The sequence below is a fragment of the Acipenser ruthenus genome, chromosome 28 (genome assembly GCF_902713425.1).
Source record: "Acipenser ruthenus chromosome 28, fAciRut3.2 maternal haplotype, whole genome shotgun sequence".
NCBI lineage: Eukaryota > Metazoa > Chordata > Actinopteri > Acipenseriformes > Acipenseridae > Acipenser > Acipenser ruthenus.
The window spans coordinates 18,730,615-18,852,510 of record NC_081216.1 but is presented as its reverse complement, the minus strand read 5'-3'; the positions used below and the strand labels follow the sequence as shown (position 1 = coordinate 18,852,510).

Below are 121,896 nucleotides of genomic sequence, written 5' to 3'. Positions count from 1 at the left end.
TTTGAAGCAGACTGACAAAAGAACTGTATTGCTTTTACCTGCCAGTAAACTGTTACGGTGATTGGTGGCTGGTTGCCCGACAATGAGTCCCACAGGTTCAAAGGAAAGCCCCAGAGCTAATTTGCATAGGCAGCAGCTACCTGTCCTTATAATTTATGCTAATGAGCCGCAGTCGTCATTCTTCAAGCAGGGATCAAGGATGCTGGAGATGTAAAACAGCAGAGAGTGAGAGACCTTCTGAAAACAAGTTTACTTCCATCCGTGTAGTTACAGCAGAATGTGTCTTTCGTGCAGCTAAATAGTTCTCCTGGCTTGGAAGAAATCTATTCCACAAACAACTGGATTATATGAATCACGGATGGATTCTAAATTAAATTCCAACATTAAACGAAATGTGTATTTTTTATTATTTTGTTGTATTTTAATATATCAAGGTGAGTTTAAAAGCAATTTCCACCTTTACTATAAATCAATGCATTACAAGTGATTAGCAGGTATTAATGTTATTTTATTTTTATTAAAATTTTGTATACAACATTATTTAAAGTTTAAATTGTTGATGAATAGAAGGATTTAATGCATTGCCGATATATATTTTACTTTCACAGCACTTACTTCATGGAGTGTAGAGAGTGTGCTTTTACCTAATGGGGATGTGCAACATAAGTAAGTAACACTAATCTATTTTAAACGTGCATTTGTCATATAAAATTATTATTTCTGTATTACACCATCAATTAAGAAAATCTACATGTGAGCAAAACGTGATTTAACAGCTGACTTTTAATATAACTTAAACCTTAGAAATGTACCTCTTATTATTATTATTATTATTATTATTATTATTATTATTATTATTATTATTATTATTATTATTATTATGGCTTAAAGAAAACTTGTATAAGGTACCAACTAATGTTACATGTATTTGGTGCATCAGTTAATATATATATATATATATATATATATATATATATATATATATATATATATATATATATATATATATATTAGTATTTTAATTGAAGAAATTAAAATACTAATTAAGAAGAAAAAAATATTTGTGTTGCATTAGTTCTGGTGATATCTCAGGTGCATTTCTTTGTTTCTGGTGTAGTATGTGCTATGCATGACCAATGAAAGTACAGATCACCTGTACAGAACAAACCCAGCCTTGTTCTCTCTCTCTCTCTCTCTCTCTCTCTCTCTCTCTCTCTCTCTCTCTCTCTCTCTCTCTCACTAGCAGAAGCAGCAGTATAATAATACAGAAATGGGATACTAGTTCCCAAGGAGAGCAGGTAGGAACTCAGAATTACTGATTTGTAACATACTCTTTTTGAGTAAACGTTAAATGAATTAAGTACATGACAAGTTAACTTGTGTTTAATGGGTTGCAATAACACAAGCTCTTTGCTGCATCACCATGGAATACTACAATTAAAAAGTTATGAAAAAAACACACACAATAGATTCAAGATTGGATTTGTCTTTTTTTTTATCTGTACAAAAGGTAAAAGGAGTCATGCATGTTTTCTAGGAGCGATACATATATTTACAATCTAACTAATGTCTTACATATTTACTGGAAATAATTCTTCATATAGTCTGCACCATTTATAACGCAGTACTTACAAGAGTTTTTTTTTTAAAGAACAATTTAGTACAATTGTTTCTCCTAGGTATATATTTGTATAACTCAAGACAAAGTGCAATACATTTTTATGGAATTTCATCCCTATCCTACCCTGTTGGTACATATTATTAAAAAAAATCTGCCTCATTTAGATTTCAAAATAATCTTTTAAAATATATAAAAAAATGAAATGTAAATGTTGCAGAATGGAACAATTTCCTAATGTTGATGTACTTTAAGATACCTGCTATTGGTACATTTGTGTTCTCAATTTGCAAGACACATGGAATTATTTAAGATTTGCATAAAAAAGAAGTATTCTTGTTTACAAGATGGTAACAAAAAACAATAAAGTCTTTTTGTTTTTGTCTTGTGTATTCATATACAAAAAATAACTATTGTGGTTTTTTTTGGATGTGTTCATTTGCTTGTCTATTTATAAAGTGATGTGGAACCCTGGGAAAGGATTCTGACCTGCAATTTGACACCTTTTGTACATATTTGTTTCATTATTAATATAAAGGAATATGAGTATAGTATGACCGAGCTGTTCTCCAGTATGATGAAAATGTGACATTCATTCTATTCATGACAAGCAAATTGTTTCATTTGGGAGTTGTGAGGTTGATGTGGCTCCCTGGGGCAAGATGAGATAAAAAGCATCTGAAATGACCTGAGAGTTTAGTGCTTACACAGTCACCATGGCCCACTACCCTTTAAAACTGACCCCCAGGCCAAGAGGGGGATGTGATTTTTATTTTGGGGCTGGCAAAGATGAATCACCCCAGAGAATGCCAAACTCATTTCTGTGAACAAACGATGAGCATGCAGTTCTAATGATAAATGTTGGTTTATCGATCTATCTAGTTTCATTTTTCTAAAGATATTATAAACTTCTTCTATACAGCTTGTGGTGTGATAATTCACGACTAATTATGCCACTTATACAGAAAAGACCCTTCACTAATTCCCAACTTGTATACAGCTCTGGAAAAAATTAAGAGACCACTGCAAAATTATCAGTTTCTCTGGTTTTACTATTTATAGGTATGTGTTTGGGTAAAATGAACATTTTTGTTTTATTCTATAAACTACTGACAACATTTCTCCCAAATTCCAAATAAAAATATTGTCATTTAGAGCATTTATTTGCAGAAAATGACAACTGGTCAAAATAACAAAAAAGATGCAGTGTTGTCAGACCTCGAATAATGCAAAGAAAATAAGTTCATATTCATTTTTAAACAACACAATACTAATGTTTTAACTTAGGAAGAGTTCAGAAATCAATATTTGGTGGAATAACCCTGATTTTCAAGCACAGCTTGCATGCGTCTTGGCATGCTCTCCACCAGTCTTTCACATTGATGTTGGGTGACTTTATGCCACTCCTGGTGCAAAAATTCAAGCAGATCGGCTTTGTTTGATGGCTTGTGACCATCCATCTTCCTCTTGATCACATTCCAGAGGTTTTCAATGGGGTTCAGGTCTGGAGATTGGGCTGGCCATGACAGGGTCTTGATCTGGTGGTCCTCCATCCACACCTTGATTGACCTGGCTGTGTGGCATGGAGCATTGTCCTGCTGGAAAAACCAATCCTCACAGTTGGGGAACATTGTCAGAGCAGAAGGAAGCAAGTTTTCTTCCAGGACAACCTTGTACTTGGCTTGATTCATGCCAAAGCTGCCCGATTCCAGCCTTGCTGAAGCACCCCCAGATCATCACCGATCCTCCACCACATTTCACAGTGGTTGCGAGACACTGTGGCTTGTAGGCCTCTCCAGGTCTCCGTCTAACCATTAGACGACCAGGTGTTGGGCAAAGCTGAAAATTTGACTCATCTGGGGGTGCTTCAGCAAGGCTGGAATCGGGCAGATTTGTCTTTGTGAAGGACGCATGAATCAAACCAAGTACAAGGTTTTCCTGGAAGAAAACTTGCTTCCTTCTGGTCTGACAATGTTCCCCAACTCTGAGGGTTGGTTTTTCCAGCAGGACAATGCTCCATGCCACACAGCCAGGTCAATCAAGGTGTGGATGGAGGACCACCAGGGGGTGCTTCAGCAAGGCTGGAATCGGGCAGATTTGTCTTTGTGAAGGACGCATGAATCAAGCCAAGTACAAGGTTGTCCTGGAAGAAAACTTGCTTCCTTCTGCTCTGACAATGTTTCCCAACTGTGAGGATTGGTTTTTCCAGCAGGACAATGCTCCATGCCACACAGCCAGGTCAATCAAGGTGTGGATGGAGGACCACCAGATCAAGACCCTGTCATGGCCAGCCCAATCTCCAGACCTGAACCCCATTGAAAACCTCTGGAATGTGATCAAGAGGAAGATGGATGGTCACAAGCCATCAAACAAAGCCGATCTGCTTGAATTTTTGCGCCAGGAGTGGCATAAAGTCACCCAACATCAATGTGAAAGACTGGTGGAGAACATGCCAAGACGCATGCAAGCTGTGCTTGAAAATCAGGGTTATTCCACCAAATATTGATTTCTGAACTCTTCCTAAGTTAAAACATTAGTATTGTGTTGTTTAAAAATGAATATGAACTTATTTCTTTGCATTATTCGAGGTCTGACAACACTGCATCTTTTTTGTTATTTTGACCAGTTGTCATTTCCTGCAAATAAATGCTCTAAATGACAATATTTTTATTTGGAATTTGGGAGAAATGTTGTCAGTAGTTTATAGAATAAAACAAAAATGTTCATTTTACCCAAACACATACCTATAAATAGTAAAACCAGAGAAACTGATAATTTTGCAGTGGTCTCTTAATTTTTTCCAGAGCTGTATATGTTAATTTATGATATAGAGCTTTAGAAAATAAATTATTCAAAGAAATCAGTGTGGATTTTAGAAACTTTTTTTTTTCATTCTTTCATTCAGCTCCGAATTACATTTTCCAAGAACTGTTTTAAGTAGTGATCACATGTACCCCAGGATCACACTTAACCCCGTAACCCTATGACCCTATGCCCTATGATCTTACCTGGGTGGAGGAGTTATAATCCACATATACACAGTGCCTGGGACCCCTTAACTGCTTCAGACCTGCTAAGAACTGTGAATTAAGCTTTAGCAAGTCGTTTCAATATATATATATATATATATATATATATATATATATATATATATATATATATTTGGTTAAATAGGCTTCTTTATTAATCTGTTACTTGAGAAGTCAGGTTTATTTTCTAACCAGCAGAGGAATTCAATGGTTTGATTAAAGTCAAGAAGCTTTAACATAATTAATTAAATGTTGCAGATTCAGTTTCAACAGCTTAGAGGTTGTGCTGGATCACTTTCTTAAACTTTTTCCTAGTATTTATAGGACTTTTCATAACTACCTGCATACTATTTTAAACCCGGGAGCGCTAGACGTGTTTAATCTCTTGTTCTCTACACCCCTAATGCTATTTAATACCCACGCTATACCAAGCAAGGTGTCCATTTTAATGACTTTATTATTTTCATATATGAAGCAGAGTGTTTCATTTGTGAGTTGTGAGGTTAATGTAGCAAGCGAAGGCTGATATGGCAAGAGAATCTACATTGTGTCATAACTCAATCTAATTTATGTATACAATGTTTACTACAGAAATCAAGTTTAACTGCTGCCACAGTATCCGCTACAACATCACATTCAGTGGAAGCTCTTCATCCATTATTGCATTCAGTTTATGGTAAGTATAGGGATATTTGTTATGTTTAAATTACATTTATAGTGATCTTTTTACATCTTCTGTAGTGTGTGTGTAATATATATATATATATATATATATATATATATATATATATTACACACACATAGACCTGTAAGTGACGTACTGGCACATGTGTCTGCAGTTCTTCCAACTTCTTTAAATTACTTTTATTTTGTTGTATTGTCAGCTTACTAAAACAATACAAATGCAATTAGAGGTATACGGGTACAGTATCTGGATCTGCCAGTATATTTGGATGGCAATATCGGCAGACAGTTTACATTCATTACTCAGTGAAAGAAACACTTTGCAATTCACTTGCTGACCTTGCTGTTTTCTATAGCTCTAAACACAATGTATAGTATTGTGATCAGTGATTAGCTTATTATCAGGCAGAAAACAGTAAGTCACTGATATGGTATTCTAGAAAGAAAAATCCTTCCCCACTTATATTTCTCACAATTAATTGGTAAAACATGTACTTGTACTTACAAGTAGTTGTTGTGTAATTGTTGTAGTGATTATGCCCTCAACATTTTTTTCATAAGCAACTGAATAGGTCTAACAGTATTTAATTCACTTTAATTCATCCCTATTTAGAGTTTTTTGTTTTTCGATCAGATGAAGGTTTTGGTCAACATCACAGTCAAAGAGTGTGCTTTTTCACCCATGCAGAAATATAGGGTGGAGAACTTTCAGATCTCACAGACAGATAAACAGCAGGCAGAGGGGCTTCGTATTGTTATGGGGGCATTCATGGTTACATTCAAGGCGAGTGAAATGCAATGCAGTGATGTGAATCTTCACTGCCTGCCATATGTTTCCAAGCTCAGATAAGCGACTAATGGCAACTGCAGCCACTGAAGCTTAACTTTACCCATGGGTATCGCTGACGTGTAAGGAAATGCTAAAGAAGGAATGAAAGACTATAAATGGAAGAATACATACAAATTCTGACTTTTAACCATTTTGGAGAATAAGCATACACATCATGTTACAGCAACTAGGCATATCTAATCCTCCAGGCTTTTGTTGGAACCAGAAACTACTTTTTTAATGCTACTTTACAGTATGTCACGTGCACATATAAAACCGCACTCCTGGCTTTCATGTGCCTCGGCTACAGGCTACAGTACAATTATTAAAGGCACTGGCTAAACAAAAATCTGGACTGCTGGGGGAACTTGAGGACTAGGTTTTACAGTTTTTGAACATAGACATGAAGAGTAGTAAAAGTAGATGTTGCTTTCCTTATATTTTTCTTGCCTTTACTGTACAATATATACATGTTATGTATATTAACCTGTGGATTCTTAGACTGCATCCTAAACATTGTGATCATAATTTTTATTTATTGTGTGTATTGCAGAAGCCTGTTCCTTTCCTTGTCTGAATGGTGGTGAATGTGTACACCCAGACTCATGCAACTGCAGCCAATATCAAGCCACAGGAGATCGGTGCCAAACAGGTTTTAGCAATATTAATACAGTATCTGTGACTAATGACAACAGGGCCTAGTTTTCTGCATGAGAAAAGCTGACTTTATGTGCATGTTTGTGGTTTGCTCGACTGATTTTTATAATGACAAGGGTAGAAATAATTATTTGAAAGTGATGATTGCTGCACTTTTGTTTTAGTTCCCAACCTAGGTTACGAAAGAGACATGATCTGTCGGACGTGGGGACAATATAATTACGAAACATTTGATGGACTTTATTATTACTTCCCTGGAAAGTGCACGTACACTCTTGTTAGAGAGTGTGGTGAGGAGACAGAGCCTAGCTTTGTGATACAGGTAACTAATGTTTTTTTTTATTTGTATTCTATTGTATTGCCCTCAGTTCCAATAATGTTTGTACCTTTACTTATGTACCAAAAGAACAACTAGATGACAATTTAATTTATGAGAAGCGTATCATTGAGTATGATTCTACATTATATGTAAGCAGCCTTTTGTTTGTTTTTTGATGTTGCTGCTTTTTTTCCATCTTTTGTCATCGAAAGAATAAAAAACCTAAAATGCATCAGAAATAAAAAAAATACATTGCACACTTGAAAAGTTCATTGATGTATAAATTGAATAATAACTTTTGCATATACAAAATAGTGTATAACGCAGTATTTCATGATATAAATGGTTGAAAAATAGTCTTTAATTACCCTAATTAACTATATATTATTACTGATGTAATTACTGTGCATATACATTGGATTAAGGCCTGTTGTATTATTTTTTTTTTATTTACAAGGCAGAAATACAAACTCCCCTTCTACAGCTGTGGCCAAAAGTTTTGCATCACCTAGAATTTTAGGATTGAGACATCATTTAAAAAAAAAAACTATATGAACATAAATTAGGTATTTTATTTAACATCATGTAATCAAAGAAACTACAACATGATCTCACAAAACTCTACTGGAAGCCGTAATAGTAGTACAGTATTTCAGTATTTCAAAATGTCACATTTTTCAATTTGTCAGTTTTTTGTTAAGTATATGGAAAACTACAAAGCAGTATGTAATTCAATATGTTAACGTAACATTATTCAGCAGGTCTCATTCCACTTTATGAAGCAAAATTCATTTATTCTATAAGGTGATGCCAAACTTTTGTCCATAGCTGTAGTCTGACCAATGGTTTGCAGGTGCTAGCACTCTGGGGTGGGGGGGGCTATGACCATCCAGGCTCTTGAAGTCATTGGTCTGGATCTCCAGTGATGGGTATACGCAAGCCACAGAAAAATCTATGAACTTTTTTGTACACCCACCTTTTAAATGTAAACCCAGGACATCATAAACAAAGACAATACGAGTCGGCTAAAAACAAATGTCAAATATAGCCTTAATAATAATAATAATAATAATAATAATAATAATAATAATAATAATAATAATAATAATAATAATGAGATTTAAAAAAAAAAAAAAACATTACTTGCCTGGACTGTTGCAAGTCTGAGGATCACTGTTGGTTAGTGCTTGCCGATCAATGATTTCCTTTGTTCTTTATGACTTTTCTTAGTAGTTCAGTTTGCATTGGTAATGTGGCACAGCACTACAACACCAAACTGATTTTAAGGCCATTCTACAGCCTTTTGCCATTTTTATTTTTGGTCAAACAATTTTGCAAGTTAATGTCATCCAGAATTTTCTCAGATCAGCTGAGCCGCCTGGTGAATTCATATTGTGTGGGAAATCTGTTTTTATAGGCTTCCCCCTGATGGTATTTGATAGAGAGGTAGCTTATTCCTCCAGATCTTTTTTTTTCGTTCTCATTTAAATGTTTTATACATAGGGGCTCCTTTTACTGGGCTTTTTCTTTGCCAACTTATCTAATGGGAATTATTTTGCTTGAGCCCCCAGGAAAATATTTATTCTGCAGATTATTGAATCTACTACAGTCATTTATGTCAATTACAGTTTAATTCCATAATTACCTGCCCAGCAGGCTATCACATCTAAACCAAAATGGACTATTGTTCAGAGCAAATCTAAAAGCCCCTATTTCTATGCAACCAAAGAGCAAGAAATGTTTTAAAAGCCTTTTCAAGAATAACAAATCAGTGTTTTTACGAACCGTGACGGTTTAAAATGTGAAACAAATGTAAAGAAGATGCGTAACGCTTTTTCGAATCGGACGTTATGTAGAATCCGTAATGCGTTCATAAAGGCTATAGGGCACTGTATGCGCACAATCCTTCATAATCACTTTGAAAACCAACAGCAGTATTAATAACATTTCAAATGTGTTGTAACATTTTCTACTGTAAATCTATACAAAATATTTAATAGATCTCAGTAACTGCAGTTAAATTGTTAATTACTACGAGTCACAGATAGGCACTTGAATTTTCAATTACAGTACATTTGGTTCAAGAGTTATTGCCCTGTCGTGTGTTATTGCTTACATAAACTACTGATGGCATAAATAAGTATCTTCTTTGATTTGATTGTATCTTGTAGGTTCATAACGATCCAGAATGTCATTCCTCAGCATATTCCTGCAGTCGCTCTGTGAGCTTGTTTTTTCCGGTGGAAGCAGAACTCAAGTTAAATCGGTATAATGTTACCTATAATGGACAAAGGTAACTGTTTGAAAATGTTGCTTTTTTCTTGTAACAGATAAGAAAACAGTCTTAAACGTTCTAATTCAAATTAATTTCTCTTCACTGATATTATCTCTAAATGTAACATAAATAAATCACAAATCAAAACTCTGGATATTGTTTTGTTTTAAATAAGTATCATATAAGTAAAACACACTAAATACACTTTGATGCCTATTTTGAAACAAGAACAAGGCAGATAGGAACAAAGTCATTTAAAAGGTATAAAACTTGTAAGAATCTACTCAGAGCAATACAATTCTTTGATCCCTGTCTGAAAATTTGCCTTTTCACTTGCTTGAAAATAGGTACCCACTGTAGGCAGCTTGGAGGATTCTATAATTGAAAATTTCATATCATATCATATCACTGATACAAATGTTATCCTTATTTGTACACCTTAGTATTGAGCTCCCACACGTTGTCCATGATGTGGAAGTGGAAAGAATTTCCCAATATACTTTGGTTACCCTACAACATGGATTCACTCTGGCCTGGGATGGAAGCACTTCCTCAGTCTATATCAAAATGAGCCCAGAGTACGTGGGGAGAACCTGTGGACTGTGTGGCAGCTTTAACGCTGATGTACACGATGACCTAAAAACCAGCTATGGTAGGCAGTTTTAAACCTTGCATTGAAATAATATGAAGCGCCATTAGGGATGTCAGAATGTGGTTTTATTCCAGGTTAAATTGGTTAAGCTATGTGAGAGATCCCTTTTATTTACTATCGTTTGGTGCACTTGTCAGTTTCTGTTTAAGGATTTAAAAAACACAGGCAAAGGAAGCCTCTTCCTACTATCTTGCATTATTTAAACGGAAATAGTGGTATTATTGGGGAAGACAATGATACCACAGCTCCTGCAATTGTTTTTTGATATTTTGATGCTATCCACTGACGATTGAAAATATTCTCGAAAATGTTACATCTGTGTTTACTGTTGAACTTTGTTTTTCCTCAGATTTATTCACTCACGATACAGCGATCTTTGGAAACAGCTGGATGGAAATGGTTCCACATGAGCATTCTTGTCCCAGTATGCCAGCAAACTACCCATCCCCGTGTTTGACTCAAAACTATGAAACCCGCCAGGTGTGTGTATAACTCACTGTTTGTACTAGAAAGCAAATGTGTAAAAAAATGCTTATTATAAACAGTTCAATATAATAGTAATCCTGTAAAACCTAAATATATTATTGAAGAATTGCTTAAATAAAAGAGAAAACTATCTGTGTTCTAAGACTTAGCAGAAAGATAACTTGGTCAAAATATTTAAACCACTGATAGACAAAGGCATTTAACAGTTCTAACCTTTTCTTGACAGCATTTTTGGTCTTTTACTAAATATGATGTCTGTTTAATTTCAGAAAGTGCAGGAGATGTGTCTCCTGCTGCTTGAAACTCCATTTAAAGAGTGCCACGACCTAGTGAGCCCCTTTCCTTTTATGGCCAGTTGTTCAAATGATCTCTGCATGTAAGCATCTTCAAGAACTACCGTAACATTTACCAACAAAACGAATACAGCTAACATACTATACTGTAAAATAGTGTTTGTGAAACAAAGGGCCTCATCATACTACTAGATTATTGGAATGCAATAATCTTATGACTGCTTCCTTTCACAGACTCTGATTTAGCACTAATCTTACCTGAGATTAATGCTAATCAGGATGTGTGAAATAAATCTTTATTGTCTAGCAACAAACACCTTAGATTTAGGCAGAGGAAGTTAAATTAATGTTCTGAGTGGTTTCTTCCTGGGGTAGTGTAAAATGCTATGCTGTACTATTTTGAAGCCTCTTGCTTTAAAGCGTACCCATCAGTGGTAATATCTCAACACTGCATTCCTTACAACTTGGTGTCTTATTTCTTAAATTATGTACAGTATAGTATTGTATACTACCCTCCAAAAAGTAATGGAATACTCTGTGTCCCTGGAAAATGCTTATTTTGACTTCACTTGAGCAGAATATATGGTAACAAATGCACTAGTGATAGTTTTTATATTTGCATGCCATGTAAGTACATTCATAATTGTAACACTTCAACGCTAACATGATTGAATAAAATCTGAATATGATCTTGCAATTATAACATTTTGTTTTTCATGTAAGAGCTGGGCTTGATAATCAGGTGCTGTGCCAAGCGTTAACAGAGTATGCAAGAGCATGTGCCCATGCTGAACATCCTCTGTATGACTGGAGGGCAGCGATTCCGATGTGTGGTATGTACCCAGTCAACTTCTCCAATTTGATATCGCTTCGCTCAATTATAATGATGGCCAACACTGACCGTCTCGCAATGCTTTTGTCTTTGCTGCAGCAGTGGAATGTGATGACAAGTTTATATACAGGGAGTGCATCACCTGCTGTCCTGTCTCTTGTAACACTGATAAAATGTGCATCGATAGTAAACTTCAGTGCCTGGATGGATGCTACTGTCCGGAAGGTATGTGTACCTTTTAAATTAAATTTGAAATGTTAGGCTGGCTACAGTGGGCTATAGTTATAACCCTTAGTTACGTAAAGCCTCAATATTAGTGCATCCGATATATAGCATCATGTTTCAAATGGCGTAACCCTTTAAATGCATATTTGAAAAAATCCAGTGACCTTCAAAAGCAATACAAGTACATTTATTAAGAATTTGAATATGGTTTATAATTAACAGGCATTTGAGTGTCTTACGAATGTCAGTGTTTTTTTCAATCTGATTGTCTCCAATCCAGCTACGATCTTGTATAACATTTGTCATTAAAATATTGTACTATATCAGTCTCATTCAATGGAAGAATACAGTGTATGGTCAATTACTTAATACAGGTAGGAGTGAGATCTGTTTTTTTTCACTGTTTGATGAACCAGCTACTGGGAACCAGACGAGCATAGATGGGCTAAATGGCCTGCTGTCGTCTGTACATTCTCTTATGTTCCTATGTGATTTCATTGTTGTAGATCTGATCTATGACAATGGAAGCTGTGTAAAGGCCTCAGAGTGCCCTTGTGAATACCATGGAATGCTCTACTCTCCTGGACAGGAGGTTCAGGACAAATGCAACAGCTGGTCAGTCCTTTTCAGACTCAATTGTACATGCTTAAGAATTATAAAAAGTGACATTTCATTCATCTTGTACATTTGAGTGCTTATTCATTATAGAGTTTTTTTTAAAGTAATAACTTAATATCTTTACATGTTTGTAAATGCTAGATGAGTAACGCTATTTTTTCTTAAATCCAAGCTGATTTGATATGTTATATACAGTACTGTATATTCAAAGATAATACATTGTTCTATGTACTGTACCACAATTTGTGAACTCCTCAATTCAAGCAGGGTCATAATTGAATAAATAGGATATGTTTAATATTCTGTTTCAGTACTTGTATGGGTGGATCCTGGAACTGCACAGAATATAGCTGTCCAGGTAACATGCACTAATTTATATATATAAATATATATCTTTTTTGTTACAAAAGAAGCAGCTTTAGAAATGACCACTACAGGTGTGAACCTGTTATTTCTGCCCACTTTTTAAATGTGGAAACTGTGAGTTCGTAAATGGAAAATCATTCAACAAAGTCACATTCTGTGAAGTAGAAATGGACCCCTAGAAGTCATATTTAAAACCACCTCACTTCAGAAATTCTACTTTTGAAAGTGGCTGAAACATATTTACTACAATGATTAGTAAGTATGGTAAATCATGATCTCGGTAGAAACAATGCTAAAAGGATATTGAAAAGGAAAGAAATGTAGATTTATATCAAAGTATCCATTTAAGCTGAATAAACCTTATATCTCACCTAGGAGAATGCTCTGTTACGGGAGACATTCACTTTGAGACATTCGATGGACGTGTGTACACATTCCAAGCTACCTGCCAGTACATCCTGGCAAAAAGCCGCAGCACTGGGAAGTTTACCATCTCTCTACAAAATGCACCATGTGGAGCGGTGAGCACGTTTTCCTTTTCAGGGATTGTAACAGGGGGATTTGTTACGTGTGTGGGTTGTCACTGAATAATACTGAGGCAGACACAGAGCAGTGGGTGTTGACACACCGCACAGACACTCAGAGGTGCTGACACTAGGGTACCAGCAATGGTAGCCCTAGTGTCGCATTTAATAAAGAAAACAAAACAAACAAATCTAAAAATAAAAGCTTGCCACACAAATGGCAAGCACTAGTCCCACTAAAAGGAACGTCCCGCTCCAAGAACCTACTCTACATAAACTCTCTCTACACTGTTTGGGATCAACATCTCCTAAACTGACCGACTTCTGGGCTCCCGGAGTCCCGGCATTCGCACGGCGACTCAAGACTCTTCAAACTGCCTTTTTAAACGGCCTCGGCTAGGCAATACCTTCAAGAGCACAGTCTTGGAGTGGAAGGGTTTCGTGTAGAAGCGGACACTCTCTTCCTTGATGTCAACAAAGCAAGCTTTCACTCAGTGCCTGTCTGTATGGCTATGGCCATGCAGTAGCCTTGATCTTATTTGAGCTCTGCGCAGCCTCCCCGGGCACGCCCCCCAGCCAATCCTGACCTCCCGATCAGCTCAGCGCCGGGCGAGCCTACCTGCTCAATTAGTTGCTTAGCAACACGTTTCCTGTTGCGTGTCCCAGCTGCTTCCATAAAGGCACACATGCACCCAAGAACCAGCGACAGGGTCTCCCTGTCACAGGGATTTACAAATATTTTTTTTTTGTTGTTACTATTTTTTGTTTTTGTCATTTAAAGGCATGAACAGAAAAAAAAAAATTGCTACTCAAGTTTTATGTTAAGCCATAATGCATTCCCCAACAATAAGATACAGGAAAGTCTGTGAACAGAATACATGTCTTTAGCCAAAGTTATAAGGAAACATGTTTCGGAATTTGACAATAATGTAATTACACCCAATAGGTAGCATTCAGCGATTCAGACCTTTAACATGAGTGTCAGTTGAAGATAAAAGGCCCTCTGAACTATATTTATGTAGTGATCAAACTCCCTAATACTCTGACAGATACAACGTGAAAAGCTACGAAGGCTGTGATCCTGTCTGCCACAAAGCTTGCAATCTTCTAGTGCCACTGAGCTGATGATAGTAAAACTCATCATGCAGCAAATTAATTCAGTATAAAATGCCAGACACATTCTGGACAAGGAATCAGACAAGCAATTGACTCGGATTACCTTATCTGTGTCATGAGTGACAGTCTTAGCGTCTTTGTAGTTGTAGATGAAGAGAGTAGTCGTGGATAAAAAAAAGAATTATGTAAAGTGCCTGGTGAAAGAACCAGCAGCTCATGTGAGAACACCTGCTGATTGTCGGCTATGGCAATATTATGAAAGAAACAATTCATCAGTACAGGGATTTACTGTCAGGTTAAATTTCTCTCGCTTAAGGCTAGTCTTGGGGAAAGACAAGTTTTGTATGCTTGTTGACTCCTACAACACGCAGTATAATTGATTGTTGTAGCTCTGCGGGGAAGTTCAGGAGGTTGTAAAACAGGCTAAAGAGACATTATTTAGACAGGAGATTGTTTCACTGATAAGCAGGCAACCTTAAAGTTAGACAGGTTACAGACATAAGTGTTTTTAGTGAATATACTTGTTGTAATTAAATGTCTTTTAAAATGCCAATGTTCTCGTTGCATGTCTTGTAGTGTTCCTTGTATGGAGAATCCATTGCATGTTCCATTTATCTTTGCACAGCCCTTTTTCTTATACTGTATCTTGTGGATGACTGGCTGATTCCAAACAGTAGCAGAATACAATACTGTATGCAGTGGTGAAGTTTAGTAGTGTACAGGCAAAGTACACATTTACTGTAAATATGCCAATGGTTTGTTTGTGAACAGCCCATAGTAAAATAGCAATACATTTCAGTTTGATGGGAATTGAAGATGGAAATTTACAATGCATGTTTGAAATTGGACCATCTGCATAACCACGTGACTGAAATAACACACATCCATGTTATTATTTCTTCTGGTGTCCCCATCTCACAAGCTCTTGCTTATCAGGGGCTCAGTATTTCAAGTATTAAAGTAGTCTGGTACAATACATTTCAAACCTTAACAGTAATTCTCAAGTAACACATTTCGTGAGTGTTGCGTCAGTGGTGTATAAATTCAGAACTCTGTTGGTAATTTATCATTTATGTCTGCAGAACCTGGATGGAGCCTGTATCCAGTCAGTAAACATCATTGTCGATGAAGATCCAATGAAACAGATCACAGTGAATAATATAGGAGAGGTGTATGTGTCCAACCTGTATCGAATCACCCCACCTTATTCAGACGGTACGTGTAACTCCCATACAAAACGCATTAAAGAAAAGTATTAGAAGCATGCATAACATTTTCAGTATACAGAACATTTAATATAATAAATATAATCTAAATGGGATCCCTCTCGCTTTCTTCTTTCTTAAGCTGTATTTCAGATCCATGAGCTCTCGTCTATGTTTTTGCAAGTTAAAACTGAAGATGGATTGCGTTTGCAGTACAACTGGAAAGAGTTAAGGCTCTACCTGGAGGTAGATGAAAGTTGGAAGGAAGACACTGTAGGACTCTGCGGAACCTTCAATGGAAACATTCAAGATGATTTTCTGTAAGCATTGCTCTTGAACATGGTCCTGAACTTGTATGGTACTGTACAGTGTATGCACTTTTCATTACAACGTGCTGGGGTTTGGGACTATTTTTGCCTGTTTACTAAGTATCTTGGTATCCCCAAATAGATCATTTGCTTTTCAAATGTATTCAACATACTTCATTGAGCAAGCTGTGTAACAAGTGCAGTGGTTCCCCAAAAGATTCTATGGTTAACAAATGACTCGAGGTGGGACATGCATTGCACATTTATCCCTATTCAAATCTACCTTGGTATCCTTGAAAATATAATTTTCCCCTTTTAAAAAACAGGCAAGTTCAATGTTAAACCAAAAGGTATCCATTTTACTACCAATGGAAAATGAGTGGGTGGGATTTTATTCTTCACTTCAGGGTTTCTGCTATGGAGATTGCCATTTAATGCACGAGTCTAGTAAATGTTTAGTACACTAAATATGACAAATTCATCCTCAAGCAATTACTAATACATGTTTTACAGGAGAGTAAGTGACTACAGCCTCTTCTTTCCTGCAGGTCCCCAGCAGGAATGATTGAAAGCACGCCTCAGCTGTTTGGTAATTCTTGGAAGCTGTCCTCCGCTTGTGTTCCAGGCCACAGCATTCCACAGCTTGACCCATGTGACATACACCAGCAGGCAGGTGAGTGTTGGAAAGCAAATCCTGTAGAACCAGTCCACTGATAGAGAGTTACCAAGTAAATAGAACACAACAATTAGCATCCCTCAGGTAGAGAAAACAGTTTAGAGGGAACAAGAAACCATCTGCTGTTCGGCGATTCAGATGAAATCTACCAGACATTTAAAACTTAGGGTTATACTTAAGTAATTAGGTGCTTTTAATTAACATATAAATAAATAATCCTGTAAGCATTCTCCATGTGGTATGTGTTTCAAAACTGTAGTTATCAATACATACCAAATTATTTGGCAGCCATGGAGAGCTAATTTATAAATCTTTACTAATGTTAGAGAAGCACATAACCGGACAGACAGTGTGAGTTGTCATATTTGTTACAAGTTGAACCTTCCTCTGCATTTGCATTATTTCAACAGCATCCTACGCCTCTGAAATGTGTGAGATCCTAAATACAGAGCTGTTTGCCCCGTGCCACGAGTACCTGAGTCCCGCACCCTTCTACCAGCAGTGTAAATCAGACACCTGTAAATGTGGGGAGACCTGCCTGTGTGCAGCTCTGGCTCATTACGCTCGACAGTGCAGAAAGCATGGAGTCATTATAGACTTCAGAGCTCATGTATCAGAATGTGGTAAGTGATTATATTAAATGTAAAAAAGTTTACTGTTTCCTTCATTGTGGGATGGGACGCAGTTGGCTTCAGCCTTAATAATCATCGCTTTGCTTCAGCCATTCCAGAACAAGTGGGAATAAAATGTTATTTGGTCCTGTACTGTACTTAACATTTTTTAAAATTCTTTGCTTATGAAAAATTCCATATTTAAAAATGCATTAGCAGTTCTGTCAAAGTATTCTAATAACCAATGTTACATATGAAAATACACCAGTAACGTAATGTTTTGCAGCTGCTCAGTGCCAGGAAACAATGGAATATGGCACCTGCATCTCCTCCTGCAATAATAACTGCCGCTCCCTGTCCTTGTCCGAAGCCTGCGGTGAGGAGTGTGTTGAAGGGTGTGTGTGCCCTGGTGGGACTTACTACAACAGCAAATCCCAGAAGTGTGTGCAAAAGTATGTAACATACTGTACTTATACATTGCAGACTCAACAATTTAAAGGGTAAACAATTTTGAACCTGAACCTCACTTAAACTGTTTACTTTTGGGGATTTCAAACAGCACTAGTTTTTACAGCAAGTGAAACTGCACTGTTGTTACTGATTCTGTCCCTTGTCGTTGAGAGGAGATGAGGTTAAAAGCTCTATACCCTTACACATGTGTTAAATTGTGTGTTTTTAATAGTATTGCAGTTGGCACTCTTGGTATGGATCTAAGCACATTAAGAATATGGTTTGCAGTGTATATGGTTAATGTGATAGGAATAAAATAGGGTTAACAGTTTTTGCTTTTTAACTTCATTTGAAATTGGGTACAGTAGTTACAGTACAGTACGATGCCAAAAGCTGGGCAATATATTTTATTTAGAGATTGTGCATGTTACTGTAGCTTTGTATCTCTGTTCTAAAGTTACATTAAGGAATTTGTAGTGAAACCACCCATTCATTCCCCAGGAACCTGTGAATGACACAGATATCTGATAACCAGCACTAAAGGATTTGTAATACAGAGCCTGATGTGTTGCAACAACTTATACATACAAAGCCATTTTCCTTTCAGGGAAATGGGTTTAGAATCAACATGTGATTTCTAGTTACAGTATATACAATTTAAAAAACTGCAAAAAGGAATCTCTTCACTACAGAGCCACTAACTTCGACTGTGAATTGTTTATAAAATCCAAGAATCCTTTGCTTTCGCTCGAGCTGTTTTAATGGAAGGCATAAAAATAAATAAAAATAAAAACTGTACACCCTTTCTAATGTTGTATTAATTGTAAATATCTTTACAGAAATGAGTGCTCTTGCAATTTCCTGGGAGCAGAATATGCAGCAGGGGATATAATCATGATGTCTTCTGGAGCACAGTAAGACCTACTATATTTTTTATAAACAACGCACCTTGTGAAAAAAAAAATGTAGTCAGGTACATATTCTAATTCCACTCAGCCATTGACATGACACATGGTCATTCTTTGATTCCAGAATGGAGGGTCTGATGTTTGCACATTCCTACACAACTGTCCTATGATTTGTCAATGTTCCTGGGTTTTTCAGTGTATAGGAATCCTAGGGTGATGGGGCCACTCCACAGGACCTCTGACACCTATCCAGTGGTCTGGGAATGTGTTGTCTCAGACATGTCCTGTAATATTTTTTTAGTTTATGAATCACACTTTATATATTGTATATGAACTGTCCCTTTTAAAAATTAATCAGAAATTGGCATTATGCCTTACAATAATTTATTAAGCTTTTATCATGGCATATTGTAGTTTCTGTAGTTATATATTTACTGTACAATACATCCTAGGTAAGCAACATTTTATGAAATAACAATCTCTTAATCATTCTAGAATTTGTAAAGATGGTCAAATGATGTACCAAGGTCCCAGTCTTGGTAAGTGTTTTTTTTTTGCAGTATGTATGAACAATATCTCTGGCAATGTTTAAAATGCCAGCAGTTAGTAACACAAACATATCAGAATAGACAATAAAAATGTTTTCTAATGTTGCTACAGCTACAAAATGATGAAGTAAAACTTATGAATTATATGTATGAAGAATCAAATTGAGAACAACCATAATAATAATAATAATAATAATAATAATAATAATAATAATAATAATAATAATAATAATAATAATAATAAACCAAATTGTGTCTAAACATTGCAATGTACCTAAATATAATACATATTTCTCTTGTTTAAACACATGAAATATTATGTGTATGTCTGTTTTGCAGACACAAAATGCCCCCCTGGCCAGTTCTATTTCAAGTGCAGTGGTTCTTTAGACAGTTCTTCAGTGAGTAAAGGAGTGGCATGTGAAAGGACATGCGAGAGCCATCTTCTGAACCTCACCTGCTCCGGACATGGTCACTGTGTTTCTGGATGCATTTGTCCACCTGGGTAAGTCAGAAAGAAAAGTTTTAAAATATTTACTGATTTGCTTTGCTATTGTTGGTTTCAAATATGTTTGGGTACACTTATTAAAAGGCTAGTTCTGATAACACATTCTTCAATGCTTTGGAAATGACTTGCAACAACATATTCAACTTTTCTTTCATGCCTTCTGTGTAGTTAAAATCATTTGTGGATGTGTTTATGTTCAAAAAGAGTTCAGCAGGTTCACTTGTTGGTACAGTAATGACCACCTGCCAGTCATAATGCAAAGAAGATGACTGATATATCAGTATTCTGGTTGAATGTTTACTTGATTTATTACAACCAATGGGTTCTAAGGACATCTGGATATTAGCTTAGAGTGGCTGTGTGTTATTCAAGAACTACTTGAGGTATGGTGTTGAGACATTCCTCTCTTTATTTGTTGTGTTTGTTTGTCAATCTACAACTATTCATCAAAGTAGAACTTCGTTGATTCTGAAAATAGTTTATGAAAGTACCTGCTTTTGCAATCATTGACATTTTAGTTTATCACAAAAAGTGCCTTTTCCTGAATTTTGTAAGAAAGTTGAGCATCTTTCTAAAAATCACTTTATTTCATTGCATTGTTTTACTAAGTTTATATCTAGTACAGTACTTCTATATGTGCCCCAGTTTCTTGGCAGGTAGGTTCACACCCTCCACAATCGCTAGGTCATTTTTTGGTTAATCATGTAGGAAACCAGCTATTACTTCAGTTAGATGTGGGGGAAGATCAAAACCGGTGCATTTGTGGTGGAGACGCAGAGCATAGTGAGACCATTGATGTGCATGCACTGAAAGGAAGACTTATCAGTTCAAGTACCAACAATCCATGAACATTACCTGTCTGGGAAGGTCAGTAGTTACGTTGGCTAGTTTTGTGTATAAATGTCTTTGTAATGTCAAAGGGAGTTAGCTAATTCTTTCCACTCTTCAATTTCAAAACCTTTAAGGGTTACTCGTTTTAGAATCTATTCTAAAGATCATATTACTTCCTTTTTGGTCACATGGTAAAGCAACTGACTTTGTGGTTCCCATCATATAACCTTCAGTATACAGCACAGAGATTTAGGGACATTAGGAATGATTTTCAGTGGGGGGGATTTCCAGGTGCTGAAAAAGGTTCCAAAAATAAAAGTCATCTGGCAAGGTAAAGGTTAATCAAATCAGCACCTTAGTTTAGCTGTGTGCACTTTAGGCATACCTTCAGCATAGAATGCATTACACTGCATTATGTTAATCTTGCAATGGAACATGTACCACAATAGAAGTGTGAATAAACAATCAGTGTATAAACTCGAGACTTCAGTATCTAAAATGGTAGACCTATAGCATTCAGACTGGGATAACTCCATCTAGCTCAGGGGTGACCAAAAATTGCCATAGACACAAAGTTTTATTAATTTATAAAATTTCACAAAAATCATGAATTCAGGGGTATCTGGCTGTAGTACCCAAGTTACGGCCACACAATCAGAAATTGATTGTAATAGACATGAGCTGTAGTAAGGTTTTTTTAACCTTTTCACCTCCCGGTGGCTATATCAGCAAGTACATAATGATCCTCAACTCTGTTCCTCTTGACAGATCAAACGGAGTGGAGTGTTCCATAGTCTTTATGGTGTGATACATTGACAGCTTTCCTTTAATCATTCCATATTAAATGTCTTCATCAAATGTATACTTTAACTGTAACCAAATTGGCAATACCATTTAACCCTATTCCTTTACTAATACAAGCAATACATTCATGTGTATTTTAATTATTTGTTTTTAAATAGGATTCTAGTCAAATTAGACTTATTAAAGATTGTATTGTGTATGTCCGTGAGGTGTTTTAGTTAGCATGGTGATTTTTTTAATAGAGAGTATGGTTACTTATGAACAAATGTAGCTGAATATTGATAAGATAAGAAAACATTAATTGTTTGAAAACTATTATTGCAGATAACAGCTTTTGACATTAAATGTATTGAGTTTACTGTAATAATACTATAGTACCATGGCCTGTAGTACAGTGGCCTGAGTACTTTTCTTTACAGGAACTTCATTTGAAATTCCTTTTGTCAACTAGATGTCTGCCCAAAGCAATAGATTTCAGGGGCCACCATCACCCTTTCCTTCTTTCTGCAACTATTTTGCACTCACTTTACTTTTCCCAGACAGAATGGCTTTTGTTTGAGAATGCAGCTCGGGAACCTGACCTATTTTGCTTCATTATTATTGCATTCCCAAAAGCCACCATTTTAGTAAACAGGGAGAGCTAACTGGGCTCCTGTTACTGCAACCACCCACTTATATATGTAAAATACATACACATGACTTGGTCAAATACATCTTCACATTTTTTTTTTTTTTTTAAATTTAAAAAAAAAATGAATACTATCAAATGCTGAGTACAGTTTTGTGTCAATCTTCATGATAGTTTAACACTACAGTAAAATATTCCATTATTTAAATTATCTTCTTAAAAATAGTTGAAAAATGGTACCAGAATAGAGTATCTTACCTTTCAATTAAAGGTAATAGAAAGGTAAGATACTCTATTTGCTGAGGCTGAAAATACAGCACTGAGGACAGACCTCTGTCATGGGATGTTTTTTGCTTACTGTATATATATATATATATATATATATATATATATATATATATATATATATATATATATATATATATATATATTAAACTCATTGCTTGCTAGTGCTGCCTCCTGGTCTGTTTATTGCTGTTATATTGAAGTGTGCAGGAGGGCCAGGACAGGTATAAAGTCAGCTGATGTGGAAAATATTTGCTCTTGATATTGTGCAATTCAGTTCAGGAATTTTTTTAATGCCCTGTGCTATATAATGGCCCTTGCTGGAGAATTTAGTATGCTAGTGGTGACATATACATATCCAGGTGCATAAAGCACGCCACAAACTGGGCAACTTGCGCGCCTAGGGGCATAACTCCTCCGGGTGGTTTTTGATAATTGCAGTCCAATTAGTTTGGGATCAGGGTAGGAGCTTTCATTTCTGCAGAATGTTTTATTACACAGTATAACTAATGCAACTAGTGAAATCGCAGGAGGGAAACAAAATAAATGCAAACCCAGTTTGAAAGTGACATGGGTAATACAGAAGAACCTCTTCTATCCAAACACAATGTTTCTGGGAGGTTATTCAAAATGGGCATGCTAATAAAGCAACACCAGCAGTTTGACTGATGGAACGTTTGTGGGGTCGCTCCTCCAAAGCAGAAAAAGAGGTTTGGATTAAGGGGGTTCTACTTTGCATTAAAGAAAAGTTCAAGTTCATGAATCCTGTTAACCCACTGACTGTTATTTCTTTGACTTCTAAATGGAAAGCGAGGGTCAGTGCACAGCTCAATATGCTGGTCATGCCGGGAGTGAAATAATGGAGTTTAGAGTTACACCTCAGATTAGCAGTCTCTGCCATGGTCTGTAAAAGCAGCTCTTTATATCCAGACTGTTCATGTCTGCATACCAGTTCACGAGGACACAGGTTAGTTGCTAAGACGTTTGATAGCCACCTTCCCTTTCTTCATTCATTTCTATCACCACAAGTATTTATGAAGCAGTATTCAATTTGCTGTAAGAAGATTGAGAAAGTGTATAATGCTCTATGCTTTTTAATTATAAACCTAACAACTCAGCCGATCAGGTTATCCCACTAGTGGATACTCTCAGAAGCTAATGAGATTTCAGAGTCTTGAAACATGACTTAATCTCGGGCAATAAACTATCACCATTATACAGCAGGCAATGACTGCTGCGTCTGACATTAATGCTTAATTAGTACACTTTTATCAAAATCTGTTTATTTAGTCGTCTGGTTTTTGGAAAACAGGTATTTCTTTGGCATCAAAAATATGAGTTAAAACACTTTGAAAATAGCATAGTTTTAAAATACAAATGATATAAAAAATATTAAAATACTGAAATATATTTAGCAGATTATTATAAAATAGCATCCCCCAGTAATTACATTGTGATTCTCAATACATTGTACAGTAATAAACGCTGAGGCTGCAATATAAAGTCTAGAATGAACCTCCCGCATTCTTGTGAAATTGCATTGCAGGTGCCTGTGGTAAAGTTTTTAATCAAATACAAATATTAAAAAAAACTTCTTAAACTGGAACTTTTTCATTATGCACTTTTTTTGTTATATAAGATTTCTTTAAAATCAGTCAAAGGAGAGGTTTATGGTACATGCAGAGCAGTGCATCCTTGTGCTGTTGTCCTATAGTTTTGTTAGATAGATGAACTTCCTGTTTAAGACTGGTTTACATGTGTCTTATCCTATACAGCTGTTTCTTCCTGGTATATAATCACTTCCTGCGCAGTAGATCACATGGCCTGATTCCATAGGATGTGATTTGATACCAGAAAGCAGCATCAGCTTTTACATCTATAGTGTTGTCTTTGAGATATGAATATTCCTATATTATAAAATATAGTACACACTGCATTGAGAAATGCACAGATTTAAGTTCTGTAATTAAAGTAGTGCTTCTGTCGTATAATTATTAGCATTCTCTTTTATTCATATGTGACTAGATACATTTTTTTTAAATGTGTGCATGGCAAATGTATGCCAGTATTGTCTGTATTTTTGTTTAAAAATGTGTTTTAAAAAATGTGCTCTGGAGTACCGTGAGAAAAGTCAAGGAATGAAAAATATTTTTGGTTTCCCTCTGCTTTTCACACTAATTAGGGAGGTCTTACGTATTTTAACTCTCTCCTCTCATTCTAAAATGTTATCAAAATCCTTAAACACTTGAGAAGACACACCAGTTTCCATTAGAGCAATGCACTGTGTGATTCTTAGCCTCCCCATTATATAGCCCACTACACACATACTTGAGGAACAATTGCTGAAACCTTCTGAATTTTTTTCCTCCAAAAATGCAAGCAAACACCAGCCTAGTTCAATGACTGTGTTAAGTACGAAACATTTAGAAATAAAGCAGTCAAACTTCTGAAGAAGCCATTATTACAGCTAATTGTTGGAAGATACCTGAAGCAATTTATAAAAGTGAGGCATTTATTCCATGTATCAAAAACTCCACTACAAGCCATGGACCTCAATTAAAGGGACATATTCACATGGATTTTTACCCATGGAACTGTTCTAGACTGTTGGTTTCTTAACAACAGTTCCTAAATGTTCCATGCATACAAAACTTAATTTAACACCTTTCACAGAGGTTTTAAAATACATGGGTTTTTTGTCCACATTATATAACCAAATATACTGGCTGTAATTTATGTGGTCACATGAGGTGTCATGTGATCCACTAGACCTATATAAGCTATATGACGGTTGTGTGCAACTATTCAGCTACAATCATGTGAAAGCAGAATGATCTCTGTGACAGTGGGCTACCCACCAAGACCATACCCTACAGTGTGGACTGTACTAGAAAAAAAGCAATTCCTTAAAAATACTGTTATTTACCCTGATAAGTCATTGATACCAGGCTGATAATGTCAAACCCAAGAGTTTTGTGATGAAGGATCTATCCTAATACACAGAAGTTTGGATATTGATGGCTTATCCAGTGTAACACAACTGTAAATAGCAGAAACAATTTAAGCATCAGTTTAAGTACAGTTCCTGTCAAGATTTGTTGCAAGTTAGTGCTGTGTAACTGAAGGGAGCTGTACCGCGTGGTACCTTATTTGAACAAGAACTTAATTCTAAAACCTCTGAACTTTTGTAAACTGTAACATTGGACAATGGGAAACACAACACAGTATATTCCCACATGGCCTTCAGGGAAATTTCTTGCTGGGAGTTTCTTATAACCCCCCTTTGCAGTTCAGCCAGTGCAAGGAGCGGCAGTTCAAAGGCTTTAGACCGATTTCCTTTGAGAAATTCTAGCATGCAACGTTCTTTCTTTTTATTATCACATTTGAAAACTGGAGCATTCCAGCAGTAATGAAGTTGTGTAACTCATCCAGGGTCATTATTTTTGCTTTTTTCTCTCGATTCTAAACCTCTGCTTTTCTTATTTCTGCAATAAACAGGTGGCCTGTCGGATCAGTGACCGGTAAGCTCCTTAATAGAATTCCTGAAAACCTTTTTTTCTTTCTTTTAGAGGATCAGCACCTTTTAATTTGAACAAGAAAGAAAGGGTGTGCAATTCATTAGAGAAATTGTAAATTCACAAACTATTTAAATAAATAATGCATGGATGCTGTTTGCTGTTATGATAGATGAGATTGGAGTGTGGTAGCCAGGTCATTTATCGAGGATTAGAGCAGGTAATTGGAAACTCCAGCTTGGATCAAGTGGCTGAATAGTTCCTCTGCTGATAAGACTGTACACTGTGCAAAATGCTGTGTGCCATTTTTGGTAGAGAGCTAATGGTCTCTTAAGATTTTAATTTCAATAAACTAATACATTTCTTATCTCAACTGTAGAAAACCGACCTAAAACCGTGTAATGTTAGCCAAGCATGTTTGTGGAATGTGGGTAGATTTACAAGAAGATAGCTTGATAGATTTGGTAGTAACTTATTGGAATAGTGATCAGGCATGTATTAAAATGAACACATATACTTTTTTAAATGTTGTATAGTCCATTTGCTTTATTAAACCATTATACCCCGACTTGATATACATTTAAAACATATTTGGCATGATTAACCTTAATCATGGGCACCTCAATGTTACCTTAGTTAAGGTAGAGTTGGTTTTATATATATTTTTAAAAGCCTATTGTTATTTCTGTATCCTGGTAAACTAGCCGACACAATTACATTACTAGAGCTAGGGTACAATTTAGTCATGTTTTTTGGAGATTTTTTAATAAAATGATCAATGTGTTGCTACCCTGTTTTGCATGAAGACAAACATTAATTGTTTTGTTTTCTTAAAATGTGTATAGGTATCGGGGCGTTATTCATATACAATTGTTACATTAGTTACAGAATTCCACAGGGTAAATGGAGTTAGCTTTGGTAAATAAATATGGCAGTTCTGCAATTTGCTTACTTCATCCTGTCCAGAGGCTTACCAAGCCTACTGTATAAGCTGTTGCCTCATAAAATAAACATAAATGTTACATTGTTTAACATTGAACCCCTAATAGTATTCCCAAACTGCTAACCCATTTAATTAGTTGGCAAACGTGGTGCAGAATGAGTCAACTACAACAAGAACACTGTTCTTCACTTCCATTATTGTAAAATTCTTTACAGATTTAATAACTGGCAAAACCAATGTACCAATGTTGGGGGTGGGGGATGTTATTCCTCATTAAAAAGCCCTCAAGCATAAAATTAAATGACCCGTTTAGTAGAGATTAATTTAGAATTATGGCAGCATTCCCCAATGTAATTGGAACTGGTTTGCATGTATTTTATTAAGCCCTTTACAAGAAACCATTATTGTAAAAATGCTGTGTTTTTAGTATACAAGACAAAGCCACTGAAGCCAAATGTATTTTTATACTTCAGCATCTTTCCAGTTCTTTTGAAGTGATATGTAGTGAATGTACATCTTTGTATTTTGTGGGGATAGGGGTGTGGGTGAGAACTAAAGATCAGGTTTTGTCATCTATGAAAAGGGGAAACCACCTTACAAAAGTAGGAGCAAACAACGTTAGAGTCATTGGGGCGCGTTCAATTGATATAAACATCAGCAGATCTAAATATCACCACAGTCTGTGTATCACGTCCATGACTGAAAGCCAAACACCTTACTAGCACTGTGAGTCTCCTACATGTACTTTTGACAAATATGTCAAACGATGAATTACAGAACATCATTATTGTTTTTAAACAACAACAGTATTTAGAACCACTACAATTTTAGATCAATTCAATAACTGGTTTGTTTATTTCCATTAAAGTTCAATTAAGATTGGGGCAAAAGTCTCTTTAGCGAAAGGTACTCCAAAATACAGCAGATACTTGCTGTTATTTTGTCATCTGGAAGACATGCAATTTGATTGGAATCTTGCTTTGTTTCGACTATTATTTTACAGGTCATTTGCTACTTAGAGATAGAGATCTGCAGTTAGATTGAGTCAATGATGAATCTATTGCACGCTGTTGCTTTGCAATACATGGTACATATTTTCCCTGTTCTTGAATTTCATGATTGGTTTCAAATACTACTCACATTTATATTATAAACCTTACACATCTTAGCCAGTCAGGTTCTGAGTAGAGAGACCATTATTCTAAAGGAAAGTGCTCTCTAATAGCTAAAAGGACTTTAAAGTCTGGACAATCTCTTTAAAAAGTGACATCAGTTTCAAATGTCCTGTTATATAGCCTTAAAACATATTTAAAAAATGTCTGCATGCAAGAGAATCATTCTTTATGTTTTTTTTATATCATTAATACCCTCTGCAGCAGTCATTTCCTGTAGATAATTGATCTTTCATTAAGTACACTCGCATTTGGTTCGGAAGATTTAACTGTCGCCAAGGTCAATTACTGTATAGAACAGATGATGACTGCTGCGGCAGACATGCATTCATGCTTAATAATAGGCTCTTAATTTCTTATATCGATCCAAATTTAAAAAGTACAGCATACTGGGCTGTATTCATAACATATATACGCATCTAAGAACATTGGAGAATCTAAATAAAACATTTATGTGAACAGAAATACATTGACTATAGCTCACACCTTCTTACATTGTACATCTACTTTTTAATTATTTTGTAAAATATTACTTACTTAAAAGATAATAATCAGATGATTTAATAGCTAAAGGATGAATTGTTACAGATTCTTTGATCTGTTTTCTTGGCCTGATAATAAAGAACCCTGTTAACACTGCTTTATCTCGGGTGTAACATTACGCAGATGAACCTTTGATTTGTTCTGACTCTTGTGAATGTGTTGCTTTATTGTCTGTGAACATGGCAGTGGGAATATTTCACTTCTGAATATTACAAGGTTAGTATCGGGTATGTCTTTAACATTTTGGAAACAAAATAAATTGGGAAATGAAACAAAGAACATTTGATTTAGAGTTTGTTCCTCTCACAAAAAACTAGATCTCCGTTTTTCTTAAATAACTTCCTATTTTTATATTCATATTATTTTTATTTATTTTTTGGATGCTTTCATAATACTTGAATCAAATTCTTCTTGAATTGCTTTTCTTTGTTTGTTTTTACTTTGCCAGAATCATGCTGCTGTTTTAAAAATTGAGTAATAGATTAATTTCTCCACACTCCAGGTTTTTTTTCTGAAAGGAAAAAGTACCAATTACACTAAAACGAGTAAAAAAAAAGTAAATAAATAAAAAAAAAAATAGAAAAATGTAAGGCTACTTACACAAGCCACTCAATCAAATATCTCAATTTTCTTGAGTTCATTATTCCTTTCTGAAAGAAAAAGAAAAGTACAATTTGTACTAAAGAGTATTGAGAAACCCAAGAAGATTCATTTTCATAATCCATGTAGTTTTACTAATACAGTACTCTTTGGCCAATGCATGAACTACACTACTTGATGTAATTCATATTATTTATTCTGTTTTAATTTGCTAGGTTTCTGAAACATGGTGATGAATGCTTTGAACCTATTGCGTGTCCATGTTTGTGGAAAGGAAAAGAATATTATCCTGGGGACAAAGTAACTTCTCCATGCCACAACTGGTAAGTATACACTCAATTATTAGAATTAATGGTACGCTTGTATGTTTTGACTGCATGATATTTTCTACCTGAAAAGAATTCTGAGAAATCTCAATTTGAAACATAAATCCTGCATCTAAAACAGTGGTCCTTGTAATATGCAGCCCCTGGTGGTACCAAGGTGTGGACCTCCTGTTACCTCCAGGTAAACTGTACTCCTAATTTTAATTTTAGTTTGCACATCCACTAATTTTGCTAGAGAAGTGATCACTTTAACCAGCCAGCCAGCAAATCTGAAGCATTTTTTTTACTTACATGACTGCTGAAAGAGTGGTATTTTTCACTGTACTGTATTGATAACACATGGTTTACTTAATTTAGTAATGTTACAGTGTTACAATTACACCTATTTTATATTTTCCTGAACTTTTGTAATTACATTCATTTCATATTACATGCTTTTTAGACTGGGCTATTTGAATAACAGGAAAATTTTCAACAGAATTTATGAAAGGGGAAAGAAAAATCCTTCCTTACTTGACTTGGGGAAAGTGTGAGAGAAAAAAAAAAGTAATTTTAAATCTCTGGGGATTCAAAGTGATTATACAGCCGGACACGACTCTCCCATTTTTACTACGGAGGTCAGTCATTCTGTTGTTACTCAGTAACGGGAAAGATGACACTAATTAATGACTCCTGTTCTACAACCACTGCTTACTGATGATTAAACGCTTCACAGGGATGCTTGAGCCCTAAAAAATGGTCAAATAATATAGCATTTAAGAGTAATATTTTTGAAAAGCATTTCCTGCTTGGGCTTAATTTGAACCCAGATTGCACAGACTAACTGTGGGGAAGGTCACTTGATCACCCAGTCCCTTTGTCTGCTGTAAAAGCTTCAAGCCTGCTGAGTTTTTAGAAACAGCCCTGGTATTATTGTCTGTTTTTCTTGTGACTCAACTTTTCCTTCTGGGGATACAGTAAATGATTTCACAGTGAACACAGTCATAGAGAAAGTCAATCTTTCCCATTCATCTTGGAGATTCTTGCAGCACTGTAGGAAGAAAAGATAAGGATGACAGCTTAATGAAGTATGAAATGGTGATTCAAGATTTAGCCTCTACACTTTTTGTGGATAATTGTATCCTCACTGTAAAGGAAGTTCTTTACAGATCCATTAAAAATGACAGGAGTTTTAGCATTACTTGGTTATAACTGGGCTTTCTGTCAGATTTGCAAACGTTTGAAGAATAATAATACGCTTTTTAGTGTTTGCCAGCATGGATCATTTCAATGCATCTTCCACCCATGCCCATCAATGTGCACAGCTTACGGAGACCGCCACTACAGGACTTTTGATGGACTTCTATTTGATTACATTGGAGCCTGCAAGGTCTATTTAGTAAAGGTAAGAACTAGGAGGAACTTGCTCCTATTTCAAAGTACAGTTACACAGAACAGTACACAGTATGGAATGTAATCACATTAGATTCTATGTATTTTTTTTTTACTATATAAAAGATGGTGGTGTAATAGACAAATGTAATTACCGTTATAAAAGTTTACAATGGCATGTTTGCACGGTATTCTTCCACTTTTACCATGCTTTTCCTATGGTTATACTATGCATTTACCATAGTTGGTGTGCCATTTTTTAAATATGCTTTACCATACCTCACTGTGCTTTACAATGCTTGCATATGCTTTACCATGCTTTCCCTGCGCTTTATCACACTTTGCTGTGTTTTTACTCTGGGAAACCTTTGTAAGGGAAATTAGTAAACATGGGGACCAAATATCATAAATTGTTTAAAACATTTGAAACAAAAATCTGTTTTGAGGTATGCATAAAGTTTAAATGAAATAAAGAAATCCCCAGCTGGATTAATACAGAGTTAAAGAGCAGCAATATTTGGATCTAACACTGTTTAGATCATTAAAATTGATACACACACAACCTTCTCTTGCTTCTTGCTATAATGTATATCTGTTTTTTTTTTTTGCTACAGAGTAATATCGACTTAACTATGAGCGTCACTGCAGAAAATGTGGATTGCTATGAAAGTGGAGTCATCTGTAGGAAATCGTTATCAATCAACATCGGGAGGTCATTCATTGTGTTTGACAATGACAGTGGAAAACCAGTAAGTTTGTAGTACTTCAACTATAACACATAGCCATAAATAAAACTTCAAGGAACTAGTCAATTTTCAATGTCTTACTTCTGAGCTATTTTTGTTAAATATCTTCCAAATTAAAATGCAGGTATTGACTATAAAGAAATAACAGGCTCATTGGGATTTGTGTTTACCATTCTACCAGTCTTAATTATGTGTATTACTTCCTGAACAGAACCCCTCAAGTCTGATAGATAAGAGGCAGCCTGTGTTTATATGGCAAGCAGGTTATTACACCATTGTCCATATCCCTACCGAAGATGTTACTGTGCTTTGGGACAGAAAAACAACCATACACATCCAGGTTGGACCTCGCTGGCAGGTGAGCATTCATTCATTCATTCATTCATTCATTCATTCATTCATTTCATTCATTCATTCATAGATCAAAGTACAGTACAGAGCTGATTATCCAAGTCTACTGTCCGGATTGTCAATTAACTGGATCACTATGTGGTCCCAAGAAAACATGCAAAAGTTATTTTGATTTTAAAGGCTACAAAGGTTAATAATTAGCAGTATTGCACTTTTAAAGCAGGGAAGCATCCTGACCAAATTGAGGAAAACATAATTTTACATGGTGAAGGGATTTCTCTGGTTTTAGAGCAAGCTTGTATGTATGCAATCGAAGCTGATGGTAATACAGGCCACAGAACAGAAGAGACAATGGGCCAGAGATAGAGTTTAATTAATACATGATCCTTTTGTTGTTTTGAAGGAAAACATTGCAAAGGTTAATATTGCTGACATTACTTTTTTTAAGGGTAAACTGACTGGACTCTGTGGGAATTTTGACCTGAAGACAGTAAATGAAATGAGAAGTCCTGAAAACATTGAATCTGCAACACCACAGGAGTTTGGGAATAGCTGGACAGCTGCAGAGGTAACAATGCATCTGAGCAGAGTTGTGCTTATATTATATCACTTCAGATTAGCTAATTCTATCATATTACTTCAGATTAGCTAAGGATCACACAACTCAACTCAGTGTTAGGATGCACAAGCCTGTAGCATTACTGTACTAGGAGCTGGTGTCACGTGGAATTTGGTCCTCCCTGGAAAATGGCACCCCCTGGACTAAATTTCATAGATCAGCCAATGAAATTCCTTTTCTGCATAAATGATCATTTTTTGAATTTCAGTCAATTCACAATTCAATAAATAATTGATCTCTTTCTGAGTAGTATGCTATACATCACTAGTAAAACACATCTATTTACTTTCTTTAAGATTCAAATGTTTTAAAGTGTATGACATATTAATTATACTATACTTTTGCAGGGCTTAAAAACCCATGATTTCTTTTTTTTTTAAGTGCCCCTTTTTTGTTGACTTGCCAGTGTTGTTGTTTTCCAATTAGTGTGTGAACAGCCCCGATATCCGCAACCCTTGCAGCATGAACCCTCTGAGGGAGCCATTTGCCAAGAGGGAGTGTGGGATCTTGCTGAGTGAAGTTTTTGAAGCCTGCCACCCAGTGGTGAGTATAAGTAATAATGCTTAAATTGCATGTTTTGTATTGAATTGTGTTGGACTTAAATGGTCTGTTTGTTATATTTAAAGGGGTAGTTTAGAGCATCTAAAATGGTAGAATATTTCATGTCTTCCCTGTTTAAAATCATATTATGTGCGTTCTGTATATTCTCTGTTGCTGTTTCTGCTCAGATCATTATTTACCAGGCTTACTATCTGTTCCACATACCAACTTGTTTCAATCACTTCAAGGGGGGAAGCAAGGGGTTTAGAAATTAGCACAAGGGCTCGGAACTGTTACAATAATTGTCCATTTAAGTTAGGAGCAAGTTTCGCCATAGTTCTTACCATTACTAAAAAGACCTTGAAGACTCCAATGTAATCAAATAGGAGTCAGTTGAAAGTCCTGTAGAGAGAGAGAGAGAGAGAGAGAGAGAGAGAGAGAGAGAGAGAGAGAGAGAGAGAGAGAATCTTATTTTTTTTTTAAGACAAGAACATTCACTCATATGTGGGTATCTTTGCCAGAAACCTAAGAACCTAAACAGCTGTCTCAACCATATCCAATTGTATCAACTCAAGCAGAACTTGGACTTTGTCACTCATAAATCCTCAGTCTTTGAGAGGGCTCTAGAGGAGGAGGAGGAGGGGTCTTAAAACTGCAGTTCCTTTTTTTCCTTTTTGTACACACATACACACACATACACACACACACTATAGCTGTCAATTGTTTTAACCAGTCCCATCACAACGTTAAATATAACACTTTTGTGGTGTATTTGATTGTCACCTGGACAAATAGGTTTGAATAAGTATTATATAGCAGAAAAGGGAAATCCTTTTTTTTTAAGAAAAAGCTTTTTCTTTTCTATTTCTAGTTGGTACTGTGCTCATTTAGAACACCCTAACCTGGATGAAACAACATTTCTGAGAGCCTTTCTGTTTGTATTTTAAAATATGTTTCTGCAGGGTTCCACTGAGATTAACCGTGCTGTTTACAGGGGCTTGTTGGTAGGAAGCAAAGCCATTTAATAATAATAATAATAATAATAATAATAATAATAATAATAATAATAATAATAATCATCATTTTAAAGACAAGTCATCACAAAGTGCTGTGCATAAGAACCCCAAATAAAAATAAACAATAAGAAAAATATCAAAACATTAAATCTAAAAAAAGCCAGTTTAAACAAATATGTTTTAAGACGAGATTTAAAAACACCCAAGGATTCCCTCATTTCTTTGGGAAGGGCATTCCACAACCTAGGGGCATAGGAACAGAAGGCCCGATCACCCACAGTTCGTAATCTGGTCGTGGGGACACATAAGAGTCCAACATCAGTGGCCCGCAAATAGCGTCTAGGGGTATAAATAGACAAAAGGTCAGTTATGTAAGGGGGAGACACACCTTTCAAAGCCTTAAAAGTCAATAGCAAGATTTTAAAATCAATGCGAAACTTAACAGGAAGCCAGTGTAAGGATTCCAGAACAGGGGTAATATGATCACCAGATCAAGGCCTACTAAAAAAACTGGCTGCTGAGTTTTGAACATACTGCAATTTGTTGAGGGTGTTCTTGGTAACCCCAGCAAGCAGGGCATTACAGTAGTCAAGTCTGGACGAGACAAAGGCATGGACCAGTTTCTCCACAGCAGGCATTCCAGCCAAAAATGTGTCAAACCTAGCTTGCAAATCGTTTTTATCAAACATTCGTAACCTCGTTACTCTCTGACCATTCACCCTCTTTAATGTAAAGTTTGATACATTGGATGCCGCTGCTAATATGAATGTCCTGCTTGTTTGCATCTGGGTAAAGCAACCTGTCTTAAAATGTTTAATAGGTTGTTCATCCATTTGACAAACGCTAGTAACTTGAGGACAGCTGCAGTGTAGACTTCCCTAGTCTGTGACTCTGCTTGCCAACACACCTCAGCCCTGACCTGGGGGGAGGGACCACCCACTTCTGGACGAAGGGGGGTATCATTCTTTGCTGGTTCAGCTGTTTTCAAGTGTTGGTTTGGTGGTGCAGGTCCAGGTTTGAGCTGAGGCCGTCAGACTTGTTTAATCTGGTTAGTCCAGAACCCAGGACTAGGAGAAGTATTAATATGCATAAGACCATCTCCTCTTGTTGATCCATTCAAAGAATGCCAACTTTATACGAGAGACAACCTTAACCTGAAACAGATTTCAGGTGCCTACTTTTGTTAGCACAGTACCTACAAGGATGTATTCACACCAATGCACACTTGCAAACCATTTTAGATCTATTATTAATATTTGAATAATATTATTTTTATGAAATGTATACAGACCAGTACTTCAGCATCTACGAAGTCGCACAATAGCAAACATACACAGAAACAATGTGTCTGATCTTTTTAACCAACAGGTTGATGTCACCTGGTTTTATATGAACTGCCTCACTGACACCTGTGGCTGTAATCGTGGGGGGGACTGCGAATGTTTTTGCACCAGCGTCTCAGCCTACGCACATCGCTGCTGTCAACAAGGAATAACTGTCGACTGGCGATCACCCACTGTCTGCCGTAAGCATTACTGAAGCTAGTTTACTGACTGCTTAGAATACCAACTGGAAAAACTACCCAGGATAGCTGGTCTGTCACGCCTTGAAACTGCATGATTATTTGTGTATCTGCTGTTACTTCTGTTGTCATTCCTGTTATTTTTCATATTTTTGTGAATTATTATTATTTTAAAATGTTTAGCTGAAAAACCCAGTATGTTAGCAACATTTCACACACACAAAATATTCTCTTTTTGTCTTTTGCAGCGTACGACTGTGAATTTTACAACAAAGGTAACTTTTTAAATATTATTATTATTCAGTCATCAATCTATTAGACATATTTAGTATTAAATATAAACTGTGCTATTTTTCAACATCTAACTATTTATTATGGAAGACAATTGCTTTACAAAAGGTGGAACCTGCAGTGGAGACAATAGCTAGAGAATTGCTGTTAGACCTCTAGAGGGCAGTAGATCTTTATTTCTAAAATGATGCTGCTCTCAATTTACGTTGTAAAAGAAAATCCCAAGTCAATGCTGTTAATACATTTCTATTTGAGAAGGGATTTCTGATATCCAAAATAACAACCAAGTTACTGAAAAGTTACTGAAAAGAATGATGCTGTGGGATACAATAACACAATACTTTTCTCCACAGTTCTGGGAAAAGGCCCTTTCAGACTAGTCACTTACTTGGAGGGTGAAACAGTCTTGGCAGCCAATTTCTCTGGTGGTGCTGCTTTCCCAGTACAGGGAGCCATCTCCATTCCAGGAGTGGCCATGCTGTTTATGCTGACCCCAGGATTGTGCAGGTCCAAACCACACGGTGAGCATGCATGTCATTGCATTGTGCACACTGAGAACATATGTGCAATTTTCAAGTAGTAAATAAGAATATAACTCCCGCCTGTATTTTATGGGCTGGGTGATTCTGTTTTTCAGGGAGCCTGTTTACATGGTAGTAGGAGCAGGTGTTCCCCACTATGAAAGTAACACATGTATCAGGTTATGTGGCGTTTTGCGAAGTCTGAGATATAATGTGTACAAACAGCTGATCTCAAATTAACATTTGCTTCTAAAAAGCTGCAATTAGCACAGATATAATGCAAGTCAGACTGTAGACTATCAATACTGTTGGGCGCATGGCCCATGTGTTTGTTGTTAATGTCTGTCTGTAGCAATGCTCTGCTGACACATTTAAAATACAAAGTGAATGAAAGGACAGGAAATCAACAGCATTTACATAGATCAAATAGTTTATGTGTACCGATTTCATCTTAAGAAGGCAACTGTTCAGGTTTTAACACAGGGAAAACTCAAAAAGAGAGAAAAAAAAGTTGCTGCCAATATGTCCCAATAATGTGTAATCTGGCCATTGTCTAACAACGTGCAGGGCCTATCTATCAGAAATATATACATGATGATTGATATTCTACCTCTGAATACGTATTCCTCTGTAAATCATGTATAACAGGTGCCCCTACCTATATACAGTATTACAGGACAGTAGTAATCTATTTTCTACTTTCAAGGTAGCTGTTTCTGATCTGTAGTATACAATTAGGGTGCTGCATTACATAAACGTTGTATTACTTTCTAACTGAATCTCACTTTCAACTATAACACCATTTAAAAAAAAACAAAAAAAAACACTTGCCAATAGAGACGTTTTTGCTTTTTAAATATATATATTTTTTTCTCAGATACAACCCTAGTTTCATTAGAGTCTGCGGAAAGGCCAAATTATTTCCTGCATTTGGGACCCAGTGGATACCTCTGTTTGACCAAGTGGGAAGAGAGTGACCAATTTCAAGAGGCGTCTACGTTTATTATTCATAAGGACACTTGGCTTGCAGGCTATGATTCCTTTGAGTCTTACATGAAACCTGGCTTCTTTGTTCACTACATGTTGTCTTCCATTCATCTAATGAAATATAACCACTCTGGAGGCTTCAGGCAGGCAACCCTTTTTAAACTTGAAGGTCAGTAAAATAATTTGCAGTTTTTATTTTTCTTGTCATGGGTGAGATGGGTTAGGGTTAGGGTTAGGGTTAGATGTCATTGTGAAAACTGACGTTGTAAAAGAAAAAGAAAAAAAAAAACAGCCAGACTTTCAAAACAATCATCATGCCCACTACAACAACATTATGAATATCCAAAAGTTTGCAGATGGTGTTATGTTTGAAATGATAAGGAACATGCAACAACCTTATAAAGAAAGTAAAGAGGAAAAGGAGTCTATGGTCCATTTGTTAATATTTTGAAAGGGAAGACAGCTTCAAGGACAATGAGGATCTAAATATTGTATTTGAAAAGTAACAGCATCTTACAGTGGGTCCTTTGACATTTAAGACATAGAACAAGGACTGCATTGAGACAGTCACCCACTGGTATATGTTTCATAGTCTTCTGTTAACAAAACAATCAATACATGTGTTAATGGCTGCATTGTGAGTCTGCTTAAGTTTTGAATTGCATTGTAAAGGCAGACCAATGCAGCTGTTGCCTGGCACACTCCAACTCCACAGAAATGACAGGTTTTGTCAATGCCAAATGCCTGTTGTCCACCAGCAAATGTCTTTAATCAGGGGGATGTTGAGATCTTGAGAGGCAGCATACATGGACTGCAGCTAAGTCTTGGATGTTAAAAAAAAAATAAAGTCAAGCCCCTCTTCTAAAAAGGCACTAGGAAAAATTTGGTCTGTTCTTCAATCTTGAGGGAAGGAGTAAGGGGTAGCGGCCTAAAACCGAGTTGCAATCCTCAGTGGTGATGCATTAACACAAACTGGTATGCCGTTTAAAATGTAAAGACCTCGCTCTCCAACTCCTTATGCCAAAAATCTGATCTATGCCAATGGAAAACTAAAACAATTTACCTCAGCAAGAAGGATCAGATCAAATGATCGTGAGGCATTTCATTAATCACCACATCCGAGGGCTCAGATTTCTGAGATGTATAAGCAAAGCAACATGGGACTCAAACCTTTCCCCAACACACTTCTGCAGGCCTGGCCTGCTGAGGCAGGGTAATTACACAGTCTAAAAATACAGCAGCATTTGTTTTAGTTAATGGAAAAGTTACACCAGCTCCAGAGTGCAGAGGTAAAAGCAGATTGGGTTTCCTGCTGACTGCTGTAAATGCCTGGCATATTAGATCAGAGAAGGTCCATTGGGGGATCAGCAATCCCAGAGGACAGAGAGGATGAGTATTCAGGGCAGAATAATAGGGAATCTTCTGACAGCCCCAACTCTTACAGCTATTAGTCTGATTGTCCTGTTTTGATTAATTTAACAGCGCTTGATGTTTGTGAAACTGTTTTTCTTGTAAGGGTTTGTTGTCCTGTGTTTAAATACACAATCAAAGCTTAGAGAATGTTTACAAAACAATTTTCATTAACTTGATTATAAAATGATACAAATGTTTCAACTAGAAATCTTTCTTCAAAGTCTTTTGAATTAAATTTGTGTTATATATTACATTTTTAGTACCAATTTTATTTCTAATTAAGTGATATACTACACACAAAATGTTCTTTAATTTGCTGTAAATGTGGTAAAAGCAGTCATTATGGTTGGCTGATGTTTAAAAATATATAAAACATCACAATGTATAGATATAATGGGACAATTTATTTTGAAAGAAAAATAAAACTTACAAAACTAGTAACAACTTGGAAAGTTAATGGACAGAAAGCTGTGACAGTTGTTTGGTACTAGTTATGTAACATTAACAGTTCAATTGTTCTTTCAGAATTATCCTTTTTGTGGAAATTCAGTGACAATCCTGTTTTAAATTGTAGAGACCAAGCAGACGGTTGGTCTCTACAGTTGAAACAAGTATTAAAATACTCTTTGGAACAGTAGAGGGCAGTGTATGCAATTTACATTACAGCTTTGTATATTTATTCTATACTTTATTTGTTTTGCAACTCTTTTATGCACCTGACATTATCTAGAAGTGTCTGCACTGAAATAAAGTTGCTTTGTGGGCTTGCAGAAGTAGAATTATTTCTAGAACCTTTCGTACGCTCTTCCTATGCATCTGCTTCTGGCACAGCCGCTGCCAACAGGGATTCTACAGCAATTCTCCTGTATATTATCAGTAAAATGCAGTTAACATGTATGCTTTTTCTAGAAGCTGAATTCCCATCCCATTCGACCTGTCAGTGGAGATATGATGCCTGTGTGAGTGCATGCTTCAAAACTTGTAGCGACCCTGCAGGAGAGGCCTGTAACACAATACCAAAGTATGTGGGAACGTATGTACACATGTGGGGAAATCATTTTTATGAATTCTCAATTTCAATGAACGTGAAAAGATATATTTTTCATCCTCATCAAAAATCCTACATTTATTCTTTAGAATATTTTAGTAAAGTACTGGTAACTATAGAAAAAAAGAAAAACAAGTCTGTAAATTCAGTTTTGTTATAAGTGTTGATAGCCAGTTTGTTTTGACCTGTTACTAATAGCTCTGCTACCGTACATGTACAGTATGTACATGTGGCAAAGTGGCTTGCAGTGTGCAGGTGCAGCAGTGATACGGTGATCAATGAAAAGGCAGACAAGAAGAATTCAAAGTGCAAGGAGGTTTAATTATAACCCAGGTCTTGCGACCGTAAATAATAAATCCCAGGCAATACACAGCAATGTGTATTGCACTGTTCTAAATAAAGGGTTTGCAGTCCCAAATAATAAACACAGTCAGTATTACACACACACAGTACAAACACGGTCACCAGTCCTGGGTGCGTGCTGTACTGCTCGTGGTGCATGTACAATAAGTCATGATATAGGGGCAGTGCTGTTCCGGATTCGTGCTGGCCCTCTGGAACGTTTTAGCCATCTACTAATAACAAGAAACAATTAGAGACAAAACAAACAAACACTCACGATATGATTTCACAACGAGTTCACAAACACAGGTCCTTCCGGTTTGTTTCTTAACCAAAACGAAGGAACAGATTACGTTGCGTTGTTCCCTTTTTGTACCGTCACACACGACCCCTTGGTAAACGATTGCAGACGCTCCTCCACTCCGCGGCTGCTACATCGTTTCCCTTCCGAGTCGATGAGTTAGTGCACCGAAGCTCCACCCCCTTTCTAGATGACTGACTTCCTTTTAACCCTGGGAATGAATTGTCAGGCCAACCAGTCCAGGGTACTCTGTTCCCGTTACTTAGCGCCCTCACAGGTCAGAAGGGAGATTTACCACCAAGAATCATTCTGTTTCTGTCACAGTGCACAATAGCTTGCAGCATACATATGGTTTCTATATGTTTTCTTTTATTGAGATTTATGTACAGCAGCTGTTTCTATGAAAGCTTGTAACTTAGATTAACTTGTACACACCTTCATAATAGCAAACACCTTTTTAGTTTACTTCTCTACATTTATTAGTATAATAACCATTAGTATTAAGCACCAGTTAGTTATTCAAAGTCGTATGTGCTTTTTAACCTGTGATTTCAGAGGGCAATAGTTTTGTTGATTGTTAACCTCTGCGTGACATCAAAGGGCAATAGTTCTTCAACTATTGATCTGCTAGAGTGACTTTTTTTGGTCAAGTGACTAGGTATGAGTTGAAATCTAAGGGTTTAATAAGAATCAATAAATAGTGTTTCCTCTTTCAGAGTGGAAGGATGTATGCCACAATGCCCACACAACATGGTGCTGGATGAAGTAACACAAAGATGCGTCTATCTCGAGGACTGTAAGTGATCAGATTCATATTTTATGTTAGAATATCTTTAAAAATTCAAATTTTTTTTATTTGAATTAGCTGAAGAAAATGTATCATAAGTAACATATTATAGTAAAGAAATCTCAAATGAAAAATAAACCTGGTACCCTATCAAATTACCTTAAAAACAAAGGAGATAAACTTTTTGGGCTGACATTATTTATAAAATTGAATAAAAAAAATTTGCAGGGTGAAAGATTATCATGATATTAATACAGTAAAAACTACACTTTGCACGTGCTCTTCGGCGTATTCGTTGAGCCCAGTGTATATTACATCATCACTGTAAAATATCAAGTTTCTTAGAAGTTGAAATATTCATTCCAACATCTGTTTAATTAGGCTTTAAGCAATAATCTTAAATGCCAAAGCACGGGTGCTAGGATTTTACTTCTGCCACAAGTAATGCATTTAGCTTTTTTTTTTTTTTTTTTTAAATAACTGTACTTATCTAACAGTTGTTTTATTATTTATCCCAGGCATTAAGCCAGCAGTTGCTGTTGAGCCAATTACTCCCCAAAGCACAGTATCAACACCTGGAGCTGTCACTTCACCCTCTGTTAACGCTACTGTTTCACTGGGTTCAACCCTATCCACCACTGCAGCACAAACCACAACAGAAACACAACGCACATCCCCAACACCCACTTCATCAACAGAAGCCTCTACCGTGATGACCATCTCACCCAAACCATTAGGTCCTACCATTCAGACCACGCTGGGCAATGATACAACAGAATCACTTTTTACGACTATCACAACACGGGCGCCTAATGTCACCAAACCCGAAGGAGCGGTTACTTCACCAGCAGTATCCAACTTGACGTCGGTTACTGAGTCATTAGCGACAACTGCAAAAACACCTGCGACTTCAACTAGCATCCCGATTAGCACAAGTGAGCTTCAGACTACACCAAGTTCTCCATACACCACAAGAACAACCACAGAAAGCACAACTGTGTCTTCTGCAGCTGGTGCATTTTTGCAGACCACGACTACTAAACCACCAGACACCTTCAAAGTGACAACTATTTCTGTAGTGCCAGAAACTGAGTTGCTTCCTACAGTGGACTGGACATCAAGTGCCATAGAATTGCCATCCAAAGACACCACAGTACTGACAAGCACATCCCCCCGACCTCTCGAGGAGACAGAAAAGACAACAGTGTCTACAGCTGAAGTGACTCGTTTACCTGCTTATACAACTACCAGTAAAAGGCCAACAAAACAACCAGGGACTTCAAGAGTTACAGAAACATCTTCTGCAACAGTGGCCCCTACAACAGTGTATATAGATACCAGTACAAAGGTGGCGGATAAAACTGTTTCTCCACTGACTACTAAACCCCTGACTTCTGAAAGTACAGTATACTCTTCTCCAGTTAAAACTGTAAAAACATCTGCGTATACCACAACAGAAACCAAATCTCCTCTTACTACTGAAGCAATAACTTCAAAAAGCCCTGGTTATTCTCCTCCAGTTGAGACTGGAAAAACAACACTTACAACTGTAGAAACTACACCTCAACTTCCTACTGAACTGACAACTTCAATAATACCTGTTTATTCCCCTCCAGTTGAGACTGGAAAAACAACACTTACAAGTGCAGAAACTACACCTCAACTTCCTACTGAAATGACAACTTCAAAAAGCCCTGGTTATTCTCCTCCAGTTGAGACTGGAAGAACAACACTTACAACTGTAGAAACTACACCTCAACTTCCTACTGAACTGACAACTTCAAAAAGCCCTGGTTATTCCCCTCCAGTTGAGACTGGAAAAACAACACTTACAACTGTTGCTAAACCTCAACTTCCTACTGAACTGACAACTTCAAAAAGCCCTGGTTATTCTCCTCCAGTTGAGACTAGAAAAACTACATATGCTACCATGAAAACCAAACCCCCACTTTTTACAGAATCAACAACTTCAAAAAGTACTGCATATGTCTCTCCCCTTGAAACTGTAAAAACAACAGCACAAGAAATTAAGACACCACTAACTACTAAACCAGTAACTTCAGAAAGTACGATATATGTATCTCCATTTGAAACGGAAGAAACGACAGCATCTACGACACATCTAACTGTGTCTGAATCTTTGGCTGCTTCTACAGTGTCTGCAGGACCAACAGTGTCATTAGGAACAACTGCATACCCTTCAGCATACACGCAGACTACTGTAGGACATATGACTGAGAAAACCATTTCATCATTCCCTACTAAACTTACAACCACAACAAAAACGACTGCATATCCGAAAACAGAAAGGGTCAAAACAACCTCTGCTTCAGCTGTACCTTTAGCTTTCACAGAGACAGGCAGAACCACACCAGAGGTACCTCCAATGACAGTTGCTTCAACTGAGACATCATCATCTACTCATCAAGTAGGTGTGGAAACCACCAAAACCACCACTTCTGAGTCAACTAAAGAGACTACAGCAGAAACAGTTGCATCAACGTCTGCTGAATTGACAAAAACAACCCTAACGACATTGCACACAGTGGATAAAGTGGACACAAATATCACAACATTAGGGACCACCACACTGTATCCATTCCTAACTGAACTCTCTAAAATTACCTTAGAACCTACTAAATCTGAGACAACAGTACCCGTAATGCCATATTCAATGGCTTCTGAGAAGGTCTGGACAACAATAACCCCCATTACATCTAGTGATGTATCAAAATCAGTAACAAGCTCCACCACCCCAACATATCCAAGCTCAACAGAACATACTACTGAGACTACAACAATGGGTTATATATTCTCCACAAAGCCTGTTACGCACCAGAGTACCACACCTCTACTAACCTCTGAAGAGTTTGTTTCCACCGTGGCTACTGTATCATCATTACCACAGTTAACTACCTCCAAGACAACATCTCTCTACCAAACTCTCCCAGATGGAACTTCAATAATAACAGGATATCCAACAGAAAAGACAAGTACAGCTGAGCACTCAGCCAAGCCAGCCACCCCATATCCAGATACAGCTGCAGAAACAGTGCAAAGCAGCTCTATAACTAGCCACACTTCCTCAACAACTTTAGTAGAATCATCTACCACCAGTTTGCAGACTGTTACTTCACAAACTACGTTTGCCTCCGAACCAACAACTACAGCAACCACCAGATCTGTATTTTCTACCATAAAAAGTGCATCTTCTGAATCGCAGGCAGCAACACCAGCTGTAACTTTGAGAACAGCGGGTACTTCACAGGTGACTCCTGAAACAGTAGGCACTGTTACAACCACATCCCCAACACCAAAACCCACTTTGGGTACAACACTTCATACGACCACACTGTCCACTTCATCTACAGAAACACCAAAAGAAAAATGGACAACTACAGGCAAAACCCCCACTGAAGAGGTAACTGTATCAACAACGACAGTACCTCTTTCTACTGCTACCACTTTACTAATCTACTCTCCAGTCACACCAAGTGCTGTCACAACTGCAGCTACCACTGCATCCATACGGACAGAAAAGCAGACAACCCAAGCAGTCACTCCATCCAAACCAGTCACGACAGCAAGCGTGACTGCCGTGCTTAATGCCACAGTACTAACTACAACTGGTAAAGAAACAACAACATCCATTATAACTGCAGCCCAGACCTCCACTACGTCTACATATAAAACAACTCCTCTACCAGAAACCAGTACTGGTCAAACAACAAAACAGCCGGCTTCTACACTAGAATCAACTGCTGCAACTACTCATGTTACTCCAAACGCTACCACAGCTGCAGAGAGTCTGAGGACCACTTCTTCTGAATACTGGATAACAACATCTAAAGAAGCTGTTAGCAATATAACTGTATCTGTTCTTAGTACTGTTTCACCAACTTCATCTCCACCAGCAACAACAGCTGAAACAGAGAGTTCTTCTGTATCAGGGCCATCTGTATCCACCTCCTATACAAATGCAATGGAGTACTGGTCCACTCAGACAACAACACCCCTACTCAGCAGCAATGAAACATTGACACCATTATCACCTCAGTCAACAAGTGCTCATACAACAACTACTTTAGTTACATCACCCAAGATGTGCACTGTAAGTAATTTATGTTGACACAAGATAATATACAGTACTCCAATGTAAAAATGCATAGTTAAATACAGGCTACAATGGTGTGTTTGTGAATTCAGTACAAACGTAGAACTGCTGTACATACTGTAGGAAGTGAGAGTTATAAAGTTGGTCCATTTATACTGTGTTTTGCGGTAGTTTTTGGGTAGAATGTAAGTGAAATACAGTCGGTTAGGAAGCAGGAGTGTCAAAGGGGCAGTTATAGCTTTGTTATTTTTTTTTTTTTTTTTACAGCCTCAATATTCTGAGATTATTGATGAATGCACAAAATATGTCTGCATGAACGGACAACTGATGCTGTTCAATAAATCCCAGAATTGTCCCTACAATGCAACGCCTCCTAATTGTGGTCTCCTGGGATTCGCTATACTGGTGAACGGTGACAAGTGCTGTCCACAGTGGGATTGCCCTTGTAAGTTCTGAAACCTGCCTGTGGAGTGTTCAGTGTTACATGTAACTGATACTTTAGATCTTTTTTTTTTAAGTTAGCAAAAATAGTTGGATTTTACAGGTGCAGATATAAATGTCTTTTGTTTTATACTGAGATTTGATAGCATTACAAAACATAGAAAAAATACAGTAATGAAAATATAGTACTAAAATATGCCAGTCAAAAGAAAAAAAGAAAAGGTTAAAGCTGTGAATTAAGTACAAGGGTTAGTATGAACAAACTTTGATTTGACTACATTTCTACAACACAATCTGTAAATTATGAACCATACCAATGTTACACGAACAGCCTAATTTTATTTACAGGTTTTCTAAGTGCTTTGCTTCCTAATAGAAATAAGTAAAGCACATTTAATCGGGCAGTGGTACTGTAGTACAGTTTTAGATCAGACTAAGCAAGATTTTGAGTTTTATTTAAATACAATGCAACATTTTCCCATTCTAAAATGTGATTTTGTGGATTTTATTTTGTTCTTTTATCAATGTATTTCCCCAGGTCGCTGCTCTGTTTTTCCAGATTTAAACATTATTACCTTTGATGGTAATAGTGTGGCCATTTATAAAGTGGCTTCCTATATTGTAACTCAGCTGCCAAACGAAACCGTAAGCATTCAAGTTCAAGAGTGCCAAAGCTCAGACACGGTACGTTTTTCTGTTTTTAAACTTTTTTAATTCTTAACTTCACATGAAGCATTGCTTCACGTTTGTAAAAGTCCATCATAGGTGGATGGATGTGCTAGAATTTATTTTAAAACCATTGGATTTACAGTTATACTTTTCCAATAGAATGTTTTTAATATGTAGTTGGTTTTGTTAACTTACATTTTTTTTTTAAATCAACTTATTTATATGAATAAAGATATTTAATATTTGTTGGTACATAATTGATCATATGATGGGTTAAATCCTTCAGAAAACAGCATTGAATCGTTTTTTAAATGAAACGTCTTTATTTGTTTAAAGATGTCCAAGTTTCACAAAAAGAACACTCCTTTAATTCTGATATTTTCTTTTTTTTTATGTTGCATCACAGCTTCTATGGAATTTCACTAACCTGTGCCTGGTAGCTCTCAATATTACACACAAAGCACATCAAGTGCTGATTGATCGTCTACAGAGAAGAGTAAGTCTGTTTGATTACTGTACTCTACTTCATTTCATACAATATACACAAAATATAGTAGACCCTGATATTGATGTGACACAGCGACCTGAAATAAATACAAGCCACCATTGCACACAGGTTTGTAACAGGTGGCTTGTATTAAGATCGCTGTACTGTTGTAATTATTCTTACTTAAAAATACATACTATTGGCTGTAAAATTCAAGCAGATTTTCACTCTGCTCGAGGTCAGAACAACAGGAAATCACAATATCAGGGGTGATATCAGTTTCTATCACCCCTTATAAGAGTTTACCACACTATTTTCCCATACTTTTCCCACCGTGTATCCTGGTTTACCATATGCTTTACCATACTGCACTAGTCTTTACAATGCTTACCTATGCTTTACCATGCTTTCATGATGTATTACACGTTGCTAGGCTTTTATTATAGTAAATAGAGCACCCTATACCAAGAGGATACAACAAAATATGAATTTATTTGGCAGTTTCAGAAAGTTGATATTATTCAGGATTCTGTATATTATTATATTGTGAAAGCCTTTTATTGAGATTTGAAGGAATAAACAAACAATAACATGCAATTATAATATAATATTTTATTCTCCCCACCCACCAAAAAAAAAAGTTGTATGTGAACTCAAGGTATGCGCGGCCACGCTTTAAGAAAAATGGATTTGAAATCTTGGACACTGGTAACATGTATTTAATTAAGACCCCAGCTGGACTCAAGATCCAGTGGTTTCACAGCACAGGAATGATGGTTATTGAGACAGACAGTCCCAGCCACAAGCTCACCACAATGGGATTGTGCGGTATGTAGTACTGGATAAACTGTTATTAACTGCAGCCAACAAATATCATCTATTATATATAATGTTTTTTAAACGAGCTGACAAGTCGTGGATGCATGCTTGTACAGTATATTATATTTGCTTTTGGTATTCCAACTTTCTGCAGGTTGCTGTGATGGAGACCCAACTAATGACCTCACATTGTTCAATGGGACAACTGTGAGTGAAAGTGAGGACCCAACAGTATTTATTGACAGCTGGCAAGTGCCAAACACAACAAGCTTCATGGGACAGAACCGCCGCCGGGAAGTGAACTGCTCCACCAGCGACTGCTCGGAATGCTTAAGCATGCTCAGCAACCAAACCTTCAGCAGCTGCCATGCTTTTGTATGTTCACCCTTTGAAACACTGCTTTGACCTTGTAGTTATCCACATCTACCTTGCCTTTTATGTACTAGGGGATTCAAGCCGAAACAGCTTCCATCTGTGGCACACGTTCTGTAAAGATTTAATTTAGCCTGTTTACTGTACCTATTTAATGTGCATAAATTGTGTGTATGTTTGGCAGTAGCAAGGATGCATGTATAGGAAGGAGATTATGCCTTATACACTAAAAATGAGTTTCCTGCCTTCTCAAATCACTGGTGTTATTCATAAATGTACCAATGTGGGCCAATGTTCTCTCTGTGGAATATCAGACCAAATCTATGATTTGAAAAGAGTTACTTGTTACTGACGGGGTCTCATTTTGGTTTATTAGGTCCCACCCAAAATGTTTTGTGAAGTGTGGGTTCGGGATGCAGAGTATGTGAAGAGCCCCTGCACAGCACTGGCTGCGTATGTGGCTGCCTGTCACAAGTTCAGTGTCTGCATAGAATGGAGGAGTCCTGACTATTGTTGTAAGTAATTATTTAAAACAAAATCTATTGCAGTGACTAGTAAGTTATTGAACGATCAAATGTTCCAAATTTCAGTTTACCTTTTTTTCTTCTTTCTCTTAGCGTTCATGTGCCCTCCAGAGTTAAGATACCAGGCCTGTTTGCCAGCATGCAATGCCAAGACTTGCCCAAACCATGAGTCTGATTCGGATCTAGAGGAATGCTCAGGACTAACTGAGGGCTGTGTTTGTCCAGAGGGAACACTCCTCCATCGCCCATACTCTGCTCTCTGTATTCCCAGTGAGAAGTGTGGTATGTGTTTACAGTAAAGGCCATAAACTGTTTTCTTGTTTAATAAGCATAAATCACCATACTCATAGAGAACTCGTATCATTTTACAAACGGTCAAATTTCCAGACTAGAAAAAGCAAGGGAAATTCGCGAAATTCACGCTACAGAATTCAGCTGATTCTCCATGTAAACTGGTAACAAGAAACTCCAAAAATCCGACCAAGATTCTTCATCCAAACAGTCTATACAGCAAATCGTGCATCGAAAGAAAACATGGGTGATCAAACATATAAACACATTTCAAAAGTGTGGTAGACCGTAGAAAATCTGTCGCATGTAACCTTAGATCTCCATGATTACAGCTTGTACCGACAGCTTTGGGACTCCTCACGCGTCAGGAGAGGTCTGGAAGGCCTCAAAGGATGGCTGCTGCATGTACAAATGTGACAATGACTCCATCATCCCAGTGGAGCATAACTGCACCAAGGTCCCGGAGCCTGTGTGTAGCAAGGCTGGAGAAGTGACTGTTAGTCTGGCTGATGACAAAAGCTGCTGTCCTCAGAAAGCTTGTGGTATGTACTATAGAGCCATCATCTATCTGATCTGAGAGAGTATGAACTCCCTGGCATTTATATCATGTGTTTATGCCACTAGCTACAGTAGCACTGTTCTAATGCATTACTTTAATAAAAGTCAATTGTATTTAGCAACATGGGTTAATAAGTAGTAAATTGCTTTTTTTATTTAATCATTTATTTTTGTCTAGTTTGCAATCAGACGCTATGCGACCAGTATGCTCCAGAGTGTAAATATGGTGAAAAACTGGTTTCCTACTACAGAGACTACTCCTGTTGTCCAGATTATATATGTGGTAAGCATAGTTTTATCTGATAAAATATATAAATACAGTACTGTTAATACTTAATAATTCCTCTCTAAAGATGTATGAATCCTAAAACTTTGATGATCCTCAGATTCAGTCTGGGACATATAGTTCTTCCCTCAGGGTCCATAGTTTCCCACTATCAGCCTCCTCTCCAGTCCATATTTACTATATACAGTATACATTTTAAGATGACAGGCAACTTCAACACTACATGAAAAAAGTATTTGGCTATTTTCATAGATTTTTTCTGGAATGAGAACTTTACATTTTTACTGACCTTGAACGTTTCTGTGTTCATACGTGTTTATTTAGAGTGTGACCCAGACAGGTGTGAGTCTGACATTCCAACATGCAGAGATGACCAGACCTTGATTGCCACCCGGACTGAGGGGAGCTGCTGCATGGCTTACATCTGCAGTAAGTTCTAATGTCACCGGACACAGGCCTTAAACAGCACCAGTAACTACGAGAAAACAGTATTCCAGCCTATTTCTGACCATCCAATTGAAAGTCGAGTTTGTATAAATCATATATATTATTATATATTTGTACATATGTAATACAGTGGTTATCTGTATTTTATAGACATGTACATGGGTATAGTGTGAATGTTTCCTATACAGTAAAACAGTGGTTATAGTGTATGTATTTTATAGACACGTACAGTACCACATATGTCGGTATGGTGTGAATATGTTTCTGATTTAAAGTATTTGTTCTGTTGAATTTGTACACAGTGTGTGGGTCCTGCTCGGACACTATTCCTACCTGCCAGGAGGGAGAGGTCTTCACAGTCGATGCAAACAGCACAGACAGGTGCTGCCCTCCTTACCACTGTGGTGAGTTTGAATCCAGTGCAACAAGCACAGCTGACTGCATGTGAAACAAGACAGAGTCTTGTACCATAAAATCAACACCTGTGTATGTTTCACATTCTATATAAGCTGCATTGACTTAAGCTGCGCCCGTCACGTCTATCATTTTAAAAAGTATACTTCAGCAAAGTGAATTGAAAATTGAAATCCCATGCTTGTACTGTCTGTATGTTTTTCAGTTTGTGAAACATATCGCTGTACAGAGTACACATGTCCTTTGGGGATGTCTGTGGTGACAGTATGGAGTCCTGATCTATGCTGCCCGTTGAACACATGCGGTAAAATCATTATAAGAACTTTGTTTCTGTTTATTATTATTGCTTTTTGTACAAACTTACAATTTATTTTTCATTTTCCAGAATGTGCCTGTGACACAATCCCTAAACCACAATGTAAACTGGTATGCAGACTTTACAAAATGCATGTTTAAAACATTTTTCTTTCTGTGTTTTTTGTTGTTGGTAATTTAATGTACTCTTTGTTTCAAAAGGGAGAAATGCTTCAAATTGACAATGAGTTCCTCACAGACCCTGAAAACCAATGTGACTGTTCCAAATACAAGTGTGGTAAGTTGGATACTGAGGCATTATATTCAAGTAAGAAATCAAGGACTTGCATTGTAAGTACAGTAAATAAATGGAAATGCAGCTGTTTAGTAAACAAAGAGCCTGGTTTCCAAAATATGTTTTTGAATCAGGTGAAAATATTAGTAATACTAAAAAAATACTTTTTCAATGTCTTCAATGGTAAAATGAGTTTTAGGCCATCAGGTGAGTATTTTATAGCTATGTATGGATTATGTTGGTAATGAAAAAAAATAGGTCTTGAGATATTGTTTTTGTGTTTTTTATTAAAATTAATTTAATGCATTTGTATCTTTAAGATTGTGTTTTTGTTATATAGCTTCATCAGGTGAAAACTCTAGGTTAGCAGCAGTTACCTGGCTAATTCTGCAACTCTTGTTCAGTGAAAGAGCCGGTGTGTGTGGATGGGGAGTGGGGAGTCATGCGACCAGGGCAGACACTTGTTGAGCACACTGCTGAGGGTATCTGCTATACTACACAATGCACCTCCCATACTGATCCAGTAACCAGCTTCTACAAGGTCCAAGTCAGCAAGACTAACTGCACAGCTCAGTGCGAACCAGTAAGTCCACTTTATATACAACTGAGTTCAGTAATAAAACAAACGTTAGACAATAACTTTCTTTTGACCTGCACAGGTAATCCTGTTATACAGTATATTTAAAGACAATTACAAGGTCCACAGTATTTCAACAATATTTTAACCTGACCTGGAAAGGAACTCTTGATGTTTCCTTAGTAAATATTAATTGAATCACTGTGTTTTCTCCAGTGTTGGATTCCAGCTTTTCAGAGAAAATAACACAAACTCTTTTTTTTTTTTTTTTAATAGAACCAAGTTTACAAACCTCCTGACGACCTAACGGCATGCTGTGGAGTTTGCAGAAATACATCTTGCATTTACCAAATGGATAACGGAAGCATTGCTCTGTATAAGGTTTGAAAGAATAACATTACTCAAAGTTTGCATGAAGTAATCTGAACTCTCTCCAGAGGGTCGTGCCACACTTTAATCAGGTGTAGAAGGACATTTCAGAAACTCTCCATTGAACCACAGCACAGTGTAGATTTCTTTTCAGATATACAGATTCATTCATAAATGTATCAACACTAGAAACATTTTATATCTTGTAGGAAATTTACTTAGCTAAAAATGTCATTCTACACCTAACTAAATGGAGTAGAATGATCCAGGGCAGGAATGTTGCAATAGTGCTGCACATATTCAACTGCAGAAAATTGGAAGATTCAGTTTAATTTTTAAACATAAATTGTGTTTGTTAATTTAACTAAATTGTTTTTTAATCTTAAAATGTGGTGATAATAGTAACAAAAAAAAAGAAACTTTGACTACATTGAGAAGAAGAGATGTTCACTAGTATTACAAGTATTTGTGAGTTTTTCTTGCATTATTAAAAATACTTCTACTATTTTTTAAATTTCCAGTGCAGGACATTTCCATTTTAGCATTACACTGTACTATAAACATGTTCATTTAAATACCAGTTAATACACAGTTTTCTATCCCCTTTTCTCAGCCCGGTATGACATGGATGTCCAACTGTAAGACATACGAGTGCACAGATACAACATCAGGACCCACCCTCATCAGCTATTCTATTAGCTGCCCACCATTTAACGAAACAGAATGCATGAAGGTCAGTATGAATCCTCTACCATCAATGAATCCCTTTCTGTACTCCACAAGTAATGAAGATCGTAAAAAAGGGGTCCTCAATATGCAAACACAATGAAATGCCTGTTGGAAGAGTGTATTGCCAAAAATGATCAGGTTATTAAAATGCATTCCCCTTAATAATGTTATGTTAATACATTTAGAGGTGGTATTCCCATTTAATATACAGTGTTACACAGATGTAATTCACTGTTTAGTCTGGTGCTATACTTGAAGCAGTAATCCTTACCATCTCATCCTAGATTGGAGGAACAGTTATAAGCTACATGGACGGCTGCTGTAAAACCTGTGAGTACATTACGAAAAAAAAGACGCTGTTTCATTCCCATCAGCTATTTAGTTGACATGTAGTGATGCACACATGTAGCACTGTAATTGCTTGCTGCACATTTCAGTGTGTTACAAAATGTTTTGTATTTCTAAATGCACCTTTGTGCAACATCACTGGCTTAGAGCAAGAACAATGTAACTTAACAGAATCATAACCAATCAGATCTATGTTTTATGCAATTTCGTACTTATGTTCTTGACTCAGAAAATTACATTGTCCTGCACTGTAATTCCCGACACACCAATTGGAAAAAGCAGAGAACCCGTTTCTAAGAAACAGTCTTGTTTAGTCACTCTCTATTAAAATTAAAATGACCAGGATAATTCTGGTGATACTGTCTCGTTTAGAAACAAAAATTGATCCAAATGTGTTCTTTGTTTAGTTTTAATACATTTTGCAAGAAAGGAAATTAGGCTATTCAATATTGTCCCATGCAGTTATTATAATTGTGCTCTTCTTTTTCTAATATTTTTAATGTTAAATGCTGCATTTTGTGTGAAACTGCAATCTGATCAACATGTAACAATCTCACCAGGTACTGGAATATCCCTGTTTCCATTCCCTGTTAGCCCATTGCCTCCTACAGTTAGCTCTACCTGTGACAAAGGTACCAGTTACTGGAAATCAGTGACTAAAAGGCTAGCCATCACCATTGTTGATTTCCAACAATGTACTTCCCTAAAAGAAGATTCAAAACTCCAAAACATTAAACCATTTTTTTTTTTCTCTCCCAAACTGAGGACATATAAGATACCGCTGACTGTCTTTCCATTGTGCACTGTCTGGGCAGTGCATTGTTGTTTGCCAACAATGTACTGTTGGTAGTGGCCAGTTAGAAAGCCTCTAGTTTTACTGCATGTTTTAGTTAATATATCTGTGCATCTGAAAGTGTGCTAGAAAACATTAGTAGGCTATCTGCTGTAACACTTCGGGTGATGTGGCATGTTTTATTATATACTGTAAAACAGATTAGTCTATTGCAAAAGCAATTACTATGGAATAATTACTATTTTATACTAAGTTTGAATACACTGAAAACAAACCTTATTTTCTTCACCGTTTTCAAAAACAACACATACACTTATCAAATTCTATCACAAAAACATGAATACAAATAATGGAATATATGCCAGATTACCCAAACGTTTACAGTAGTATCTAACATTTACCATTTTGTTAGTAAACACTTGAATTGCTTTTATCTGATGCTTTTAGAAACGTATTATTTTATTTAAAATATTTTGATTTTTTGTTATTGTTAAAATGGGTATTTTGGTTTGGGTTTCATAATTATTTTCCAGACATCATTGTCCAAATCCTTTGGAACAATTTTCCATTGACTTTCCGTCTCACTGTTAGATTAGTATTCTGAACAAACTGATATACACTAATCACAGTTAAAAGGACATTTATAAATGTGTGTTCTGGCTCATTTACTATATGAAGAATAATCAGAGTATACGCTGTAGCTAAAGCTATTGTTATTTTGTTAGAGAATTGAGTTTATGTGGTTAGAAGTTCTTCAAACCAGTAAGGAAAAAAATGTAGAGATATTAATAATGAAGCAGTCAAACTCTGTGGAGATGATAATATGCACAGTTAGAATTATACAAAGATTTTGGACACCATGTAAAGTTTAATACTGGCATTCCATTTATTACTGATTTAATAACTACTGCTATATGCCTGCTCTGCATATTTTGGGCAACATTAAATTCAAACTATAAGGGGTGGCATTCAAGGGAATTCACCAAAATATGACTTTGAAGATTAATTAAATCAGTTAATTGAGACCCTTTTCATTTATGGGTATATATCTAAATTCACTGGGATTCATTGGTTGTAAAAACAGAACTTCTTGTTGTTAGTGGTACAGAAACTAAGCATTGATGTTTGCTTATTAGTTCAATTGTGTGCAATGTGGTGAGGCTGGGCAGATGTGTATCATACAAAACAGGAACGTATCTACACTAACATGGTATAGTCAGAGGGAGCGGGGGAATTGTATATTACACTGGTCTGCCTAACCAAATTAACATTAGTGTTGTAATAAAAAAAAGCAGAGTAGGCAGGCTGCAAATGCAACAGAGAATGATGGCGCATGCACGTAAAGAGATATTAAACATAGGAAATTAAGTATTATAAAAGTAACATACCCTTTTTCCCTTTGTTGCATACTGCACAATGATATTAACATAGTGTTTAGCACTTAACAACAACAGTTCATATTCAATTAATGGTATGCAACACTATTTTTAAACAAGGAATTGATATCTTCCAATACTTCTGTTACTTCAGGTAAAGAAGATGGGAAGTCTTGCCAGAAGGTGACAGTCCGAATGACTATCCGGAAAAACGACTGTAGAAGTAACAGACCTGTAAGTTCATATTCCAGTCTGGGGTGATTTTTTCTTTATGGAGTTTTGAATACAGTATACATATTGATACTGCAACTCCGGTATAATTGTTTCATTATCTACCAAGTGTTGAACAAATGTATGTGTATGAAAAATAATCTTTTCGTGGTATAGGTAGCACAATGATGATGCAAATGTGCATTACTATTTATAAAAGCAAATCTGAAAGGTTAAAAGCAGTATGTTGAGGGTGTATGCAGGGAACAGTCAAAAGGATTGATTTGGTCTGTTCACATCAGACTAAAAATACTAAGAAAACAAGTAACATAGTACCCAATGCAATATTGCTACATTAATGCTGAAGATTCCCCCAAAAAATATTGACAGTAAAAGTCATACCAGAGTGTTTTGTTTCTTGCTCTCTTGCTAATTCTGAAAATCTCTGTGCTTTGTTACAGGTTAATATAGTCTCTTGTGATGGAAAATGCCCCTCCGCCAGCATATATAACTACAACATTAACACCTATGCCAGATTTTGCAAGTGTTGCAGAGAAATTGGGCTGCAAAGACGCTCTGTCCAACTTTACTGTAATGGAAATTCTACCTGGGTCTACTACTCTATTCAGGAGCCGACAGACTGTTCATGTCAGTGGTCCTAGTAACAGGCTAACCAGTTATCCAGCAACAGGCAATGCAATACTCCACAAACCTCAAGTGGCTTCCAGTCATGGTAGATCGGGAGAGAGGGAGAGAATCCACACACTACAAAGAGCAATAACTGTGCATTTAAAATAGGTTTTGCACAACATACAGGAAAAAACACCATCTAGGGCTGGATCGGTATTTTGATTATTGACTAACCAGAGAAGTATATTTTTAAAACAAAAACAAAATGTGAAAAGCTATTTTGAAATATTATTTATATATTAAAATATCCCTCCTAATTAGAAATGTAGCCCTGGGCACCATCCAGACAACAGCCATTCTAAAAAAAATATTATTCAACTTTCTTTACAGATGAGGAAACCAACAGTTGTGTTTACAAGTACAAATTACAACAGTGGTTTTAGCAGTGTAATTTTCTGTAAGCTACTAAATCTTAGACAGTAGAAATGAGTTCTTGGAGACTGTAATGTTAGTCAGTAATCTGTGCCCATGCACAGTCCGTAGCACTTATCCTTAAACCAGGCTGCGTTGTTGCAAAACCCCAAGCTGATACAAATTGCTTTTGTAACAGATGGAGGAAGCAGCTTTTAGCAGTTTGGAGTTTTGCAAGAAGAAGTCCAGAAAACTAGCAACACATTACAGGCAGTCACGTACACTGACCACAAGAGAGCGTGTGCAGAGTGGTATCACACCCTGCTTTTTTTATACCGCTATTAAAGCAGATCTGCAAAGTAAGCTCATAAGTGTTGGGACTTTAGTCTTCCCAGAACGGACATCCGAGAACTGGAATCAACAAGATAGAACATGATGCAATTACATAGGATACGCATTGTAAATGCTAACATGAAGGCACTTGTTTGTTTTAATTGTATAGTTTTATACATATGGAACTTGATCAAATGAAAATACTGACTTCAGCCAACCCTAGATTTGCCAAATTGCCCTTAAAGCTCTTAGATGCCACAGTACAGTCCTATTAGGCTAGACAAAGGTATGTACGCTTGTAAGTATGCAGTAAGATGCAGTCCTATGATATTTATTTTCACATTCATCAAACAGCTTCTGGGCATACGTTATTGACTTAATTAAACCAAGCCAATATGTTGTGTGTTATATTTTGTATTTAAATGAGTTCCCTTCTATTGCCTATGATTCTGTCAAACAGTATTTTTTTTTAATTATTCAACTTTTCAATGTTTTCCTGTAGCAATAAAACATTTACCCATGTTAGTCAACTGACACCCTCTGTGCAAAATCAATACCAGTTCAATACTGTATATTAAATGCTTTACACAACTAGATTTAAGATATATTTTGAGCACTTTATTAATGTATTCCTTTGCATTCAGAATATATCAGGCTTCTTGTAGTCATATATTAGGTTACAAAAGTCTATACATTTTAGTTCATATATCTTTCATTTTTTAAATAAACCAGAAAAGCTTGAAAGCATTTAACTTGATTTTGAAAAAAATAATCAGGGCAGTCCTTCTACAAATCTGCCAGTGTGTTCACAATAACAGACAAATATGCAGAACATCAAAGAATGTACCTGTTGCATGGGATACCAGTTGGAAAATATGTGTAAGAAATCCTAATTATTTATTATTTATTTAGCAGATGCCTTTATCCAAGGCGACTTACAGAGACTAGGGTGTGTGAACTATGCATCAGCTGCAGAGTCACTTACAACTACGTCTCACCCGAAAGACGGAGCACAAGGAGGTAAAGTGACTTGCTCAAGGTCACACTGTGCTTCTCTTTTTTTACTAGTAAATATACAACCTGTTATCTTTAGGACACTAAACCTTAATAGACTTGTTCACTGGTTTATCTCGTATGCATGAAAGGGAACATAAACATCCAATCATTTTACAATCTGGTTATGAAGAATCTAATGTGTATCACTCAAGTATATATACTTTTTCAATAAATATCGACTTAGAAAATGAGTGTTTTCTTATGCAAGGGCAGTGAAACACATTACTAATTTGCACTGAGGTGACAGTTCTGTTGTACAGGTGTCCCTCTGGCATGGGGAAGTGTGATGAACCTTGCTGTTTTTCAATGTATAAATATAAGGGGAGCTGAGTGTAGGGACTCTGCCAGCCTGGAATTGGAATTGAAAAATGTTCCTACAGATGCAGAAACAATGAAAATGAACTACAGTATTTTATTTAGTGTCTGCAAACCCAGTTCCAGGTAATTTGTAACATGCAGTGTGGGTTTTTATTATAGACTTCTTTAGTTGAACACCATGCTGACTGAAGATAGAGTAAGTAGAATATGTGGTAAGAAATATGTATACAAAGTTTAATCACAATTAAATGAGCAATAGATGGATGCCCAAACTTGGTCTTTAAAGTCTCTTAAATAACTTATCTTAGCAATTATATACACTACAAAAACAATGCAATGACGGAAAGATCAAAATATTTGCTTCCAGTACAAATTTGCACTCATTTCAAAAACAAATGTAACGCCAGCAGTGTACAATTAAGTTAAAATATTTTTTTCCTCCTTGGAAGACAACAAAGGCGCACACAGAACACAAATTGGGACTGTCTCCAGCTATAATAGATTTAATCTGTAAAGGAAAAGTCTAAACTTTTTGTATCTTTGATTTTCCTCTGAAGAAAAAACAGACACAATCACTTATTAGAACCACTGTTTAGGGAATTCCTGATTGCTGTTTTATTAAGTGAATCTGGCCATTTTCTAGGGGATGGTGACTGCTCTGGGACAAGAATACTGATAGATAGAACCCAGCCTGACCACGATTTGACAAGCATGCTTAATGCACTAAATCACAAACAATTCCTTTTTGAAAGCTACTGATATCCTGCCCCTTACTGTCAGTTCAAAGCATCTCATATCCAGGAGCTGCCTGCACCACACCTGTGCTTGGGTAACAAATAATTAATTTCTAGAGGTACCAGCCTTTGTCCTTGGTGACTAGTTTTCAGATGGTAAGAGGTTCTCATTAGTAGAGGCTTTCATCTAACTTCTAGAGGCATGAGGCATGGAGCAGTGGATAGTATCTCACCATTCACAGCAAAAGAAGAATAAAACCATCTGGGATCTGTACAGTACAGTAGCTGTGTCTCTCCTTTCTCATTCACCATTTAAATTAAACTTGCTTACATGTATAAAACAGATTAAATAGCAAGTCTTTGTTAATGTCCATAGGGCCATACATTGGATATTGGTGAAAATTGTGGTGAGGCTGACGAGGAGTACAAATGTTCATGTAATAGATACAGAAATGCCTTTGAGATCAAATTGTGGAAGACACTACAGTAAAAATGGGGGGTTTGAGAAATATAAAATTGGGTAAATGAGCATTTTATCATTTTATTTGGCTTGAATTAGGAGGGGAAAAAACTAATAACGTGGCCTAATATTAACCCCATTACATTACAGAGTTTATTTTTAATTTGTATTATATGTGCGTGTGTTTTATATTTAATATGCACATATTCAAATACTCAATATCAAGTATTACTAGCATGTTGGTGTACATAACTTTATCCATTCATAACTATTGATCATTTAAAAAATGGTTACATTGATTCAAATAATGTTTTCCCCATGACAGATAGGCTACCTTACTTCTGTATTTACCATCTAAACAAATAAATAAAACAAAAACAAACTTAGTAATACATCTGGATGAGAGTCTTTATCTGTGTTTTTCTATATGTGCTTGGTTTGTTTGCTTTATCAATGTCAAAATGTGGATCTAAATCAGCAGGTTTCACAGACCCAGATTAGGGATAATCTGGGAAGGTAACATTAGGTAGTTTAAGATTAGTGCTAAATCAGGGTCTATGAAACCAGATTATTTAGATAAACACCACTAATAAACCTGGTATTAATTTTAAATACCTGAAGTAATATTTGAATAGATGGTGTGTACGGATGCATTTTTTATTATTTGTGTTTGCCAGAGTTATCGGTCTGTTTTGTCTGAGTGGGATTTGAGAAGAAAATAGTGCCAATGAATTCCAGCTGTACCCAGTTTTGAAAGCATTGCTCTGTGAAAACAGACAAGCTAATGCATTGATCCTTTGAAAGCCTGGTTTAACTGGGAGATTAGGTTATAGGAAGGGTATTGCACTTAAATCACATTTACACACACTGCCCTCTGCTGGATTGGTTTGGTATCAACATAGCATACATTTTAGCAGTAAAGGGGGGTGAGCCGGGGGAAACGCAGCGTACTGGACAAAACCGACTAAATCATTTACTGCACATTAATGTCCCACCATAAAATAATTTGGACCTTGTAGTATACAATTTAATGTATGAAATATTTCCGGTAGTGCCTTCATTTCTCGTTCTCACAGCTGTCTCTATTGAATTGAATGTTATGAAGTGTTTAGGTTTCCTTGATAAACGGAAGCAGCATGTACCTTTGAAATGGGTCTATCACGGCCCCTAATAGGACACATGTCCGTGCTAGATGGGACAGGGGTGAGGTCTACCGAGAACAGCACTCTGTAAATCAGATCTTACAGCTGTAATGCAAGACGGCTCGAGCACATGCCGTGCGCAGCAGAATGTGTGGTATGCCTTGATGGAATCAAGTCTACTGAAGATTTAGATTTAAAGAGCCAGACACCTACATTGCATCCCTTCATCGCTTGCAAGATTATATGTTACAGAATGGGAGTGCGTTTCTATCACTAGACAATCTGAGGATACTGTATAAGATACCCAGAACATATTTCACTGTTTCATTTTTAATTCTGCAACTACTGATTGAATCAAACCTCTATTTATAAGTAACTGTATTAGGGTAATATCATAAGGACCAGGACCATTTCAAGTCTCCGGTTTTTACCTGCAGTGCTGAAAAGGCTGTAGGAAAAAACAACACTGTTGAAAGCACTAGCTGAAACGTTTTTCTGCTTTTACCTTGAATACAAATGATTAACTCTATTATTATTCAGTTCTGATATAACTTTCCACTACAACCTGGGGAATGTGGCTACCAGTGAGACATTTTTAAATGCCAATACAATACAATTCAGGAGTTGTTTAGTGCCACAAAATTGAGACAGCTTCGGTTTATTTTGTCCACTTCTTGTGACATTTATACATACAGTACCTACATACATTGCATGTTGTCAAATTCTGCAAATTGTGAAAAATCCTTTATATAACAAAGTAAAATAAAAACCAGGTTCATGGAACCATCTAACCATCTAGTACGATCGAAATCACTAGAAACATTCAAAAAATGACTAGATTCTGTCATTTTAAATTAGATCCCCCTAGTAGAGGCAAATGATGCTCTACCAAGAGACGAGCCTTGATGGGACGAAAATGTTCTTTACTGGGGGAACCCTGGGGGAATGTCTCTATTGGGTGTTATGTCACTAGAACCTAGACTGTATCAATCCTAAAACCACAAGAAGTTTAGATCATCCATAAAAACACAATTTTACCAGATCAAGTGTTTAAACAAATCACCACTTGACATTCACAGTGTCATACAGCATTTCTTCAAAATACCTCATATGAATAATTTATAAATTATATATCGATTTCTTTGCTATATCATAACTAGAGAATAGTTGCCACCACTTCATAATGGATACCAATGAACTATCTTCCCCTAACGTCTAAGGGTTGAAAAATAACAAAATGTATATTTTTGTGGAAGTTTCATCTTACCCTGTTATGCTGTGCTTGTAAAAATGATTTCACGGTATCTTGGTGTTAGTGAGGAGAGAGACCACAGAACACATGGTGTGGATCTGTTGATTTAATAGGACTTACACACTACCCTTCACACATTTACTATGGCTTGTGAGGAGAAGTTCTCTCTCAAAAGATACATCTACCACTGTGTGTAAATAAATCTGGGAGCCCCCCTCGCCCCCCTCCCCCAAATTATATTTTGAATCCTCGCACAGCTAAACCAACATCATGGGTGGTCGTTGCATTAAATATTTTTCAATGGTTTTGCCTCTTTCCAAAACCCATACAGTAAAAGTGTGTTTTTTTTTCACAGGTTCTTACTATTCATAATAAGGATATAATTATATTTTAGTAACTTAATGTAGTATAATGTATATTCTTATCTTTTGGACAAAGTTTATGTTAGACTTACATTAACATTAATCAAAATGTAGTTCAACAAATTAATTAAATTACTATCGGGCCAACAACCCTCCCAGCTGGTTATTAATCCCCAGGAAATACTCTGGACCTTGAAAATTCTTGCTTAAGTAGTTTCTTATTTACTTGAAATGGCTAATAGCAGGTTTACATTCCACATTGCCATATTTTTTTTTTTTTATTATTTTCCTAACAGCCCTCTTCTTCATGTTGGTCCGTACCTATTAGAGACCCTAATGTGTTCTTGTCTGGACAAAGAAAGTCTCTTTCTAGTTTAAATGACAAATATCTTTTTTTGTGTTTTCAACTTGCACCATGGGGTCATTCTAGAATCTAGAATTTGTGGGAAACACAGGGATCGGAACACAATGGGAGTTACATTTCTGGTGTTCTTTTTTAATTATTATCATCAATAGTTATATAGTCAGGTCCTAGTGAGCTCTCTCAATGACCACTGTGGGTGTGAGGGAGGGAATACAACAGGTCCGTCAATGAGTACAGTAGTTCTTCGGCTAAGACAAGCGGTTCACTTGTGGCAAAGAGACTGGCAGTACTGAGCAAATTCACTTTCGAAGAAATCTAATTAAGATTGTATTAATATCAGATACAAATTCAAAGTGTTGAAATGTGAAAGGTGCTAGGGAATAATAAAGACCACTGAACTCAAACCAACGTATTGGACCAGTACACAAAGTCACTGTCTATAGTTACACTTTCTTTTTTCAGAACATCTGCTTTTCTCCTTTATAATTCTTCCAATCCATTGAAAATAGATCCATTTTCAGACTGTATAGGGTGCTGACCTCTGTCCCCTTTATGAACGGGCTGCAATGGGGGTTTGCTAGTTGTCAGTGATTTAGGGTGGCTTTAATTTAGATTCAACCCAAGTTTGACTGGCTGGATTACAAGAGTTTATAACCTCTGGATTCATGATTCATGTCAGACATCATCTTAGCTTTCTGACCCTTCATGTCTGCAGGCTTAGCTCTGGTACCCATAGCATTTTGTTTGTACAGTTGGGCTATCGAAACCCATTCATTAAACACACTCCAGCCACTGTGTTAACCTATAGGCTCTCTGTGGTGCAGAGGATTGACCTGAAGAAACTGAGTACCTCTTCAACTGGGGCCCTGCTGATACCAAGGTGGTCATGCTGATCCGGAAGTGTCAAATTATAATTGCAGAACAGACATAAAATTACATACGAACATACATTAATTACACACACACACACACACACACACACACACACACACACATTCATGCATACATACATACGTATATACATACAATGGATAACCTTTTCACATTTCTCATTACAAACTACAAACCACAAGTATAGTATATGGATAATTCTGGTTCCATTGTACAGTCAACTAGCAGCCAAATGTTCTTTAAACTAGAATAAAGAAATAAACATGCTTTGCCCAAATCAGATACAAGCTTTTCAGTACTGTAGAAATCCCTTTTCCACAGCAAGTTCTAGTTTCTAAGACAATTTTCTGGTCTTAACCTTCTTCCTGTTGAAATCAATAAATACATTGTAATATAATGATTCACGTTCAAGGTTTCACCATAGCAAATCCTGGGCTTCATGCTGAGCCTAGTGCCATTGTTGAAAGGCGATCCTTCAAAGGATGGAACAAGCAAGGCTTTCCTTAACCATTTCAGTGCTACACTATTAGATATACTTTACAAACTCTATTTGGGGTAACAACTTTATTTTTTAATGTAGATTTGATTTGATTTGTTCAATCAAAGCATCTCATGATATTAAGCTACTGAACTCAAAAGCCAAGGTCCACATCTGGAGAGTCTTTGTTTGAAGATGAGAAGCATCTGACCAGTTGGGGTCACTGAAGTGCAATGAGGCAAACTAAACCCTGATCATTTCCCCCCTTTTCCAGAGGGAACACAAATTACAATGGAGCACTCCATGAGTCTCCAGACAAGATCAGTGACTTCAAGAACAATGCTCTCAAGATTAACCCTGCACTCAAAGCAGCAGTGCTTTCACTAGGGACACTGGGACCTCTTGCAACACAATTTTATGTTTTCAGCCTATATCAGGAGATGTAAATACTTATACATATATGGGAATATTGCTACTTGTATATTTATAGTGCATCATGTGTACAGTAGTAAAGATGGTAACATTTTACATTAAGTCTCCAATTACAGTGTATTGACATAGTAGTTACTCAGTAAATACATAATTACAATGTTATTATGCATAGTTACAATGTGCTTAATGTATACATATGTTTGCAAGGTATAACCCTAACCCTCTCTCTAACCCTAACCCTAACACTTTTCTGGTACAATTGTATACATACATTTATTGTGTAAAAATATTTACATTTTAAGAAGATTGTAACTATGCATAATACCATTGTAGTGATGTGTAAGTACACATGTATTTATTAAGTAAGTATTATGTACATATATAGTAATATGAAACACTTAATGTAAACTGTAAAGATACAGTACAGTTCTTATACTAGACAGGGTATATGGATTAACCCACCCCCAATAACCAGCCTCACCCCAGGCCACCTGTAGCTATGAGGTTGCTCCCAATGGTTATATAGTTGGCTTCATAATATTCAGTGTAATCTATAGTAGTAAACATACATGAACAAATCTAATAATACTTGGTGTGGATGAAATAATATAGAATATACTGTGCAAATATTGTCTAGATGGATTGATGACTTTGTTTTTCCAACCCAGAATTCATTTCTCCATAACTCCATCCATTTGTAAAATAGAATTCCAATGCAAAATGTTTTTTTTTGCTAAGATATTTATTTTAAAAAGCATTTTTTTCTCACGCTCCCATCTTTCCGTCTGATTCCAAAGACAGACCACTGCACCACTACTTCCATTTTAAATGTGTGTCTACAGTGTCTTTGTTCTTTACATCCTATCTTGCCTATTATGTGAAGTATGCACCGCATCATTCTCCATTCTCTAGTAGTTACTGTTGTCATGTTAGCCCAGTGAGTACAAGCACATATTTGAAATGAAAACTGCTATTTAATCCAAGCTAATTAATAGCTGTTTCTTGGCACATTGATGATGTATAGTACTTTTATAGTTATTAGCTGTTACAGGTGGTTAGAATTGGGCACAGTACTTAGTTTACTAGTATACCAAAGCATAGTGAATTGGAACAGCAAGAGCTTGACTTTTACCAGGCAATTTAACTTCTTCACCTTTCCCTATTATAACAGACATGCGTACAAAAATATTTTCAATAAAGTACTCCTTATGTCTTTGTATTTTTAAGGGATTAAAAGAATAATCATCAATCATTTTTTTTTAAGTATGTGGCAATACAGTCACAAAATTATTTTGTATTAAACAAAACAAACAAAAAAAGCAGTACTCAAGCTATTTCCTTTGAACTATGTGATTTATAAATCAGCTCCTATGTAAAATGTAATGATAAAACAGGGCTCAATTCTGTTGAGATCACTCCTGCAAGACTCATATTCAAGAAATCCAACATATTTTAATCAAAATTAATCCCTGTGCATTTTCACCTTAACTACACAAAGTAGGGTTTTGTACAATCATGTTAAATGAATGTGCAACTATATACATAAAGTGTGTATAATATGGAACTATGGATGCTAGGAATCTGTTTGAGGCAGAGCAACGGAGAAAAAAAAACCTTTCTATCTTGTCAGAGAACTTTTACACTGGAAAATAACTCAAAAAGTGAGATAGTATATATATATATATATATATATATATATATATATATATATATATATATATATAAAGATTGCTATATACATATACTACTTTTAATATACATACATTGGCTACTGTTAGCAGTACTGAGGTACAGCCCTGTGCAAGCCTCTTGAATAGAGGGTTAACAGTACAGTACTGTTAACAGTGAGCCATGACCCCCTGCCCACACTTACACACACTCTATACTGTATGATACTAATCCCCTGAGCAATGGCTTCAGCGTAATTTGTGGTGCAGCTGTCCTCTTCTGGAACACAGGGAAATTGTCCTGCACATGGTCAGCTGCAAGAACAAATGTCTTGAGCAAATGAAAAAACAAGATGTCGAACCGCAGGCCTGTGCTTATGCAGTGAGAAGCACGTGAGCAGGGTTGCATGCTTAGTCTAAGTCAAACTGCATTGCAAGATGGATTAAAGATGAGGCTTGCAGCCAAGTGGAAGCATCATGTCAGTGGTAAGAGAAGAATGCTGGTCACCAATAGATGTACAGCAGTCCTATGACAATAGGGTTTCTATTATTTGGTCTTAAGTAGGCAGGATTAGGAAGTCTTTTACTCTTTAATCTGAGGCAGACAACTCCTGTGGATACTCAAAGTGTCTCAAATTCGAACTGGCACTAAACTAAGGCCCATGTGTTATACTGACACAAATCTGAATGGGTTCAAAGCTTGTGCTGTTCAAACATTCGAGGCAGAGAAAGGTTAAAGGTGAGTGTGCTTGTGTTTGTGTGTAACTAACAGGGACTAGCCCTGGCAATAATGATAATTTACAGAATACCATTTGTAGAAAAAGGTACTAATACAATTGGAGTGGGAAGTACCAGTGATACTGAAATAAAATGCTGACACAAATTGTGGTTAGCTGATGTCTCTAAATGTTCTTGGTGTTGACCCTGATCCATACACGCAGGCACAGTGTGTTAATATAGATAAGGATGGCCTTGCACATATAAGAAAAAGCTTGCAATAAGATGAAGTGTGCGAAGAAACAACTCCCTATATGGAACGAGTTGTATAGTTCTGTTGCAGGAAATGTGGGGGGTGTATTCTGAATGAACAACATAACAAGAGGATGTGTGTGAGTGTGCACTGTAGTTATATCATGAAACAAACTCTGCGAAATAAACTATTATCTTGGAAGAAATTGTCTGAGTGTTTTTGTTCAAGAAAGATGACATATATATTCTTACCTTCACATTTGTAATAAAACGTTTCTATTTCACTTACAGTAGCACTAGGAAAGTCAACAGAATGGATTGCCTTAAACAACATACACATAAGCTGCATGTGGGGGGGAGGAGGGGTTAGATACAGGACAAAGTATAGCAATCCTTTACTTGAGGTCATTTTCATCTCCGCCCTATTATACCTCGTTTCCATGCACCACTCAACCCAGGTTGAAAACCCTGCTGCTCCTGATACTGCGTTTCCATGTTCATTTAGCCAACCCTACTTGAATCTTTTTTAGAAATATAATTGTCTACAAGGGAAACTACTAAGAATTCAGAGTCCCATTATGATCACTGGTAAGGCATCACAGAAGAAGAAAGCTCTTTAGCTGAACTCGCTTCAATCTACAGCTGTGTAGCAGTTTCTGGAAGGGTTAATAAACTGCCTCCAGAGGCCACAGTGTCCTAAATCAAGAAACTAACTCCAAGATCCAAAACCCGAACACTTGAAAAGGTGCAGATTAGCAATGTTTGTGGCTTCTGAGAACGTTTCAGATCACTAGAGTTTACCACCACTTCATGTCCTTCAGAAAGGCTTACTATTCAAATGGGAGCTCATACATATACAGTATATTGTAAAGCAAAAGTATAAAATTAACATAAGAAATCAACAATAATCAGTTTATAAGAATAATTTAATTCTATAATGTGTACAGAAATTGGATGTATTGATTTATGAATTTTACAGTCACTTTTCTTGGTAAGAAGTATGGTTCATATAAATAATGGTTATGGATTAATTGTTACTTAAATTTAATTCTACAAGAAATCATATTGTATTTCAACAAAAAAAGTAATTATATTTGAATTCCATTGCATTTATATATATTGTTAATGCATAAAAGAATTGGCACCATATAATACATAATGTATAAAAAATATGAATTTAGATTTATTTATCCATTGTATGAAAATAATGTGTAGTGAAAGAAGGCTATGGATTCAACTATGTGAATAGGTAACAGCTAGCATTGTCTCGGTTGTAGATCTTCTTATACTACCATAGGATGTACAGTATTTGTAAAAATGAACTTGACTAGTGCTGCATTATTTTTATTTGCCTGTGTGTCTCAAATCCCTTGTACTGTGGGTCAATTCATTTTAAGATAATTTTGTATCCATTTTTAATGTGAGCACCATTTTTAAATAACTCCAAGCTTCAATATGTAGTTGAACAAATATGACATTTTTAATGGTGGCACTATGACCTTAAAAATACATTCATACGTACAGTACATACATACATACATACATACTTACATAATTAAAATGTTCACCACAGCTACAGCCCATTGACTATTGAAAAAAAAAGCCTGTCAACGATCTGCTCTACCTAGCCAATGGAGAAGACTGAATGCTACAGCACCTGGTTGGAAGACATCGAGCAGGATAGTAGACCTGAACCCCCCGCTGTTAATTGGCCACCATCTCAAACCATATCGCTTTCTGACATCTGTTGTCACGAGCCACTCGCAGAATGAGGGCCAGAGATTAGATGCAGAGAGGCAGCAATGACAAAGTCATTCTGTATTCCTCTGGCTTTACAGTGTGAGTGGTCACCCTGTTAGTTCCATGTACAGTGTACAATTATGAACAGCTGCACAGATTTAAGCAGAAACATAAACTGTGAAGACAGTTTCAAAGCTGCTGGAGAATTTTAATAAAAAAAAGTTTTAATGGTAGAAATCTGATTACTCTTTCAGTACCACTTTCAAGGAAAACTTTTATCGATGACAACCTGTGACCTAAAAATGCTGCCACAATGCTGTTGAAGACATGGTTCTGACTGTTTCGCTCACTAAAGGGGACATTATTATTAGCCAACAGCTGTCCAAAAATACAAAAAATGTAAAACTAAAAACAGTCAGTCAAACAAACTGAGAAGAGACCATGTTTCTGGGTTTGTGATGGACTGAAGGCTGATGGGGGGGGGGGGATTATCCAATTGCCCAACAGTAAAATATTGAACCCCACAGTAACCCCTATGAAAATACGTGTTGGATTAGGTCGTTACAGTCCCATCTTGGCTAAACATGATTAAAAATAAACTGAATAGCATCTCAGTCTTCGACACTTTAACTTGCTAAACCACAGGCTCGCTATATCTATTTAAAGTGCAGACTAATGCACAGACATTAGACATTAAATAGAGCAAAAGCGTCTGAACAGTGGTACGTGAAACAATTATCTACAGCAGCTGTTTCACAAACGATCATCACATCGCACATTTCCTGCTTTTATCAATTCCGCAAAAGCAACTGCTGAATGCTTCCAACCTTTAGGGTGCAAAAATCACAGTGCCCCGAACTGCTCGATATCTGTTGAGCCAATAATGAGTACAATCAATTTACTGAAACAAACTTACTGTGTTTCATGTGTAATGTAAATTTGTGTCTGTTGCAGGACAGTGCTTGCAGTGTGTCTTCAGAGCGTGAAGTTGGAGGCTCTGCCACATTCCCTGAACAGTCTAAAGGTTGTCTCTAGTGTGGCCAGTGCTCCTAAGTTCAGTAATTTGCATTTTGTAAAAGATATTGGAGTTGTTTGAGGTAATGAACCTATTCCTTAAATCTTACCTGATAACATGTGTTTTCATTTTAAAATATATCTGGAACCATACTATGTTAAAGAAAGCTTCCAGTTTGCATGACTTACTTTCAGTCTGTTACTGTTTTACGTCCTAGGCCTTGTCACTGGCTGCAAAGAATGTCAGTCATTAGGGAAAGCAGTTGGTTGGTTAATGACAGGAAAGAAGATGTCACGGGGTGGGGACAAGTTCATTCTTCACAGGAAATGACAGAGGAAGTGCAAGATTACCTGAAAGTTTCTTCAACCCACTACTAGATTATTTTTATATTTTTTTAATTAATATATTTTTGCTGTTGCATCTAGACAGCTGCAGAGAGAATGGAAGTGCACAACAAGTGACATTTATGAAGTAATTTTGCTATCTAATGGTCAGTTACTAGTTGTAAAATAGATTATTAGAAAGACATTTAACATATGAGCTCTTTTAGCTATGGTAAAAGTCAATGCCAAACATTCACAGTGTCAAACCCTGTTGCCTTAAATAATGCACTGGTCAGAACGCTCAGATAATCCTAGGGTTTAGTCACTTGGCACTGAGACAGGAAAAACACCACACGATTCCCCACGCTGAAGATCTGTGTTCTGAAATTGTATAGCAGGCACCGGCATGCAAACAACACCAGCTATAGACTGCATGACTTGCCAAGTTGAAGAGAATAACAGAAAGCTTACTCACAATTCATTTCTTGTCTGACTTGTACCATCTTTTGACTATGAGTAGACACAGATGGAAAACCAGTGGACCAAGATACTGCTTCCATTTTGTTTTTAAGGTCAAAACAATAAAAGTACATGTTTAATCTCTGTTCCTGAAATAAAATATACTTGTGATATTATAATTGGAAATCAGAAATAGATACGTGATGGTTTAAACATTGAGTATCATTGATCAAAGGGAACGGACTCTCCAAATTCAGCTGCTTAATTTAGGTTTAAACACACCTTCTTTTCCATATATTGTACTTGTGTTCAAACACCTCAATGTCTATGAGGCATACTTCATGATGGCCTGTGGACCTTCATGAAGTGTTAAACGCTATCATTTCCTGTTTAAACAGTTGTCACTGTTGATAACAGGCTAATTTCAGTGTCACAGAATGGTGCCGCTCTACAGAGCAGAGGTGACCTGTTTAAGACATGGTATTCTACTAGAAATTCTTGAAATGATGCAGGCTTCAGACAGTATTATCAGGTTTCCAAGCGCGAATTCTGGTAAGACCGCGAATCTCGGAAACCATGACTGAATGGGGAGTGTTTTAAATACTACTTCATCAAAGTTTGTATCAAAGTTGGTATCAAAGTTTGCTACCTTGTCAAAATCTGCTACCTGATCAAAATCTGATACCTAAACCAAAAATTAATCTGTAGCTATAAACGTTTTTTTTTTTTTTTTTTTTTTTTTGGTCTAATTAAAACAATGCAACAATTCATCTTGGTGTATATAGAGTAGTTTGAAAAGATAAAAACAAACATATAGCAGAACTAAAATAATGTAATATAATTAACAACCTTTGCAAAACAAATTTATAAATGTGTACTTAAGGGTCACTTATAGTATCAAAAAACCTGCTGCACTTCAATGTATAGTTGTATATTATTATTATTATTATTATTATTATTATTATTATTATTATTATTATTATTATTATTAATGCTGCCACTAACAGTATAATGCCACAAGCAGAGGAAAACCACAGGAATTATGCTAGTTGGTTAATTTTGCTAGCTACTTTTATCTGTAATCTGTAACTATTAATAAATAAATCTATCAATTAATCAAGTCAATCACATCACATCAATAAATCTCCAATATACATTAAGTAACTAAAGGTAGATTTTGAAATACTTCCACAGGCAATGTCATTTCCATCACCAATTGTCTGTCCATTTGTTTATTTACCCAGGACAGTGTCCTTGAGATTTGAATTGCGTTTCCAGTGTTGTGCTATTAGAATGGTGAGGCACAAAATGAAAGGCAGATTGCATTCTGCCTGGATACCTCATAAAACTTTTATTAGTCCAGCCAGCCAGCCAGCAGCATGTAACTTCTCCCTCTGGTGGTACAAACATGGTAAAGGCTTCTGTATAGTGTAATATACTTTTCATGCACAAATTGTATTTTTAGGAGGCTGTGTGGTCCAGTGGTTAAAGAAAAGGGCTTGTAACCAGGAGGTCCCCGGTTCAAATCCCACCTCAGCCACTGACTCATTGTGTGACCCTGAGCAAGTCACTTTACCTCCTTGTGCTCCATCTTTCGGGTGAGACGTAATTGTAAGTGACTCTGCAGCTGATGCATAGTTCACACACCCTAGTCTGTGTAAGTCGCCTTGGATAAAGGCGTCTGCTAAATAAACGAATAACAGTTATGCAATACCCAAACCAGGTAGTTTTCACTTCTGGCTGGTATCAATTTAAAATGACGCCCTGAAACTCTCCAGACTTTCAACAGACACACAACAGGTGTGACCTAAATTTCCATCCATCCATCCATTATGGAGGGTCGCGGTAAGCCAGAGCCTAACCCGGCAGACACAGGGTGCAAGGCAGGACTACACCCTGGACGGGATGCCAGTCCATTGCAGGGCAACTAAGGGGCAATTTAGAGAGGCCAATCCACCTAGCCAGCGTGTCTTTGGACTGTGGGAGGAAACCAGAGTACCCGGAGGAAACCTACGTGAACACGGGGAGAACATGCAAACTCCACACAGACAGACCCCTGAGGCCGGAATCTAACCCAGGACCCTGGCGCTGTAAGGCAGCAGTGCTAACCACCGCGTGACCATGCCACCTGTCACCTAAATTTGTCTATAGAAAAGTATGACAAGACCTATTCTCGAGGTCCTTCAATTTGATCCTAACTAGTTTGAAGTCAATGGTAAAATGTGTTGTAAAAGAACATGTTTATTGCAGTAGTTTTAGTAGTGTTTCGTTTTGATGCTTGTAGTCCAAGTGTCTCATAATATAGTAATTGAGGACGGTGTAAGAGAGGCAGAGAATTTGTTACAATTCTTCTGTAATATTTAAGAGACTACGCATTCCGCCAACACAGTCCTAAACTGTCCAGAATGACTGTGGTTCCTGATATAAGTAATGCATGTGGTTCTTCAAACAGTACTTGGGAGTGTGATGGATAGGGGAACAGATGTGAGCACATTCTGAAAGCAGAAAACACAGTCTCATTGCTGACGGAAATTCAACAGGGTTTTCACTCTGTATTACACCCATTGAAGGAAAGTCAACTGAAATGTCATATCTATTTGTACTGTAGCGTGCACGGGGGAAGACAGCAGTAGGGCTGGTAGGGGATGTAATCACACACAAAGCCATAAGCCTGATATACGCTCCTTGCATGGGAGCCGGCTCTTTTGTACAGCGGTATTGGTGCTATGCTTTAGTGTGAGAGGACCCGGGTTCGCGGCCACCCTCCACCTGTGTGTGGATTGCGTCGCCCTGTGTGATGTGCCTGCCTGCGAGAACCAAGATCGCTACAGTATGTTATCATGACCGTTGGGGACCTTTTTTTCTCTATTGCCTGGGCATGTATGCCGATACTCCATTACAACAGTGGTAGCATTGATTTGTATGAAAAATGTGAAATAATTGTATACTGTGTTTTACTAAGGTAAATCTGCACAGCAATTTTGCAGTGTTTCCCATGTTTTTCCCATGGTTATACTATGAATTTACTATGGTCTACCATGATTTGTCATGTCTATTTTATTTACCATACCTCTCTGGGCTTCACAATGCTTATTTATGGTTTACCATGCTTTTGCTGTGGCTTATCACACTTTTCTATGCTTTTATTATGCTTTTATTATGGGAAACTTGTGCCAAAAGTGTGAATTCACAACTCTAAAATAAAAAAAGCAAGACTTACCCTGTTGTTTGTTAGATATTCACTGCATAAGTGCAGCATGTTGAGGTTACTGACCATGAGGAGACATCTGTAAGAAACAAATACACAAAGGATTAATTCAGGGTGAGACTCAGGACTGATATATTGTATAAAACCTCTACCTCTGTAAACATCACACCAGGATTATTCCCTTTTATCTTTTTAAATGCATGTTCTAAATATCCACCCTCACAAGTCTGCAAGAATGCCTATGCTCTCAGTAACAATGCAGTTATTAGTGAGCAGTCATTTCTAGCTTTTTTTTTTTACACTATAACTATCCAAACACCATTTCAAAATCAAAGATTTCCAAATGTTTGCATAAAAAAGGTAAAATGATTTTAAAATACGTCATGGTTTAGCAAACCATAAAAATAGCTTATTGACATTGAGGTCTAAGCAGGTAAAAGTTGTACTTTGTTTAAAGGAGTTCACTCCTGCAGTTCAAAATTGGTCTATTTCTTCCTAGCAATCAATGTTTACTTGATAGTTTTGGTGCCGTATATACAATTGCTAACGACAAAGATTTAGCTTACTTTAAAATACTGAAAGATCATGTATTTCAGATTTATCTGTTTGCTAAATGTTGGATGCCAAGTGTGAAATAAAGATCTACGTTCCATGTATTTTTTCCACAGATTTATTTGTTAGATTCACAGATTTAATGTGTCAGTTAAATGTTGACTCACCAAGTGTATGTGTTTTCAATATTTATAAATTATATCTGAAAGTACACATTTCAAAACTTTGAAGTATGTTTTTGTTAACATTTACGTATTAAGCTAAATCTGGAAAAAATGTCATTTTTTTGGTCGAATCTAGGAAAAATTATATAATAATTACAAATTCGGAAAAAAAAAAACACCTGTTAAATATTTGTGCTTTTTTTTTTTTTTTTACACTTGGTCCCCCATATGAGACAAGCATAAAATGCAAGTTGAAAGTATAAAATGATGCTCTTATCAATTAGTATTCCAACTTTTTGTTCACATTCTATTAAAAAAAAACAAAAAACAGTGATGAAAGCATTAGCCAAAACATTTGGCAACTTGACTTTCTTCTAAGTCTGACCTCAGAGTGTTTAAAGTTGTGGATGACACAATTTTATTATATGATCTCCTTTAGTGCCATTCTATCTGTGTAAGACGCAGTAAGAGAAAGGTCAAATATTTAGCTGTGCACAGATCTCTGTGACATTAGTGATAAAAATAGTATGAAAGATAGCCACATAGCCAAAGATTAGCTATGTGTGACATCACAGGGGAGGAATCGTATATTGTGCAAGATTAACTATCAACCAGTTAATGAGCTCTTTCAAAGTAATTAGTGTTGTTTTGTATAGTATAGTACAGTATTATGATTCATTTCAGGGAAATTATCATTATGTTTGGTAATCTAATTTAGGAAAATGTTTCAAAGTATTGGGATTTTCTCTAGTTTTCCACTTCTTATGACAATGACATTGGTAATGCAGCAGTAAGAGTAACACCCCCTTGGGAACCAGTATCTTTTGAGTTATGAAGTCACAGAAATCAGAGAAAGCATGCAGCTACTTGTAAGCAAGGATTTGAACACAAAGAAAAACACTTTTAAGATTGTATTTCTATAGAAATAGAAATGACACCCTGGTCACAGAAAATCCTAGGTTTACAAATACATTTAAAGAAGTATAGATAGGTCATGTTTATCAATAAGTAAATGGAATCTGCATATTGTATAGACTATAAAGGCATTAAGATATGTTCAATTAACATTACTGGCTAGTAAAAATGTTGGTTTATGCATGGTCTAGCTATTTAAAGAACCAATTAATACGTTTAAAATGGTGCATTTTGTAATCCGAGAAAGCTTTATCAGAATAAAACTTGTGTTGATGCTTTTCCTTTTAGCTTAAAGTAAATGTGTCATGGCAATTCTGTACATTTCCTGTAGGTGTGAAAAAGCAGGTCGAATGAAATTGATATCGGAGCTGAAGAAAGGGGCCAAATTAAACCAAAACAATCCAACCGCCATTCATATTCAATTCCTATGGAATAACAAACCAATTAGAACTGATAATCAACTATAAATATCAAACAATCGCTGATCGCAGATGTAGGGGCTTATCTGCATTAAAGTTATTATAAGTCACATCCTTTCCCTAATCTTTCAATTCCTTCCCATCACTCTCTCGTAATCCCATGCAGGGATCATTTTCAATGTTAAACTCACTGTTTGCCAATGGGTTTATTAATGTCTTTCCTTCACGGGGCCAAAATAAATGCTCCTACTTAAAGATAAAAAGAAGGAGCAGGACTGAAATCATATCTTTCCCCTTCTCGCAAAACCCAATTATTGGGAAAAAAGAAAGCATGGATATTGTGGAGTGCCCAGCCTCTTTGAAGTACAGGGCACACAGTTCTCAGCTCTGTATTAGGTATCCGAAGAGGTTTGTGTTGCCATGGCTGTAACTGGACACTTTGAAGAATTAGAGTTCTGTACAAGAGTTTTGATATCAATTATGGAGGCCACCTAATAAGAAGACCCACATGGAACATCTGCTGAAGATAATGACCAGGCACACAAAACCATCAGCCTGAGACCACAGGGTTGCTGGCTGTCTCACCTTGGTTTGCGTTGTGTTGTTTGCTGCTAAAAGAGGGCTTCCAGTCATCCATGTCTTCATAAAAACTCAAGCAAAGGCTCTAATGTGAAAATAAGAAACTAAGTCAGGTAGACAAAGGCTTTGACAAGATGTTATCAAGACCCAAATGAGTAGAGCCACTCAGTAGTCCCCTAGGTCATCATTTCACTAATGTAGGCATTTTTGAAACATTTGGCTACTTGAACTGGTTTCTTCTTGTTTTTCTTCAGAGTTTAGGATTGAGTGTTTAAAGTTACAGATGAGGCCCTTTAGGCCTGTGCTAGAAACTTTAACTCACCACAATGGTGCTGAAGGGGCTGCAGTCATACTCCAGTCTTTGATCGTATAGTGATCCAACCTTGATTGTGGAAGCGCAAGGGTGTGCTTTGATTGTGAAAAGCATGATAACATGGTCATGCAAGGATTAGGAAACAACTAAAAGCTTTTTCTAGAACACAAAATAATTAAAATGATCGGTATTTTATTTGTACTGCTAGAAAATGCCTAGGAGGGAAGCAAGGCAAACTTTTTTGTTGGTTTGTGTTCTCATCCTTTACCTGTGTGGACTACATACCACATCAGTTGGCAAAATTGCCAGTCTGCTTGACGTCCAGAACAGAATAACTATGGTGGTCTTTTAGTTCATGATTGAAATGCATTGGCTTGATTTTTGGGAAGCTTTCATTGAGAGTGCCATGTGTGTCTCATAAAAAAAAAAAAAAAAAAGAAATCCATATAATAATTTATAAATGGTGCAAAATCCAACATCTATAATGGGTTACACTGGTCTCTGGATACGCCTGACCTAAATCAAAACAAAAACATAGACAAATGTACCTTCCTCTGTTGCAATTAAAGTCCATTCTGCAAGTGAAAGATCTAAGAGCTCCCCACTAGTCTGATTTATTTGCCGTTGCATTTGAATTTCTAAATCTTTTTGACATTAGCTGGAAAGAGGAAGAACAGGGTGAATAACAAAGAAGGTGGCCACACTAGCCAATTCACTGGTTGGAGAGTGGAGAGTAAGTGTGAATTGCTCACTGATATGCCTAATGAGGTTAATAATGAGCTAATGTGAAATAATTAAAAGTCACTTTAAAGGTTGTCAACACATTGAGAGGAACCTGGGATTTTCTGACAAAACACAATCACCTTTCCTGAACCTTGAAGCCATTGCCAGGGAAATAGTCCTATCCTTCCGATTACCGGCCACAGTGTCACCATCAGATGTATCAAGCTTTAGATGCCTTCACTCTGCTTTTGAATCTGCCTATTTAAAAAAAAATGTATATCCTCTAAAGCTGAAGTCAGTTCATCACTTTTTAACAGCTTCCTACCAATGTGTTATGCAATTTCTCATTCATTTTTCAAAAGCACTGTATACCACTTTGTTACTCTGTTATGAGTGTAAGAAATGAAACGTTGCCACAGCTGAAAACAAAATATAGATAGATAGCAAGCATATATTAGATCGTGTACAGCTGGTGTTGGGGAAGTTACTTTTAAAAAGTAATCTGTTACAGTTACAATTTACTTGAACACAATTATAACTAGTTACAGTAACTTACAGTAACTAGTTACAGTTAGAAATACTTGCTTCTTAGAGACAGTTAACATTTTAAAGATATTTTTTTTTTCCCCGATTTGGTTAGGCTGCAACTCTAACTATTCTTTGAAGATTCAGCTGTCAAACCAACTTGTTTCCTCCTCTAATGGCATTTTCTAGCAGGATGATGTAAAAAGCACGTTCATGTGACACGTAAGGTTTGACTCGCACTGTTGAAGCACTTTCTGATTTCCATGTTAGGTATTCTTTTTAAATGTAACTGAAAGTAGCTCCATTACTTTTTCAGATAAATATATAATCTATTACCACATTACCTGTCTGAATAAAGAAACCATTACAGTTACAAGTTACTGAAAAATGTAATACATTATATGTAGCCTGATACTCCCCAACACTGTGTACAGTATATTTCTGCTGAAAAGGAGGAGGCAGCACAACCAGACTGGGAACTGCACCAAATGTCACCTCTGACTCAAAACATTCCTTATGACCTTACACGAGAGCTGCAAAATGAGGAATGGGTATATCATCATGTCCCTCACCTATCAGCTGCCCTCACTCTGTGTCATTAGTATACCCTCTGTCACTCCAAGGCCATAATTGCCCTGTATGACAGGAAGGCATCATTAGGAGCACACACAGTAGCTGGGAGTATGAGACTTCTGACCCATTTGTCACACATTGAGAATGCCCTCTCCCCTGAAATGGTCTTGTCAGTTCAGTCAATTACTATTGCTGTGCAAATTTAGACAAATCTGAATGTAAAAAAAAAGTAATGAAATGTTGTAGTAGAGCAGACAAACACTTAAAACACAGTGAATCTGTATTTTATCAGAGTTAAGATATGGATGCATTTTTTTAATGTTTGTAGTTTGATTGCATACTATAAACCTTTTATTTATGGGTCATCCTTTTTCCAACAGTTTACTAACAAGGTCGCTAACTTAAGTTGTAGCTAATTGTACTGTAATGTATATAAACTGCTTGAAGCAAGTGGCCATGGATAGCAAATTATCTTAATGACCTGCAAACTGCCAGATACCACTATTTGCTAACCACTTGGATTACATTATATTGAAGTCCCACCTCTATGGGAATGACATATAAACAGCTTATTTGCTATTATTAAAACTGCTTGATTGCAAACACTGTGGGCTTGGTTCACTAACGGAGGCAGTGCCAAGATTAGCATGAAAAAAACTAAGCTTTTTAGGCACATTAAAAACTGGTGCAAAGGTAGTGTCTCCTGAAATTATTCTAATATTAATGTGCATTTGAACCTGGTGTAAAGTACTGCAATCAAATCAGATTTTGATATTGCAGATACAATTTCTTTTAGTAATGATTACTAATCCAGTAAGCTGAATGACTGCAGTTTCACAAATAAATGACCAGGTCTACCCCAATTACCATATTCATAAGGTAATGCAGCAACTTCCACAGGAGTCACAAGGCAGGGAGCAATTTTCAAACATGCAGGGTTTATTAAACATGGTTGCAAAATTTGCTCCATAAAAACAGATGCAAACTTCCATCCCTTCAGGTTCTCCTTTCCTTGAGTATCATAGTAAAATAAGATTCCATGCAATTCACCCCTAAAATGGAGCACCTAACATCTGCAATAACTCCAAAAAACATCAGACAACACATTCCTAATGGGGTGCCCCTGCTGTTAAAAACATATAAAAAAATCTTTGATATATTGAATTTATTTTTCTGTTGTAGCTCCAGCTCTCAGGAGCTGATTGCAACCTACTAGACAAAACAAAGCTTGCTTTCGGGATAATGTCATCATTTTACAAGATATATAGGGTGACTCTACAGGGCTGGAGGTTGTTTGGCACGTGTAGGCTGAAGCCAGATAAAAAAAACAAAAAAAAAACGTCATAGCCAATTATTTGTCACTTTAAAAACACCCCTTAAAATGTTTACAAAAGCGAACAGGAGGAAAGATGAAATAGCGCCCTGGTGTAGATGGAGCTTGGGGACCGAAGCAGTCTGTCCATTAATTAACACTGTGCCTCCAACCGCAAGCCGCTTGCAAACGGCATGCAAGCATCTCTGCGATGTGCTCAGATTTCAAAGCTGCTCCTCCAAACCAGCTGCATCTGACGAAACTATATAATGCTAGCTCTTTTGAAATGAAAGCTCCATAGGCCTAGAAGAGATCAGCATTAGGGAAAAAAATGACTTGTTTGATAAGCAACAGATGTTCCACTCACATTGCAGAGAGTGCTGACAGTTTCTGATGCATGACAGCTTGCGTTGTTATACTTTTATTTTGCCCCTAAATCTAATCCCCCAACATTAAGGTATGAACACCACATGATTTATATTGATCTTTAGGTACAGAGACTTTAGGCCCATGTGAAAACCCATCCATCTGGTCAGCGTCTCATTTACCTGGTTCAGGGATCTTTTTCTATGTGGAAAAAAGCAGCAGGTTTCCTACCCACACGGATACAAACCAGAATTTACATTCTTCCCCAATCCTATAATCTAGGTTAGGAAAGCAAACGATTCATTTATCATAACAGTGTTGTTGACAGTTTCACAACATCAAAATAATTCCCCAATTAATGTCAAATGAGCGATTAACCATTTGAAGTGTGGTAACAGTACAAGCTGGTAACATACTGACATTCCAGAAAACTGATACTTTTTCTAAGTTTGTTTTTATCTTTTCTGCTTTGTAAGGAAAAGGGAAGCTTCTCAGGTCCTTCAATAATATCTAATTGGAGATGACTGGGATTGAAGTGTGGACTCTTCTTCATACACCAAGATCTTACTGCTTGGCTAAAGCCATCTTCAGCCTTGCTTTGGCCAAGATACAAGGAGTGGACTAGGAAGAAGACATATACTAATATATTGTTGCTATCCTGAAATATTTCAGTTTGATGAGATGAACTAAAATATTTTTATTCCACTTAGAACAAGTCAAGAAAGCCATCATATTTTAAGTATTGATAAGTATTTGTCAATGTTGTTGCTGCACTTTATTATGTGTACTTGTGGCAAAGTGCCCGCCCCTGTGTGCATTTGTGTGTTCTGTGTATGTATGTTGCGTGTGTATGTTAATGTTGGTGTATAGATTGGTACACGGGATATAAACGGGTCTGTGTTTCACGTGTGTTTAAAAAGTGTAGATTTGTATTTAGGCACGAGGAGAGCACAAATCACTTCACGTGCTGGTTAAATGTAATATGTGAGCACGGGGTTGCACGTGAATTAATTCTGTGCAACCCCGTGCTCACATATTACATTTAACCAGCACGTGAAGTGATTTGTGCTCTCCTCGTGCCTAAATACAAATCTACACTTTTTAAACACACGTGAAACACAGACCCGTTTATATCCCGTGTACCAATCTATACACCAACATTAACATACACACGCAACATACATACACAGAACACACAAATGCACACAGGGGCGGGCACTTTGCCACAGTACTATATTGCCATTCTAAAATAAATTCTACCTAATCAGTTCTGTATATATGTAATTGGTAATACAATTTGTAGCACTGTCATGTAAATATATATATATATATATATATATATATATATATATATATATATATATATATATATATATATATATATATATATACACAGACGTGCTCAAATTTGTTGGTACCCTTACAGCTCATTGAAATAATGTTTCATTCCTCCTGAAGATATTCTAAAATGGCCTGGACACATTTGTTGGTACCCCTTAGAAAAGATAATAAATAATTGGATTATAGTGATATTTCAAACTAATTAGTTTCTTTAATTAGTATCACACATGTCTCCAATCTTGTAATCAGTCATTCAGCCTATTTAAATGGTGAAAAGTAGTCACTGTGCTGTTTGGTATCATTGTGTGCACCACACTGAACATGGACCAGAGAAAGCAAAGGAGAGAGTTGTCTGAGGAGATCAGAAAGAAAATAATAGACAAGCATGGTAAAGGTAAAGGCTACAAGACCATCTCCAAGCAGCTTGATGTTCCTGTGACAACAGTTGCAAATATTATTAAGAAGTTTAAGGTCCATGGAACTGTATCCAACTTCCCTGGGCACGGCCACAAGAGGAAAATCGACCCCAGATTGAACAGAAGGATAGTGCGAATGGTAGAAAAAGAACCAAGGATAACTGCCAAAGAGATACAAGCTGAACTCCAAGGTGAAGGTACGTCAGTTTCTGATCGCACCATCCGTCGCTTTTTGAGCGAAAGTGGGCTCCATGGAAGAAGACTCCACTTTTGAAAGAAAAACATAAAAAAGCCAGACTGGAATTCTTGAATTTGCTAAAATGCATATTGACAAGCCACAATCCTTCTGGGAGAATGTCCTTTGGACAGATGAGTCAAAACTGGAGCTTTTTGGCAAGTCACATCAGCTCTATGTTCACAGACAAAAAAATGAAGCTTTCAAAGAAAAGAACACCATACCTTCAGTGAAACATGGAGGAGGCTCGGTTATGTTTTGGGGCTGCTTTGTTGCGCCTGGCACAGGGTGCCTTGAATCTGTGCAGGGCACAATGAAATCTCAAGACTATCAAGGCATTTTGGAGTGAAACGTACTGCCCAGTGTCAGAAAGCTCTGTCTCAGTCGCAGGTCATGGGTCCTCCAACAGGATAACGACCCAAAACACACAGCTAAAAGCACCCAAGAATGGATAAGAACAAAACATTGGACTATTCTGAAGTGGCCTTCTATGAGTCCTGATCTGAATCCTATCGAACATCTATGGAAAGAGCTGAAACTTGCAGTCTGGAGAAGGCACCCATCAAACCTGAGACAGCTGGAGCAGTTTGCTCAGGAAGAGTGGGCCAAACTACCTGTTAACAGGTGCAGAAGTCTCATTGAGAGCTACAGAAAACGTTTGATTGCAGTGATTGCCTCTAAAGGTTGTGCAACAACATATTAGGTTAGCGGTCCCATCATTTTTGTCCATGCCATTTTCATTTGTTTTATTATTTACAATATTATGTTGAATAAAAAATCAAAAGCAAAGTCTGATTTCTATTAAATATGGAATAAACAATGGTGGATGCCAATTACTTTTGTCAGTTTCAAGTTATTTCAGAGAAAATTGTGCATTCTTCGTTTTTTGTGGAGGGGTACCAACAAATTTGAGCACGTCTGTATATATATATCAGAGCTGTAGCCAACCATGAAGAATTACAGAGGCACTTGCCCATGCATCGCACCTCACATCCCTAGATACACTGCAGTTTACAGGCCCCTTCCACAAGTGTTTCAGAATTGGAATATTAATAACCTGGGTTCGCTAAACTGCGGACTACTAAGAGAATGTATTATTCCTTATTATTAGGCTGGTATGTACTTCTTTCTAATCAACATTATTACTTTGCCTCACCTTGTAAGTCGCTAATAAACCTTGGTTGTTTCGAAACCTTTTTGAACACGTTTAACTGCTATGGTGGTGTGAACTGAGTGGTGTTGCTGTTATAGTATGCAATGACAGTAAAATATTTTGAAAAGCACAGAGGCTATATATCATCACTGAGGCTTGGGAATGAATACATGCACAAAATGAGTGATGAATTGCATTTTATTTTGCAAAGCAACATGTAAAAGATCCTAAATAAATAATGATTAGTATGATTTTACCGAGGCCTCAGGTGCCTCATAGCTGGCTATGGCCTTGTATATATATTTTTAAGTCTGCCATATAAATTTCCACAACGCTTCAGTCAACATGTATCCTACAGTATATCTCCCTGTGGAGCAACACCATCACATTTGTTTACTACAATTCAAGATGTTTTATCTCCAGTGTTTTTGTTATGATTATGAATGGTTTAAAACAAGTGTCCTTGAGTCTAGTGAATCTGAGACATGCAGCACAGTTGAGTTGTGTTGGCCACACAAATTCTACTTCAATTAAGCCATTGATGCCAAATTAATTATTTAATATAAACAAAAATAAACAACTCCATCCCAACAAAAATGAGCCTCAGCAAAAACGATGTGATATTTTTTTGTGTTGTGGGTGGGTTACTAGATCACTTATGAAACAAAGCTAAAGAAAGAAACCTTCATTTTGTTGGTAAATATGTATTACATTTCACTAAAGTGGAATTCAATTAGAAAACTTTTTTTTTCTGTTTCTGTACACAATGTCTTTTTTTTACACTTCAGCAGGAGCCAAAATGCCACTTCACCTTTGTTAATCAGGTAACTTCCTGTTTTACAAGACACTGCCTGCAGAGGTTCCTATACGGTGGATTTGAATCCCTTTTAATGAGCCCTCAGCAATTGTTGCTTATGTTTTACAAGCTAACATACATAACAAGTTTATTTTCATTCACCTGTCAGCAGGGAACCCACAACCCTGCTCTCGAGGGGTTCCTTCCCTTCATTGGATTTGGACACTTCCTATTTGGCCTATATACAAATCCAGGGTTTAGGTTTTGCGAGGAAGCTCTATTTTAAAACACATATGGAATTTCATGAAGCCTCGCTTTAATTAGGACCTCACCTTTCAACAGCACCGTCTTCAACCCTCCGAGGAGTAATCTACTTTCTGTGCACATTCAACTGAGTTCAATGAAAGTAGCACAGTAGCAGTCAGTTACTCAACTTTCCTGGCTCAGTAAACATTGAATATCTTCATGTAAGGATTCATTTTCAAACAAAGCATAGGAATTATTTTTCTGTTTGTATAAAACTTGAAATTATATATAGCCTCTATCCTAATATAAAATCAGGTTCAGCCTTGTAACAATTAGGATTAAGTAAAGGGCAAACTTTTGCAGCTGCATTGCATTAAAAGCATGAAGGCATTGTGCATTACTGGAACATGTCAGGACATGTACACACTGTCTAACTTGCTCCAGATATCCTGATTAGTATAACAGATAGGTTGTCAGTTGACAGTTTTTTAACGCTCCTGTTAGGTGCCACAGTGGGTTCTACTTTAATGATCTAAGCAGCAGATCTCAATACAGTCGCCATACAACTTGTAACCCTGCTCCATGGTGAACCTCTGTGCACTGTGATGTGATGTCAAGGGGAGAAAACAACAGTAGGGTTTATACAGAGTTAAACTTAATCCGTTTTCTGTTACTGTTTTGATCAATCAAACAAGTCCCAGTGTTTTCATTATATTACAAGATTGGTGTATTACATTCACACATTAGACAAACAACTGCAACACATTTTAATGTACATTATCATCTATTTAACTATATTTTAAGTTATTTAAATCTCAAATCTAGTTATCTCCGAATTAATTAATTTTATCATCTCTCATGGTGGTTTTACTAGGCTACAGTTAAATCTGACCCCCCCCTGGACAAACATAAAAATAATATCTTGCAAACGGCTGGACAGATTTAAATTATTATAAAGAAAATACACTATAAATTAAAATAAGTAATACATTAAGGTTTGTTTTATTATAGCAATAACGCCATTATGAAACAATGTCAGTTGTTTCCAGTTGGCTAATTTCCAGCTAAACCTCCCAATCTATATAGAAACCATGAAACCAGCCAGTTCCATTGTCCTTAACCACATTTCCTCTGTGGTCATGTGACAGGTCCCTTCAAAGAGAAGCTGAAGTGTGAAGGTCTTACACAGTAATCAGTAGCAACACCCTTCCAGGCTTAGAGCTAAAGTGTAGTGTTAAGAAACACAGCTAAGGCTCTTTGGGATATCCACATCATCCTCTCAGGAGATGAGGTAGTAGCACAATACTGATGAACAGCTAATGACGCATTTGAAAAATAGAGAACTACTGGTGCTAAAAGTGAGACCTTAAATGCAGAGAAAAGGGTATTCCCAAACGGTCATGCCTTTTATCGGTTCTTACCATTTACATTTAATCCTGCTTGATTAAAACATGTTGCTCATTCTGAATCCCTGCCCTTTTTTGCTCTATATATATCATCCATAAAAATTCAATAAACTTGAGGTAAAATTTTAAGAAAATAGGTCATGTGGACAGAGGTTTGGCTAATTGCTTGTGCCCAAGCACTTTTAGAGTCTTATAGAGTCCTTTACAATGCCTAATACAATCAAACAACATCATTGCCAATGATACAGTATATAGTACAGTTGTTGCATAGTACATGTAAGAAATTTGTTACATATTACAAAACATTTCTATTGTGAAGTTAAAGCATTCCCATTTTTTGTTTGATCACAGAAAAAGTAGAACGAGAAGTATACAGTACACACATTATAGACTTTCAATTGCCAACATCATGTCAATTATGAGCAGTTATTGACTCAATTATTTTTACATTAGTCTTAAATCCACCTTTTTGCTTTTTCTAAGCCATTTTATCACCCTGCACATCCTTTCACCTGCAGTGATAAACATTTCCAAAGCTGTTGGCTTTCCCACCATCTGGCATTCTGTCCCCTGGAAATCAAGACACATCCATGGTGGTAGAATATATGTGTGGTCCTCCACACTGCAGAAGTACTTGCATGCAACTGCCTTGTTGGCCCAATAGAGTGGTGTGATAGTGGTGTACCCTCAAAATGGGGGCAGCCCCCCACCAAAATGCATAATGCCACCAGCACTGAATAGAATCTAGGCCTATTTCCCACAGAATAGGCTACTTCAATGTAATGGTAGCACTTTGTTCTCCTTACATAGGCCCTTTTGGTGTTGCTACCAGGGGAACAAGCTAACAGCTACTGCTCATCACAGGGTTTAATCTGCCCAGCAGGAAGTGCTTTATTTAACACCTCTGTGGCTTGTACCAAACTGAGAGGTCTCGTCTGACCCTTGATGGCACATAATGACTTTGATGCACTCACTTGATAAATCCGTCACCACCACTGAGATGCAAGGAATGTATCCTTTCGAGGTATTTGGTGTGGTAGCATGTAGGTGATAGCAAGTGCATTAACTTAACCCATACTTCATCTTACAAGGGTACTGTAAATATTGTTTCATGGATCTTTTTCAATGCACTTTTTGAGCTGTTACAGACAATAGCTGATTCATAGCAAAAGTACCAGCCTTGTCCCCAGGGCAGCTTAGTAACAGAATCTAATAGGACTTTTGAAGTATTTTCTAGCATTATTTCAGTGTGACTGGGTTCTTAACAATACATTACCACCACTGTTTGTTCCAAGGAAATGAGCAGTTGGCAGTGTTTGGGGATTTTCCTAGTTTGGCCGTTAACCAACTAGATTCCTAGTTTAGGATCGCGTTGCTGGTAAATTACAGAATTGGATGCAGAAAAGATACTCTGCAGAAATGATAGATTCATCCAACCTGTGCTGTGATACAGGAAACCGGGCCATGTTTTGTAAACCAGCGCTAATATTTTCCATCTGTAAGGGCATATGAAAATCAACAGAAAAAAAGGAAAATTCACAGCAGTGTACATCTGAAAGCAAAAATGTGAACTTGAAGGGAAACAGTATACCACCAAGTCATTTGTTTGCATTGCAAGTTTATATAAGAAATAACACCAGTTTAACATTTAAATACATTTAGACCAAAACATAAGCAAACAAGTCAACACAAACATCAGTCCTTCAAGAAATTAAAAATAGCACTGAAAACAGAAGTTCAGATAAACATGTGAAGCTTTTTGCTTTTTTAGACTTACTCAGCATCTAAACTGATAAAAAAAATATTCTTCCATACCTTGCCCCAAGTCATTAATTTCAAAGAATCCAAGTGTACTCTCAGTTATACGAACTCTTCAGGTGACTCACATTTGGCTGGTGTTTCCAATATCAAGGTACAGTACTATGGAACATGCTTTTACTGTATGTGGCAACATGGAAATTGTTTTGATAATCCAGAGCTTTGGATACAAGGCAGCTGTAGTACGCAGTATACAAAACAAATGCATTCCAAATGAACTATTTTAAAACCCATCTTGGGTTAGTATGTGGAAACACCAGAGGACAATTTCACAAAGCTTCAACTCATGAGTTTTTTAAAGAATGTTTTTGGTCTATTGTTATGGATTAAATACAATGTATGCATTTATTTAATCTGTACAGACATCATAAACCGTTTGTGTAATGTATATGACCTGAAAGCACTACTCTTCATAAGATATCTTTCTTTTTTATTAGCTTTATATTCAAAGGGAATTTACACAGAGGCACATGCCAGTAAACCCTTTATTCCAGATTTATCCAATTACTTCTCCATGTGACTTTGACCTTGGGTAAATATGTTCTATAGCTATTTAATGTGCCTATTTTTGTGAACAAGTTGATTGAAAAAAAAATAAAATAGGCGCTTAGATTTAGAGCATTCTATTCCAGCACTAAACAATGTTAAGAATTTTGATCATGCAATTTTAAAGTTCTTGACTGGATAGCTACTGTCACATTTTTAGAGTAGTATTAACAGCACTAACAACTTGCATAACACTTACAAAGCTGACAGGAGTCACAATCCTTTAATGGCAGTGCATCACACAACATTACACATTTCCCAAATACTAAACAATGTTAATTCAGTTTCCCACATCAATTTCACACTTCTTATTGAGTGGGTGATTAATCCTTCAGTTTTTTGTAAGATATTACGAAGTCATTCTGCAATCCATGAACCCAGATGTTGGTGTCAGATTGGTTTTCCATGACACCACAAGCTGACTAGTGGCTTGAATGTAAGGATACTATTCAACCAACAACATATTGTTTTGCTCAGAGCTGCTCTCTTTGTGATACAAGTGGTGTTATATAAAGTAGTTTAAAATGAGGTTGATCAAACAGATGGCATAAAATACATACCATAAAAGTTTAGTTGGTATTTAATTCTAGCCTGGAGTCATAGTGGCACACCACATACAATACAAAAACAAGCAAAATAAATAAACAAAAAAACTCAAAACACTGAATTACCAGGTTACCATCAGTGGCCTCAGAAGAACCTTCATTCGGTAATAAAATGTGTAATAAGTGACTTGGTTAAATAGCCTTGTTGTATAGGAATGTAACCCGAGACAGAATCTGATCCAGCCACTGATTATTGAGCACTATGCCATTACTGTGTAATGCAGTGTCCATCTAGACCAGGAGTGGTTAACTACTGTGCAGGGCCCAGTGTGTTGAGATAACTAGCTGCTGTCAGACCATGAACAACTAAGAATATGATTGGAACCAAGACCGGACTTGGAGGGACCAGGGTTTCCCATCCCTGATCTACACTGCATCCTAATGACCAGTTAGGGGATCTTTTTCCAAAAAAGGGTTATGGGTTAGTGTGGAGTAGTGGTTAGGGCTCTGGACTCTTGACTGGAGGGTCGTGGGTTCAATCCCAGGTGGGGGACACTGCTGCTGTACCCTTGAGCAAGGTACTTTACCTAGATTGCTTCAGTAAAAACCCAACTGTATAAATGGGTAATTGTATGTAAAAATAATGTGATATCTTGTAAGAATTGTAAGTTGCCCTGGATGAGGGTGTCTGCTAAGGAATAAATAATAATGTAACATTCAATACCAAGATCAAAAATTACCTTAAAAATAATTACAGTAGGAGGTGAATAGGTCACCACAGTGATTCACAGTTCTTTAAGTCTTCATTTTAACTCAATTGCATCAATGGGGTTACAAAATGCTAACTATAGTAGAAGTAGCAAATGCATCAACATAGGCATTTTTCCAGGACCGTTTTTTTTTGATATAATGGGTAAAATGCATGCAGCCCACATTTTCTTTTCTAGATTATGGAGGGGAATGGAGACACATTGAGGATCCCTTTCCTCTTTGCATAAATTATAACGGCTAACCATATTTTTAGTATAATGTCATTGCTCATTAAAACAGGAATTACATCAACCAATTTTGCACGGTAAGAATTTGGTCAGTTTTATAGAAACATTCTTTCCAGCTCAGTTCCTAAAAGTGATAATTAGTCCCTTTGTATCTGCAAGTTCTGTAACAAATGAAGGAGCCCCAAATGGAAACACGTTCTTCACACATGATTTATGCTTTCTCCCCCTTCAACTTTCCAGATGACACCAGCATTAAAGCCTGCCCCAGTAGTCTCCAACACTGACTGAAAATGTTCCATTTTGTAATTAGAGAACAATACATCTCCTCTGGAATTCTCAACCATGGATAAAGTATCAAATTGTAAATAAAACTGTGGTCAGCCCCTGGATCCTAGCCAAGAAGGTAATGCTATTGTATTCTCCTCACATACAAGCAGTATAGTTTTTGCTGTAGTCCTTCAGTACAAATTACCACAAATTTGTTTTTCTGTAAAAAAATAACCTCCTCTTTTCTGTGAAGGTTTACACGGAACAGAAAACCTTTGATAGCAATTATTTGCCTACAGTATGAACCTGACTTGATTAGTTTGTGACTATCACATATCAATACAAAACAAGACTGCAGAAGGTGTGTCCTGATAGACTGGGTCCTTAATTGATGCAACATCTTGGGTAACAATACACTTGGATAAATAAGGAGTTGACTGATGCATGTTTGATGTGTTTTAAGCTGTTGCAACTAGTAAACAGTTTCCTTGAAGCATTACCTGAGTTGATCTTCATTACAAGCTGCCAACATACTGGAACATAAATAGTGTACTATAGTAGAAACCCCCAAGGTAGGGTAGGTAATGTAGGAGAGGGGAGGTGGGGTAGGGGAGGGGAGGTAGGTTTGGAGAGAGGGAAGTAAAGGTCTAACAGTTAAGTAGTATGTATTGAATTTTGACCCCCTGCTGAAGCTTGCACCACCATGTGGGAAATCAATCTGAGTTAGCATTTTGGTTGTTTTCTGTCTGAAACGTGTCAAATTCTGATTGCATCCTCTGCACAATCATCAATATCTCATAGGGATTCCCTGATATGCAAAGTTTAAAATGTCACAATTTCAATAGGCCACACATGCAATTAATTTAAAATAGTAAGAGAAAAGGAACACAAAGCTAGAAATGGTAAAATCCATGAGACTTTTTAGAAGTTGTTTAAGATGCCTAATTAAAGCACAAAGTAGTCTAACATTCTCACACACGCCTATTGTTCCTATATCACTGATTACTGACCGAAAATTGAAATTGTCACAGTCTGAGGTTTTCATGTAAGTAGCAGACAGCTTCATGAAGGCTGTTTGGCCGAAAAGTTACTCTGTTTTTAACATTATTCTTTTTAAATAATAAATAATAAAGAATGGGAATTGAATCTACAATCTATTATTATGGTGTTGCACCTCTACTTGCATTAATCGTGTGGTATATAAAGGATATAAATGACAAATCTTGAGGTGTTCTAATACATTTGTACACTACTGTACATGCATATTACATTGTGATATATTTATTTATACCTTCAATCTTCCTTATTGTGTATTTAAAAGGTAAGTCACCGCCAGTCAGCAGGACAATGAAGTTCAAGGAGATAAAATAAGTTTTGATTTGAGTTTGGCCGCTGTGCTAACAAAAAGAGTCGCCCAAATTGATCATCTATCAGCAGTTACTGTAGGGGGTGTTTTGATGAGGGTATTTACGAACGTCAGCCGTTCCTCAGCCTGCAGTTGCTGTGGCTGCCTGGACATTGCGGTGCCCTGGGGAATAGGCACTTGGTCACAAGGTCAAACACTGATGGGAGTGATCAGTAAACAGGTGGGCACTGCAGAGCCCAGGACAGAGAGCAGGACTGTGGACATCTGCCTTTACTGTCAATCACCATTCATTTCTGCTATGGCTGTGACCTGGATAAATGTATGGGACGCAGTTCTCCTTAGCATCTGTCTGTGAGGATATAAATAAATGAATAATGACGTGTATTGATACTGAGTCTAGATAGCAGGTAACTTAAAGGAAGAGCTTTTACCTATTCACTTTGATTGATGATATCAGGCACAGGACAAGTGTTTCTTTAAATACATTGATTCTTGTTTGTGAGTTTGGTACTGTTGGGAGCTGGTTGAAATGGTATTAAGAAACGGAATTAATTGCTCAATGAAATGTTAACCAGGCTATAAATTAATAATTATTTAAATGTAAGCATTCTGCTAATTTAAAGGTTGACCATAGAATCAAGCACCAGATTTAAACAACCACTGGTGATTTAACACATTTGAGTTTAGTTTATTGATTGTGTCTTTTGCTTTGTGTGTCTTCTATGCTGGTCACCTGAAATTGACATTATTGTTGGTGTTACAATAAAAAAATCATGTTAAAAAAAAAAACTTAAGTGGAAGACAAACAGAAGTTCTGTACCAGGTCATGGAAGCTATGACACATCTTCATTTTCATTTACTGTTCTTCCTGATGGAATGCTATGTTATGTAATGTAGTCCACCTAATTAACAGATTTTGACAATAACCTTTTTGACAATATAAACAACAAATCCAAAACTGTCTGAATTGACAGCCTGTTTTAAGGCACAGTATAGAATGTGCAGTGTATATACATGTAAAAAAAAACAATTAACAAAATATTTTAGCTTTTTCATAATATATTTTGTAAAGGGAATTATATCTATATCCGTATATGTCTATACATCTGGAACACTTTAAATGAGGACAGTATCAAAGATCTAGATGGAACAGCTTTTCTATTTCTTGAGTAAAGTTGGTGAATCACTAGAGGCTGAAAAGTTACTGCCGTGACCTGGATTAAGCGGCAAAACAAGAGAGAGAAAAAAAATGAGATCAGGGTTACAGCTGAATGCTACCCTTGCACAATGCACAACTTCAAGTATGTGTTGATTCTTGCTTTATGCACATAAAAACACACCTGTTAGCAAAAGGATTTGTAATATATGTGGTCTTTCATGGCATGACAGATTTTATTTCAAAACCATTCCAAATCAAAATCCAGTTTAGGGGAACGTATAAAGCTTCTTACTTCACACAAGATCATAGTTTGCTGTTCAGAACATAAAAAACAGACAAATAAATCATCCTGATTCCTAACTACAAATGAGAGTTTTGTGAACAAAAGCAAAGCATCTCCCATAATTGAAGAAGAATGGCATTTATGATTGGAATAGTTTGTAAACATGATGTAAAATTGATATGTGAAACAGATCACCAGATAAGTGTTTGATTTGATTACCTGGTACTTAACCCCCCCCCTTAAGATACACAAGGAATTGAGTGCTTGTTCAAACGGTTTCTTCTTAAAGTACATTTGAGAGTGACTCAAGTATCACAAGGAAACTGACAGTTTGGATGACCAGATCCAACCTGTCAGTAAATCTGAAACCCTGTTTCGAGCACCTCATTGCAAAAATAAGAAAGTCAGCATTTTTATTTGTGGGACACATATGTCACTTGTACCTTAAATATGGGGTGCCATGTGTAAAAATAATGTATTTTTTTCCAGATTTAACTTAAATCTTTTATTTTTTCCCATATTTAACTTAAATCGTGTATTTTTTCCCCGAGATTTATAAATGTTGTGAAAATAAATAAATATTTTTTTAAATGTGTACATTCAGATATAATTTATAAATCTAGTTATAAGATTTAACATTTAGCTAAATATTTAACTAAACATTAAATCAAACAAGATTTAACATTTAGCTAAATATTTAACTAAATCTTAAATTTCTTAACTAGATTTAACATTTAGCTAAATATTTAACTCAATTTTAAATCTCTTAACAAGATTTAACATTTAGCTAAATATTTAACTGGTCAGCTAAGTCCGGAGTTTGTATGCAAATGAGCTCCTCATGCTTTGTTCTTTCACACGATTTGATTGCCTCTTGTAATGCTGAAATTTATATATTAGCATTACAAGAGCCAATCAAATCGCGTGAAAGCACAAAGCGGGCAGAGCTCATTTCTACAGTTTTTTCCGGTGTTTTCCGGTGTTTATTGGCTATCCACCGATTTCATTTTTTTGTATCGGGGGTGTTTTATCAGGTTTTATCTGTTAAAACTGAAAATCAGAAGCCCTACTCACAGCAGCTAGCTTAAATTGAATAAGAAAGTAAATTTATTACAAACATGAAAGCCTAACAATGTATGTTAACAATATAGATATACTTATAACCCTTGTGTGGTTGGCCAATGGCCACTGAAAATGTATGAGAAAATAAAGAACATGTACAGTGAAGAATGGGCTTTTGGCAGCTAGCTAACCCATATCAACTGATGGGCCACCTATTTAATAAAGGGGACTGAATTATAAACCTGCACAAGTACATTAGGAGAGAGGCGTGCTATTTTGAGCCCTGTGTTTATTTACGTTCCCCTCTGTCTAGTCTTGTGTATTCAACTGTAGAGACACTCTGGACATTTTTTGTTCAAGCAAGCCAAGTGTCATGGTTGCAGATCTTCAATGGTGATGCAACCATTTGTAACAAGGACAGAGGTGTCATAGGCGGGCACTGTCGATCCCCTTTTCCCTTAATGTGAACTATACCAATATTGTTAGGCATACACCCATACTCATGACATGTGACAACCCATACTACAGTACTACAGTAATTCTTTTGACAAACTTTGTACAGCTTTTTACCCTGAAGCAATTCTGAAACCATACTTATGTGGAGCAGGGTTAAAACGGCAGATTACACAATACAATATGAAAATGTAACAGCACCAAAGCTGAATATTTAATTTGCTTGTCCTGATTTCTTGTCATGTATACTATAAAGTTGTTCTATGAAAAAAAGAACACCAGGCTCTGCTCTAAACTAAACCAAGGTACAGCATGAGGCATTCGTAAACATTTGTTTAAAAATGGCAAACCCTGGTGAACTATGGTAAATGCATAACACAACTATGGTGAACTTATATAAGGGAAACTTCAGTTCAAAACTTTATTGTCAAAAAAAAATGATTTCTGCATTTGTAATCCACATTAAAATGTATAAATTGTACTGTAATATTGGAATATTGTATTTTCTGAAGAGTGGCTGTAATTGGCATTACTGTAGACCATTGAGATTTTTTTTTCTTAGCATACCATAAAACCCAACTGGAGAAAAGACGTTTCTGGTGCAGAGTATACACTCTGCCACAGTACTGGCTTGTACTAATGACACTTTGCCCTTGTAGGGAAGATGGCTTCCACTATGGTTTGGAATATGGAGGAGCTCATTACTGTAATCAGTATATATAGTGACAATAAAATCAATAATGATTTGCGTGGGACATTAAGGAATATGAAAGCATTATTAAAACTAGCCTGTAATGGTCTTCCACTCGATTTCACATCCTGTGCTACAGTAATTCAGGATTGTCAAGTGAAAAAGGAGCCAGACAACAAACTCACTTTCCCAAATTTATAGTGGCAAATTTAGAGAGCTGAAGCATTATAATTATTTTCCTATGATGAAAGATTGATTAAATAAGGTAGAGGCGATTTCTCAAACCAAATCGCAACTTTACATTAGCCTTGGCAAAGCCTGGATGCTGAAGTCTGAACAGTAAATGGTTAGTGCCTTAAAATTAAGAATGCTAAACTATAGTTAAGGGAGAACTGGCATTGCAGTTTGTATAACTTAACATGACATTGAAAACATTGAGAAAGACTTCTACTTGAAATGTTTTTAGTTTTACATATTTTACCATTGAGGGATTTACAGTTATGGATGGTGGACATGTGTAAGGATTGTTAGCTTCAGCTGACATAAAAATAATGTGACATGATTAGTTATACAGTATATTAATAACAAATTTTAAAAAAAAAATGAAATCGGTAATCATTGGATGTTTTTCCTTTGGACATTCTCATATCATTAATGGAAACTAGATCCTACCCACCTTGTGGTGCCTTTTCACCACTAAATGCAAGTTTTAAGGAGCACATTTTCAGAAAATGTCACTGAGCTGCCACGGTCCACAGTAGCCTGGGGCATGGCGATCTTTCACCAATTCCACCCATATCGTTGTAAACTTTAAAAATACCAGCACTAATTCCCTGGGTGTAGCACAAGATTAATTTTGATGCCACCTGGCAACAGGCTCTGGATTAGGGTTGATAGGTCTAATGTGGTCCTAATGTTCTGTGAACAGAATACTCGTGTCCCAAAACAACTGGTCTCTTGTTGAAACAATGAACTTATTGGTTGTGTTCGGTAACCCTCTTAAATTTTCATTTTTCTTGGTATGCAGGCTGCGTGTGAAGTGGAGAACAGAAGGGGGGACGGGGGACTGCAAACCCATTCAACAGAGGCAAATTATCAGGCCCAGCTGTCAGGCCTAACGAATGCCACTGGCTCCATGAAAAGTAAATATCCCTGGCAGAACACGGCAGGCACGTTCTGACACTGGAGCAGACACAGGGCTTCGGCATTCTAAAAAATTAGCCTTTGTCTAATCTCAATCATTAAGAGAATCTGATGATGAATAGAACAAAGTTCAACACTCAGGTTGTCAAGTTAGTCAAAGGTTAATATGACACTGAAAGTGAATCTGTAGATAAATACACCACCCTCTGGATTAAGTATTAAGACACTGTGTTTTTTTAAAAAAAACACACTTATTTATGGGAATGTCGGTTTCCACTTTTGTAAACTACCCCAATGAATGGTTAAAATTATATAATTACTAGTAGTTTTTAAGACACAGTGGGCAAGATTCTCAAATCGTTATTTGCACAATTTTTTTTTTCTTTGTGAAAAGAGAAAAAAAACAATAGCAATTCTGAAACAAATAATAACCAACTTAAGACTTCTCGCAATCCCCCAGTCCTTAAATCAAATGAAAAAAAAAAATGTGACAATGATAAGTAGCTTTGAGAATCTAGCCCAGTGTTCTCTAGCAGCAGTCGGCTCTATATTATTTTCTTCAGCATCAGGTGCCCCCTGGAAGGGGTGGCACCCGGGTCAAGTAATGCTGGTCCCTGATGTCGTCACTCAGTTAGGTGTTCCCTGGGTGACTGGTTCATCAAGTAAATGTGAGCCGTGCCAGATAAAAAGCAGGTGTCCAGGTAGCATCCACCTCTTACACATACAAGCACAATTTGGCACTTGTAAGCTGGCATTGTGAATGTCTCTTCAGAGCCATATGCCATGCATGCACAATGGGCTCCATCACAGGCTTCCAGATATGCATTGATTATCCAGGTTCATTGGGAACATGTCTCTTCTGTATATCAGTCAGTTTGTGACCTGGTGCAGTGCAGTGCAGTTTGTATGCAGATACCAATCCTGGTTGTCTGTTGCTTGCGGTCGACCACCACCACCCACTGTGGCTGCATGAGGCGGTTCTATTTGTTTGGTATCTGCTACTGCAGCATGCTCTTTGCTCTTGCAGGGTCCTCAATGTGGCGTTTTCAAGTGCTAGAGGACCATATTGACTGTGCTGAAGTCACTGGGTCTGCGTTCTTTATAGAGCTCAGAGACCATCTGCCTTGCAACTGTGCAGCAGCAGGTGTGATGATGAGATCACTTCAGTTAATACTGGTGCTGTCCTGCTCATATTCAGAACATGGTACAACCCAAGCAGCATGATACTTAAAGTGCCATGAATATCAAAAAAGAAACACTGTTCCAAGCCCAAGACTATGATAATCTTGAATAGTAGCCTATAAACTAGAAATGATTGCAGAAGTGTGTTTTACAATCTTAACATAATACAAAATTATATCTTCTTAGAAAACAGTGGGTTACGCTTTTTTTGTATCATAGTCCAGTTTTTTTTTTTTTTTTTTTTTTCAAATTCTAAATTACGAATTTCAGTTCAAGGCACTTTCATGATGCTGGACATTCAAAGATGCAAATCGTTTTGAAAATTGGTGCTAAACTGTTTTGAAAGTTTAGCAACAGAGAGCCTAATCAAGCCACCCTCACAACTCCCCACGTGACACGAACCTTCTCTCCTGTGTATGTGGCTGAGAAACTGTCATCACTATGCTTGCTAAGGAATATAAATAAATACATAAATAAATAAAAAAAAATGTAGCATATCTACTGGCACCAAAATGTAATGTTGCTGGTGCTATAATGAGGTACCCTGGCACTAGAATGTAGCCCCATAGCACCAAATTTGCACCCCTGACAATCATACAAAAAAGGACAGAAAATGATAGAAAATGTGGTATTAGTTTAGGACCTGAAGAGGGCACTGTATCTTCTGTGTTAATGGACAGAGCTCCAGTTCTGTTTTAGAGGCCATGAGGGACTCTGTGTTTTTCCTGTTGCAGGCAGTCAGACTGGCTGGCACCCCAAAAGTAGCTTCTTCATCCTAGAGACAGCTGCTCTCGCCATGACGACACACTCGGCCAATAGGGAGCAAGCTGGACAAGGCAGCCAGAGCAGGCCTGGAGCACTCATACCAGTCATGGAGCCAGTTGCCTGAAAGCAGTAAGCACCATTCCAGGACCAGCAGGGAGGCAGGAAAACCTGTCCAGTCACACAGACACGCACACCTCTGGGGCTTCTACTGCTGGTTTCTAGAAGCAGACATGGGATTTCTGTATTCAGCTGGCTTCTGGGGTTAAGGATAACTGTTGGTCAGGCCAGAGACAGACACATGTTGGTGAACTTTACCGTTTAACCCACTGTAGACCGAGCACTTTTATTAGTCTGTAATTCCCCGTCATAGAAGGGCAACGGGAGACAGATTATTTTCAAATGGACTGCCTTAAAGTAGCTGCAACTAACAAAATAGTTCCATAAAATGTCTCCGCCATGCACATCTATTCATTTTAAAGGTCTCAAATATGGAGTGGTCATAGAAACACATGTTAGAGCAAACATGTATTTTCATTTCAAAACTTGATATATACTACACTAGGTTAAACGAAAACTCTGCTCACCAGCCATGCGTTTAGACTGTCTTGTACTTCCTGGGTCATTTCACCTTGAGAGTAAAATTGTCCCCACCCCTTTCACTGGTTTCTTTCCTGTAAATAACCAATTAGCTGCTTCCCCAGAAGACACTGCTGAGGGGAAATGACACCGGGAGTGCAAGTGCAAACAGATAACCTAAGAATAAGGCATAGAAAGTGAGAGCTTCCTTTAACCTAGTATTACCAGAGATCATGTTTTAAAATTAAAATACATGTGTGCTGTAACATGTGTTTATATTAAAACTGTTTATTTGTTTGTGTTTTTCATCAGTAGTACTAACTGCATGTATAAAATACATTTCAAATTGCGCAAGGGGGCCCTCCAATACAATCAATCACAAGTAGCTTAATATATCTGGAACTGTTTACAACCTCAAAAGCAAACAGTGAGACAATAGTAAAATATTGTTCAAGTCGCACTAGCTATAATGTAACTTTATTGGAGAGCTTGACAAAAATATTTAATGACGTTTATCTGAGTAACTGGTAAAACATCTGAAGCAAACGCAAATTGTGAGGAGGCCTTTCCTTCATTTCTGGTTGAGGATACGTAAACACGTTTTGATTGAGAGAATGGTTTGAGCAGTGTAGAGCATGCCCTACGTGGTGAGAGAGTGTCGGAATGGGATTAAAATGACCATTTTGATAACCTAGAAAAAGAATGTTATTATCCTTCTTAAGCATGCTTCAAGGGCTTCCCAACAAAAAAAATAAAAAAGTATTGCTGTGAACCAGCGACGTACGAAGCTGAGTAAGCAACACTTAAACCAGTGGAGTGCAAACGGGACTGATCAACGACGTATTCAGACTTAAATGGAAACGATCAGCACAGCACTAGAAATAAGCCTGTTGCGTTCTGTATCAAATACAGAGGTTAAAGATTAAAGCACCCTGCCAGCAAAGTTTCTGAAATTGATGGCAGCACATCAAGAAATGTGTACAAGCCTCTATAAGATCAGGGGCATCAAATAACTCCTTATTCTAGAGATACTGTGCCAGTTATATGAACAAACCTTACAGATATTCCAAATGGGAAAATCAGAGGTCAGCTGGAAAATAAAAGTGACACCAAGGTTTTTGGCAGATGCTAGAGGCTATGACATCATAGCATATTAAAGGAGTGGAAAACAATTTGACACTTATATAAGGGAAACCAGTTCAAAACTCTATTGTCTTAAAAAAAAGATTTCTGCATTTGTAATCCACATTAAAATGTATAAATTGTACTGTGCCAGTGGAATATTGTATATTCTGAAGAGTGGCTGTAATTGGCATTACTGTAGACCATTGAGATTTTTTTTCATAGCATACCAGAAAACCCAACTGGAGAACAGACGTTTCTGGTGCACAGCACACACTCTGCCACAGTACTGACTTGTACTAATGACACTTTGCCCTTGTAGGGAAGATGACTTCCAATATGGTTTGGAATATGGAGGAGCTCATTACTGTAATAAGTATATATATTGACCATAAAATCATTAATGATTTGGGTGGGACATTAAGGAAAATGAAAGCATTATTAAAACTAGCCTGTAATAGTCTTCCACTCGATTTCACATCCTGTGCTACAGTAATTCAGGATTGTCAAGTGAAAAAGGAGCCAGACAACAAACTCACTTTCCCTAATTTACAGTTGTAAATTTAGAGAGCTGAAGCATTATAATTATTTTCCTGTGATGAAAGATTGATTAAATAAGGTAGAGGCGATTTCTCAAACCAAATCGCAACTTTACATTAGCCTTGGCAAAGCCTGGATGCTGAAGTCTGAACAGTAAATGATTAGTGCCTTAAAATTAGGATGAAGGAATGCTAAACTATAGTTAAGGGAGAACCGGCAGTTTGTATAACTTAACATGATATTGAAAATATTGAGAAAGATTTTTTAAAAAAGAAAAAAAAATGTAATTGTATGTAAAAAAAATAATGTGATATCTTGTAACAATTGTAAGTCGCCCTGGATAAGGGTGTCTGCTAAGAAATAAATAATAATAATAATAATAATAATAATAATAATAATAATAATAATAATAATAATAACATATTCTACCACTGAGGGATTTATAGTTATGGATGGTTGACATGTGGAAGGATTGTTAGCTTCAGCTCCCATAAAAAGAATGTGATTAACTAATTTAGATTAACATATATTTCAGCTTGAATGTCATATATAATTAATGGGTTTGCCAACAGCCTCTTTGTCCCATGTGCTTAATCTATGTTTGATAAAAACAAATACAAAACAAAGGTAGACGGTCCTACCAAGGCACATGCACAACTTTTTTTTGTTTGTTTTCTTTATAGTAAATTACATTTTTAAAAAAACTCCATGAATAGTAAATATATTATAATCCCTAGAGGCTTAATATAACAATATGTATTATATTATATTATAACTGAGCTTTAGTATCCTCAATTTTGCAAGCCTGTTAGCCAAAGGCTCACTAACTGTGGTCCTTCATAAGCTAGAACTGGAAACGTTTTCTAAACAGAAGCAAATTAGGCTATAAAACACTATCACAAAAATGTAAACAGTTTAATTCTTTCCAGGTTTGTTTTTGTTTTTGTTTTGAACGGTGTCTTTGTATTTGATGCTTTCAGGGCACCTGATTAAAGAATGCTAAAGTAAAATAAAGGACTAAAGTATGTGTGTGTGTGTGTGGGAGGGGACTATCAATAGGTAGTCTGACATCAAGGACTGTATCATGAGAAATGTTACATTATGCCCAGTATACTGGAAATTAGATTACTGAACTAGTTGTATTGTATAATATGTTTACTTGTAATCACCACAGAACCGTAAGCTATAGGTAGGACAGAATCCGTGGTGTCCTTTGTGTTTATTGCCAGCTACATTAAGACACATTTAGCTAAGGATGTTTTACTTGGCGTCATGACCAAGTGCTGTGATGTTTGGCCTTAGCATTGGAAGACAAGCGCAGCATGACCAACAAGTTGTCACCAATGCCAGCAATATATAACAGACAAAGAATAACATTCCTCCGTCCAGGGGAGCAACCTCTAAGAAAAGGTATTAAAACTGGATATTGTCTTGTGGTCTGGATCAGCACGTCTTGTTCACTTGTTAGAGTTAACAGTGGCATGGGAGGATGCTGTGGATGAGGTGTACGAAAGGAAGAATCTTCAGTACGCTCAACTAGCTGCTGAAGTGTAACAGCGAGGTTGGAGAGTCCAGGTTTACCCAGTGGAGTTGGGTTGTCGAGGAAACACCAAGGATGGAAGGTGCCCACTTGAAGACCCCAGAGAAGTACCCTACACTTCAACCATCAACACCAGGCAGAAGGTTCTCTACATCATCAGATGGAAGGAAATGCAGTTGGATCACATTAGTTTACAGTAAAAGAAGCTATGTCTTAGTTAGTGCTTATCTTGGCGAGAGCTGAGTCCAATATCAGCATGAAGTTTTAACACCTACTCTCATGTTATGGAAATCATGCTTTCTAAAAATTCATGCTGCTATCCCATCTATTTCCATGATATTCTTTGCTTAGAAATAGAAACCAAATCCATTAACTTTTTGTTAGCTCTTGCAGAAGTGTTGGACAATTATACAGAGTAGTAGAAGCACATGTGCCTTCCTTCCTTGGAAGGGATTCACCTTTAAACTTTTGGCAGCCGCCAAAGCCCCCGAGCCTCTCCAATTCCCGGCTGTAAACAATGCTGAAAGCTGACCTTGAAAAGACAACAGCAGGTGCAGGACAGCCTCAGTAGCAAGAGCAACTGGTGCTGAAATCAGACTCCGATTTACATACGATGACAGTGTCAAAACTGACTGAAATTATTGGCTTCCACAGGAATGGCACAAATGTAAGCAATAGGAAGAGAAAGGTTTGTCTTGTGTTTTGTTTTTTCTTTACCACTCTGGTGTTTTTCAATGAATACCATTTGGAAAGGTTTTGGGTGGGGTGTTTTGGCTCTTACAGACAATATCAAATAACAATTGCACACTATCTAAGATTGTTTCCTGAACTATATTAAGAAAGGAAGCTTATAAAAACATTCAAAAACTCTCAAAATGGTTTTCAATAGTCTGGACTGTTTAAGGTGTTTTGACTTCACTTATTTATAAAAAAAAATAAAAATAATGCTCGATTTAAAAGAGAGTAGCTTCACCTGGATACGTTCACCACGCACCACTAAAAATGCCCTGGGTACTCTGTATTTAAACAGTTCTCATATGCATATGCCACAGCAAGAAACAATTTTTTATGTTTTTCAGGAACCAGTCTCATGTTACCTTGTATTACCTTGGGTCCCAGCACAGCTTTTAAGTTATTAATTTTGTAACGTGTTTGAGTTCAGAACCATTGTTTTGACTATCTTCATCCAAACGACCAGCAAAACGAAATACATGTGTAATATATGATGTTGACCAAGTGTTGTCTAGGACAACCTAGCAAATATTTGCCCAATAACAGAAAATGATGATGCCGATGTACATAAATCTCTGCATACAGGTGGGCATGTTAATATTTTTTCTCTAGTTTGTTCCTGGTCCAGTAGTTATGTAACTTCCCAGGCGATTTATTGAATACATACTGATAAATTCTTCTTAAAGACAATTTCGAGTAGGACTAAAGAGTTTCTGCAGACCCTTATTACTTACTAGGAACAAATTAAATATTAACAAAATATTAACTATTTCTCAAACATACGCATGTCTGATTTAGGTTTATTTCTGACTTAATTGTTTATGCATGTATTTATTATTTTATTTATTTATTTATTTATTTATTTATTTATTTATTTATTTATTTATTAAATTTTTCACTGGGTACTATACCATATAGACACTGTATTAATAGCTCCTTGGTCATTCAATTCTACTTGCTTGGGCTAATAAAACCCTCAAGGATTTGACAGAACTTCCTCTTCTTGTGTCTAATGATCAGTGCACCCAAGTGCTGATGCAGTCCGCAGATGCTGTGTGCTCACACTGCAGGTCTCCAGATTTCCCTCATCAGGTTCATTGCTGGACTGACTGTGTCATTGTTCTAACAGAGAGAGAGACAGAGAGAGAAACCGTTTCACAGGGCTTCCCGTGACAAACAGAGCAGCTGTGGAGATGACCTGCTTGTCAGATGTCATAAATCTCATGGCCTTGGACTCACGGAGGGTACATGTTATATTTAATAGACTAAAATATACCTCTTTATATGTACGGTATCCATGCTCAATCTGCTACACATAAACTAATGATATTCAAGAGAAAAAACAAACATGCAACAAGTTGAGAATTTGTATTCATCACTGATATGATTTTTTTAAAGAGTTTTAATATTTGTAATATTTTTTTACTCAATAGAATAATATCTGTGTAGCATAGCCTACTACTTTTTCACCCTGAATACTGTTAACTTTTTCATCTCTGGATTAATATGATAACAACAATTAAAAACACATTCACAGGTAGGGTGACACTTTTCGACTTGTCTGAAAGATACTTGTTGAAACATTGGTCAGCTAGACAAAGAAGTTTTACTCAAACATAATGATAAACTGTTAAAATTGTGGACACATTAGCTTTATAACATCTCAATGTAATGTATTCAACCTGATAACAGGCTTCACTCTGGCGCCTTTTTCTCATTATCTCAGCAAGCCTAAAAACAGACCTTAGCTTTAATGCAAAAACATCCTAATGTCAGAATCATATGACACAATTGCCTTTAATGACAATCACAAGCACATGGACATCACAGGCTCAAGAAAGAGGGCAGAAGTGTGGAAAAGTGATTGCCAGTGGGTCCATAGCGAGAGAGGGCGTGACATTTGTACCCAGACACCTTTTCAGGAAGTCACCTGACCCTTTCTAACATGCAGTGGCAGGAATATATCATCTTGTTTGGCCAGCCGTCACCAACTTAACCTTTTCTAACCCTAAAAAGAGCTGCATTGGAAACACAGCCAAGATAATGTTTGTCTTTTTCCTAAATGCATAAAAATGAGGATTAGTGTATTTTTAAATGACATTTGTAATGTATCATGTCAGATTCAGAGACCACGACCCATGACTTGCTAAAGACCATTTACTTTTTAAATCCTAATTTTGATATTAGTTCCTACATTCCTATATTATTATTCCCTACTGAGGATGCATATCCACACTATGTACATCTGTCACACTTATATATATTTCAGCAGGATATATTTCAGCACACACTTTTGACAATATCAGGATCTGGGTGTATTCTGCAGATGGCATCTGTCTGTACCCCAAACCTACATGTTTACATGTGCATAAAGTGGATATAGGCCATGGTGACCTCCTTTTTCAGGTTACTGAGAGCTTTAATTTTGAATTTATAGCCAGGACGGGGGATAAATGTCAGTGACATGTTTCTACAGTTGAAGCTAGTTAGCATGTGTGTTTAGTATTGGGAACACATTGTAAGCCACCTGCTGGTCACTTCAACGGTTCTGACAAGGCACTTTTAAAAAGGAAAACAACATTTAATAGTTGAGTGCTGGTCATTGGTTTGAGCCCAGCCTGTAATCAAGTATCATGTTTGATAAAAAAAAAAAAAAAAAAAAAAAAAAAAAACTCTAAGTAAAAAGACATAATACTAATAATAACAGTGCATAATACTATATACAGGGTGATTAGAAAGTAAGTTCACCACATCAATGATATGGTGCATTCATGTGGTAAACTTACTTTCTAATCACCCTGTATATAATGTCATAGAGCTAATATTAAAATACAGTTATTGGCGCTGACTGAGGGAGCTAATCCCATGATTCAATAGAGATTACATGCTCAGTTCAGAAATACTATAGCTAATTTAAAGGTTGGCTTTATTCCTTAAGATTCTCAGGCGTGCATTTAGTCCACTTGCATCACTGGCAAATGGAGGTCTGCATTTACAGCCTGTCATTCCTAACGGGATGTGGAGGTGTAAGTGCAGAAAACATGGCCAGTCCGTCCACCAAACCATCTGGATTGACTAAAACACAAATAGCTGTGGGTTGCATCACAGTTACAATTAGGATTTACAGATTTGCGGATAGAAATATAATACTAACGACTATTAGTTAGTTTCACAAACCACAGCCAGAGTAGAATAATACATGATAAACCACTAAAGGATTTTTCAATCAGTTCAAAACCTACTGGAGTAATTGTAAGACAAATGGCTTGGCCTTTACAATATTATGTTATATCTTAAAAATAAAAGTGGTACGTTACATATTTATGAACGTTTAAAGAAATAATGCATTACATTTGTGGGTCATTCCTTGTGAAATCAACACAGATTTTCTTTTTTTTGTCCCTGTGACCTTTAGTTCTTGAAATATATGGTTTAATTATTCTGGCCAAAAATGCAACCTTGAACAGCTTTTCAAGAAGAACTTTGATTTCTCATTAAGCTACTGAGTTTCTGGGCTAACACTTTACAACAATACACCACAACGATGTGATCTCATTTCATGGAACTAATGGAAGAGACTCCTTTGCTATTCACTAGTGACAACGAGTGACATAACTGGTGCAATGGTTTCATATGGAATACACCACTTTTTGTGTCCTATTTAATCACTGCTATTCTACTGTGCCTACCTCCTCTCTCCTGCCTTTCCTGTAGCAAGAAACATAACACATTTGCTAGATTTATATTCCCACATGAAACTCAAAACCAGTGAAAAAGTGTCAGCAATATGGCCAGAAGTTAAAATAAGGTGGCAATGTACTGACTTTTTTTTACTGGGCAATTTCATCCACAGCAAAATATAAACTAAATACACAAACCTAGTAGATTGCTTAGTAGTGTATACATTTGATATTCCGGCTCTGCATACTCTAAATGAATGGGGACTTGCCTACATTAAGGACAATCAAAGTTGCATTGTTTAGAGCTAGGATATTTTTTTAAAAACATGACTAATTAATGCACACAAACCATAGACAGTTAGTATTTGTCATCATGGAGTCTAAAATTGCTTTGCAAATGTTGATGAAAACCTGAAGTGCTCATTTCCCCCCAACATTTGGCCATCTTATAAAAGGCTTTAAGGATCATTTTAGTTTGCAACTGATTCTTACCCATATAATAAAAATGGTTAAAAGACACCCAATGAAATGTTTATTCATACATGGTCACCTTTTCCCCTTAACTAGCTGCTATCATCCAGTATCTCATAAATCCATGACTTTAACGACCTCTGGCAGGTTGAAAGGTTTTCGGCCACCCAGCTCTCCAATAGATATCACACTAAGAAGTAACTGCAGTTGGAGATAGTGTTACTGCTCGGGCTTCATCGGTGCAGTCAGAGCCACCCTGGTGTCTTCCCATGACCTGACCTTCGCCCACCTGTGCAAAATTTGCCATAACGTAGTAAAAACAAGTGGGAAAGCATTAAGTGTGTTTTGTTTGAAAACACAGAAATTACAAGAGGTTTCCATTAAATGTGACACTGCTTAAGCTGATAGAACACGGCATATAAATCTCTCTGGAAAGATGAGAAGGCAACTGTCAAGAGGTTGGCGTGGCTGCATCATGCCTTGCAAAACTCACAGTATTGAACCTATACAGAAATGACATATAAAAACTCAAAATAGTATTTAAAGAACAGAAACCAGTTGCTAAAGAAACATTATGTTTGCATAGCTGGTGCACAAATAAAACAAAGAGAAGTTGAATATTGACAAAACAACCATGGCCCCAGCCAGGAGTTGAATGCATATACTGTAGAACAGTAGACCAAGGAATAAAAGACCATGAATCTGGGAAGTGGCTGCAGAAACATTAGCAGACCACACAGGTTTCCGCAGTGGGTTTCCAGTGTGTAATGGCTACCATCATTACAATATCATTTGTTCTGTTTGCAAAATATGCAAATGTTACCACTGTACCATTGGTGCCATTGACCCTTAGTACAGAACATTGTAAATCAACTGCATTGCCATTCATGGTCATTTGGTAAGGGAAGGGTTGATCAATATCTGTAACCTAACATTTCCAGGAACCAATCCTTATTAAGACAAGCATCTCAGTGAACCAGGAAATGTGTCCTCCAAAGGTGGGTTGCAGACTTTCAATGCCAGTCCTTGTGGTTTAAGATAGGGTGAGCATTCTAATAGCAATGCACTTCACCTTTAGCATAAAATATAATCATTATCAAAATACAAATTAGTCAAAGAAAACAATTCTCACAATAGGGTAACTGGTTGCTTAGGTAAACCAACGTCTTAGTTTTCTTTTTTTAGCATTACTGAAGGTGTAAACTTTGTAGAGGACCACACATCTATGCTCTGCGATATTCATGTGGGTTGAGAAACACTGCAATACAACATTAGGCTTACAGAATATCACACGTCAAGTCCTAGCCCTTTCCTTTGGCTGGCCTCTTTCCCTATGCACAGTACTGTCAGCAGCCACTTCTAACTAGCTCACTTAGATCATAGGCAGCCCTTGCTAACTCACTGTTCTCCTGGCAAGTCGTCTTTGTATGCAGTCACCCTGTACACTTACTGGATTTCCTCCGAGATACGTTTAATAAAGTCGATGACAGACACAGTGCAAATAATTGGACTGAGATCTGCCACCTTTCCCATTACAATGGGTTTCATATCTAATTAAGATTCCATTTTTTATTTCTTTTGGGAAGTTTGGGATACCAGATCCACTCAGTGTGCACTTTGATCTTTAATGAAGAATAAGAGTAAGAATAATGGAATGAGAAGCATGCTGAAAACTCTCCCCATTGTTGCAACATTTTAAAAAGGGCCGTCATTTCAGACAATCAGTCAGTAAGTTGGTTAACTGCAGAATCCACAGTACTACAATTGTTAAAACGTTTGGCTACAATATATTCATAATTACTATAATGGCTTTTTTAGGGATCGGTAAAGCTCTTGGCTATTGATGATTAAATGTATAAAATTATACTTAGAAATGTATCTAACTTAAATGACAGTTTAACCAGCATAAATCATCATGAGCTATAGCCACTATACGTACGCACTTTGAAAAAATATATTTTTGCCATTTTATTTTAGTAACTAGTTTCTGCGAAGCAATAATTCTTTACTCTTCATATCCACTTGAGGCCATATCAGTGGGTTTTCACTCCTCTGAACTGATGAGGCTATAGATAATTTGACAAAATGTCTAATTCACTCACTTTGAGTAGTTCTTTGACTCATGACCAAGGATTATACCAATATGTTTGCAATTTACATTGTTTATCCAGAAATTTGCTTCCTTGCAATCTTTATTTTTGTGGTTTTCTTTTTTTTTTTTTTTTTTTTTTTTTTAATTAGCATAGTTGAGGATAGCCTAGCATCACATTCCTGCACTAAAAAATCCTTTAGTGGCAAGTTTACCGACATGGAATCAATTACTGTAACACATTAAAAACATGCTTTTTACATTTCAATGCAGTTCTAAAATACAAAACAAATTAGATAGTCAATCTAAGAAATTGGAGTATTTCTTTAGTCAAAGCTGCACTTGGGAATTGTACACAATATCACTGAATCTGAAATATACAGGTCTGATATGTCTCGCAGTAAGCAATGTCCAGACAGCAGTTTTATGTTTCTAATGTTTTTCCTTCTAGCAGATCAGCTAGTTGTTTTCATGGCTCAGTTACACTTTAAACATGCCCCTTGCAGTCATCAGAGTTCCTTGTTTTGAAACCATCAATCTGTATTAACATGGATCATACACAAAACCCACCCATTGGCATTAGGTTTAACCGTAGCAGTTGGATAAATAATGAGACTACCCTGCCTAGCATATCTATTACAATGCTTAAGGTATACTATACAGTACTTAAAGATGCCATGCAGGAATGCTTCTCAGTGCTTTTTTTAACAGAATATTTTCTGACAAGGAGATCATTGCTTCATTACTCTAAACTACTCTCAAATCTGCACATCCATTTCAATATGTTCAATAGAATTGTAATCCGTCCAAGCACCCAGATTCTCACTGGTTTTCCAATAAAATGTATAATTCAAGTCAAGCGGACAAGCATTTTTGGATAATGTACATATAAGTTTTACTTTGGAAATACATACCACCAATTTTAAAATTGCTTTTAACTAAATCACAGCGGCAGATAGAAACAAATCATTAGAAACTACAAAATTCTTAGTACTGCAGTGCAGTACCATAAGATTTATGTTTTTATTTTATCATGGATGTTCTAATGTTTTGCCATGTAAGAGAAGTCACATATGTCTGTCTCTCTCGATTCAGAATGATCAATCACCTGAATGTCCCTGGGTAAACCTCCATTAATCTTCTATGCACAAAATGAAGACAATATTAAAACTGACCTTGCTCATACATGCAAGTAAACCTTTTTTTTAACATATATTTGTCTGCAGATTAGCAGGCTTGTCTGTATTCCCACTCTGTCTGCCATGTGACTGACAGTCTGACCTTTCTGTGCATCTATGGACCTGCCATGCACTACTTCCAGTAACACTGATATCTGTATTGTGTGTACAGTGGATGCTCTAATACTCCTGTTGTTTTAGCCTATTGCAATTCATCAAACTGCTCATGCTCATTATTGACCTTATCCTAGAAGAGGCAACCCCTAGGTAACACGAAGCCAGGTTAACATAGATTTCTATATCGTCTCTATTTTGGTTTAATTGCCATGACCCAGAGGCTGCAGTGAATTAAGCAAAACCTGATTTGTTTCTGCAATACTGTCAGGAGCGTCTTCCTGCTTGCATTCTGTTTCAATATTTTTTTGGTTTGGTTTTACGTATCTATGGTAAACCTCTTCGTAGGCTGTGTTTGATAGCTATAATTTAATTAAAGCTGAATATTTTCTAAACACAGTCAGGAAATAACTTCTTTAGACCGAGCAAGCATTTGAAATTTATCTTAGTCAATTTTTAAGTACCCATTCTTAAATTTGTTTGCCCAACATTGTTGGTTATTAGCATTGACTCTATTGTATGATGGAATATAGCAAATTAGGAAAGACTAAAGCCCTGTTGTGCTATTGGTAAGATATGTCATGATTTAAATGAACCAGCATAAGCCGTTATATGTAAGAGTACAGCATATGTATTTTCGTATTCTGTTCTTAACTTCCACCATATTTAATTTAATATCATTTCACACATGTGAGCTATTGTTGGTAGTTTTCCCAGTAGTAAACTTCTACATTATATGACCTTCCATGAACAGATTGCTGCTGCACCTCTTGAGATTTTTTGTCTGTGACAAGTTCAATGCCTGGTATGTAGTGTAGCCCCTGTTTGTCAGCAGTGGGTCAGAGAGAGAGAGAGAGAGAGAAGGGAGAGCAAGAGAATATAGGCGACCATTACTTGTTAAAGTCTACTAAGTGCATTTAATTAACAGGCCCACACCAAATGATCACTTAATGAACATTTGAAATATCAGGGGTGTCTGTATTCCTCAAAGACTGACAGAATTAATGAGGGGAAGTTTAGCAACCTGTAATTGATCATAGTTAGTTAGCGGTTGACCACGAACATATTTGATTTCTTAAACAACTCTAAACTGCAGAAGTTGATGAAATGTTCAATAATGATTCGGTTTCACAAGTTCGCTAGCTTCTGACAGAGCCTGTATCCTGTAGCTCCCACTCTCTGCCCCCCCCCCCCCCCCCCCCCCGGTTTCTTATAGAGAGTTCTGAACCCGTAGAGAATACAGGTTTGGACTGTATCATTGTGGAATACACCCATGGGACTCATTTGCACTATGTTCTGCAGCTCACAGTGTTTTTTAAGCCAGCGCCAAGTGTTACATGCTTGAAAAGAAGTGGAATGGCTGTAGCCACCATGTATGCCTCTAAACAGCATTCCCATGAAGTTCAAGTAGTTTTCACATTTAAAACCAGGTTGGCTGACCATTCATTAGTACTAGCAATGGTGTCACTTCTGTTAAAAGTCTTTTGACTCTTTACTTGCATTTCATACTATGCAGATATTTGAATGCCAAAAACACAGCTGAGAAGTTGCTGCTGCTTCCTAATCACTTCCTGTGTTGTAGTTTAAACACACTCTGATGGTCTCGCTGCAGTCAAACCATGTGACCTACAGAGAATGCACCAGGACACAGCACTGAAATATTTGCATATCCAGAATGAACAAATAAAACAAGCGAGTAACCAAAAGATTCTCACCACAACAAAAGGGGGGCCAGCATTAATGTTAAGGAAAATTGATTTTAAAGCACTGATGAGAACAGTGTGGGTCAGTTTTTATTAGCAGGAATGACTCCAAATAAGGGCCTCCAGCAAAAGTCACCCTTAGCTCTGTGAAATTAGAAGGATACCAGTCAGCTTTATCCAAATATGGATCATTTTGACAATGTGTATGACAGGATTCATATTCCAGACACAAACATTGAGAGTAAGTTTATCAAGCATGTGGCTCAGTGAATATAGCAAGCTTAGTAAGCTGTTATCAGAACTAGCCCACATTGTCATTACCTACACGAATATACTGTAATGATTTTGAGTTTCACTTTTTAGTCGTGTGCAAATGTATTAGAACACCTCAAGATTTGTCATTTATATCTTTTATATACCTACCTGCATGAAAATCGCAGGGTGTGAGAATTTCAATTTCTGCTCAGTAATCAGTGATATAGAAGAAACACTAGGCACTCATGGGTGAAAATGTTAGACCACTTTTTGCTTGAATTAGGCAACTTCTAAAAAGTCTCATGCATTTTACCATTTGTGGCTATGTGTTACCTTTCTCTTACAATTTAAAATGGATTGCATGTGTGGCCTATTAAAGTCATATCAAAATCAGACAATCACAATTTTCCAAGATGTTCAGTTACATGGTTTGATTTCATATGCACAACAAAATCAAAACTACAGAAGCAATGGGGTGTTCTAATACATTTTCACACTACTCTACATGGACATATGCTATATACATACTGTGTAACAGAGAGTTGAATCTTTCTGTGTGCTAATATCAAACAAAGAGCTGTTCAGTAATAATACTGAGTTCCAAACAATACATTTCAATATGACGGTATCATAGCAACAACCTGCGTGGAGAGGTCTATTTATCTGCATGCAGCTCAAAGGAGACAAGATCTGTGCATGCCAGCATGATGTGCACATCCTCTCTGAAGATTACTGTCATGCCCCTGGTATCTTAATGTGAGCCAGGCTGGACTGAGTAGATTGCAAACACAAAACTACCAAACCACGGCCAGTCAGGGGACAGCTTGTTCAAATCGTTAGGAGAGAAGATAATGAACATGTAACCAAAATCCAGCAGGTGAATTAGATCCTGTCAGGGGCTTTACTGAGCTCATGGGAGGGGGAGTCTTTCAAGAATCTGTCCAAAGATGGTTATCAGATGAACTAGCTAAGGGAGGAGTTGAAAACTGACTTCCATCATACCGAATGGGGTGGGGGTTCCAATTACTGTAAGTAGCAAGACAATGTCTGTATACAGTTACTGTGAGACAGACAGAGCGATACTTAGACTTTAGTGAACATCAGCACCCAATCAAAAATCACAGTCCGGGTCAGTTTCAGTTAAAACACATTTTTAGAAAAGTTTTTATTTTCTAGAATCTTTTTAGAAAATATTTTTTGTCCCGGTGATAAAACACGTTTTCAAAGTTAATATTCCCCTGCAGTGCAAAGTGGACTGCAGCTTGGACTGGCCTGTCTAAGAATTCTAGACATTACTTGCTATTTTTGCATGGCTATTTGAAATGCAATAGTCAAACACAGGATTGGTATTCCTTTCATGTTAACATGATACAATGAGTGTGAGATATGTTGTCAGTTACTCAATACTAAAACTATCTTTGACAGCTTCACTGTCCCCTTTTCTTTTTCAAATTTTCTAGGGCAGTGCTGCATTATAGGAAAGAGGAACACATTGATGCAGATTTGGTAAGACATTATTTGAAATATTATATATTTGTGATTAATTAACAACTCATTTAAAAAATATATTTAAAAAAGTACAGCAAATATGAAGCTAGCCATACATTAGCACATTTGCGTGCCACCAAGAGTGCAAGAAATTTAAATCCTATTAGTTAATCATTAGTAATGGGATTAAACAGAATTCATTAGTTAAAATGTAAAGTGCCACTTTGTCTATCCACAAGCATGATCCTCAGAACATTTTAATTCAGTCGTGCCAGTCCTCTTTTGCAGGCATCTCAGTGTAATATTTTAGTACCGCACCATTGCGCATTGCCACCGTAATATTTTCCAGATGCCAGTCAATCACTCTCCTTTTAATTTTAGAATGCAATGCAAACTATTTACCGTACATCACAACACGCGTCATCTATTTTCTATGTGTCATAACTTTAGTCATCAATTCAATTGGGTTTAGGAAACACCCCACAATTCTGAGATTAGGTAAGGGAAAGCTATCCAGGGAAGCCAGCGAATAATCCAATAACTGATTGACACAGATGAAGCTAACGCCCCCTACTGGGGATGACTACAACAAGTCAACAGAAATAAAACTATTTCCACCTAGAGCGGCAGACCCTAATGGATGATCTTTATAGTATTTTTTTAGAAAAAAAAATGACCCTTATTTACCCATGTTAAGGTGCATTCAATTAAATATTCCACAAAGGCAGGCCAATGCTTTTATATTAAATGAAGGTGAGTTTCATATTTTGCTAACATAAGGCTGTGTTGAGTGGGTGTCCTTCTATGTCGATTGGATAGTACAGGGAAATTACAGCACATTGATCATTAAGGGGAGGAGAGAGGTGAAAAGTGAGTGGCCCCATCATTCCTGCCACCCTGTCCTTTATATAACGTCCGCATTCCTCTGGGTGCCACAAAACTGGAAAAGCCCATGACACTGGATTTCTTTTAAACTGATCTGTGGAGAAAAAACATGTATGAAAGGACTGCAGCTTGATTAAGGGATAATAATGGGACATAATGATATTAAGAACACTACAGGAGACCAGCCTATTTATACATTGCTGTACAGTATGGCACATCATTTTATAGTACAAACACACAAATAGACATTGGCGATGAAATATTCATGTACTGCTATTCAAGCAAAAGCTGCCACGACCACAAGCAAAGTGTAGTAAAAATATCCCGTTGTAACTCTGGCAGAAACAGCTAAAAAAAAAAAATCCCTGCTATGAGTGTATCTTACCAGCAGTGAACACCATGATCCAGATTCCTGCTAATAATAGCCCCTATTGAGGTTCTGAAGAGAGTGACAACCAGGTAACGCAGTGATTCACGGTACAAAATCGTTGTTTGTGTTACTTTAGCAGAATAAAGTGTTCTGGCCAGATTCACTGCTGAAATTAGGGTTTGAGTCAGCAGCATGACTCTTACTACAAGCCAAGCAGCCCAGATCATTACCCTGATTATGGTATGAATACAATGAGAAAACCACCAGATGTTTGCTGTCATGTTGTTAACATGTTACAATCCAAAATAGAAATGCTTTCACTAAAACGATAAAAATCTTCAACGACACTGTGTCTTCAAATTCCAGACTCCTAGCACCCATGTTATATATACACAGGGGTCTGGGCGTGGCCACCACTTTTATAAAACTTATAGTAGATGGAGAGAGAGATGGATGAAGAGAGAAAGAGAGTTGTGAGTCTGTGAACCAACACTCATCTTGGCTGGGATTCCCATTCGGACAGCTCTACGTCTGGCACTAAACGATTCGTAGAAATGTGAAAGGGATTTCAATACGCTGTATTTCTTTTGGCACCCAATTCAATAAAAAGCACTTTCTTGACATTCGGAATGAATTGGATGAGGTTTGTATTTTCTTATGAGCACAACCTAATCTAACGGCATACGTATGTGTTTGGGGGGTACCTTGGTTTAAGGAAGAGCTTGCAAAAAAAACATTAGTTTAACTATCAGCTGGTCAAATAAGATAACTGTCACTTACCATGTAAAACAACAGTTAGGATGACCTCATTTTGCCTGGTATCCCCCAAGCAAAGAACTAGGCTACTGGTCTAGTTTACCATAAGCCCTAAGCAACTTCACTTTGTCACATGTACCTATGACCACAATGCCTTCTCACATGATGACACTAAACAAATAAATGCAAGAAGAGCATTTTAAAACCACTATGTTCTACAGGAAAAATGAATACGTATTTTTCGAAACCACACAAATTCAATTCTGACCCTTGTGAACAGTGTTGCATGTGTTAAAACATTAACATTTTAATATCCGATGGACGTGATTAACTAGTGATATGTTTTTTTTCTTTTGTTTGGCAGAAGAAAGAGACAGAAAAAATGGAAAATTGATTCAGCACCTATTTTAGCTCAAACTCTATCCCCCCTCAACACCCCCAAAGACAAGGATTGACTACCACTAATGTAAAAGTTGCCCAGGGCAGATACATGCACATTGTGCGATATAAAGAAATAGCAGATTAAATAAATAAAGCTCTGATTCACCTTAAATGTGCACCAAGGGAGAAGGTAGCTTTAGAGCAGTATAAAGACAGAAGAAAAACTTGGCTTCAGCTCCCTCGTAACTAAACCTGCCACGCAGTGGGAGAACACAGCGTGATAATTGGGGAATTACAGCTGTTAGTCACACAAAATACGTTACAGTTGTGGGTCAGGGACCTGGAGTCATGGCACAGGAAGTAAACTTGTAATTCAGAGGCTGTGAGAGGAGCACCCCAAGCTCACTTCAGGACTTTTTTGCCACGAAGGACATCTCCCCACCTGTCAGCAGTGCCTGGGTTAGTGGCAGACTAAACACAATCAAATACTAATTTATATCAATTCATTTCTCCCTTAATCACAAAAGTCAGTGGATCCTTGAATGAAGATTAATATGCACTAAAGATGTGTTGCTTCATAGCCTAAAAATGCAATTGCCATCAGTAAGCATGGTTAAAAAAAGTTAAGTTAAGCATTTAATTAAAAATAAAAGTATTGCATCATTTAAAAAATGTATTTAGCCAAATTACACAATTAGGATAATACACTAATTCCATACGGCTGGAGATTCACATTCAACCTCAAATAAGGGCCCACATTTCAAGGGTATGAAACCTGAATGTTTTACAATGATGTATACAATGATTTATAACAAGTGCTGAGAGATCTAGTGTTGAAAAACCCTGTGATCTCATTTTGGAATCAAGCTTAGATTCTCAAATACAATAACAGAATGACCAGGCGAATCGCACTGTTCCAAGTTACTTTACTTACTTTCTAATCCATACATTGCACTTGTTATAGAAACACAATATTCCATGAATGTTTATGGAGTGCTGTGGTTATTTCATGCATGAGGATGGCCACCCCCTTTGGGGGCTTGTTGGTTATTCGGCTATCCTCTTTCTGGAATAACTACAGTATGTTGTGCAAGTTCATGGTGTCTTCTCATAATGACTCATGTTTTATCCCCTACCCTGCTGTTTTATTCTGAAGGATATCTGGGCAAGTCCATTATAAACTTACAAACACAGGTGGGGCTTGACTGGCAGTCTTTCTGGTCAAAAATATACACCATGTGATAAATTCTGAAAGCTATTAACCCCAAATCATCATTAGCAATTAGGTGTAAATAGCTTTGATAATCTCGCCCCATGTCTCTTGTTTCAACTTTTAATGAATTGGCTTAATCCATTAAAAAAAAAAAATCTACAAAATAGATCCTCCTCAGCTCAGACTTCCTGCACATCTGTGGGTCAAGTTATGTTTAACAGCATATAGTTGTGTACAGTGATTGTGGGAAATCCTCCTTGATGACATCAGCAGATGGTTTGAGAGGGAGAGGTAATATAGACGTACCTAAATGAAAACCCCTTTAATGACTCTGTCAGGTTGGGAAACTCATAGTGGAAGGGTCCCGGGAGGTGTTCATGTTTGCAATGTTATTGTACCTACAGTATTAACCTACAGTCACGCTTTCATTGAGGAATTGGTCTTGCAAAAACAGGCAGCTTCTTCACTTTACATCTTGTGTATTATTAGAAGATATTTCAACAGGATAGTTCCACTGAGATGCAATATCATGCTTCCAGCAATGTCCAGTCTCCGACTAGAATTGAAGTCTTGTTTTTTAACCGTGGGAGATTAGCCAGGCCAGATTTTTTTTATTGATTTATAAGAGAATGTATCTATGTAACTGATCTGATAACGATGTTAACACCCTGCTCTTTTTTAAAGATGTCAGCAGGATCCTAAATATCCAAAGAGTAGGAAGGACTTTGATTTGACATATTTTCCAAACGTATAACCAATATGGCAGTTTATGCATAATGGACAATCCTCTTGAATGTTCTCACTCGTACAAATTGTGTATATTGGTATAAATAGTATTTTTATATTTTACTGGATGCATTAAAAGATGCATTCAAGATTTGCACAATTATTGCATCACTTATCTGTTGCCTTACTTTTATCATCATGAGATTTATCATCATAAAAAAAATGAATTAAAAACAACATCTACTTCATTTGAAAAAGTATACAGTAGCACCTACTCTATATGAAATGCCCTGGATCAATAATAAAGTGCCATGGATCTACAATTAAGTGATGTTTCACACACCTCTTATGTTATTTTACACATGGTGATATATTACCATCACAGAATGGGGGCCCCAACCATAAACCCTAGAAAGCATTGTGGATCCATTTGGAACCCATATAACCCCCCCCCCCCCCCCCCATCGAGATCCCAGCACCACCTAATAGCAGGACAATCAGGCATCATTAGTACGGGAGTGAGAATCTATTGTCACAAGACAGCTACCTTTCTCAATGTTCTCAGCCATGCTAATAGTCAGGAAGTCAACACCAATGTGTACATTTCTATTTTTAAAGCATTTTGGCAGTTACGTTCACATGAGGGCACTAATTGCTATAAACTGCATTTGGCAATACAGAGTTCTAGGGAGCCTGACCTTTATTGTGATGACGTGTGAATTCCTCAAGTAGTTGGCAACAAAAGGCAACACATGTGCATGAAATATTTAATAATTTAAAGTCTGTGTTACTGTGCAGTATATTGTATTTTTTCTTATATGCTTATTCGTTATTTTAATATTTACAGGTATACACACTTTAGTAATGGAACTCAGAGGCCAATCTGTGTGGGCAAGGGCACTTGATTGGCAAAGTTGCAATTGGCAATGCCAGATCTAAACAGTCATGGACCTATTGACTGGCGAGCAGTGAAAAAATGGGCAAACTATTCTCTTTATTTCTCAAATGCAAATTCACATGTTTTTGCTAATTAAAAAAAAAACAGTCTTAGTTAAACAAGATTTTTTTAAAAAAAAAATCATACTGTTAGAGTCATAGATCAAGTTCTCACCCATGTTTTGGCTCTTTTTGAACACTATGCCAAAATGTTGACCCCATTAGTTTGACAAAAATATCAATTCTTCTTCTTCTGTGTATGCACCAATGAGAAATGACTTTCATGATTAATTGTAATCCAGATATTGAGAGACTTTGTAGAATATTAGAAAAACAACAACATGAATGTGCTCTCTAGAGAGATGCATTTGCATCAGGATTGGCATACTGAAATGGAATTAAAGATGCAACTTTATTTTCCCACAAAGCAGGAGATAACATGTGTGTGTGTGTGTGTGTGTGTGTGTGTGTGTGTGTGTCTTTGTGTGTGTTGATCACTAAAGAAAGGTTGTAAAGTAATTCAGCTACCCTGGGAAAACTCTGCTGACAAACAGAACTTGACACCCAACAATCGCCCATTCAGAAATCCGAGGTGACTCCAGCAGCATTAGCCAGCCTGAAATGTATTTTGCAAATGGGTTTATACTTTTTTCCTGAGCGGCTTTAAAGGGGAATAAACAGCTGGTTCCTGTGGAAGTAATGAATTACTGCTGGCATTATGGGATCCACTGAGTGACAGGAGTGAGGGACGGCACCAGCCAATCAGGAATCAGTTTACACTCTGGCTAAATATACCAGGATATGGTGCAATTATTCACAGCCACTCAGGTTCCTCCTTTAGCTGGGGAACTTCCAGATTACTAAGCCCCCTAGGTGCAATGAAAGTAGGATTTTGCAGGTCGATATTAAATTTGATACTATTAGAATGCAATGGTAGCATTTATACAACATGACACACCAATGCAGTGTTTAAAAATGTGGTATCCTAACTGTAACAATAATAGAAAGAGCACCATTATATTCATAACTTCAAACTATCAAACCTCAGAGGCAAAACTAGAAAGAGCTTGGTAATTTAGGTGGAGTAAGTGTTTGTTAATAAAACATCTGGAACCCTTTTTTTCCATAATTACAACATAACTTACTCGGGCAAACAAAACGTCCACCTAAATAAAAATGCTAAATAAAAGTGAGTACATTTTGATACCCCTCTCAGTCAGGGAGACAAAGGTTTTGCCGAACCTGATAAGGCCTGACACTGTGACAGTTAACAACAGTCAAGAAAAGTTTCATGCAAATTAACAAACTTCCCTTCTTCGAAATGGTCTTTAATGAGCTATAGCTTTGTGAATTTTCCCCATATTCAATTTTTCTTAAAGGAAATTAACAAATTCTCCCAATATCAAGATTACAAATATTAACTGCTGATCCTTAAACCATATACAATTACATTAATGAAAGTATTTTGCTTTCATTTGTAATTTGTGATCTTACATTATCACACACCCCAAAATCCCTCCCTTGGAGGTATTGGATTCCCACCAAACAGCAGATATCTTGCAAGCTGTCACAACACTCCTAATTCAGCAGAAAATGATTTGATTGCTGGAGCTAAAATGGAGTGCGAAAGTGGCATGACAAATGAGATTGGGCATGGAGAATGAGCCTCTCAGGAGCCACAGTGTCAGTGCTTCAGAGCTCACGTCACATGAGCTCTTTGTGCTGGGAGTCAAAGGTGACACAGTGACACCATGATCCAGTCCCGGGGGTCAAGAGCCTGTCCGGGGATGAGTAGTGCAAAGCTGAAAGTGCATTACCTCATTGTAACAGGGCGATGAGCCCTGTAAAATGTATTATTTATTTATTTTTAGAATGGGGTCTCCCCCTCCACCCCTGTGCAATTTATTGTTTTGTATTATGATTTATTTACTAGTATATTTATATGACGGCGTAACCGCATTGTTTGTTATTTGTTTAGTAGCGTGGATGGGTAGCCCCGTCCACAGTAATTAGAAAACCTCGAGCAGAAGGTGGCCATCTCCCAAATTAATTAAGTGATTAATTTGTTGCTAAATCGGGAGATGGTCACCTGCATAAAAGCCTACAGCTCGCTGCACTCGCGGTGGGTGTTAGAGCGGAGAGAGCGAACGAGGAGCGAGAGAAAACGAAACTAAAAGAAAATGAAATAAAAACCTATATAGGAACAGTGAAGGCTACTGCCCAGCCTGACCTATGCAGTTTGTATTATTTTGTGTTCGTGATTTGTTTTATTTAGGATATTTATTTTGCTCTGCGAGCACAGTCTTTTTCTGTTTGAACTTTTTATTTATTTTTGTTATTTAAAAATAAAACGGCGCCGCGTCATTTATTTTGATCTGCAGTATTTGGTGTCAGTGTGTTTACCTTCCTGCATCTGACCTGACGCCACCGCCCAGCCACCCTGTCACACTCATATTAAACCTGTACCCATTATGTTTTTACAAAAACAAAACATATTGTATACAGTATAATGTATTTCATTAAACACCAAAATGTTTCCCCAGGTATTTTTCACTGACATTACAAGCTCCATGCATACAGAACTAAATGGATTATTATTGTATCTACACCAACTACAACCCATGCAGTAAGTTGGCTAAAATAAATAGCTGCAAGGAACATGTATGATCCCTATTGTCTCAGTGTAAAAATTAAGTGGACTGCAAACCTGTGTGAGGATTCTAGTCCTCCAATGTAAATAAATAAATACACACACAAAGAAAGAGAAGATCACACCAGAGGACAAGCAGAAAAGGTGTCCACGGGTCTTTTGATAATGCTTTCTCTGACTTCTGAAGCACATCGCTGCTATAAAATAGAAAGGATGTATTATCCCTAGACAAGTTGTTAGGTAAGGTAGTGTCATGCTGGTTACAGTTCAGTAGTCTGGGTTA

At 36.8% G+C, this 121,896-nt stretch overlaps 1 protein-coding gene across 1 annotated transcript; it reads left to right on the top strand.

Annotated features, from left to right (window-relative positions):
- The first annotated feature begins 326 nt into the window (after positions 1–326).
- LOC117434516 (otogelin-like) lies at positions 327–57,560 on the top strand. Its single transcript, XM_059002779.1, has 56 exons — positions 327–434; positions 609–666; positions 1,244–1,298; positions 5,239–5,323; positions 6,714–6,812; positions 6,982–7,139; positions 9,308–9,429; positions 9,855–10,063; positions 10,413–10,543; positions 10,819–10,925; positions 11,566–11,675; positions 11,774–11,899; positions 12,406–12,514; positions 12,829–12,875; positions 13,259–13,404; positions 15,606–15,738; positions 15,871–16,048; positions 16,585–16,709; positions 17,123–17,335; positions 17,610–17,775; positions 18,613–18,687; positions 19,177–19,220; positions 19,569–19,734; positions 29,274–29,381; positions 30,630–30,768; positions 31,370–31,504; positions 31,713–31,859; positions 32,301–32,420; positions 32,898–33,014; positions 35,396–35,552; positions 35,798–35,824; positions 36,194–36,361; positions 37,239–37,517; positions 39,671–39,782; positions 41,169–41,248; positions 41,758–45,350; positions 45,621–45,798; positions 46,333–46,478; positions 46,870–46,959; positions 47,592–47,778; positions 47,924–48,144; positions 48,518–48,656; positions 48,759–48,947; positions 49,289–49,498; positions 49,693–49,797; positions 50,125–50,229; positions 50,550–50,651; positions 50,867–50,965; positions 51,047–51,087; positions 51,178–51,253; positions 51,655–51,833; positions 52,104–52,208; positions 52,810–52,929; positions 53,210–53,255; positions 55,597–55,676; positions 56,114–57,560. Exons 1-56 carry the CDS (start codon positions 359–361, stop codon positions 56,312–56,314), a joined length of 10,539 nt encoding a protein of 3,512 aa, XP_058858762.1. The 5' UTR covers positions 327–358; the 3' UTR covers positions 56,315–57,560.
- The last annotated feature ends 64,336 nt before the right edge of the window (positions 57,561–121,896 follow it).

What these genes read in the sequence shown, in the direction of transcription:
- LOC117434516 (XM_059002779.1), top strand. Translation starts at nt 359, where the DNA reads ATGGATTCTAAATTAAATTCCAACATTAAACGAAATGTGTATTTTTTA. An exon ending in AATGGGGATGTGCAACATAA is followed by an intron (nt 667 to 1,243) that starts GTAAGTAACACT and finishes CTCTCTCACTAG; the next exon opens with CAGAAGCAGCAGTATAATAA. An exon ending in AAAATGCACCATGTGGAGCG is followed by an intron (nt 13,405 to 15,605) that starts GTGAGCACGTTT and finishes TTATGTCTGCAG; the next exon opens with AACCTGGATGGAGCCTGTAT.